This window comes from Uloborus diversus, chromosome 1 (genome assembly GCF_026930045.1).
Source record: "Uloborus diversus isolate 005 chromosome 1, Udiv.v.3.1, whole genome shotgun sequence".
NCBI classification, from domain to species: domain Eukaryota; kingdom Metazoa; phylum Arthropoda; class Arachnida; order Araneae; family Uloboridae; genus Uloborus; species Uloborus diversus.
Window position 1 is genome coordinate 25,008,785 of NC_072731.1, and position 144,179 is coordinate 25,152,963.

Below are 144,179 nucleotides of genomic sequence, written 5' to 3' on the forward strand. Positions count from 1 at the left end.
TGTAACGGATTCGGTGCGACTTCCACTTTCTTGAAATGAAGACACAGTTCTTGATAAAAACACAGGAAATTTATTTACACTATGTACAGGAAAGATCTTCAACCACTGCTAAATTATTCATCAGCAATTAAGCAATTATCACACAACACCGTAAACTCGACGTTTACACACGTATTTACTTCCAAATACGAAAACAACACAGCGAAATGCCTCGCTATAAACAGAGCAAATACACACGCTCAGTTCGAAATCCTCAATCGAAACTAACTGTTTATCCATCGCTAACGGCTTAAATACACCGAAAAGAATTTTCTCAAATATTCCACACGCTTCTCGAAATGCGTTGACCGTTATCAAATTTTTATCAATGAACAAAAAGGGAATAGGGGTCGTATATTTTAGCCATATGAAAAAGGGGTTGTATATTCATTACGGGAAACTATTTACAGGTTACGTTACTACAATAATTACTATTTACAGGATTTGTAACATTGCCCCCTTCCTAAGGACTGCACGTCCCGGGCAGTACAATCCCCAGAAAGGGTGCCAAACTTCTATCACAAGTTTACCAATATACACATTAATTAATAACTAATAGTGCAAAGGAAACACAATAATAACAAGAAATATTACTAAACATTAAAAGCAAAAATTAATTATCTACAACTTTTATGTTATCAACCATGGTTGTTTACATAATACTCATGAACTATGGCCATAGTATGGGGCTAACCGATCATAATGTACAACCCTAGGTTTTGCATTAGGTGATTTCTGGATCCTCACTACGACGTCATTTAGTCGGTTAAGGACTTTGTAGGGTCCATCCCAATGCGACTGCAATTTGGGTGACAGACCTTTCCGTCGGATGGGATTCCATAACCAAACCTTGTCGCCTTCGTTGAATTCATGTCCAGTAGACCTTGTGTCGTATCGGGTCTTCATCTTCTCCGCCGCGATGTTGATTCGCTCTCGTGCGAAGTTATGAACGTCTTCCAACCGGGCCTGGAGATCCTGGATGTACTCCTCAGGCGATGAAGGCGCATCCGGAGGACGACCGAAGACGAGATCACAAGGTAGCCGAAGCTCTCGTCCGAAGAGCATCTGAGATGGGGCAAATCCGGTAGTCTCGTGGACAGCACTGCGGTAGGCCAGCAGGAACAAAGGTAGCTTCTTGTCCCAATCCTGTTGATTTCTGGAGACCATAAGCGAGAGATTATTTAGGATTGTGCGGTTAAATCTCTCCACCATGCCGTCCGATTGTGGGTGTAGTGGTGTTGTCCTAGTTTTCTCAATTCCGAAAATTTGACATAGGCCCTTAAACACAGCAGAGATGAAATTCCTCCCTTGATCGGAATGAATCTGCAAAGGTGTTCCATATCTCGAGATCCAATGTTGGACTAGAGTCTCTGCTACGGTGGTAGCCTCTTGATCTGGAATGGGAAATGCTTCCGGCCATTTGGTGAAGTAGTCGATGGAAACAAGAATGTATTTGTTCCCATCAGCAGTTCTTGGAAGAGGACCCAGGATGTCGATCCCAATTCGTTCGAAAGGAGCTCCAACGTTGTACAGATGTAGCTTCCCTCTGCTTCTCTTCTTCGGTCCTTTACGAGCAGCACAGGCGTCACAAGAATGGCACCACTTCTCCACGTCATCCTTCGCCTTGCTCCAGAAGAAGCGCTCCCGAACTTTATTGAGGGTTTTCAAGACACCAAAATGTCCTCCAGTCGCACTACTATGTATTTCTTTCAGAACATCTGAAATCCTTGATCGGGGAAGTAGTAACTGCCACCTAGATGTTTTGCCGTCGTCAGATTCCCATTTCCGGTGTAGCACGCCGTTCCGTAAATGGAGTGAGTTCCATAAAGCCCAGTATCTTTTTGTTGCAGGACTGAAGATAGAAACGTCCTGCCAGCTAGGGCGTCGACTGTCACTTTCCATGAACTCTAAAATTGGTTTTATGTCGGGGTCTTCAAGTTGATCTTTTCGAACTTGGTCGTCACTCCATGGATCAGGTTCTGATGATATTGGAGTCACTGTTACCTGATAGGCGGTAGAGCTAGTCGTTCCATACTGTTTCTCGATTCGGGAACAATAGTGGCAGTTCTCAGGACAGGGTCTCCTTGATAAAGCGTCAGCATTACCGTGAGATAACCCTTTTCGATGCTTGATTTCCATGTCATATTCCTGGAGCCGCTGTATCCATCTGGCTATCTGGCCTTCCGGATTTTTGAAGTTCAAAAGCCAAGTTAATGAGGCATGATCTGTCCGAAGCAGAAATTTTCGGCCGTAGAGGTAATGATGGAAGTGTTCTACAGCTTTCACTATGGCCAGTAACTCCTTTCTGGTGACGCAGTAATTTCGCTCCGATTTTGATAAGCATTTGCTCCAGTAAGCGATGACATGTTCATTTCCGTCAATTTCTTGGGATAAAACAGCTCCGATGCCCTCGTTGCTCGCATCAGTGTCCAGGATGAAGGATTTTTCAGGCTGAGGATAGGCGAGGATAGGCGTTGGTGTTAAAGCCTCCTTCAGTCGTAGAAATGCATCTTCGCATTCTTTGGACCATTCAAACTTTTGCTTGCTCTCCGTCAGCTTATGCAAAGGTCGTGCAATGTTGGAAAAACCCTTTACAAACTTCCTGTAGTACGTGCAGAGCCCCAGGAAACTTCGCAGCTGATGGATGTCTTCGGGACGACTCCAACTCTTGACTGCAGATACCTTTTCTGGATCGGTTTGTACACCTTCAGAAGAGATGATGTGACCAAGGTAGTTCACTTCCCGGCGGAACAAATTACATTTGGACGGGCTTAACTTCAGATTGGCTTCCTTAAGCTTTTGCAGCACCTTCCTAAGATTTGCCAGATGTTCTTCGAAACTGCGTCCCACGATGATGATATCGTCTAAGTAGACCAGACAGGATTCGCAGGAAAGTCCTCTTAACACTGTCTCCATAAGACGCTCGAACGTAGCTGGTGCATTGCAGAGGCCGAAGGGCATCACTTTAAACTGCCATAAGCCTTGTCCAGTTGTAAACGCTGTCTTCTCTCGGTCATCAGGGTGTATCTCAACCTGCCAGTAGCCGCTCTTCAAATCCAGGGTCGAAAACCACTTGTGTCCGGAAAGAGTGTCCAAGGTGTCGTCTATCCGTGGAAGAGGGTAACTGTCTTTCTTGGTGATTTCATTCAGCCGTCGGTAATCGACACAAAATCTGGTGGAGCCATCTTTCTTTCGGACCAAGACGATGGGAGAGGCCCAAGGACTGGATGAAGGTTCGATTACATCATTCTCCTTCATCTCTTTCAGAAGGGTTTCAACCTCTTCCTTCTTAGCGAACGGTAGTCGTCTTGGATGCTGTTTAATAGGGGGGTGTTCTCCAGTGTAAATCCTATGCTGCGTTAAATTCGTACGGCCAACATCCTCCGATGTAGATGAAAACAGATGCTTGAAGTCGTCCACCAATTGTTCCGCAGCAGTTCTTTGATCCTTCGATAAGGGTGCACTCCCAATTAACTTCGATGTCAAGGACTCAGAAGACACATTCTCCGGGGAATTGATTCTTCTAATGATGCAGTTTACTGGAGTACAAGTTGCTAACACTTCACCTTTCCGGATATTCCTTGGCCTTTCGCTCACGTTGGCGACTCTCACAGGAATTACATCCTTAGAAAGGTCCACAAGCGTAGATGCTACCAGCACTCCTTTTAAGTAATTGCTTAGGTTAGGGTATTCAATGATTCCAAATCGAAAGCTATTGCTTTCTGCAAGGGAGCCAGGTATTAATGATTCTGACCTTGAGGGAATCGATATATCTGTTTGGGCTATTATTTGATGAGCGGATTTTATATCACTTTCTGCAGGGAAAACGGCTATGTCTTCTCTCATCGAGTGCAGCTCATTAGTCTTGAAGTCGAGAGTGAAGTCATATTTCTTCAAAAAGTCCAATCCGAGAATGAAGGGGTCCGTGATGTTAGCGACGAATGCCGTATGATGGTAGGTGGCATTCCCAAACACTATTTCCAAGTCCACTTTACCGTCAATCTCGATCTTGTCACCTGTCACAGTCTGGAGACTTACGCGTGGCGATGTCCACAGCAGTTTCAATCCAAATTCACGAGCCACATCTGTCCTAATGATTGTCACATTGGCTCCAGTGTCAACAATCAGTCTGCAGGGGTTCCCATTTACATGTGCGTAAATGAAAAGTCCATCACTGCCACTACTAGAAGAGGAAATCTGCAGAGCTTTAGTGGTGGTGATTTCCTTCCCTCGCGTAGCTTGGCGAGTAGGACAACTCCTTCGCAGGTGTCCTTCACTACCGCATTTCCAGCACTTCTGCTCTTGTTTCTTTTGGGCTGTTATGTTGCTCAGATGTCTTGTCAAGTCACCGAGTTGTCTCTCAAGTTCAGCGAGGTGGGACGACCTGGAATCAGACTCATCAGCTTCCTGAGTCCGGATTAGATGGCGATCCACACGGGTTGCTTCTTGGGCGGCCTCGTATCTCATTGCATACACAACAGCAGAATTCAGGTCTTTGACATCCGCCATCCGTAGAGCTTTCTGGATTTCCGGATCTCGAACCCCGTCGATGTAGTAGTTGAGTGCCAGGTTGTCTCGAACATCCGCAGGGCAGTCGTAAAAAGCAAGATGAGACAGTCTCTCGATGTCCGCCGCAAGCTCTTGCAGGGTTTCCCCAGTTTTCTGGAAACGGGACTTCAACTGGAGTCGGCTGAAATCTTTCTGGCACTTCTCACCGAAGCGAAGCTCCAACGCAGCTGTGAGGGCGGCGAAATCCAGGCGCTGGCTGTCCGGAAGGGTCTGGAGAATGTCCGCTGCGTCACCTCTCAGGGATGCTGCAAGATGACAGGCCTTGGTAGCAGAGTCCCATCCGTTCGCTTCCGCCACTATCATGAATTGAGTTTTGTAAACTTGCCACGAAGTTTTCCCATCAAATGTGGCAAGTTTAATGGACGGTCGAGCAACCGATGTGGGAGCGCCAAACTGTACAGAGCTGCTTTCCGCGGTCGCCAATCTCCTTTCCACGTCCTTAAAGATCTCTTCTTTAAATAGATGAAATCTTCTATCTTCATCTTCAAATTTATTTTCTACAGCATTGAATCGGCTTTCAACGGTATTAAATTTTTCTTCAATAGCATCAACTCGATGCTCTATGTCATTAAATTTATTTTCCATCACAGTCTTTACCGAAATAAGGTCGTTTTTAATTTCTTCTTGGTTAGACGTTAAGTCCTTTTTCAGCACCGTTAAATCGCTTTTTAACTGGTCTTGATTTGCCAACATACTTGCAGTCAGATCACTTTTTAATTGTTCTTGATTAGCCGCCATATCATTTTTTAATTGTTCTTGATTAGCCGCCATATCATTTTTTAATTGTTCTTGATTAGCCGCCATATCATTTTTTAATTGTTCTTGATTTGCAGTAAAACTTTCAGTCAAATCACTTTTTAATTGGTCTTGATTAGCCGCCAATTCATTTTTAACAGAGTTGATTGCATCAAGCAGTTGTTTTAATTGTTCATCCATTGCGCGAGTAATCACCATAAAATTAAAGTCCAAATTCAAAAAGTTTTTATGAAGAAATGTCCAAAGTCACACTTACTGCAAGAAAGTCCTGAAGTAGCCCCACGTTGGGCGCCAAATTGTAACGGATTCGGTGCGACTTCCACTTTCTTGAAATGAAGACACAGTTCTTGATAAAAACACAGGAAATTTATTTACACTATGTACAGGAAAGATCTTCAACCACTGCTAAATTATTCATCAGCAATTAAGCAATTATCACACAACACCGTAAACTCGACGTTTACACACGTATTTACTTCCAAATACGAAAACAACACAGCGAAATGCCTCGCTATAAACAGAGCAAATACACACGCTCAGTTCGAAATCCTCAATCGAAACTAACTGTTTATCCATCGCTAACGGCTTAAATACACCGAAAAGAATTTTCTCAAATATTCCACACGCTTCTCGAAATGCGTTGACCGTTATCAAATTTTTATCAATGAACAAAAAGGGAATAGGGGTCGTATATTTTAGCCATATGAAAAAGGGGTTGTATATTCATTACGGGAAACTATTTACAGGTTACGTTACTACAATAATTACTATTTACAGGATTTGTAACAATATGTTAGCTTATATAGGAAAATTACTTCTTTAGCTAAAGCTTACCGTCGTTCTCCGTCAGTTTTTTCTGTACTGAAAAGGTCAGAAAATGCTTCATGAATTCCTAAGTCATCTTTTGAGTAACGGAAAACGCTTGCTTGTGCCTGGAAATGTGTTGAGTTTCATCAAATATTTCTGAGAACGAGAGAGATTTTTTAAAAATGAACATTGATTTGCAATTTACAAAAACTGACCCATTTTTTATCATTCTGCTCCAAAAATTTGGGGGTGCGACCGCCCCCTCTTGCCCTCCCTATTTGCCGCCCCTGGTTGGAGCAAAACTAATCTAGTACCCAGTAGCACTGTAATGGTTACGCAGATCCTAATCAGAGCATTGTGATGCTGCCAGGTTAGGTTTGCCCCCAACTATAGTACTGTACTGCTATAAATGAATTTTATACAGTAAACTCCCGATTATCCACGGAATAGGGTGGCACGGTAACCGCGGATAAGCGAAAACCATGGATAATCCGAATAATAGGTAAAAAATGATACGTAATGTATACAATAGCTAAAAAGTATTAATCACTCGCACATACATTTGAAGTATAACTAAAAACATGGTGCATTGCATCTACTAACCTTGAATGTAAAAAAATATATGCAATGTCTAAAAGTGAACTATAACATAATCATAAGTTTGAAAAAAAATTGTGAAAAGATCCACGGATAATCCGAGCCACCCATAATCCAATCGCCGATATTCAGGAGTTAACTGTATTTAGTGGAAAAAGCTACATTATCTGGTGGTTTTTAAAAAATGTTACAGGTTTTTGTTTGTAGCTAGTTCAGATTGTTATTTAATAATTTTCTGTTTTGAACTCAACTACAGTGGCCGCAGCTTATATGAATCACGTTTGTCCTAAGCAGTTTTGATTCAACAAAGCAGCGAATTCAGTAAAGAGGGACTTTGTTCTGTTTTGACGATTTGATTCATTAAAACCTTTCAATTAACCACTGATTCAATTAACTGGTGATCACTGCAAAAGTATTTGTACTGTTACTTCTGTCCTTGGTCACTGGTGGATTTATGGGAAGCATTTCACCATCTGACTTAATTCTACCCAATGAGGCGAGAGAAAATGATGATCTTTAACAAAGAGTCTATTTAGCTATGAAACATGTTTATTTATCGCAAGAATAAGGTATAAACCTGTTTATAAATGCATAGAGCACAGCTACAACAAAACCAAAACAATGGCAAACTTTAACTATATTATCAAGTTCTATAGCAACCCTTTGGAAGTATTGGCACACTTGGCGAATAGAGATTCGCAAATCATGGTTCTGACGAGGCCCACTACAACATAAAGGTCGAAATTCAGCCTATTAATTTTGTATTTACAAAAGAAATTTTAGAATTAAAAAACTCATTCGAAGAACATAAACTCTTTATTTACATACAAAATTCCAAACCTTAAATATAACGTTTTACAAAAGCAATAACAAACACATTGAAACAAACTATAGTTTATATACAATATTTTTATGTACAAAAAAAAGGAATAAATCATTCATTTTTAAATAAACTCTAACAAGTCTTACTTCCCATTAAAAAAAATGAGAATTTTAAGAAAAACTACATTAAATATATTTTTATTGCACAATAGGAAATGTACAAAATTTACTTGTGTCTGTGAGAAAAAGTATGATACTGAAAACAAGAGTGCTCACAAGGAAGTGGTGTTTTCAAAGTTATTTTATGCATTTTTGGCGGCCTCCATAGAATTGGAGTGGGTATGTCATCGGTCGTAAGGGATGAGCACCCTAGTTGCAAAAAAATGAATTGCTTATAGTTCATCTTGGGCATCTTCAAAAAACATAAGTATTGTACAATTGAATGACATTAATGCCCAATGTACTTGAATTAAACCAATATACGGAATAAATTTGTAATGAATATTGCATACTTGTGTTTAACAGTCACAAGGATCCCCCTCTTCAGTGCAAATGAAAGAAGTTTAGAGAGAATTTGTTGGCAAGAAAGCTCAGCTTTTCTTTTTTTTTTTTTTCGTGTAATTGATTTTTCTCTCACTAAGAAATTCCCCTTTGTAAATCCGCACAGGTATGTGCTTTTCATTGTGCAAATTTGAGTCTTACTAACATTGGTTTTATTCAAGTACTATGAAAGCACAAATTTTCGCGAGCCTTAATTTTCGAGAAAATCAAAATATCTGTGATATTGCGAGCTGAAAATATCCTGATTTTTTAAAGAACAGAACCAAAAGTTGAAAAAAGGATATTTTGTGAGGCTTAAATTTTCTCCATTGCAATGGCTTTGCAAAAATAGTGCTTTTACAGTATACAATGTACAAAGTTACATATCTTGTCACTTTATACAAGATTATTTCTAATTTCATACCATAAAGCAAAAGCGGAATAAAACAAGAAGCATTTTATAACTTTTAAAAAAAGGGTTATAATCTTTTTAATTATCAAATAAGTTTAGAGCATGGCAAAATTACATGTAAATCTTAGGTCGAAACAAAAATAATAATGGTAATAATAATATAAGTATAGTGACAAATTAATAGCAAATAACATAAATTCACTGAAATGAAGTAAAATATATACAATAAGTATATCAAATTAAGTACTTTACCATTCAGATATTGATACACTTTTCAAAAACTGCGTCAATATATGTATCACAAAAAACTGAGCGAAAGAACTGCCAATGAAATTGATAATTTCAATTAGGAAAACCATGCACTTTATCGTACAAACTTGTTCTTAATTTCAGATAATATTCTTAATTTTAGAATGCAGTCCAACCTTTGTTAAGACTTGTTATGGCTAATATGTTACTTTAAATGAACAAAATTTATGTCAGTGACAAATATGATGGAAAAATTATATTAAATTGATTAAATATAAAACAATGTGAGGTCCTTCTCCAATCATGCAATTGGTTAACAGACATTAACCCATCAATATTTGAAGGAAAAATTTCTTCATCTGAACGTCTGTTCAAATGTAGCACTTTAATACAATGCAATATCGAAAAAGTTTTTATTAAAAAGTTGTTTGCAAATGTTTCAGACACAGCTTTAAAATGGCCATTAAATGAAAAAGATTGCTTCATAAATTTGCTTTGTTTTAGTTTTGGCTTTGATCTTTTTACATAGTTTTGAAAAAAATCAAACTTCTTCTTGCCAAAAAAAAAAAAAAACCTGATTTATGAAAGTGAAACTTTAGCACCTAATCAAATTTTTTGAATTCATTTTCTATTATATTTTTTTACTAGGTAACAAAAATAGAATTTGAGTCAGAAGAAAATTTTATATAGTAAAATTTATGTTTGTTTGAGTTTGCTGATAATTTGAATAACTTATAACTTGATTTTTGTTCTTACACCACTGGAAAAAATATTTGAATTGTGGTAAAGCTTCAATGTGTTTCACTCTGAGAAACTTCTTGAATCTTGACTAAATTGTAAAGATAAATAGAGCAAAATCTTCGGAATTTTTGATTGGAGAATATTATTTATTACAGTTTTGGAGAAAATGGAAAGAACTGAAGCACAACTGAGCAAAATTCACTATTTTCATGGCTGTGACATTTTTAATTATTTATTTTAAGCAACTTGTTTTTACAATTCCTTATTGAGTTATTTTTGCAGATGTTTTGTCGATATTTTATGTAAAATGCTAAGAAAATAATGTCCTATTTAACATTGTGTACAATGCACAAAATGACCTCATTTAATTGACTGTTTGATATACATTTCACTGACCATGTTAGTTCATTTATTTTCAAGTAAAAAAAAAGAGTTAGGTAAAAAAAACTTTAACTTTTCTATCTCTTAAATAGTTCCGTTTTCCTTGAACTAACATTGATTTATCCAAGTAGACTTGATAAATTCAGATATTGTTTCAGTGCGGTAGGGATATTACTCTCAGGGGAGGGATGTTCACTGTGTATACAGCCAAACACTGCTCCCCATAAAATGCCTATTTTAGACATTAGAAGCTTGCCGAGAAGGTGTACAAGATATATCCTGATGTATGATAGCTATGATTCTGGATACACACAGATCAGAGCAATATTAAAGCATGGGCACCAAATCTGCAGATAAGTTTTTAAAAAATAGAGTTGTTTCATACTGCACTAAAGCAAGGTGTGAATATTAAATCTAAAAAAATGTGCTTCTTAAAAATTTTAAGAGAAGGGGGCAACCAAGAAATTTTATGCCCAATGTCCTTGAAGATCACAGTACAACCCTACCCATGATTCTAGAAATCTATAAATAATAAAGTTTGAGATTTTTACATTAAATTTTTTAAATGTATTTGTTTACAAAACAACAACTGGAATATAATTTAGTGTTTAAATTTATTGCTTAATTCACAGCTGAATTTAAAATCTGTGCATTGATGAATAATTAGTTTCAACTCAGAATTTGGCTACATTTTTCCCTGATGGAGTTTTGACAAAAATCAATTGCAAATCGCTAAGCATAAAACTCTTAAAAGCTCATTTTATCTTTTCATAAAACAGCATATACGCACATGATCTGAAAACGTCCGACAAAGAGACTTCTTTAACCTCAGAATCTGAGACACAAAACCAAGTACTTTCGTTTGAGGACTTTGCTGGCCCACGCCTATATGTTATAAAATGCCCGGAGGTGGTATCACCTAGATGTACAATCACAGCTTTAAGCAGATACACGTAATTGTAGGAGGATAAACTGAAATTGCAAAAAACATAGCATGTTAAAATAATTTTTTAAGTGACATTTAAGCACAGATTACTAGAACTTATTACATGTTTTTCATATGAACATAATGAGCAATAATTTAATAAATGTTTTTCCTAAGAACTTGAAAGATACTGATAAATGGAAAGAAGAAAAAAAGTAAATAAAAGCGACTGACACACTATATCAAGATTACTAAAACTTACTTAATATTGATACTTAATATTGAAAAACCAAAGCCTCGAAAACAAATCTGAGTTGAAAAACGTCCTTGTAAGCATGAAACATGTGTATGCAGTAGTTTGCACATCTGTGCTTTAATACAGCTGATTTTATAATTCATTGCTTCAGTAGAAAGGTAAACTTAGTACTTTTGACTAAAATATGTTTTAAATTAATCATTTTATGGTCAATAAAGTCTACTAAACGAGATTTTTCATAAATTTATTTTTAGTCCTGTAAATTGTAATGACATGTTCACTGATCTTCCTTTTTGGTACTGGCCCTTTCAATCAAAAAATTATTATTTTTCATTCATATTGCAAAAATTTTGAAAATTAGCCCTTTGGCTCTTTCTCTTAAAAAAAATAAATAAATAAAAAAGAAAAAAGAAACTGGGAAAAGCTACTAAAAAACAACATTTTGTGCAAATGAAAATACTTTTTGAATAACTATTTATGGGGATTCTATTGCAATTACAACGTCCAGCACCTCCTGTTGGCAATTTTGTTACTAATTTCCAAGTTTCTGTACAAGATTTTTATAGGGTTCACAATAAACATACCGTTTATTTTATTCCAATATCAGCCTTTGTTTTCGAGACACTTAATTTTGAAATCAGGTAGTTCTTTCCTGGACACCCTGTATCTAGATTCAAAGAGCTCCCCAACAAAGAACTTTAAACGCTTCCTCCTTCCTTCAGTTATCTTTAAAATAAAGGTGTCTTAACCAGGAAATGATGAAAGAGCAACAATGGAAAAAATTCAAATAAGTAGCAATATAAAAATAATTGGCTACAAAAATTGCCCTAGCAATATCAGCAGTTTGCTGAAGAACTACTGGTATTAAGATTCACCATAGGTTTGGGTTATCAACAAACTTTGTGAAAGGATAAAATATTTTGCCTATCTAAAGTTACGTAACGTTATAATAGTGGTGAATTATTGATAACACAAAATAAAAGCACGGTTTGGAAATGATGCAATTACAATCATACATCTAGCCAACTAGAAGCCCAAATCAAGATTTCCTTACCCATAATAATGTTTCTAAGTGCTGCTTTGGCCAGTGTCTCCTTTTATATGTTCATCAGTATTAGTGTCTATAATGTCTTGTTGCATAGCATGTACATCTTAGTTTAGTTGCAATGATTTTTAATTTCGAAGAAGTTTTGAAACATTAAACTTGCAATACAGACAAAGTGAGAGGAAAATGTAAAAACAATAAAAACATTCCTATAGATAGGGTCAAAGAGGACATGACTGCCTCCCCCTCTCTTATCAAGAAAAAGCACTGACGTAGGAGCCCTCAATCAACTCCTACCCAAAAACTTCTCCCTTGGCTGTCCAACTTCAACTACATTTCAGTTATCATATTTAACTCTCTCATTGTACTTCAGCTTTTTTGTGTCTATTTCATAATTTATGTCCTACTCATCAGACACATGTTTGAGTAATATACATCAGAACTATTGATGAATTAATGATGCATAATACAAAAAGTTTAAAAATATTATTCTAACTCAATGTTACAGGCATTTTGCATTAATTCTACATGCATAAACCTCACACATGTATTGTTGTTTCAAATCGGTTTGTAGTAGTAAACACTATTTTTATGATTAAAAGCATTGAACTGACTTAGGAAATTTATTATAGGATTGTTTTCTTCCAAGTTTTACTATAATATTTATTTTCTCACAGACATAAGCAACAGATGAAAGGTGTTGCTACTTGCAGAAACTTTAATACATGTTATGGAAATTAGCTAAATATAAATGAGAAGGGAAACATGAATTGTGTCATCATGTTAGTTTATTAACATATGCTGTTGCTGTTTGTAAGTAGCTGCTACAGAAGTTTAAAAGGTACACTATTTTTTGCATAAAGTATTTTTAATAAAGATGTTCACCTTCTAAAGGTAATCAGAGCACAAGAAAGTACAATATTTGTTTTATAGATATGACACTTGAATAAATGCAGTTGCTCCCTACAAAAACAAACTGATATGACCGAAGCTAGTGGTACAGACATTTACGAGTGTGTACAAGTTTTGTTATTGAGGAGCCCCGGCTGAGAATGTGTTCAGAGGATTTGTTGTATTAAGAAGCATGAGGTTGGTGGGAATAATAATTGTATGGATGCTTATTGGGTAGAGCTAATCAGCCTGAAAAGTAGCCAGCTAACTGAGGAAATTCCTGTTTGACTAACGGTCATATTCAGCACTGTCTATAAAAATAAACAAAAGAACTTACTATTCATCTCTTTCTGAAACAATAGAAGAACTTTCATTCATGGAAGAATCAACTGCTTCAGAAAACTTAGTAATTCTGTCCCAAGTTGTGCTGTTGAAATCTATTCCATCTTGACTATAAGAACAAAAAATGTGTCATTTGAAGTTTTTTACAATAAAACATTTACGCATTTATAACACACATTAAGCTTAAACTCATAGGCGGATTTATGGGGGGGCAGAGGGGGGCAATGCCCCCCCAGTTTTGGGAGGACTTTATGTAGTTACAACACATCTTCCAAAAATTAAAAAATATATATATTATTATTATTATTTTCTTTTTTGAATAGTTCAGACGGGCATGGTGGATTTATAGGGGGGAGGGGGCATAGGGGCCAATGTCCCTCAGTTTTGGGAGGACTTTATATAGTAACAACACATCTTCCAAAATCTTAAAACAAAAAAATCATGACTTTTTCTTTTTTGAATAGTTTAATGAAAATGAAGAGAAAAGCGAATGTCCTTTTCTGGTGTGAGATAAGAAAAGGGGGGGAAAAAACGAACATTAAATACAAATAGTACAACTGTCACTGCGTGCTGAAAATGTGCCTAAATTCACTATTTTGGACTGAAAACCATTTGAGCAAGTATATGAATGAAAATATAGGCTAAATGAGCTATACATTAAGGTGCAACACTTATAATAATAGTTGTCGATTATTTTAACAAATTAGAACCTAAAGCAAAGGGGGAAAAACTCCCCCCTCCCCATTTGCGCTAACAGAACGATCTACTCGTTATGATTTGTGTCCACATTTCAAGTATATTGGTGTATAATATTTATGTTCTTAGTAGATTAATTGGTGTTTTGAGAAATTCTAAAAAACATAGTTTTTTTTCCTTCTCTCTCTCTTAAAAAGAGAGAGAGAGAAAATTAATACTACCGCAAACTGAATAAATTTCAGTTATCTGAGTGTTCTAATTAAATGAATCTTTTAGCTTAGAGGGAGAGTACAATTTTACTTACTTTATAAATACTGTTTAAAAAGTAAGGTAAGTCATAATCATCAAAATCTAAGTGAGTCAGTCCTTGTCATTATTTAAATCTAAATAATTGAGTCATCAAAAATTTGCTGAAATTTTATAAAAGTCTATAAAAACCTAACAAAGATTGGTAAAATCGTAAAAATCCTTTAACCGTAAAAACTGACGAATTTTCGTAAAAATTACAAAATATCAAGCAAAAAGTTGCAGGTAAGAGTGAATTACCTATAGGGTCGAATTTGCCTATAAAATAAACAAGCTATTGCTTAGGGCCCCTGTTTTGAAGTGGGTCCCTAACTCCCAAAAAAAATTTATGATTCGTTCCTTAAAAAATGGAAATTGCTTGAAAAAACTAATTTCATTTTTAAGTGCTTGAAAACCTTGAATATTTGGAAACGTGCGGCTACAAACCTTAAATTTTAAAATTTCTAACAAATGGTAGAGTGGGAGGAATGCCAAAATATGTCTAATTCAGCTCCTTGCCACATCCTGTATTAAAAATGAAAAAATCACGGTTCTCACGCATGTAATATATTATTTGAAATAAATTTTTGTGACTCACACATTTCATATGTTGCTATTTATTCAATCCCGAATGCAGTATTTTGGAAATTCTTTTGTATTGATTGCTTTTATCTCACTTCTTCTGCATATTGTCTATCTGTTTAGCACGGAAAAAAATGCACACCACTTCTATTTCTTTTCGTTTTCTGCCCCACTTGCAATTGAAGAAAAGTTGTTGTCGTGAGAAATCTATGGTTTCTTTTTTCTTTTAAAACTAAAATAGCTATTTCTAAGAAAGTTGGAACAGGACTGTAAAAATTTACAATCAAGTACTAAAATATCAGAGACTGGAAAGTACAAATGAAGTGCGTTAAATAATTTTATTTATTCTAGAGTAATTGAAAATAATTAGATAAGTCTTTGAAAATCCTAAGCAAAGTGGGTTCCAATTACTTCTACTGCATATTGTTAATCTGTTTAGCCAGGAAACAAAATGATACACTATCTCTATTCCTTTTCGTTTTCTAAACTACTTATAATTAAAAAAAGGTTGTTATAATGAGAAATCTATAGTTTATTTTTTCTTTCAAACTTAAAATGGCTGTTTCTTACAAAGTTTGAACAATACTGTACAACTGTATAATCTAGTTATCAATTTCTATGTCTATCCAATTAACCTTTATAAGGCTTCAAAATGCAGAATTTTATATCCATTTTACAAAATTTCCTCCGGGGGAGAAACCCTCGGTCCCCTAAAATTGCAGATATTTTATTTTCCCACTTAAAAGGTAGCCCTGCGTCACTCTCTTGATACCAACTCCCTCTCAATTCAAAAATAACAGCATGAAAACACGCATTAATGAAAACGACACACAGAAAAGTAAAGCATGGACTTATGTATCACAGGAAACAGACAAAAACATGGGAGTGGGGGGGGGGGGATAATAAAAATATTGCTAAAAAAATATAAAAAATCCTGCCCCCCCCCCCCCCCCCCAAGAACTCAGTCCTAAATCCGCCTATGCTTAAACTTAGCAGTACAATCAAAAATAATTCTTGTTTTATCTGCATAAAACAAAAATTGTCCATAAAAAAGAGATTATGTGTATAAATTTAAAATTTAGAGAGTAATCTTTTTTGTATCTGAAGATTGAAGAAAGCATAAAAAGCACTCCAACCACAATGGTGCTCGTGATAAAATTTTAAGTTAGGTCTCCCACAGTATCCTTTCAACAGACTTAAAAATCAAAAGAAAGATAAAAAAACGACCATTCTACATATTTAGCAGGAGTTTCCTGCAGCAAATTTCCAACTAAAACATTTAAAATCAATAAAAAAAAGTCATGTTATTTATTTAGTTATGTGCATTACATACAAAATCCTTGTTTAAAATCAGCAAAAAAAAAAAAAACGCCCAGATCTTTGCATGCATTTATTGAAATAAAGTTGCATTCCCACTACAGAACTACCCAAGATAAATTTTTGAACTGGCTTCCTACAGGTTTGACACTGTTTTTCGCAAACAGTTATTTGATTAAATTATGATCATTTTGCAATAAAAAGTATTTTACGGAGGCATATCATCTAAAAGAAATGGTATCAAACATCTTAAATATAGATAACATAGGAATTAGAACTAGATTAATTTAACTTAAGTAAATCCAAATTCATATTTCAGTATTTTTAAATTGCATATTATCATGAATTATTTTTCTAGGTACCCAGTAACTTTCTTAATACTCAAGCATGAGATTGCCAAAAAAAAGGGAAAAGGAGGAAATTTATACAAATTAGAAAAGAGGACATATTTAACAGAAAAAGACCAAAGACTTCAGTTTTATATCAGCTTGACTTATTTAGAGAAGACAAAATTGGCAATAGAATTCCAATTGTTTCAGAAATCATTGATTGAAGAAAATAAGTTTTCTGCTGTTTTCATTCATGGCTTTTGAAGACATATTTACTCATTTTCTTTTGCCATAGTTATTGCATTTAAGAATGAAAACTTTTTAGGGGAAAAAAAATTTCATAGTTGAAAACATCGTTTTTGGCAAAAGAACAGGATTTTTTTTTTAATTTGGTATCTTGATGAAGCAATATATGTGCATTTGTATCTTAGGCACAGGTTTTGCACTACTGAATAGCTTTTTAATCAGTTAAAACTATACAAATGCTCTAAATTTTAATAACATCATAGCCAGATCTAAATCTTAGGCTTTTTTTTTTTTTTTCCTCCACAGGGTATCTGCTACATTTCAAGTTTTGAAATCCATGACTTTCCATGACTCACAGAATGCAATTTTTTCAGAAAAAAACATTAAGTTTTTGCTAGAATATCTAAATTTGTGTTTTGTGAAAATTAAATTTCAATCATCCATCTAATGAATCTTAAGACATACCTGTATGTTTATTAAAATTTAAATTAAAGTGAAATGTAACTAGCTCAGCTATACTACTATAACTAAAAAACAAAACAATGACTAGTGATAAGCATGAAATGATTTGAGTTTCAACTTAACTGTTTTGCTACCAAGGACATACATTTATAAATCTAAAATTTCTGAAAATATTTCTTGGATTCCAATAAATCAAACAAAATTTTTATATAAGTAAGAATTTACATGAAAATAAATATATTTTCAATCACTAAAAATACTGAAAAAAAGTTTTAGTTGCAAAATATTTTTTCAAAATAAAAGAAGCTTCAAACATGCAGCAATAATGATGTAAAACTACTGGTGAACAGCGAAACATTTAGCCTGATTTTTTTTAATTATTTTATTTTATAAATATCTAATGAATCTTAAACTTATTATTTTTTTAAAGCTACTAGTTTTCTAAAAAAAATCTGTGACTAGGAATAATTTAGTAAATACTAAAATTATGTTTACAATAAATAAAATAATAATAATCAGAAAAAAATTAAATTAAAGAACTTAGTAATTAACTTACGAGGCATTACTAGGTATACTACCGCCAAAGTTTTAAGATACTAGGCAACAAATATTTAAAAAATTCCCGATTGAAAATTCCTTAATTTCTGTATTTTATCTATGTCCTAAAAGTCCTTGGTTAATTCTTTAGACCAATTTCATTTTCTAAAATGTTAATTAACATAAGACACTGCTGAAAATTAACGAAATTTTTTTATGAGTTTCTTGAATCAACTTGGATGTGAATGACTTAAAATTTTTGAGTCTAATGAGAGAGGCAAAAATAGATATATAAGGAGGCTAAAAAATGCTGAATTCAAATGGCAGAATGATATCGTAAAGAACAATGAGCGAGTATTATAGAAGTGGATGGAATCGGATTTTGAAATTTGTGAAAAATCCAGACTGACGGGTAAAAGCGTAAGAAACGGCTAAGATGATTAAATTTTGCACCTAATTTGCAGAATTCGATAAATATGCATGTTCTTGAACCCAAAAATCCATGACCAGATGTCAGTTTCCATGACTTTTGCGCATTTTTTGCTGAAAATCATGACTTTCCATGACCATTTTTGATCATAGTCAAAATGTATGACTTTCCATTTGCGCGGACACCCTGTATAGAGATATTAAAGTTACATTGCTTTCTGTTTCATAAGGAAAAATGTTTAAATACTTATTTCCCTTAAAGGACAAAAATTGTTATTTGTTTGAATGGCACGAATGAAAGACTAGAAAATTTAGAGATTTATTCATTGACATTGCAGAATGCTCCGATTTAATTTCAATTTATGTTAAAGATGCAAAAATATTGTGGATTTTAACACATAAGTGCCAAAAATAGAACAGAGACAAAAACATTCTAAAATAAAAGAAATTGATGGTCAAAAACTAGAGGAGAAAAAAAAAGCATACAAAGAAAGATTAAAAGAGACAAATATAAAAGGGATGAAGGGCAAGAATGATCAACTCTAAAGACATACCTGAGCCACATATTTTTTTTTCCTCACTCGATTTTTGTCTCAATTTATTTAGTGAAAATCCTCTTTTAATGTCAGTTTGCTATGAAACAGGATTTGTAATTTAACACAATAAATCTGCAAATTGTATGGGGAGGGGGGGGAGTGAAAAATGAAAAATAGTTTTAAAAAAAAAGAAGTAACAGTCAAAAATGTGGAAAATTGAGGATAAGAGGAAGAATCACATGAAAAAATACTTCATCAAGCTTCATAAGAAGTGTTTGAGTCTGAATACTTTGCAAGGGTCAGGTAGTATTTGATAAAGTTCACAAAAATACTGGCTTTATCAGCGACAGATTTACAGGTTTTAGAGCCTGTACAGGGTCGAATTTAGCTTCAAGCTGTCCGCCCCCCCTTCACTTAAGTGATTTATCCGAGGTCAATTTAAATACTAAAAAGCACTTATTTTTACGAGCCAGTCGTAATAGAAAAAATTTAAGACTCGCAAAATCTTTCAACATTATATATTATGATCAAATTTTGATTCTGGTAATAGTAAATTCACAAAATATTCAAAATGCAAAATCACCGATAGCTTTATTTTCATGAAAAATATATATGGGTATGTACTCCTTAGACTTATAGTCATGTAGTGCATGCACCCCATGTTTTTCCTTTTAAACATTGCAAGTATTTTGATTGCTATTAAAATTCTCAATCGCAAACTTTTCAGCTAATCTGTAGGGCATGTTGTAAATCTACATAAGGCTTAGAGAGTTTTTTAATTCTTTTTAGTTTGTTTAAAAGCGTGATGATTTCAAAAACTATTTATTACAATTATATTCTGCATTTTAGTATTTGTGTGCCTGAAATTTTCCATTCGATTTTTAACATTTTCATATGACAATGACAACGGCATTTAAATTGAGAAAAACAGACTTTAGTTCATTTTTTGGTTTGCAAAGTAACCGCACAAAATTAACCGAGCAATAAAAAACACAGTAATTTCGAAATCATTTGGTTCACTTACTTTTTTTTTTCAACATTCAAATACATATCTTAAAACTACCAAATTGTGGCGTATCAAAGCGTCATTTTTTGTAAATAAACAATACATATTAAAAATTTTAAAAATATTTTGATTCATTTTACAAATAAGTGTTTTCTACAAATAAATGGACAAAATAGTATGTAAGCTTTTCCGAAAGGAGTAGGTTTTAACTAAACTACAGAGCGGAAGTAATAATCCCAAATTACTTTCCAATTCTTAACACATTTAAGTAATGTTTCACGATGAACACTCGTAAGGGTATGTTTTACCTGTGGCTCTCTTCTTGATACGCTCCTTTGAGTTAAAGGAAAGAAATTCTTGGAAGGTATAGATCAAAGTGCATGTTTTGTGTAAAAAGATGTAATCCCTCCCTGCCGCAAGCTAAAACTGAAACTGATTACTTATTACTGGAAGTCTGACACACCACATTTTCTGCTGTTTCAACAATTACAGTCAAGTATGCTGACAAGTTAGGATCAGTTATGTCGCTGTTTTGGGGAAAATTGAAAAAGAACTAATGCTTCATTTTCAAGAATAACAATTTAAAAAATGAGATTGAAGCAAAATTTGCTGCCCCTAAAAATTTTGCCACCTTAGGCAGCTGCCTACTCTGCCTATTAGGAAATTGGGCTCTAGGCCTGTACTAGCAATACTAGCACTGATCATGCTGGAAAATAAAGGGCCTCCTACATATTGTCCTGATCAAATTTCACCTCTGAATTGAGAAGTATTGTTGGACTTACAATGTTCTTTTTACAGTACTTCCACCAGTAAGTCTCAGTCGTGTGTAATTTGCACCGAGGTGTTTGTTCTTCATCATGTGACAGTGGACGAAATGATCCATGATTAAAATTTCTGGAAAGGCCACATAATCATAACATTTCACTGAAAGACCATTTCTGAGCCATGCTGTTCTTGGAATATGAATGCATAAGCACTTAGGCAACTAAAAAGAAAATAAACATAATTAGTTAATTTTTTTAAACCATTTTTTACACCTTGAAATAAACAGTTTCACTGAAGGAAAAAACCTGGATTATATGCACGATAAAATCGTCAAAATATATTTGCAAATATGTACTGAAAATTTTATATTCACTCAAATAAAAAGTTTTTAACCATGAAAAAAAAAACCAGAAAAGGGCTTGTCTTGTCTTGCACTTTTTTGGCAATTAATTATAATTTCTGGGGATATGTGCAAAAAAATAGTATGGACAAAAAGTGAGGCAACCCGAGAAAAAAACCATAAGTTCGATTTTTTTTGCTTTATGAAGAACAAAATATTTTTTGTTCCTTTTATTAATAAAGTTTAAATGTTAACAATAGGTGCAGCAATATGTAGTTAAAATGAAAATTTGCTGGTTTTGTATATTTATTCTATTAACGTAAAAAGAAGTAAATCAATGTACTCATGTGCATTACGTCATTATTATTTTATTTTAATTAATTTTTATTATTTATCTAAAAATGCATTTGATTGAAAACATTATGGAAAAGCTAAACTAGCAACTAATTTAGTTTAAAAAATCTTTTGGTAAGACTGAAAAAAATATTCAATTCTTAATATTTTTTGCAGAAGAGAGAATGTTTTACGATATTGGTGCTTTTACTATTTTAGAGGTATTTTTGGACATTTAAGTTGAAACAAATTACATTACAATAAACAAATAAAAAAACAGGATGTTCAGAAAATATAAAAGGATTATAACAAAATTTCTATTTATTTTTGAATTAATAAATAGCTGAAGTAATCTATAAGAAAATTACTGGGCCAGGGGGGGGGGACAATCTCTTATGAAGGCTTACTACTCTAATAAGTTGCCTGGGCAGTCGACGCTCTTTAGAATGACCTGACCTCTCATTACTGCGACCCTTCCATTATAGCGTCCGGTGCGGCTAGTCCCGTTTGCAATTCCATAGATGTTAGTTTGTCTCCCATTAGAATGTCCACACTGAATCGTTTCTTCCAATATAATGTCCAAAATTAAGTATCAACTTATAACACTAACTACAATAAAAACTGGATGCTAATGCATTGCTTCACAAAAAGATGTAGAAACCCTTGCTCCTCCAGAACTTAAATTCAATCATTAATAGCATAAAACTCTATCATCTGTAAAAATACACTAAACAGGAAAGAAGTACCTCATAGAAAAGAAGTTCACAGAGGTGGAGTTCCTGTAAGCTCCTAAACAAGCTGCCTACAGTGAGCTCTTATTTGTATATGAGCTTACAGGAGCCATGCTCCTGAAAGTATCTATACAAATTAAACCCAGACTGTATGAATATATATAGTTAAGGAAAACAGACAAACTCAACAGAAATATTGACCTTCATACAATAAAGTCAAAACACAACAAAGAAATAGAAGCATTAAGTAACTTTAAGTGTAAATGAATCAATTAACCAACATTTTGAAGCACAAAAATTACAAATTATTTTTTGTGCTTCAAAACATTGATTAATTGATTCATTTAATTTTCAGCACAAAGGCATTTATTCGTTAACTGTAAGTGTATTCATTTTTCATACACAACTTCACTATGTAAACATAGGCTGAAAGAACAAAGTTACCTTCCCAAAACTTAGTTGTTTGCTAAACACAGATTTAAATTCAGATGCAGGTTCTGGTGAATTTTCATTTTGTTTGGAGCAAAAGTCACAAGCAACGTCTTGAACTAACTCACAAGAAATGAACTTAAGCAACAAATCTTGCAACGTAATTTGTCCCTGAAATAAAAAATATGATACTTTTCAGAAACAAGATATTTCCTTTTAAACATCATTTTAAAATTTGAATCAAGAAACATAAAACAAGAAGATTCACTTTTTAAAAATTTATTTCTCATCATGGCAGGTACTTAAACATGGCCTTAGCCAGGATTCATTATTGCAAAGGGCAGACGTTGGCACAACAAAATAGTAGTTTTTAGTTGTGCCCCACCCCTCCCTCTTCAGCCCTGGATTAAGAAAATGACCTGCAATTAAAGTCTCCCAAACCCCCCACCCCCTCAAAAAAAAATATATTTTTAATGATATTTAAGGTCAGTTGTAAGGAAAAATGCAGTTATACAGCGCCCCTGCTAATTTTCTTGAAATTGAAGTCCTAAAAATGTAATACGTTTTTGCAGGGAGGGGCAATTGCCCCTCTCTGGCTGCCCCCATGCACTAAATCCAACCTCTGCGTGCAAAATATTGCATGGCACTATCACTGTCAAAAACAGTCGATGATGCTAATTTTCATCACAACCTCCTATAGGAAAATAATTTCCAGAAAAATAAAAGCTCATAATGCCTATTTTTTTATATTTAAACTACATATCATACTACATTTCGAGTTTCAGCAGCTTTTAAAATTTTTGTACAGCCAACAACCAACGTCTAGCAAACCTTCATTTTGCTGAAGAGGATTTTGACTTTTTAAATACAATACATAGACAAATCTTAAATTGTAATTCATTTTACAAGCAACTTCTTTTCATAAGGTATTTTAGTGTGAAATTTTAAAGAAAATCAATTTTTTTTTGTATAGTTTAAGTTATCTCTTATTTAAAAATTGTATTATAAGTTTTTTCTTAGTTATGAATTTTGAAGAAATTCTGGATTAAAATGTTGCACCATTTATAACAACATTTCATAGCAAGTCTGAAAGGTGACATAATAATGAGGTTTCACTGTATTTCTACTACTGTACATAGGGGTCAGCAAGTAATTTTAAGTGTGGTCTGGAAACTTTTGAAAAAATTTCACTGAGGTCCAGACTAAAAAATATATGCCTTACTTTTTATTTTCGCTCCCAAATTAAAGACAATCGTCGACCCTAAACATTAAAGACAATCAATAGACCTATTTGTATTCAAAAATGAACAGGAGAAATTACATTTACGGTCTTGAGATTTAGCAAGTGAGGTTCACAATACACACGGCAGTTAAAGCAAAAAAGTCAAATGTGGTCACCGTAGATATTGAGCAACATTTGTTCTTCAATAGTATCCCAAAAGTAACTGAAACTAACCTGATAGCCAAGTAAATGGCATCAATTCTAATTTAGAAAACATGATGACCTGAAAACTAGAACTTAAAAAACTAGTTGGGGCAAACCTAAGCTGGCAGCATCGTGATTAGAATCCAGGCAGCCTTCACAGTGCTGCCAGGTTAGGTTTGCCCTAACTATGGTATATTAAAAAAAATGGCGAAGGTGATGCACAAAAGTAGTTATCAACAGAATGTTTAAAAGTAATTTATGCATCCAAAAGTATTGTTATGAACAGAAGAATATTCTAAAATAATTTATTTGCATAAATTATACTTTCAAAATACAGTCAATTCGCAATAACTCGAATCTAAAGGGACCAACGAAAAACTTTGACTTATTGGAAGTACGACTTATCACTAGTTTTGGTTATCGATATTTTAATATTAAAAACCATCGAATATTTTAATTAATATGTACACATAACAGACAAAATTACAGAACTTAAAAAATTTTAAGTATAATATGCAGAGTTTAATCAAAAATATTGAGAGAAAAAAATCTAAAGCATGATTTTGATTCTGCTGAAACCACTTGAATAGAGCTGATATTTCTTCAGGAAAGCTGCACACTTTCATTCATTTTAAATTCGGCTACATGGATTCTACCACTTTAGAAGTTTCTCTTTTTCTTTTATATCACTGACAGAGTATTTGTAAAAATCTTTAATCGTAAAGGAAACTCACTCTGTCTCTCAGGAACTTATCTTCAAATGATCAAACTAAAGAATGAAGGGGAGCGCATCTTAACTTAGGTGAGCCTTTGAATAAAGGTACACAATCAGTTAGTTGACAACTTAAAAGCAGATTCGTAGTTCAGCAACATGTCTAAATGTAAACAGTACAGTACAACAAACGAAAATACTCATTTCCGTACATGTAACTCCTTTATCGCACTGGCTCAACAGGTGCTCTTCTTGCTTTAGAGGTCTATTGTGTAGGAATTGCAAGTGAAATTGAATTAACTTTTCTCTCATAATCAATTCTCTCTTGTCGGTTTTTTTTCGTTCTTTCGAAATAAATTTCGAGTCATCTTTGAAAAAAGTTCGAGTTTAAAGGAAGTTAACTTTAAGATATTGAGAATAATTGACATGGAATTTAAGACAAAGGAGTCAGGACTTGATAAAAACTTTGAGTTATAGTAATATTCAAGTTATCAGACTTAGAGTTATCGCGAATTGACTAGTTTTTGCAGTCCACCAGTTGCCGACTGCCTACTGTACCTTTACAGATATTTTTGAAATTGGGACACAAAACTGTTTTCAAGTCAATGTATTGTCTTGCATTAAATTTAGTAATACTATCAGCAATAGAGTTATCTTTTTACTTTTATGTACATTAGTTGTGAAATAGCGCTTTATATAGAAGTTATTTTTGGAAAATACTCACATAATGAGAAGATGGGATCCCAAGAGATATACTATCAAAACTATCACATCTTGTTGGGTACTGAAAATATGAAGACAGAAATTAATATACATGTTTTTCACGATGTTTGAGAGTACATATCATACAACACTGCATATTCCCCATCATTTTTTGTCAATAAAATAGATTCATAAACAAGTGTCTGTATAAGTCATAGTTTAAGATTCACTTTTATGTTACCATATTGAACTTCCTTCAACATACCAATTTGGCATTGCTTTAATAGCCTAGTCAATGAAGGTAAAAAATAGGCTTAGCACATGAAGTATACCCTTAAAAAACACAAAGTCTCGGCCCCCACCCCTCTTGCTTTTTTCCCCACCCCCTCCAAAACATTGCACGAGTAGTACTATGATTAAACGCTTTTCGTGTCGCAACTAATTAAGAGAAAGCTGATTTTTGCAAGATGTTAGTACTTAAAATATACACTAAAGAAACACAAAATCCCGACCCCCACCCCTTTTGCTCCCCCCATCCGCCAACCCTTCCGAAAAATTGCAAGAGCAGTACTATGATTATATGCTTACAGCTCAAAAATTTTTGATGTTACTGGGGAATGCCAGTTTTTATTTCATTCCTAACAATATTTTAAACCAGTGGTGCCCAACCTACGGCACAGGGGACACATCCAGCCCATGAAGCTGATCCGTGTGGTCCGTTGTTTTGTAAAAATGTTACAACTCAAAGAGTGCAATTAAAGACAATCTTACAAATTTGGAGCCAAATATTTAGAAATAAATTTCTGAAAAACAGGCTGCATTTAACAAACAAAGCATGACAATAATTATTTATTTACAATTTTCTTTCTTTTTCTGTGTTTTCCCATTTCATTTAGAAATATTTTGAAATTTAATATGTGCTCTAGCTTGCGAGAACGATTTTAGCATGATCTGCTGCCCTCGGGAAGAAAATGTTGGGGACCACTCTTATAAACAAATTATATTACATACACTTTTTATTTAGATAGCTCAGTTTCACCATTTTAATAACTTAATCTAATACATAAAACTCACTACAAAAAGTAACTTCAACTAATTAAAGCTTTTTATCTTTACGTCTTGGGAAGAAATGTTTGGACAAAATTTATAGGTAATAATATAATGATAGTCATTTAGTTGAAATGGAGCAGCAATATAATGACATTCACTTTAAGTTTTACTACCATAATACAATATTTTGTCACAAAAGTTTATAGTTCGTTTGTGTTGCCTACAGTAGTCTACAAAATAATGTCAATGTTTGGCTAACTATTTAAGTCTTGCATTAAATAAATCAAGAATAGTATATTTCAACTGATTATCCTTACAGCAGATATTATTAATGTTTAGCATTACTTTTGGTTATTATTTTTTAGTCTTTTATAAGGGGTCATCTTCTAATATTTCGTTGGTTTGGTCTGAAAATATTGTTACAGTGCATTCCACTACACAGTGTCCACACATTGACGTGCAATCGAACTAAGATAACAATATTTTCGGACCAAACATCATTCTGTAGACTATCAGCAACATAAACGAGCTATAAACTTTTGTAACAAAATATTGCATTTTGGTTGTAAAACCTTAAAGTGAAAGTAATTACATTGTTGCTCCATTTCAACTAAATGACTACACATTTCTTCCCAATATGTAATGATAAAAAGCTATTGTTTGTTGAATTTACTTTTCGTTTTTTGTAGTGAGTTTTCTGTATGTGATTAAGTTAGTAAAACGGTGAAACTGAGTACTACATAAAAAGTGAATGTAACATTATTTGTTTATAACAGTGGTCCCCAATCTTTTTCTTCCCAAAGGCCGCAGATCGTACTAGTTCTTGCAGGCTGGAGCACATGTAAAATTTCAAAATGTTTTACTCTTTTCTAAATGACATGGGATAATACGAAATAGGAATTAAAATTGCAAACAAATTTTTGTTACCATCACTTGATGCTTCTTTTGTTAAATGCAACCTGTTTTTTATAAATCTAATTCTAAATATTTGGCTCCAAGTTTCGAACATTGTCATTAATCAGGCTCTTCGAGTAGTAACATTTCACAAAACAGCGAGCTACGTGGATCAGCTTCGCGGGCCGGATGTGTCCCGCAGGCTACAGGTTGGGCACCACTGGTTTATAATATTGTTAGGAGTGAAATAAAAAAAGCAACTCCCCATTAACATCATTAATTTATTAGCTGTAAGCGTATAATCATAGTCTGCTCTTGCAATTTTTCAGAAGGTTTGGTGGATGGGGGGGAGCAAGAGGGAAGGGGTCGGGACTTTGTGTTTCTTTAGTGTATATTTTAAGTGCTAACACCCTGCAAAAATCCGCTTTCTCTTAATATTGTTGCAACACGATAAACGTATAATCATAGTACTGCTCTTGCAATGTTTCGGAAGGGATGGGGAGAAAAGCAAGAGGAGTGGGGGTTGGGAATTTGTGTTTTTTAGTGTGTACTTTATGTGCTAACATCCTACAAAAATTTAGCTTTCCCTAAATTATTTGCGATACGAAACCTTTATTGACTGGGCTATAATGAAAATAATGACTCGTCACAGACAGTAAGAAGAGTGATTTCTGTATTTTGTGACTTACTTTTTGAGAGAGATGTTTTAAAATTTCATGTAACCACTGTCTCTTTTCCAAAATTGTATCTAGACAGATTTGATATTTCAAATTTTTCAAGGGGCAAAGTGCATATACTATTAAATGAAAATTACACAAAAAACGCACATAAACCACACTCACATGGAAAAACATAAATTTTCCAAATTTAAAATGCCTCCTCCTTCTTTAAATAATAAGTATAAAGATAAATATTGTTTACATTTGGAATTCAACAATAATGACCTTCTTTCTTAACCAATTTCATTAAACATTAGCTCTAAGAAATGTTTGTTTCATTAATCAATTTTTAATTCCTAATTAGATGAATTTTATTTTGATTATATATTTACTCAGTTTTAAAAAAGCTAAATCTGAATTAAGCCAGCTATTAACTATGTGAATGCAGGGGTGCCAACCCCCTCACTAATATTGCGAAGACCCTCCTGAAAAAGTGAAAAATACCCCTCAAAACACCCCCCTAAAATTTTAATGGTGCAATCTGCACCATGACCCCCCCCCCCCCCCCCAGGGGGCACCCCTGGTGAATGAGTTTGCTGCTATAAAATATACTAGTAAACTGTTTAATATTGATTAAAATATGCTCTTCTAAAAATATGAAAAATTTAACCTAAGTTTTACCATCCCATCTTGATAAAAATTTCTACCAGCATAACACACAGAAGTCAAAAGACTTTACAAGAATAACACAAGGAATCAAAAATCAAGATAAACACAAATTATTCATTTTATTCATATTTTGGAGCAAATAATTATGATAGTTTTTCATACACATTACAGCAAATATCAAGAATTGTTTTTTATTATTAAATCTTACTATATATGTTACTCAAGATGAATGCAGTTTCTAAAAAAACATTCTTGTAAATAGTCCAAGTAAATCTGTTTCTATTAAAGATAAACAGAAGTTTTAAAAAGTAGAATAAATACCTTTGTTTTTAAAAAGTAAAATAAGAAATAAGGTTAAATTGTACAAAATTGCAATTTATTGCATACATGTGTTTCAGGGTTACAAGGAACCCCTTTTTCAATGGAAAAAAAGTGGGTTTATGAATGATATCCAACAAAAGCCAAAATTCATTTTAGCTTTTGTATTATTTTATTTTATTTTGTATTGAAAAAGCGGTTGGTTGTTACGCCAAAACACGTGTATACAGCAATCTGCAATTTTGTGTAATTTAACGTTGTTATTTTTAATTTTACTAATTTTAGAAGTTTTATGGATTTATCACTGCAACATATGCCGTATGCATCTAAATTGGTTGCTAAGAGTATCAGTAATTCAAGCATTTTTAAGCACATTGGCACAAGTTTCAGTAATGCAAGGCTATATATGTGTAATACATAAACATAACTGCTAGCTTGCACTGCTTATGAGCATAAAAAAATCATATGAGATAGTGAGAAGCAAAGGGATGCAAGTGGCTAAATTAAAAATTTGAAATGGTAGATGAACCTTTCCTCTGTCTTGGGACAAGAGATTGTACTAGTAGCCCTGGTAGGTGCTGCTGTATAGCATGATTTAGAAAAAAATTTCAATGAAAGCCTACCTAGCATCTGATCTTTAAACACGTTTTACTCGAAACTTAAAACAGTCCACTCTCATCCCTTTGCTTCTCACTGTCTCATATGTCGATGAAGTAGAGTTAAGTCTTCTATTTATTCTCCAATAACTTATCCAAAATGGGAAGATAATAATCATACTTTTATCGGTGAGATATTTTGTCATAGATATGTTGTAAAGTAAATCCTACACTTATATAAGTTGGAGAAAGTAAAAAACAGAGAATTCAACTGGTTGCTAAAAATGAAATTTAGACATTAAACAAAACTTGACTATTTATATGTCAGAATAATTGGAAAATAAGTCTGGGATCCCACAAAATTAAATTTCCTGTTCTGCACATTTTGTCTAAACAATTTTCATTAGTAACTTTTGGTGGCACATGCATCCATTTCTTTATTTTCGGCAAATTTTTATCTCTATTGCCGTAAAGATTTATTCAACTTTGGTCAATAAGCTAATAAGACAAATTCTGTGCCATACTCAACTATAATACTCCTCAAAACAGTGATAATTGAGTAATTAATACAGGTGCTAAATAAATAAATTTCACCTTTGCTAAATTAGCTATTATTTCTTGCAAACCGAAATACCCTTCATTAAAACAGAAATAATATTAAGGAAAATTTTTAATTAAGTACAAATCAATTTCAAATAAGTCCATCTCAATTTTTTAAAATCAATCTTTATGTGCAAAAAATAAGCAACAAACACAATTTTCCAGAATATCTAACAAATTAGCATGAACAAACAAAAAACACTACTTTTCTTACTAACCTTTGAATTACAAGAATTACATTTTAATTCACTAACTAACAATCCAGCAAGAGGTGATGCTACTTTTGAAGATGAGCTTTGTTTTGACACGAATGATTTTTCAGATCTGCTACTATTTTCTTCCTTTTGGGTATTCTTGAAAGAAAGAGGAAATTGTAGTTTAATACAAATATTTTTCAAAGCAAAATAACAAGAATAATAATAAGTATTAATTTTAAAGGTTTGATTTGGCAATTTTTAGGACTAATATGGTGCAAAACAGACAAAGATTTTTTAAAGCCTTTTTGAGGTATTGACTTAGTTTTAAAATTTCACTTTTTCCCAAAAAACCTGCCAAAGGAAATCAAAATGAAAAAACTTACTATTAAAAAATTTGCAAAAACAGTCCATTGTAGGCTGATATCCTACAGGACTTTCTCCCCTATCATATATAGAGTTACCTACAGATGAGCTACTTAGCAATGATAAGTCTTGAAACTCAGTCCCCTTTGAATAATCTTTAAGTTAATCCTATGAACATGCAGTCAGTTAACCTCAAAGAAGGATTGTCACACTGACAGTCAGTAAAGAGTAAGAATATTTTATCTCTGACATATTATGGTGGCAAAGTATGTGCTTGCTTGTTATTCAACAGGACAGAATAGCAAATACTGTTGATTTATTTATTTTTCAACATTATTTTTTTACCATGTTTGTCACCAATTTCTTCATTGTTAGCCATTTTATGATCTCTTGATGAATTGTTTCAAACTACATGTCAATCAAGTGCAGAAATGTGCTTACGTGACAGGTCATAAGCAATGTACAAGAGCATATTATGCATCGTTGGAAATGGTGTAGAGTAGCTGCACTCAACTATGTTTTCCTCAGGATACATACTCTAGGGCAAAGATTCCCAAACTGTGGTCCACAGACCCCTGGAGGAATATTTATGAGGAATAAAAAAATTCTTGTTTAAATATATGCAGGACGCAGCAGCCCAACTCCCCCCTCGGAATTCAACACATTACACAGTAATTAATTTTGTGTACATGACTTAATACACTTAAACTAGGCTAACAGTGTTTTGTTCACTAACTTCAAAAGTTCATTTTTTTAGTAAATTTGTTGTAAAAAATTTGGTGGTAGCATTTTTACTCCTTATTGAATTTCAAATATAATTTTACTTCCATAACTCAAAATAATAATGAAGAAACCAGACAAGAGCTTTGAAAAATATACAGAACAATGAATAAATAAATTTACTGGGGAAAAAAGAGTAAAAATATATTAGGAAAAAAAATAGATTTAACACTGTGTCAAACCAATATTTTTTTTGAGAAATCACGATTGCTTATTGTTCTCATTTGACAGTCCTTGACGTTACGGTTCCTTTTTCAGCTTGGATCAGGGCTGCAGCACCACCGTCCACTGGTGGCGGCACGGCTGGTCCTGAGCACTGTCCACCGGAATTCACTTTTACCGGGCGGTGGCGTCCATGTCCTTCCTACACACGCATGCTCATACACACTCTCCTACGCGCGCACGCCTTTACACACATACACACGCCTACGTGCACACACGTAAGCCTGCACACACAACTATACACATGTAACCACCCAGGAGGAGGGAATTCTTGGGGGGGGGGGGCATTTCTGGAAACAATAACTCTAATCAGTAGGGTCTTGTCGCAACTCGTGATTGCGAAAAACATAATTTGAATTGAATTCGGAATTCAAATTAAGAGTTTTTTTTTTTTTGCGCACGCTGGGGGAAGGTGGGGGGGGGGGGGGGGGGGTCTGTGAAATTTGTAATTTTTCTGGAGGGGGTGGGCAGAGGTCTGAAGTTTGGGAAACCTTGCTCTATGGCTTTCCATACCTACCACTACATGTGGTTTAACCAGTTTGATGGGACCCTGAAGAGATTTCTGGTTTTTGATCTGCACCAGGAGTCAAGAAACCTGATCCAGCACCCTCGAAAGGTATTGCTTTGGAATAGGAATTTGGAGGACTTTGTGACCACGAAGAATAGCCAAATCGGCTAACACCAGACCCAAGACCCTCTAGTTACAAGTTCAATACCTTTTGTTGCATGTAAAATAAGTAAACAAATAAATTTCAAGCATATAAAAAATACCCAGAAATATACCTCTAATTTTCCAGCATCTAACAGAGACAACACAGGTTTTCGCGCCATCAATTCTTCCTCTATCGTAGTTGTTAATACATGAAAAAGCTCATGAGCATCCTGCAAAAATGTACATTTCATTTATATCATTAATAATTTTAGTATTTAAGGCAAAAATAGAGTCAATGAATAGTTATTGTTATAACAACACATCAGGAGCATAAATAAATAAGTTCTTAATTTTAAAAAAACCAAGCAATATTTCTTTTTCAGTTGAAGTAATATAACGATAGAAAGGTAATATTATTATTATTAGAGTCAACTTTCAGGGGCGATTGTGACCAGAATTCAAAAATACTGAAAATAGCCACAGTAAAATAAGACTATTACATCTATAGCTCATTTTCTTTCTCTTTCCCCTTGTATTACTAATTACTTAAAGATCAATAAAGTACCTTGCCACTTGTTTATCTACCTTTCTTCAGAAAACCATTGATAAAAAAAAGGCACAACTTCTTTACTTACTACATAAATTCCAAATCTGAACAGTGACGCAAGACTCACAAAAATTATAAAACATGATGAAACTTATGGATCATAAATCACAAAAATTCTGAAAACCTCGATTTTCTCTGGAGCACAATCAAACCTGTAATTCTAAATATTAAAAGATGTACTGGAGAAAAATGACTTCATGGCATTACTTCCTCCTGGATTTTTAGGCAAGAATATTTGGAAAGAGGTTTGATAACTCTGGGGCGTGCACAGAAATTTCGGGGCCCGTCACAAATGACTTTTCCGGGCCCCCCTCCATAGTGTTTATCCCTATATTATACCCTTAGTTTTTAAAATATTGGGCCTCCTTCAGGCTGGGGCGGGGGCCAATAGGCGTCCCTTCTCTCTCCCCCCCCCCCCCCACTGTGCACGCTCCTGTGATAACTACAGCACATGATATGACATACAGTAGATTAGAAGGTGCACAGCTGCTCAGTTTTCGCAAAGACATACAGCAAAAAGCTTTTTAAGAAAAAAAGTATGATCAAAATTTTTATGAGATTGAAAATTTAATTGTTACAACTGTGCCAATTTTTACCAATAATAAAAATTAACCAGGACAAATATTTCAAAAACTAATATTCTGCTTTTTATTTGACACATTTTTTAGCTCTACTGAGATTAAAAAAAAAAAAAACAGCATACAAAGTAAGAAAATGATGAAAACTATTGAATCAAAATTATATTAATCATAAAATTAAAACAATTAAGTAAAATCTCTAACTCAACACTGCAAGAGAAATAGAGCAGATATCAGCTTAATGGTTGACAAATTGCAGCAAGTAAAATACATTTACATAGGCTTGCCAGATTTCTGAAATGTTCAACCTGGACACCGGAATGACCCCCCCCCCCCCACACACACAGCATCACGAGTATTTAAAAGGGTACAAACTCCTGGCTAAAGAGTTTTTTAAAGGACAGTTCATTCACAATGCTTTGAGTAAATGATTACTAATTATACACCTAAAACAAGGGTAATAAGAAGTGACACAAGCAGATAAATTTAAAAATTTTACTTCTTGTATGTTAAGATTTTTAAGTTATTTTAGTGAGAAGAAACACTTTGAATGAGGAATAAAAATTGAACAATATTTATATATAATTTCCATTGGAAAGGACTTTTTTAGAAAGTCTCTTTGGTTTTAATCTTGTAAAAATTCTCACAAGCTAATCTGACATTTTTTAAGTCTATGTTGTGAATGACAATTGGATGCTTCACTTGCCAAATCGATTAACTCCATAAAACAAAAAGTCTAGAAAAGTGATGAAGGCGACAGTGTTATCCATAGGAGTGAATGGGCCCTCATGTTACATTTTTTGCCATCGCAGGATCAGAAATGTACTGAACCAAAAGTTTAATATAAATTCACATTCCAAGCATCGATTACCGTATATACTCGCGTATAGGTCGATCTCACGTATAAGTCGACCCCCCCTTTTTCAGAGAAAAAATCCAGAAAAAATCTAAAACCCGCGTATAAGTCGACCCCCATACTTTCCAAAAACATCGCGAATTATTTTCAAAGAAATTTCAAAATAATGAACACATTTATTTACAAATAAAATAGGAATTAAATAGGAAAACATTTCTAAAAGCCTTCAAACTCGGATTCCGAGTCGGACGCAAAAAAAAAGTTCATTAAAGTCCGCTTCCGTCATCACCGCGTCATCGTATACATCGGCGGCTGCAGAATCGTCAATGATATCAGAGGTTGCGTTCGACGAATCTCACCGGTAAACCGGTAAGTAATCAGTTACTAACCGCGGCGTTCTATGATCAACCGGTTACCGCAGCGGTTACCATTCTAAGCAGTTGAGTGGTTGATTTGAGCATGTGATCATTAGCTGTCACATGATTCACTAACCGGTCGCTCCCGGTCGTGCTCGTGGAACGCACTCCCAGTCTGAATGGCGTGACTGTTGACGATAAATATTTTCATATGTTTCACGATATTTGTTAATTGCTGATTTGATCCTTAATAAAGAAGAATAAAATTATCTTTATTTATGTGTATTATTTAGGTTTTTTAAGTTATTATTTTTGAATAAGTTTACTTTTTCACACGATCAACTTATCAGCAACTACCTGTAACCGCACATCGGCATTTCTCGTAGCTTCCCAGCTCTCGTTGATCGGAAAAAAAATTTCGGAAAATTTGACCCGCGTATAAGTCGACCCCCCTTCCTTTGATCTCATTTTTTGGACAAAATTTCTCGACTTATACGCGAGTATATACGGTAAGCACCATGAAAGCAGAAATAAAGATTTTTTTTTTTTAAAGTGGAGTGAATCGATTTGGCAACTGGAGCATCTATCCTAGATAATCCTCCCCAGTTAATTATTTTTAGACTTTTTTGGTCATGCGTGATAAAATTTATTCTTTCCGGGACATGAAGTAAACAGGCCAGGACACTGGGGTTTTGTCTGAAAAACGGGACGTCTGGCACCGCCTACATTTACAGTACATACCATTTTTAGAATACTGTTTCTATGTTATTTTACATTCCTTGTCAAGACAAACTTGTTATCACCCTTTTTTTAAGTTTTCTTTCATTTTTACTTTTGAGTTTTTATTTGAAGAGAAAAGTAAGGAGTTTTTTGCATACTTGGCAATAGATGAAGATAAAAATTTAAAGCAAACAGTGCTTCATTATTTGTTCATGTTGCCTTTTCCTAAGAAACTTTTGAAAAGTACAACCCACAACAGCATGCTCAGCACATATTGTGCATGCCATCTTCACTTAAACCCATGACAGTTCTGAAACTGTCTGCAAGGACTAACAAAATTTAAAAGTCTTGAGAATAAAAGCTAATTTATTTCACCATGTTTTTGAGAGGAATATGAAATGTCCAAAATGTTTACATGAATTGAATTTCTTTTTAAAAAATCTGTATCAACAAATAATATGTACCAATTAAAAAATTTTTTTTGCACATTTCCGGAATTAGAATCTTTCAGTTAAAATTGGTTTGAAGCAGAACCACCTATTCATATGGAATTCGAATTTTCTCATAGGTTCTAATGTTAGCATTTTTTAAGCTATTCAAATTTGAAAGACACGTTGTTAAATTTAAAAAACGAGACATGAAAATAATAAATCCTGGCACAAAGGTTAGGTTTAAATTAGACTGTTTCCTCAAACGTTATGAGGCATAGGGGGTAACCTAAACTTCAAATTCCCAGTTTTAAATGGCTATTGAAATAATCAAATTATTATTAACTTATATTATCCAAGCGATTATTTTTGATATACTGTATTTTAATTTATGCTTTTTAATAACTTTCACAAAAAGTAAATATATTATTGTTTAACTAAAGTTTGAAGGAAAGAAAAAAGCTTCCCATTCTTGAGAGGAGCAACTACTTCTATTCTGCCGTGCTAAGCACAAAAGTCGTATCTGCAGCTGAGTTCAAATGAGAAATTGCCATTTAAAGTTGAGAGACTCCATGATTCAGATGGAATTTTTTAAGTCTTTTTTTTTTAATTTCCTATTGGCCATATGGCCATAAAACATTGTATTTGGGAGAAATATTTGACTAAGAACCACCTGGTGACCTTAACTCAATTTTGATAAGAAGTGCAGACACAACTTTTGAGCTTAGTATTACTCTCCCCTTAAAATTGCCATTGATAATGACCATACTAAAAACAGCTTTTTGGGTTGACATTCTCTTCTCCATTCATCCATGTCTCGAATAAATGCGTTAATTAGGAACCAATAAAGAAAAAATGAAAGAAATAAATAGCAAATGTTCAGAACATTTTTTAAGGATAAATTTTATGTATATTTTATATGTCATAGATAGATTTCAGGAGACAAGTGTCGAGTTATCAAGCTTTTTACCAATATAACTGGCTGTGTACTAAGCATGGGGAAAATATGCATTAGAGATAATTGAGTTTTCCAGTTATGTTAAGTTTTAAGGTTTTCCAGAATTAATTTATTGTACTAACAAAAAAAAAAAAATTAAGTGATCTAATACCTGCTCTTCATTTGTGATAATCCATCGATGGCTGCGTAATGCTTCAATGACTTGTGCAGCATTACAAATCTCTTCACTGTTATTCAATCCTGAAAGCAAATTGTAGAACTGTAACATATCACAAGGATATAAGTTTATTTAACTTTTTTAATATGGTATGGTTCAGTTCTTCCTTTAAAATTGAAATCTATATGCAAAATTATGAAATGCAAATACAAGAGGTTGATATCAATAGTGTAAGCATGCCCATCATTTAAAGGGGTGAATCCCCCCCCCCCCAGGTTTGAAAAATTAATGTTTTATACATAAGTGGGAGTGAATTTAAAATTATTTTCTGATAAATTTGTATTGAGCGTACATCCTTTGCCCCCCCCCCCTGGAAAAATTAAAAATAATGGTTCTAGGTGAAGAATGAATAACTTTTTCCTGATCAACAATTCTAACATGTTAAAATCTCAACAAGCTAAGTCTTCACTTTATTAATTTCTGAAAAAAAAATGATGCACAATTTTAAACTTAAATCTCCTCAATAAGGTTAATTAAATCCAAATAAACAAAACCTTCTTAAAAGATTTACAAAACAGTAGTTTTTTTTATTGCTAAAAGTATTTTCTACACTTAAATAACACTCTAAGGTTCATATGAGGTATTTTTCACCAGATTTAAGCTCAAACGTTGCGTACTGAATGGAAAATTTACAGAGAACACATTGAATATGATACTATAAAGGCAATTTGTGATAAACCATAACAATTATTCACAAATCTGCAGCTTTTATTCTAAAAATGTTAATAATTTTGGGAATAATCTATATTTGTTCTTTTTGTTTTAAATTAGTTATCTGGTGAAGGGTTTATTTTGGGTTCCAAAATTTGTCCTAAACAAACTCGAATTTTTGCATCACAATAAATAACAAAGCAACATAGATCATTATTTTTTTTAAATCTTATGAAGATTATGATCAATAAATATCCAACTCACTGTTAAGAATAGATGCAAGCGATTTTATCAAAAGTAAATTCTCAGCCATTGTTTCAGATGCAGATGAAAGAATTTCCTCAAGCCACACAATGCAAGGAGTACAGGAAGCTAATGCTTGAAGAACAGCATTAAGAAAGCACGAGTTGCCTAAATTGATCATGCCTGGAATGTAACCTAGATAACAAAAACATACATATTTTTTATGAATGTTGTACTGAAAATAAATAGTTTAATAAGCTAAAAACATATTTTATGATTTGAGCAATAGAAGAAAAATAATAAATAAATTTCAAGTAGTATATTATCTATTGTATTTTCAGATTACATTTGACTAATGTTGCCATCCTAAACATGTGAAAAATAATTTAAAAAAATTATATTTATGTCTTTAGATTGCGCATTGGAAGCAAAGTTTGAAAAAATAGTAAAAAAATGGTCAATTTTCAAATATTAAAAAAAAAAATCCAAATGTACAAAATTTTTGTCCAAATCCTGTTTAAATGCTTTCTTTTAATAGTCTGTTACTATATAGCTTTGAAAATATTTATTCCTTTACAGTTTTTAGTTCACACATAAGCCGCAAAGTTATGTGAAATCAACCAAAAATCGATGTTTTTAGCTTATTTTGTATATTGCAGAATTTCTTCTTTTAGATACCAGTTATATATATTTTGAACAGTAAATATGTACGATACAACTCTTTGATGGAACTGCAATTATATTATGTTGCATTAACGACCCAGAACCCACCCCAAGTTGGTGGTTGCACTTTGTGTTCCACCCTGCAGATTTTGAGGAGAATGGTTATTGACAGGACTCATACATTTGTAAAGTAACCTACAATCATAATAACCATTTGGTTTTAAAGAAGTTTCTACGTTTTGATCAAGGTTTGAAGTTGGACTTGTGACTCAATTTTGCATTGAGAATCCTGAGCATAAAGGTTTTCACATCAATCCATATCTTGTCTCATCCCAAAACACCCTAACTACCGACTCACTAAACAGTTTAATAACCCATTCCACAGTCGAAGTGTAAAAGAGGTACATTTACTGATGTATGGGTAAATCATCAACTGTTTTTGTAAAATTAAATATTATCAACTTAGAAAGAACTGGAAGTTTCGGAAACTGACTTAAAAAACAAGCAAAAGTATTTGATGGATATTGTTAATGTAATACAGAAAGGAAAATGTGACTCTGATTTCGCTCCCACCAAAACTAAGACGTTTTAGTCATTAGCTTTTGTTAATGTGTTCTAATGGATCCTTAGATCATTGATCTAAGAACGGAGTGCTGGGCAGGCTCCGCAGACAGTTTTCGAAAAAAACTAGTAGGAAAAATAGGAGCAAAAATTTCATAAATAGGAAAAAATAGGAAAATAATGCTTTAAAAAATAAGAAAAAACAGGAAAATAATATTCTAAAAAAGGAAGAAAAATGCAACTAAAATATCATGATTACAAATGTTTCTATGAAAAAAGAGATACAAAGCTGTTCCATGTTTATTAAACATATTACAATTAATGAAAACAATTAGAAATTTTATTCAAGATAAAAATAACGGGAAATTGTTTTGCTTAAGAGAATGTGTTACGAATATATTTCAACTATTTATTAGCAAAAGGCTTCAGTGGCGGATTTACTAGGGGGCGACGGGGGGCATACACCCCCACTGTGACCGTCATTCCGTCCGAGACTGTCATATTCTGAAACCAATAATAAGGAATTAAAGAAATTACTTGCAATTGTTACTATTTTAATCAAGTAAATTCCATAAATTTTGATTTAAATTAGTTTTAGACAGGAGTGTAGTCGAGGATAGACTATGTTACCTGCTTTTTAAGTTTTACACAAGCATGCCCTTTCCCCCTTTTTGTAAACTATAATAATTTTTATATTTGTACATGTAAGAGGTTTTTTTTAATTTTTCTTCGGTATGATAAGACGATGGTATTATTTAGATTGTAATGTGGGAATTCCGGATTAAAACTAGTACATCCAAATTTGTCCAATCCAAAAGTTGAAGCAAATTAATTAAGAAGGACAAAGGAAATTTCAGTCTATATTTGGACTCTTTTGGGGGGGCTTCAGAGGGATTTAGTTTTTGATATCATTCCAGCGCTCTAAACAGTTAAATAACTCCAGTCACAACGTAATTGGTTTCCGAGCTCACTTAAATCATTTTAGGATGAGCCTTCCAACATTTCTATATCTAGTGGCGTAGCTAGGGTGGGGCGGAGGGGCGGCGATTCAGCACCTTTGATGTGAAAAAATTTAAATAAGGGAATCATACCTTAAATCTATTACTGAAGGCAAAGAAAAAAACCCGCTTCGAACTGTAAGGTTTTGGTATGACTATACAAGAGCGCTTTTTGTGTTCAAAGTTTAAATATTTCCGTAGTGAGCCCCTAAACCTTCTTAACGGTCTCTAAGACAAACTTAAATTGTACTTTCAAAACGAAATTTCAGAATATATATTTAAGAAAAGTCCTTGATTTCCTAAAGTCACCAAAGGCTAAAACTAACTTCAGTTTTGATGAAGATTCGGGAGAGAACAAAATCCCCCAACCCCCCGACAACGTTACTTTTAACTGCAATTTTGGACGCAAATTTAGAATATTTCCCCGAGATTGGCACCTGACACCCCCCCTCACCCCCACCTTTTTTCTTGTATGAAGAATACGGATGAAATTAGTTCCCCTTTCCTTCCTTTAATGAAGTTTACAATTTTAAGTTCAATAATTTTTGACAGTTTAATGCATTAGATATGACTCAATGTAAGAGAAGCAAATAGGGAATCGCCCGGCAGACAGAAACTGTTGCAACGTAACTGTCTATATCATTGTGCTTGTGAGGCATTTTATCCTATTTTGAAAAAGTCCGTGGACTTCAATGCAATCATTGATTTTAGAATGCAAATTACACCCCCCCCCCCCAAAAAAAAGCGATGTAGCACCTCTTAAGCATTACAGAGTGCCCTTCCAGAATAAAAGCAGTCAAAAAAAAACCTTCCAAAAAAATTCCTTAAAAGTTCCAATGGCGCAAACTGTGCCATGTAACTCCCCCCCCCCCCCATACACAAGGGCACCCCAAATAATTAGCATTTTTGTTTATTAAAGTTTTCTATTTTACTATTATAGAAAGTGGTTTCTGAGATTTGTGAGTAATTTTTTTTAAGTAATAGAATTTTAAAAAGAGAGGATTTTTTGTTCTGCCGCCCAACTTTCCCTCCAAACCCGAGCACAAAATGGGGGGACTTTTTACCCCTTCTTGTTAGAAGTGAAAGAAGTTATTTGCAGTATATTCAAACTATTTTGGGGGGATGTTTGGGTTTTGCGTTTTTTCGCTTAATTCTACTGTGCTATTGGGAAGATGGGGGGGGGGGGGGGGGGGGGGGCAAACAGAGACAGCTTTTTTTAATCTGTAAGGTTGTTTGATTTTCATAGCTGCAATCAATAGAGTAAAAAAAAATCTGTGTAAAAAAAACAACCTTACAGGCATAGGAGCAGTCTTTTTTTTTTACTTCCTTTTACAAAAAAAGAAGTATCGTATTCGCAAAAAAAAATTTCACTCAAAAATCGGCCTTTATTTCCATTTTGCTCACCCCCGAATGAATGTTGAGTTTTTTTTCGACCCGACTACACGTCTAGGAACGTACAGACACCCGAAATATCCATTTTGCTGATCCCCGAGTTAATTGCAACAAGTTTTCTCGTGACGTCTGTATGTATGTGCGTATGTATCTCGCATAACTCAAAAACGGTTTGTCCAAGAAAATTGAAATTTGGTACGTAGACTCCTATTGGGGTCTAGTTGTGCATCTTTTCTTTTGGTTGCATTCAGATGTTTCCAAGGGGGTATTTTACACCTTTTTTGGGGGGAAATCATTGTTAATTTCAATGCTAACTCAAGTGGTGTTATAATGTGTCAAACACTTGGCGATATATGGCCAAGCTTTTGGCCGCCAACTTGGCAAAAAATTTAACGTTTTTTTTTTTTTAATTTTTTAATCTAGTTTTAATTTGGCCAATGTTGGTGATATTTAAAGAGTTAACCATTGAATCACATTAAAATTGTCAATAATGGGGAAATAAATCTGTGTAAAACGTTTTTTGTCTTCGATTAGCAAGAAACTAGGGGTGAAAATGTTTATTTTTTCCTTGCTTACTCCAAGGCGCTATTATCATTAAATTGGCGTAAAAGGAAGTCATGCGATGCACACATCAGCTCGTTTACTGTAAATTGAGGTTCGATAGTTTTAACTTTGAGAGAAAAAAAGCACAGATAATCAGTGCATCGTTAATTTTGTACTTTCATAGCAGATAACCTGTGGAAAGGGTGCACGAAAATACAGTAATTTGGATTAAAAGGTGGGAGGAAGATTATTCATTGAAAAAAATAGAAATAAATAGGAAAAAAACAGGAATTTTTTCAAAATTTTTTAAAAAGAAGGAAAAAAGGAAAAAATAGGAGGTCTACGGACCCTGGTGCTGGGGCTGTATAATATTTAAACTAATTTACTAGTGGAATGAAAGCACTCGTACATAATATCTTTAAAAATTATGCTTCCATGGTTTGATATAATTAAAATTAAAAAAAAAACTTTCGTGAAACATGGACCTGTACACTTATTTAAAGTTACAAAATCTACAAGTCAGACGTGTGATAATCTTCCAAACATCATGAATCTAGTGATTCAAAGAAATGCTTACTTTATTATTTTTGAGAAATTGTTATTGGTGATGGCAATGCATGGTGAGTGAATATAAAGTAGTAGAATTATAGTAGGGTATCTATACAACGCAAAAGACTACTAATCAAGAAATTCTTCTATAGCAATAAGGTTATTTCTTCCATTAGATTTGAAGCTTCAAACTACAGCAGTTTGTTGACAGGTAAACGTGTTTACTTCCTCTGCTTCAGTGAAGTTGTGAAAAACAAGAATATTTTATCAATTCTAGAAACTATACATTTGCTTAAGTATGTATTCTTAAAATTCCCGTATCACACACAGGCAGTGGAATGGATAGTGGAGCTGTTCAGTGAATCTGCAGAAATTCATTTGAGGTATTAGATGGAAGAGATGGATTTATATGAAAACCTTTATATTTCTCAAACATCAGTGCCAAAACTGAGTCGTAAGTCCAACTTCACACCTTGATTGAAACGTAGAAACTTGTTTAAAACCATGTAGTTATTATGAAAGTTACTTTAGAATTGTATAAGCCTTGTCAATAAGTCCAGTCCTCTTGGGAATTGCAGGGTGGAGTACAAAGTGCAACCACCTACTTGGGGTGAGTTCTGGGTTGTTAATGCAACACAATATAATTGCAGTTCCAGCAAAGCGATGTATAGCACATTTGCTGTAAAAAATACACAACTGGGATCTTAAAAGAAGAAATACTTCAATATACAAAATAAGCTAAAAACGTCAATTTTTGATTGATTTCACGTAACTTTGAGGCTTATGTGCAAACTAAAAACTGTAAAGGAATGTACATATTTTCAAAGACATATTAAAAGACTATTAAAAGGAAGCATTTAAACGGGATTGGAACAAAAATTCTGAAATTTGGAATTTTTTAAAAATATTTGAAAATTGACCATTTTTTACCTTTTTTTTTCAAACTTTGCTGATAATGCGCGATCTGAAGACATAAATATTAATTTTTTTAATTATTTTTCCTATGCTTAGGATGGCAATAAACAACTTTTCTCTGCTATTAGAAGTTGCTTCTCGAAAATATCCTTTTTTCGGCCCACCCTAGCGGACACTCTCAAATATTTTTAGATATATTATGTATATGATGCATACACATATTGTGTATAATGGATTACTGGGAGCATACCCTGAGAAAAATTGATGGAAAAAAAAACGTGTTTAATAATGCTACAAGAAATTCAAACAGAAAATTTTGTTATTTTTTATTCAAAACACATATTGAACACATTTCTGATCATTTTGAAGCACAAGTTCCTTATATTTTATTTTCCTTCTTTTCAATATAGTTTACTTTCCGTAAAATGTCTTTAAAAAATAACAAAATAAAAATAAAAATCGCATGCGCCGCACCTGTTGTATCCGCCTCATCGGCAATTTATAAACTTTTTTCTTGTAAGTGATGCGGCGCTTACACCCGAAAATACGGTATAGTTTTGGAATCCTTGTGTTCACTGAGCTATTAAGGGTCCCAAGGGAGTTGGAAGACTCTCCTTGCGTAATCTCTACTCTTCATAAATAACACTTTTGCTGCTAGAATTATTGCACTTGTTTTTGTCCCCTCCCTCAACAGAGTATTTCCAAGAAGCAGCGAGAATTGCTAGTTTTCCTTTCATTCTCAGAAATTTGGGTATCCTATGGATTTCTTGACTTTGGCAGCTTAAGAAGAGAAAGGTCCCATTGGTATGATCTGCAGTGAAGACATAATTTCCAAAAACATGAGAGTTTATGAATGCAAAGATATATATACCAAAAGAAACTTAGTTTTAAAATTTTGCTTAGGTCTTTGCATCTATAGGCTCACATAATTGGTATGAAAATTTGTTCCTTGTAACCTCAAAACATACCCCTGAAATTATTTGCAATATTGTGCTTTATAACGTTGCTTTAGCCAATCTAACTTTTACATAATGTATTTATTTCTTATGATTAAAAATGGTTTTTTTTTTTTTTTTTTTTGGAATCCCTCCCTCCCGTTTTTTTACGTCATAGACAATTATTAGCTCGAAGATAATTACTTTATATTTTTATCTGAGTTCAGGCCCATGATTGTGAATTTTTCTGGGGGGGGGGAGGGAGCAAAGAGTGTATGCTCAAAGCAAATTTTATTGGAAAACAACGAAAACCACGCCCACTTATAAGTGAAAACATTAATTTTCACAGCCACAGGGCCCCCCCCCCCCCCACCTTCTAAAGCAGTTACAGCATCCTGGAGCAGTTACTTAAAAAGTTTTAGTAAAAATTGCAATAGAGTCGAAAATTCGCATTATTTGCTGTACCCAGAGGTGCCCACCTAGGGAGGTCATGGCACAGACTGCACCAATGAAATTTTTAGGGGGGTTGTTTTGAGGGGTTTTTTCATTTGGGGGGGCTCTTGCTATTGGGGGGCGATCTTTGCAATATTTAGGGATGCACAAATGCTGTTGGGCGAGGAGCACCCCTGCTGTAACCGTTGATCTCTTAATTCATTCTGAATTTTTTTTTGGATGCATTCATGAAACTAATATTTTTTCCCAAATTTCCAAAGAACACTCCTTAAAAAGTTTGAATTTTTAAAATTAAAAAATGATGTCAAAAACTATTTAAGTGACGTATTAAATTAAAAAGCACGCATTTCGTTTTTTTTTTAAATGAGCTATTACGTAACTGCTCCCTTAAAACTTGAGTTATGATGTTTTTTATTAAAAATTTCAAAAAATTTCTCAATGTATTAGCCGTAACAGCTGACCCATTGACGGTCCCAATACCCACTCTGAAAATTTTTGGATGTTTTGTTAAAATCCGCTTAAAGTCTTTTTTTCCTTCGATAAGATATCAGAAAATTTTATGAAAATTTGACAAGGTCAGGTTGAGTGCCGAGTTGATTTGACATGGATGGAATCTCCCTTAAGGAAGTGAATATTCAACAGTAGTGCTTTTGAATTCACAACACATGAAAATAGCGTACAGAGCGATAAATAAAAATAATTAGAGGATTGCGTATTCGCAACTCCAACGAACTATAGGGGGCACTGAAGTCACTGTCTAATGGCGGAATTGAAAACTAAAACAAACGCACATGGTAACGAAGAAAATGCTAAAAGTGTTGTGATTTTTGTTCGTACGTATGATTTTTTCGCTTTATTCTTTTTAAATTAATTTTCAAAGTCTTGTTGATATTCTGACCCACGTAGAAAGAAATGAGAATTCAAGAAGCATTACTAAACATCAAACATTAATGCAAAGTACGTAGTTCATAGTTCTAAGCAGCCATTTTCACGATGTTGAATTCGATATTTATCAATTCTTGATAAAACTAAATAATAATTGTGGCCTGACAAGAATAACAATTAATGCTAGGAAATTCAATATGACATTACAAATTATTACCAAAAGAAGATGATACTTCTTTGCTTTGCTTTGGCTAGCACTTGTTTTCCATTTGTAGCTGAGTTATTTCTCTTGAATTCCCGAATCGGTTAATTTAAAAAATTTCTGTTTCGATCTTTCTAATTTCTGAGTTACGATTTAATTGTGTCATGTTATGCAAATCATCAACAAAATTCTCACGGATATATGGTGGTAGTTTTCTTTTCAGTTGATTGACAATTATTTCTTTTTACTTATCGAATTCTGTAATCTTACTACCATTTTATTCCACTCATGATAAAAATTGAAAATGGTTTAACTAAAAACGCGAAATCTCGCCAAGGCTACTTTGCTCGCACAATACCAAAACTATAACCCTAAACAAATTTGGCGATATCTTTCAGCTGAGAATAAAAGGAATAAAGTAAATTCTTTCTCGGTTAAACATTTTTCATTTTATTCTACGATAATAAATCCAAGAAAATATTTTGCATACTGTCCATTCCAACTAAATGCTGCTGTAAAATATGATTAGTTAAATTAATTTAAGATTAAAAAAAACTCATATTCTTACAAATTCATACAAAACAATAAAAAATTTTACCTGGTATAACGTTATCCAATTTTGTTAATCCAGAGTTTTCTTGTTTACGCGTCCACCATTTAATACTTTTTTGAAAGAAATAAGGAAAACTAACATTATTTTGAGAAGCTCGAGAATACTCTTAGGGGACGAATTAATTTCTGTAGCTGAAAGCAAACTAAGACACATCGATTGCGTTAATAAATACTCAGAACAAACTGCCTGTGTTTACGTCAACAGACACACGTGGAACGCTTCATTTGCAGTTTTGTAAATCACCGCAAGGTAGCGTATTCGAGCGCTGGAGTTCCGAATTGACATCAATCTTTAGCAGCATATAAGGGCAGCTCGGGCATTTCCTTTTTACTCCATAATCGTGTGCAGAATAAATCTGGCAACACCCATGTTAGCAAATTCAATACACGGAAATGGCAACTTCATAAATGTAAACAACTAAGGAGTAGGAATTGGTATTGGGCATTATTATTGAAAAATGTCATTTGAATAAAATATTGTTAACAAAATTAAGAAAACAATCAAAACTAATAATAACAATACTAGTGAAATGACTGCGAAAAACCCCACGAATAAAGGCGTAGCATGGCTCTACAATGAAGTTTGCGCACTCCTAGATATCTGGGCTGATCAAGAAGTACAGCAACAATTAGCGGGTAGATTACACAACATGTGTATTTACGATAAAATATCTAGAAAACTTCTAGATCTTGGAATTGACAGGACTGGCGAACAGTGTCGCGAGAAAATCAAAAAATTGCGGCGAGATTATAAAACGGTAATTGACAATAATTACTCGCCAGCTTTCGCGCGAAAACTCTTAGGGTGCTACGATAAAGTTCACGAAACTTTTGGAAAATGCTCCGTACTAAAACCAACATCAGTTATCGAAAGTATTGTTTACAATGAAGAATCTGAAGAGGAAGGAAATGCAATTAAAAAACTTAAACCAGATACGTCAAAACATGAAGAAAATACATCGGTGGAACAAAATGAAAAACATGAATCTGCAGTCAGTAACACAGAAAAAACTGATGAATATTCTAAAAATATAAAATTGGATATTAAAGCGTCACATTCAACAACTAATACAAACAAAATTTTAAATAACTACATCAGAAAACTTAACTTAAAACAAGAAAAAATGCAAAAAAGGGGAAATTATCTTCAAAAGAAATTTTCTTCCCTTGAGCAAAATCGCTGCAATGTGGAGCTTAAAACAGTGAAACAAAGGCTAATAACGATGGAAAATCAAAGACAGTCAGAAAAGCAAAATGAAATGAAGTTGTTTAAAACATTGCTTCGTTCTTTAGCTGAAAAACAAGGCTTCACATTTGACAGTTCTGAATTTTTTTAATACAGGACTGATTTTAAAAGAACATTCAAGGATAATTTAACATGTTTCTGTAATTTAAATCAAATATTAAATAAACATCAAAATACTTTAACTTTGGTAGAAAAACAACAAAATATCCTTACAAGGGGACGTATATGAACTTGTTTTTCCTAAAAATTTGAATCATAGTTCTTAAAAATACAGTCCAGGGTTTCTGCTACGGTCGCATTTTTCGCAAAATGCGAAAATACTATCCAAATGACAAAAGTGGAACAAGTCATTTTCGCTTTTTTGCTCCAATATAATAAGAAAAAGAAGAGGAAAAGAGATGCAATATTTTGAGTGAATTCGATATTGAACTTTATCGTATTTATAAGTCTTAGCTAACATGTGTGAATTGCTATTAAGTTCAGCAATATTTTGTCTTAATGGGCATTATGTACCCCCAATTCTTAGGGATTGTTTAAAAAAAATTTTGCTTCTTCAATACTAAGAACGATTCTGAGTTTTCCATTTCAAATTTTTAAAAAATGTTACCTATTGTGCATTTATTTCTTCAAAAACGTCAAGGTTGAATTTTAGCATTTTGCTAAAGACTTTTCCCTGATTTTAGCTCTTTTGCTAAAGAATTTTTAAACTCAGCTTAAACCCTGATACAGTCGGATCCTAACTTACACAAGGGATGCGTTCCAAGACTCCTTGCATAAGTCGAAAATTTGCGTTGGAAAAAGATATGCTTTTTTTTTACCAATTATTTTAGACAGTTTGAATACCTTTCAAATTGTTTCAGACCATTTTTTATCTATATACACTGCTCAATATGGAAAATACAACACCAAGAAGGAGGGTTCAGAAATTTATGCAAATTTTAGAGTAGACTTACATTATTGAGTTATGTAAATGATGTGAAATGCGCAACTCTCCAACGAACGTGAAGTAAGATATAAGGGAAGGAACTTGCAGAATGGGCAATATTTGTGTCGTTATTTCTGACAGGAGAATTATCAAAGAAATTTTGTTTTTGCCTTGGAGGATACGTGTAACACGAGAGAATGCCAGGTCGACGTCAACGAAGGCACTTCCAGCGGATAGACGATTTTACGAGGGGTATAATGATCGGACAGAGAAGGGGAGGTTGGTCTGTACGTCAAATCGCAGCTGATACCCACATGGATGCGAGCACAGTGCATTGGCTGTGCCGAAGATAGATGGAACAATGAAATGTGGCAAGATTGAGGTGTGCAGGGGCAGCCAGAGTGATGTCAGATCGCGTGGGTCGATGCAACCACTGACAAGCTGTATAGCAGACCCACAAGTCACTTGTTCCTCGATTACGCAGCAGGTGCAAGATACTCTGAATGGGGCAGTTCTCAAAAGGTTATAAACTCAGTTACGAACTTGCTTATTTCAACTACGAAAACAAAAAGTAGTGGTTTAATTAACTCGTGCGTAATATTTATTGCTGATAAACATGGCAAGAAAATTCCAGTTAGATGTACTTTAGATTCAGCTTCTGAAAACTCAATTATATCTAAAAAGATTGCCGACGGTCTAGGATTAGTCAAGAAAAAAATAAATATTCAAATTACTGGTATTAATAACTCATTTTCTAAAGTTTCACAATTCGTTACTGCTCAAGTCTCTAACCTCTTAGGCAGTTTCAAACAAAATGTTGATTTTTTAATTGCTTCAGAAATTATTAAATGTCATCCTTCGAAAAGAATTGACATTCGTTATTTAAATATTCCTTCTAATATTACACTTGCTGATCCTAACTGGTGTAATTGCTCGAAAATTGATTGCTATAGGTTGTGAATTTTTCTTTGATATTGTAATGCCTGATAAAGTTAAAATTCAGGGAAGTAATCTACTTTTGCAAGAAACAGTTTTTGGTCACATTGTTAGTGGTTCCATTCCAAATTCAAATGAAAACCCCAATCAAGACAATCACTGTTTTCTAACTAAAAGTATGGTCTCTTTAGATAACACTTTAAAATCATTTTGGAATACAGAACATGTTCCAGATAGTGAAAAACCTATAAGTGATGAGCTTAAGTATTGTGAAGATTACTTCACGAAAACTCATTACAGAAAACCCGATGGTCGTTATGTGGTTTCGCTACCCTTCAAATCGGATATAAACACAATAAATTTAGGCAACTCAAGGCAAATTGCTTCCAAGAGACTCGATAAATTATGGCGAACTCTCGAATGCGATCCTAAATTAAAAGCCATGTATACTGAATTTCTAGACGAATATCAAACTTTGGGTCACATGGAAAAAATTGTTGATTCTCAGGACATCTACGATTCTGAATATTTTCTTACTCATCATGGGGTACTGCGTCCTGAAAGTGTTTCAACCAAACTTCGCGTAGTCTTCAATGCAAGTCAGAAAAGCAATTCAAATATCTCTTTGAACGATGTTCTTTATAAAGGAGGTGTTATTCAAGATGATCTCTTAGCTATAATGCTACGCTTTCGAAAGCACCGGTTTGCATTTACCGCTGACATTAGCAAAATGTTTCGTCAAATTGAAATCAACCCTGATCAAACTCACTTTCAAAAAATACTCTGGAAGCAAGATATTAGTGAACCTGTATCAGTTTTTAGTTTAAAAACTGTTACGTATGGAACTGCTCCTGCAAGCTTCTTAGCAACACGAGTGCTAAAGCAATTAGCATTAGACGAGCAAAAGGAATTTCCTCGTGCGTCTGACGTCCTTTTGCACGACTTTTACATGGACGGATGCTTGTCTGGCACTTCCAACGAACAAGAGCTTAGGACACTTCAAAATGATTTAGTTGAGCTACTTCAACGGGGAGGCATGACGCTTCATAAGTGGTGCAGCTCCAACGTACCTTATGGCTTGGAAGTTTTCTCATTTGACAAGGAGTCTGAAGCCACAGTGAAAACTCTAGGAGTGTTATGGAACAATTCTAGTGATGCCTTTTGTTTCAAGGTTGCTATAGCAACAAATACAAAGCCTACAAAGCGTGATGTTCTTTCAAAAATAGCTCGTCTTTTCGACCCACTTGGATTATTGGGACCCCTCATCAGCAAAGCCAAGTTTTTTATGCAAAAACTTTGGCTCCTTCAGCTAGACTGGCAGGATCCTTTGCCAACTCCTGCTCTGCAAGAATGGCTCTCATTTATTGAACAGCTCCCTACTATTGAATTTTTGAAAATACCAAGATTCGTACTAACTTTAAATTATAAAATAATTGTCCTCAATGGTTTTTGTGACGCATCTGAAAAAGGATTTGGTGCAGTGATATACACACAAGTTTACTCAGAAACCGGTGAAAGTTCCAGCCGACTTCTTTGTAGCAAATCGAGAGTTGCTCCTATCAAAACTCTAACCATTCCTAGGTTAGAATTATCCGCCTGTCTGCTCTTAGTGAAACTTATGCGCAAAGTAATCCAGTCTCTCAAGATCCAAATAGCTGAAATAAATCTCTGGTCGGATTCAACGATCGCTCTAAACTGGATAAAGACATCACCGCACTTGCTCAAAACTTTTGTTGCAAATAGAGTAAGTAAAATTCAAGAGCTATCTGCAAACTGCAAGTGGAAATTCATTCGATCTGAACTTAATCCCGCTGATGTTTTGTCACGTGGTTTAGACGCTTCATCTTTACTTGACTGTCAACTGTGGTTTAATGGTCCTGATGTTTCATCAATGCTCAAAAATGATGACATCAGTTTCGATGAAAATTTCGAAAAACCATTCAAACAGGAGTTTAAGGTTAACAATTCTCCTAGTTTAATTTCAAGTAATGAATGTGATTTCTTTGATTATATTGTAAATTTGTCCAATAATTTTGTAAGAATAATTCGTATTGTAGCATTTATTTTTAGGTTTGTAAATAATTGTAGAAAGGTAAGTAAGTTAAGTGGAGCTCTGTCTACTGAAGAATTTAAATATGCTAAATATGCTTTAATCAAACATTTTCAAGGTAAGAATTTTCCTGCAGAAATTAAAGCTTTAAAGAAATCACTTCCAGTACAGCCAAATTGTCCGTTAAGGTTTCTTAACCCTTTTCTAGACCAAAATGGTTTATTGAGAGTTGGAGGACGATTGTCCAATTCTGATCTTGCCTATGATCAGAAACACCCTCTCATTTTGCCTAAAAATGAAAATTTTACTAAGATCATATTTTTGCACTTTCATTTATGTAATTTACATGTTGGTCCGCAGGGTCTACTAAATGCCGTTAGAAAACATTATTGGCCATTAAATGGACGCAACACTGCGCGAAAAATTGTACATGAATGTGTAAGATGTTTTAAAGTAAAACCCTCTAGTGTAAGTCAAATCATGGGAGATCTTCCAGGTGAAAAAATAAAGCCTAGTCCCCCATTTACGAATGTGGGTCTTGATTTTTGTGGCCTTTTTCAAATAAAGTTTAAAGGGCAAAGAAAGGGAACTTATCAAAAAATCTATGTTGCAATATTCATTTGTTTGGTAACTAAAGCAGTTCACTTTGAAATTGTAACCGACTTGACAGCTGATGCTCTTATGGCTACTTTGAAGCGATTTTTTGCTCGCCGTGAAAAAAGCTCAGTCATTTTCAGTGACAATGCCACAAATTTCAAGGGTACATCTTCGGAAATTAAACATTTAATTAAACTTGCAAAAAATAATCAATGCTTTACTAATTTTGTGACAAGTGAAGAAATTAGATGGGAATTCATTCCTCCACGTTCCCCCTCATTTGGAGGATTGTGGGAAAGAGGAGTTCAGAGTTTTAAGTACCACTTGAAACGAACCATAGGTACATCTAGATTAACCTTTGAAGAATTTTTAACCGTTACTATACAAATTGAAGCCATCTTAAATTCTCGCCCCCTATCACCTCTTTCTTCCGATCCTGAAAATTTTGAAATATTAACACCAGCCCATTTTTTAATCGGTAGGCCATTGACTGCCCTTCCTGAACCACAGCTTACTGATGTGAATGAAAATTTACTTAAAAAATGGGAAAAATTACAAAAAATGACGCAAAGTATCTGGAAAAATTGGTCAAATAATTTTCTAAGCCATATGCAACAACGATCTAAATGGTTATTCAATAAAAACAACATAACTGTCGGAATGATGGTACTTTTGAAAGATCCTGATTTGCCTCCATTGAAATGGTTTACAGGCCGGGTGACTGAAGCTATACCTGGGAAAGATGGTAAGGTAAGAGTGGTCATAGTGCGTACATGCAATGGTTTATTTAAAAGATCAATTTCCAATATTTGTATACTTCCAATTCAAGATAATGCTCAAATAACTCCTTCAAATTAAAATTTATAGCTTTTGAAATTGAATATTTCAAGGCTGCCCGGGATGTTGATTACCTAAAAGAATTGTCCAACTTTCCTCCCGATATTTGTGCAAAGCCTTTGCATTTATTTATTGTTTTTCTTATTACCGATTGGCAACGAACTGTAAGACCTTTTTCAGCATTGCAAGCCATGTGTTTTGTCATTCAACCCTTATGTTATGTGAAATGCAACTGTGTCTACTGTCTTCATGTTAACAGAGCTAATAGTTTTCTGCTTTAAGATAAAATAAAATAGTTATTTAAAATTATACAGTCCACGCTTATTCTTTTGCGAGCCATCGAATTTACACTGGTTATTTTTGATTTTAAAGGCTTAGCTCTAGATTTGCAATTTTAATTATTTGATGGATCATTTTTCATTTTAGCGGAATTTAAAGTATCGTTTAAAGCCCCATTTTGGTTAGAAGTTTAATTGTTAATTTAAAACATCAACAACTTTGTTTTGGCAACGTTTGACGAGCCCTTTTGTTTTGATTTATTTGGCGAAATATTTTGCAATCATGCGCTAAAGTGATTACGCCGTGATGCTCATAAAAAATAGCGTAATTGTTTGCTATTTTAATGTAGTTTTTTTGACTTTTCAGATTTTTCCCTTTACATATGCATGAAAATCTATCTTTATGCCAAATTTCAAGTATGTGAGACACTTGGAAGTTCGTAAACATTTTGATGAGTGAGTGAGTCAGTGTTAAAAATGACACTTTTCAGAACTTAATAATTCCATAACTATAAGAGGTACATTCATGAAATTCAGGATTATAGGTCTACTATGCAGCTCTATTAGACATACAAAATTTCAAGCACGTAGATTTAATAGTTTTTGAGAAATGAGGGGGTCAAAAGTAGCTTGAAATGGTTCGTGTAAGATACACACTGGCAGATGTGTCGCCTGATTTCCGAACTTGGCTGACACACTGCCGTGTGTCTAAAACACTAAGAACTACTGGTGTAACTACATACAATACAGCAGACAGCCCGGTGATCACATCCAGAGCCTGCAGTTTTGTCCTTGTTATGAGCTCATCAGTCTGGAATAGTGAATAACCGAGCAGGAGGCAGACATCATTTCATTGAAGCAGATAATGGCAACAAACTGGAAGATAAAGTTAATTTATCTCACCAGCGAGTGTCCGCAGCACTGTGCAGTACAACTCGCAAATTGAAGACAAAGCTTGAAAATGAAGGTTTCCTCGGTTATTCACTATTCCAGACTGATGTGTTCTAACGAGAAGAACTGCAGTCTTTGGATGTGATAACCAGGCTGTTTGTTATATTGCATGCTGTTCTGCGTTAGACCTGCTTTAGGGTGGTAATTTACTGCTAAACTGATGTGACTATTCATTATAATACTTTAAATTTCCCTTGCTGCATTTAAACTTTTTTTTTCTATTTAAAACATTCTTCTTCTGCCTCTACGAAACTGTCATGATTTTTATCTATTCACTTTTTATAGTATTCAGCTGAAGCTTGTCATGGGTTTTTACTATGTACTGAATACTTTTTTGGTTAAAAAAATGTTCGAAATATACATTTCAACGGCCTTCAGTCAGGTAAATTACAACAAAGAATCGTAGATATTCCTAACTAAAATTCAAAGGTTTAATTGCTTAATATTCAAGCGTCGTATTTTCTTCTAAAATAAAAAATACTTTTTGTCACTGGAACTCCAAGAGTTACGTTAAATACTTCAATATTTTACTACCGAGAACGTTTTGTTTCTTTTTTTTTGTTTATCACTAAATTAAAATTGGCAGCCTCGGTTCGGCAGTGTCCACAGGCGACGACTCTACCTTGACGTATTAAATGTTCAGAGTGAAGATGGGTTCATTTTCCCCTACGAAAGAAAGTCAGTTGTTAGGGCCTTGGAAGGTCCTGGACAGTTACGCAACAAAACTATCTTATGGACCGAAGAATTTACCGACATACAGAAAAATATTTTATTACTCATACAATATGAGTCAGTAGAGTTTTTTTTTTTTTCATCTTGTAGCCATTACTTTTTTTGCAGCGATTTTCCTGCGAGTCAATGAGAGATGTACCGGAATATTATATTGCCAAAGAAAAAATTCAAATATTTTCTTTTAAAGGGAAGAAAGAAGAAAATAGGGAAGAAGGTTTTTTTTTTTTTTTTTGCAATTCAATTGTAAAATTCAATACGGCCCAAACAGAGGCGGCCCACCGGGCAAATGCCCGACTGCCCGCCGGCCCCATCCGCCCCTGTATGTAATGCTGTTTCTCTGTCTTGTGATGTTATATTTTTCTATGCTTCGATTTATAAATCATTTCATTAAAAAAATATTAAATACATTTTAAAATATTTTTTAGAACCTCTATATTTTAACGTATAGTGTATTTGAGTAATGCTGCATATGAAATGGAACACTAAAATATTGTGTTTTATTTCTAGAATTTTTTGTAGGAAACTAACTTTAAATAAAAATTATTTCTGTATATATACCCATAGTTTAAACTTATACAATAAACTTCGATTATCCGCAGAATTGGGTGGCACAAGTGCCGCGGATAATAAAAATCGCGGATAACCGCAAAAAGACTAAAATGGGGGACAAATCAGGTAAAAATTGTCCTCAAATTCTTAACTGTATTGATGCATAACACTTTCTGCAAACAGTGAAAATATATATAGAGTACAGTACAAATGTTTTGTATTTTTGCACAACCGAACTTAACATCAATAACAAACAAGTGTATGTACGATGAAGAATGCACAAAAAATAATAATAATAATAATAATATTAATAATAAAATTAAATCAAATCAATCAATCAAGCAAAAACAACTGAGTGTAAATTTACAATTTTGATTCGCGGATAAACCGCTCGCGGATAATCGGGAGTCTACTGTAAATCATTGTTAGCTTTCATTTTGTAGCTTTTCTGTTTTGGTGGTCATTTAAATAAGATTTTATGTGTGCAATACTTAAGCCAATTGTAAGGGGGTCAGGGGGTACTCCCTCTGGGAAAACTTTCGGAACTATAGTTTAAAAAACGCAATTTTGATGATTACTGGCCAGAGTTGGGCAAATTTTAATTGCATGAACAATTAAATATTAACAATTGATTAATTAGTAAACATAACCACAACAACTAACAATTGATCAATTGTAATTGTGGAAAATTACAATTAATGATTAATTGTTAATTGTAGTTTACTACAGTTAACAATTAATTATTAATTGTAGTTTGATACAATTAACTATTGTCAATGTTTTGTGAATTTTAATTAAAACTAACTCTAAAAGAAATTACTGGTTTTGTATAATATACTATACAGACAACAGGTCTACCTGGGACGTGGATGCTGGACGGGTACCATATTAGTATCTATTTAAATACACATGTTAGCAATTAATAAAAGATCAATGCTAACCAGTAACTTTATTACGAGCAATAAATTATTTACTGCTGCATATGACTTTTCTTAAAAAAACCTATGACTCCAGTGAAATTTCCCTAAAAAAAGTATATTTCAGTTAAAAATTCAAAAAAAAAAAAATTTTCCCCTATTTTTTTTTAGTAATAAAAGTCTAAATAACATCTGAGAGAAATTTCAGAAATGTATCTTAATTATGTACATGATATAAAAAAAAAAAAGAGCGGTCTCTGAGGCCTCATATCCTTTCTTATGTCCTTCTTTCTTATCTACCCCACTATAGGTTAAACTAAAACAAATTTAAAACACTTAATTGAAACACAAAGATTTACGTTTGTAAAAAATCTGGACGAGACTAGTTCACACGCAGAGCAAGCAGTCAGCACTGAACGCAAATACGAAATTGAATAATACTTTTGACTCTTTACCCTGCTCTGTACCTGTTGATACATAAAGTTAACTGTTAGTTTTAATTGTTTCATAAAACAATTTAAAAAATTAATTGCAATTATTTTAATTGTGAGAAACAATTAATGTACATTTATCCAATTGAATTAATTGCAAAGTGCAATTAATAGTTTAATTGCAATTAATTTAATTGCAATTATTTTTTAATCAATTAACAAGGCAATTGAAAAAATAATTGATTAATGCCCAACACTTACTGGCTATGTCAGAGGAAGAAGTGTTTCGATCGGAAGAAAATTTTCGAAACTTAAGTCTTCAAAAATGTAAGCCATCTTTGATTACATTACAGGAAGAAATTGGTAGGAGCTGCCTAGGAAATTTAAAAATTGTAGCTTTAAAACGCACTTTGAGACCATCTTTGATGATGTTAAGAACAAAAGAGGTTCGGGGACCCTACAGAGAATTTTTTTCAAAATTGAAACCTTATGGAATAACTCATAGAATTTTTTTTAAATTGTAGATTAAAAAGCGCTCTAATCTTTCTTCAGTGATATTAGGAACAAAAGATTCATGGACAGAAAGTTTTTCAAAATTGAAATTGTTGTATTTTATGAATGTTTATTAAAAGCACAACATAAACAGTTACAAGCCTGAGCAAGAGTTCTCAGTTAAACCATAAGAGATACTATTTATAGATTACACACAAGCATTAAGTTGCAGTTAAACCTGATATGCAAATCATATAAAACACCTTCCTTTTTCAGAAGTTAAACATTAAAACTATATACACAAACCAACTCAAGTATTTACACTTCAAACTATTTTACCTGTGCAACATACCTATCTGGTGGTCTAACAGTTCTTCCATATCTTGTAACATAATATATTGAGTTCATTCTAGAGCAATTATTGTTTGAATTTTCAACACTCGAATCGATATTTGAATCACTTGTTACATTTTCAGCTTTTATAGAACCATCCATATCACAATCAAATCTAAAACTGGGCTCATTATAGGAAGATCTTAAATGGCACCTATTTCACCTTACTACACAATTATTTTCTTGTTTCACCCAGTAACTACGAGGTTCTTTATCTGTTCTAACTATTTTACCTCTTTCCCATTCATTACCATTACAAATTAACACGTTTTGACCAGTGGCGGCTTGTGGCTTAATTTGGCGGGTAGGCCCACTGTCATCTGGGGCGCCCTGATGGAGGTCATTGTGGCCTCCCAAAAGTTTCTTTATTTGGCAAATTTAGAGTCCATATAGGGGCATTCCAAGTTATTTTTAAAATTATGTTGAGTCCGTAACGTGACCTTTTTTTGCCATTACTTTTTAATTTACCGTTTGATTTGTGAATTATTTTAATTTGAGCTGGTGTGTTGGTAGGAAAAGATCAAAATAAAATAATATGCTAATCAAACAGTAAACTAAAATGTTATGGCAAAAAAGGTCACGTTACGGACTCTACATAAATGTCAAAAATACCTTGGAATGCCCCTATAGCTTTTCAGGCCTAATGTATCTTCTAATTATGTTTTAGTATGTGTGTATGCTTTATTTATATCATTCGGTAAAGTTCGGAGTGTCATATGGTGAATTGAGAACTCAACCACTCTCCTGCCAAAAGGTCGGGTTGTCTCTGACGATTGTATAAAGTTTTCACAAGAAAAAGGAAAACAGATAAAATGAAGAGAACTAAGGTGGGCGTGCCAAATAATAAGGCAATGAAGACCAATAAGACCCCCCCTCCCCCTCCTTTTTCCCATACAGAATAGCAAAAATTAGATTGTGACTGGGATCATGCAGCAGCATTAATTTTCACTTTAACATGCTTCGTTATTATATGAGGTAGTGAGATGCAAAAGGATGTAAGTGGACATTTTCAAGTTTTGAGTGAAATGCGTTTAAAGGTAACTTCCTAGGTAGGCTTTCATAGATTTTTTTTTCTAAATCATGCTGTAGAGCAGCACCTGCCAGAGCTACTAGAGTGCTATCTCTTGCCCTAAGACAGAGGAGAGGTTCACCTACCACTGGTTATATCCAAATTTTTAATTTTGCCACTTACATGGCAATTTTTAATTTTGCCACTGTTAATATACATTACAGTCGGAGTATGGTCACAGTTATGTATATTTTCATGGAGACACCCAAGGGTGGCTCCTTCCGTTCAGTGTACAATAATGACACAGTTTTAAGTGTGAAATATGCACCGTTATTGTGCAGATTTATTAATAAAATTCAGCATTTTTAAGAGTACAACCGAAAGAACTTTCAATTGTTAACATAAAATTCAGTACCTAAAGGAGGCACGTTAATAGAATGTCTAAATAATTCGTGGCATCGATAAGAATTAACTTTTAGAACAAAATAACCGTACTATTTCTGTAAAATTAATTTACATACAGTAAAAATAAAGTTAAAAATTACAAGAACCCCTCAAGGATTTGTAAAAACAAAGAATTTTGGAAGTGAGAGGTTTTTTTTGAATTCTAAAACAAAGAACTTACCTTTTTATATGGTATAAATATTCACACTCAGTCTAAAACAATAGATCATATGACAATGGCACGTTACAGATACACACCACGTTGGAGTTAACTTTTAATTAACCTTCAAGTTTGAAGAAACTGGCATTTTCTAATGTTTTTACTTCAAAACACAACTACTGAATTTAAACTAACACAAAATAAGCATTCCTGAAAGGTATATTGCACGAAACAACACCACGTATCTCTCCTGCGTGAAACCCAAACAACCCAAGTAAACAAGTTTGAACAGATCTGTAAGACTGCCTTCGGGTTGCTAAACACAGGTTAGTTTGGCCAGGGATGCCATGCATAAAAAATTATCGCCTCATTGGCGAGAAAAATATTTTAATTTTGTGCAAAAAAATCGAATGTCGCCAAATGGGGGGGTATATCACATCTGTGCCTTTTGTTCTTTAATTCAATGCTATTAATATTATGTCTTTTAACAAAGCTAAATACCTCACAGCCGGACAACCCAAGTATCGTTCCAGAACTTCGTTCACAATTCACAATAACGAACTCTAAACATTTAACGATATTTCCTACTTTACATTCTAAATTAACAATGCCTATTGGCTTAATTTGACTTCCACCAAATGAGTCCAACATTAAATTAGTAGGTCTAACATAATTAGTACAATTCAAGGTATTAAAAACATTATTTTGGATGACGTTTACACTAGAATCTGTATCTAACTTACAAATCAAAATTTTATTTCCTACCTCGATTTTATGCATCCAACATGAATTACGAGTATCATCATTAAAAACTGCATCAACAATGAAATTCTCTTGAATCGAATTCGCAACTTTTGACTTATTTTTACAGCATATAGCGAAATGACTTAGTCCCATAAATTGCAGTTTCCTGTACGCAAAGCACTGTCCTATTGAATGTTGCCTGCCACATTTCTTGCACAAGTAACTAGAGTCACTCTTTTTATGAAACAAGTCAGATTTTGTTGATTCGTTTATTTTGCAACGCACTGAGGATTGAAATTTCGTATTTCATCCTTTTTTTCCTATAGTCTTTTCTCTTTAGGAGATTAATTTCTTCTTTCTGTTGTATAATATCAGACTGCTGCTTGCTCAGTTCTGCAGCTCTGCATGTCTTTATGGCTTTTTGCAGGGATAAATCAGTTTCTTGCATCCGTCTTTCCTGAATGCTTCTATCAGCTATTCCCAAAACAATACGGTCACGTAATATACTGTCCGCTAAAATTCCATATTCACAATGCTTGATTAATTTTTGTAAATCTGTTATAAATTCATCACATTTCTCATCACGTTCTTGTTTACGACAATTGAAAATGTATCTTTCCACTACAATGTTCCGTCTGGGGTTTGCATAATTCTCGAAGGCAGCTAAAACATCTTCATATTTACTTTGTTGGACGTCAGTAAGCTGAAATGTACTGAACAATTCCACTGCTTCCTCACCAACGCAATTCAGCAATATCGCGACTTTAACATCGTAACTTTTTTCTCAGTATAGCCTGCGGCTTTCAGAAAAATTTCAAAGTTCTAACGAAACCTGCGCCACTCTTCGGCCAAATTTCCACTTAAGTTCAAGCTTCTTGGTGGTTTTATGGACGATTCCATTGCTTCAATTTAAACAAATTAATTTGTTCTATGCTCGTAAGTTCGAGTACGACTGCTCCATGTTGTATTTTATGAATGTTTATTAAAAGCACAACATAAACAGTTACAAGCCTGAGCAAGAGTCCTCCGTTAAACCATAAGAGATACTATTTATAGATTACACACAAGCATCAAGTTGCAGTTAAGCCTGATATGCAAATCACATAAAACAGAAACCATAAAAATGCGAATGTAAACCACCATTTAACTCTGCCATTGCCGGTCCCAAGCCTGGATGAGAAAAGTGGAGGGTGTCAAAAGCTCCGTGGCATAAATGATGCTGGTCAGTGGAGCCGAAAGGTTCTCGACCAACCAGGAAAGGCAACCCAAATCCAAGCTATGGAATTATGCTGATGAGAATATGGCTAACAATATGACAACCGGGATTAAAGGTTGTCGCGAACGGTCCCTCGTGGCCTGGCAAACCACGTTCAATGTTGCCTTCCGCCTGTAGAGAGGGTCAATTCGGGCGGTGACCTACCCTCTGTTTCCCTAAGCATGGGCAAACATAAAATTAAACAAAAACCTGGTGGTGAAAACCGCCTAAAACAAAAGGTTAACTCATTCCGGGATATCCGGATGCAGACAACTCTCACTGAATCTGTCTCTGCTCCTGTAAAGGAGTCAGCAGACAACACTAACAAAACTGTTTTTCGGGAACCTCCTGCAACAACTATGAAGCCTGAAGTATCTGGCCCATCCGGTACCTCCAAGAAGGTGACCAGCCGGCAACATAGGAATCGTCAACGTGCTATCAAGTTCCAACAGAGCCAGGAACAGGGCCAGCAGGTCACCCTGCAGGATACTGTTTATCCCCAAATTTTTAATTTTGCCACTTACATCCCTTTGCTTCTCACTTCCTCATATGTATGGTGATCATACAAGGAAAAAAAATTGCTGTTTACAAAATTTTTCAAATGAAATATAAATTAAAATAAAGCGAGTAAACGTTTTACACTTGTTCAACAACATGTCCAGACCGACAGTTTTAGATACATTCCTTTCAGTCAGTATCGATTCAAATCAATAATCAGAAGAAACTAAAAATGTGAGTGACAAAAAAATAAATGATATAAGTACTAATCGGTTATTAAAAATTCCCATGAAATGTTAATTACATATTTTGCAACCAAAATAGATTTTTTTTTTAATTTACATGTTTTTCAACATGCAAATTAAATTGAATAAATTTGAAATTTCAGTGATATTTTGATCTCTTCTGGAACAGTACCGCCTTAAAATGGAAGTTTCGTTAACCATTTTTTTCCTGTAAATACTGCTGAATTTAATTAAAAGTTTCAAGGAACCATTATTATTAATTTTTATTGCACTTACTATTAAGTAAGTCAACATGCCTGAAACTCGCTTCAAGCAGGCAATTTTCAATTTTTTTTTACAATTTGTTCCCATGTTCCTTGGTTCGATGAAACACATTTTTGGTCCCAATAAGCGAATAATATTAGGCTTGTGTAATGGGATTTGTTTTGGTTCTTTAGGATTTCTTTCGAATAAGCGGCTGGTCTGATTAACCAATGGTTCAATTAAGCAGATTCCACTGTAATAACTAGCATGATCGTTAATGAAGTCTGTTTAATTAGCAATTTAATAAAAAGTAGTTAATGTCATAGTCTGTTTGAGGTAAGAACCTCTCTGAAACAGAATCCTGGCTACGCCACCGCAAACTGGTGACGAAAAACCAGGGGTTCCACGAAAACAGTGAGCATTAAAAAGGGTTCCACTAAGAAAAGAAATTAAGAAAGGCTGGTGTAGAGGATGCCATATGGCTGATGAGAACTCAATTCATGTGCTATGTGAATGTGACTTCTACTCTGAGCAGAGATTTGAGCACTTGGGATACCACTATGTGGATCCCTGGGATCTGACTTAAATATCGGTTAAGCAACTACTGAAATTTATTTTGATTATTGAGCTCCATTAGTAGTCAAAGTGGAGACAGTGCAATAGACCTGTGGTCTCAGTGCTCACTCTCATTTCGAGCACCCCCCCCCCCCCCTTTTCCCTTCATACTTCACATTTCATCAAACCACCATTTTCGTAATGGAAGGAAAGAAGTGAAGTTCAAAAAGCATTCCCGCTATTTTTCAAAATTTCAATTTTAAAAATACAATTTCAGACGTTCCTAGGGGGGGGGGGGGGTTCGTAATTTTTTTACATAAATAAAATTAAAAACAAGTCGTTTTGCCGTCCCAAAGCAGCATGGGCGGGTTTATGAGGGGCATAGGGGACAATGTCTCCCCCAGTTTTGGGAGGACTTATAGATAGTAACAAACCACCTTCGAAAGTCTTAAAACAAAAGACCATGATTATTTCCTTTTAGTACAGTAAAAATAGGGGTTGGACCCAAACATCAAAAAAAAAAAAAGTTTAAACCAGTTGCAAATTGTTAATTACCCTTCCAATAAGAACAGGTAAAAAGTGATACCCTATCGTTCGTCGGATTTCAGAATAAGGGTCATCTAAAAATTGCTATTTCGGATATTTTTTTCAAAATTTTTAGAGTGCATTTCAAGTGGGAATATTATGTCATGCTAAATTTAAAAGCATTAAAATCAATGTTTTTACGACCCAAAAGGGATGACACAACCCAGTAATGCTACATAGCTCCCTCTCTCCATAAAACCAAACATTACCCTCGAACCCCCCTTCATACATTTCAAGTGGAAATATTTTTTCATGCAAATTTTAAGTTAGAAATCAAGTGTGTGCATCCTCCAAGAGTGATGGCACACCTCCATACAAAGCTACAGCACCTCCCCCCCCCCCCACCCTCCATTTCAAGTAGAAGTATTATTTCATGCAAATTTAAAATGCATTAAATCAGGACTGTCCACCCCCCAAGAACAATGGCTCACCTCCCAAAATGAAGTAATATACTTAAAGATTATCCTTGACAGCTTAAAAGCAGATTTCTAGTCCAGCAACATGTCTAAGTGTAAACAGTACAGCACAACAAAAGAAAACAAGCTATACTCCTTTCCGCGTGTGGCCTTTTCCTTCACCGCAACTTCTTTATCGCACATTGGCTAGACAGGTGTTCTCCTTGCTTTAGAGGTCTATTGTGCAGAAATTGCAAGTGAAGGTTAAAGAATTTTTCTCTCATAATCACTTGAACTATGGATTTTTTTTTTTCCATTCTTTCAAAATAAATTTCCTTTCAGAAAACTTCGAGATAAAGGAAGTTAACTTCGAGATATTGAGCATAATTAGCATGGAATTAAAGACAAAGGGACGGGGACTTGATACAAACTTCGAATAGTAATATTCGAGTTATCGCAAATTGACTGTATTTCTTTATTTCAACTTTAAATTAACTCCCAGCAGATCACGACACTAAGATAAAATTTTAAACTGTCTGCAAACTCAAATTATTTTTTTTATATTTTCTGCAAAAAACCTTAAGAGTCTTATTTTGTTATTGTATATAACACATCTTTGTTTGGCCGTTTTTGTGAAAAGTAACTAACCAAAGCATTATTTAAGCAAGTAAGGGACATTCAAAACAAATTTGTCCCTAAAACAGTAAAGTATACTAAAAGTTTTAATTAAATAGAAATCAATATTTTTCGCCCAATTGTTTCATCAAAAAACATTTTGCAAAAAAAAAAAGTTTAATGTTTCAGTTTAAATTAAATTAAGTTCAATTGAATGCATTTAAAAAAATTTTTGTCCTTCAATAATTCAGTTAATTATTGAAGGACAAAAATTTTTTTAAATGCATTCAATTTTCAGTATGTATTTAAAGAAGTGATGCATGAAGCAATCTTTACATTGTTCCTTTTGACATATTAAGTATTTCATGAAAACTCATTGCAGTTTTCAATTTTAAATCAACTAAATAATTTTTTACACGTAAAAATGTCTATTTTACAAATTCAAAATGCACTTTTGTAAAAATTTTAGTGTATAAATTGCATCAAGCAAACATGAATAGAAGAGGCCATGCACCTGCACGACCTTTTGTGTGCTGTTTTGCATTGGCAGTTCTCCTGGGTTAAGAAGTAAGCCTTCCAAGCCCTGGGGGAATCGACACAAAACCTAGACACTTAAAGGAACCCCTCACCAATTTTTGATGCACCCCATGGTGCTGCAGCACCCAGTGTGAGAACTCCTGCAAAAAAGGGTAAAATCATTATTGGGTTCATCCTACCCAGTTAAGTACCCTTTTTGGTTTTATACCAGGTATATGCTCTTGATCACTAAAAATAAATATCAGGGTACTTAAATCACTTTATGCGAGTAATACAATTACTGATAAAGATATCCAACATTGATTGTTATTCATAATATTGAAAATAATAATAAATAATTTCATAAAACTTGAATATGATGGCGGCAAGACAGCTTTAAAAGTTAAGAATACGGGCAAAACATTCTTTTCATCTTGAAACTCTCGACACAAAATAGCATCCTCATTTTACTTGTTGAAGAAAAAAAGTCGTCAAAATAGTGATCGGAGAGAAGACTCTCACATGCATCTCTAGAAAAAAACAATATTTTCCGACAAAAAATTATAACAATATTTGCGTGAATGATATGGAAATTAACATTGACGCAATCACAAGTCTGACCTTTTTTCCTCCTCTTTGGTCGATTGGAAGGTCCCCAGAATATATATGTTCCAGCTAAAACTAAAGCAGCAGCTCCAGCACAAAACCAGAAGTTCAAACTGCTCATCATATCACAAAACGCTTTCCTTAAATTCTATGCATTAAATTTTAAATGGAAATGTTAATGCGACCTACAATGTTTACTACACTCGTAACGTGCAGCTGTAAATAATAGTTACGGTTACAGATGAAAGAAATGTTGCACGCAAGCGATGTCTTTTCCTCCATCTGACAAATTCAAATTCTCCGTATCTTCACCTCAATCAGGGACAATGTTGATCAAAGAGTTATAACAAAGTGGAAAGTCAAATGATCATCTATAACACTATAATTGAAAAAAATCCCAAATGAATGGAAGTTATAGTATCCTGTTGAGCCACGAGCCACCTCTAGAATGAATGTACGTGGCAATGTCTAGTGTCACAATACAAGCAAGCATTGAGGCATAAAAGTCTCGTACGATGTCCTACATCATATCGTACCATAGTTGCTATAAACGCACCACAAATTCCTTCAAACTCGTTGACGGTACAACTTAACGCCCAAAATAATTGCATAGATGCTCCATCTGCGGCAAATCAGAGTTCGAGCAGGTGTAGGTGATAATATATGGAAGAGGAAGTCCTCTGACATCCTTACTGTGTGTGACCGAGCATTGTCCTGTTTAAAGAAGGCTCCTGGGAGCATCACCATGAGGGGCAACACCTGTGACTGAAGCATGTTACAAAATAATCGTTTGCGGCTGTCATGGTGTTGTGAATAGGGTGGCCTTGCCGGGTGGGGGGGAGGGTCAACCCTTCCGCCAGCAGACCCGTCATTTGGGCAATCAGGGAGATCCTCTGCCTCCCTGAATTTTAGAAACACAATGAAATTAGTCATTTTCATGTGCATTTTGGTGTTTTTTGTTTTTTCCCTATAAAATGTATTGAACAGACCCCTTTCTTCCCACCTCCCGCTGGAAAATTTTAAAATAATGGACCCGACCCAAGCCCGACATTTTTGCTCTAAAAAGATTGTAAATGATGAGAAAATTGCTACACTTTTTCCCCTAGAAAGAAAAAAATATAAAATTTTCCTATAAAAACTTATATGTTCAAAAATTCCTTTCGCACCCCCCCCCCCCCCTCTTCCCTCCACTACCTACCCACAGTACCATTAAATATCGTCTAAAATGTTGTTTAAGGAAATGAATGTCAAAAAAAATGTGTTTGTCGTCTCATAGAGCTAGTTTCAGAATAATCCCAGAGAAGAACCTGGAATCACATCTATTTTTTAGAAAATCAAGATTTAAGCTCTGCAACTATAACCCATTACATGTTGACAATAGAATTACAAAGTACGAGCTTTTGGATAGTTCTGTTCAGAATATATGATTCTGAAATTCAGAGAAAAATATTTTCTACTCTATTTCGTCAAGACTTTGCATGCGTGCTGCATAAAAGTTCATGAACAACAAACTCAAAAAAGTACTAGAACATATTGAAAACCAAAAGTACTTTAAGCTCCTAAAATTTCAGGCTTCCAGTGTGATAAAATGTTCAGCAACCTTAGCTTCAACATGACAATCCGTTATGACAAACATAATTTCAAGCTAATTTTTCATCCTTATCTGAAAGAACACCATTGAAAAAAGTTTTTTTTTTTTTGGAAAAAGTCAATTTTTTCTAATGGTTTTAACACAAAGAAGATGCAATAGCCATTTTGGATGGCGATATCTTTTAGAAAATAGATATTTAAGTTATGCAACTGTAACCTATTGAAAGACAAAAAAAAGATATTGACAAGAATAGAATCACTAAGTACAAGCCTTTGAGCAATTTTTGTTTAGGTGTTATGATAACCTAAAACCCAGGAGAAAATTTCCCCTGTCACTTTTACGAGTTAACATGCGAGCTACACAAAAACTCACAAATAGGAACAGATAAACATAGTTAAAGCTCCCAAAATTTCAGGTTTCCAGTGTGATAAAATGTTTTGCACATGTCTTAGTTTAAACATGGCAATTGTTGCAATTTGTCACAAAAGCTGATCTGCCACTTAGGAGCACTTTTTTGGGAGACTCTGTATCCTTAGAATTTATTATTACTGCATTTTATTCATCATCCTCACATAAATAATAGCCGATGATAGAGTAACACGTGTGTTTCAACAATGAAACTCGCGCCACTGCATGATAATTTGATAATAAGTTTTGGTCAAGTTTAACATACAGGGAAAGGCTTTATCGTGAGAAGGTTGAGCTTGATCCTGTAATTTAACTGTTTTACTGGTAAGATAGTGTCATTTCAGGGGTAGGAAGAAACTAAAAAATGGTCAACAATGACCACTACCTACTAGAGAGTAGTAAGGCTCCTATATATATGAGCCGACGCATCAGCTTGTGGTTGTCTTTCTGGTGAGTTATCGCGTTTGGCGATTGTTCACTGTGAGCAATTATTAGCGGCATGTGAATTTTTTATTAGATAAAATATTAATTTTGGCAAATTTGGCGAAGTTCAAAACTTTGCTGTAGTAACCCTATCAGTGCAACAATGAAAAATCCCATTCAAAATGGCTAAACTTAAGCTGATGCGTCGGCCTATCTACGAGGGGGGACCCAAAAATAACCGGATTTTTGTTCTAAAACACTTATGTATTGGTTTACTCACAAAATTTCTTTAGTCTCGTTCAAAGTGTTCACCCTTAGATGCAATACACTTGTTAATTCTTTTTTTCCACTGTTAGAAGCTCCCCTGGAACTCTGTAACTTTGACCATGTCCAGTGCTCTTTGCGAAGTAGTTTTTACAGCCTCTACATCATCAAAATGCTTCACTTTGAGATTTTTTTTCATCCTCGGGAACAGAAAAAGATCACAGGGGGCTAGGTCTGGCGAATACGGGGGTCAAGGAACGACTACCCACTCCTAAGAAGACAAGTAACGGTTAATAGTGACGGCTGTGTGTACGGGGGCTTCATCATGGTGAAGGAACCATTCTTCCGATCACCCGCACGAGCTCAAACTCACTCTTGTTTCTTCTAAAGTTTCATCAATCGTAAAACGACGACTTTCGTTGATTTTTCGGAGGATTTTTTCAACGTTTTCATCATTTCGAGACGTTGAAGCTCGCTCAGAACGAGCATGATCTTCAACATTTATGCTACCACGTTTGCAGCACCAAAAACACTCGAAAACTTGTGCACGGATCATAGCATCGTTCTTGAAAGCTTGTTGAAGCATTTGGTCAGCTATTCTATTGCCGATTTTTCAAGCAGGAAGCAAAATTTCAATTTTACAGTTCGTTCTTTTTAAATCTGCCATAATGAGTTCGCAGGCGGAAAGCAACAACACCTGAGAAAAACCAACACTACGATCAGACGTTATCAACTAAACCGACACCACTTGCACTGCTGGTTTGTGAAGGTCTCTACTTCAGCCATCTAGCTGGAGAACACTCTACTACATCTAGAATTGACATCGCACCATTAGTCCGGTTTCTTTTGGGTCCCCCCTCGTATATAGCAACTCTCTAGAGTGTAGGGTTCATCCACTGGAGTTAGGGTTACAATTTCAACAATCAAAGTATCACTAAACAGGCAATGGCTATTAAAGTCAGAACAAACAACGTAAGTAGAAGCACAAATTTGTAAATTACAGCAGACACGTGTTTCGGCGTTACAGGGAACGCCTTTTTCAATGCAAAAAATAATGAGCTTATGGATGAAAAGACATCCGACAAAAGCCAAGAGCAGATAAGCATGCAGCTTAAAAGATAAAAACAGCGGATTAGCCAAACACCAATGACAAAGTTATAAACCGATCAGGAACCAATAGGAATGCAAGTAAAGGCCAGGAGCTTTCTCTTAGGTACGAACCCAGAAAGAAAGAATTCAATTGGACAAGGATTAAGCCGAAGCTCAAACAAAAAGAAAAGAAATTGTCAGTAACCGTGAACCGCAAGAAAGGAAAAGCAGAATGGAAAACCATGAAATAAAATAAACAAAAACAAAAAATATTCGAAAAAAGGAAAAAAAAAATAGAAGAAAATTGGGGGGGGGGGGGTCAATCAAGACAAAAAGGTAAAAATAAACAAAGGAAGATAGATAAAAATGAGTGGGAAAAAAGGGGAGTATTAAAGATATGGGAGCCAAATGTTAGAAAAGTATGGAACTGAACTAAGATCGTTAACTAAGTTAGAACTGTTCCTCAAAATATGAAAGGATTCCTAAAAGTCAAGATCTGATGAATTGGGGCATTTTTGGATAATCTGATAAGAGTTAAAATCAAAAGAGTGATTCGAATCCCAACAATGTTGAGCAATACTAGACTTATTTAATTGTTGTTTTTTCACATAATTTTGATGCTCTTTCAAGCGAATTTTTAAAGCACGCCGAGTCTGTCCAATATAGGCAAGTTTACAACTACAATTAATTCTATAAATTCCACAACAATTAAGAGGGTGAATAGGATCTTTAAGAGAAGAGAATGAAAGTTTATTAACAGGAGAGAACACCACCTGGAATTGGAAACGTTTTAGAATCTTAGCAACCTGATAGCTTACAGATGGAAAGAATGGCAAAACAACCAAATTCTTTCTGATGAAGGTTCGGTTAAGAACATTAGTTTGGGATTTATTTGAAAGTTTTTTATAAATGGAATCAATCAAAGTTGGCGGATAGTCTCTATCAATTGCCACAGCTTTAAGATAATTAAGTTCCACTTTAAGAAGTTCCGACGAAGAACAAATATTAATTGCGCGATAAACAAAAGAATTGAAAGCAGAATATTTTTGATTTGGAGGATGAGACGATAGTCTATGAGGAGGTAAAGAGACAGCAAAAGGTTTGCGATAAACAGTAGTTTCAAAACCAATTTCAGTACGAGAAACAAGTACATCAAGAAATGAAATGCAATTATTCCGTTCTTTCTCACAAGAAAACTGAATATGAGGATCAATGGAGTTTAAAATAGATAAAACCTCATCACTCTCAAACTGGTTCTGGTTCATTAGAACAAAACAATCATCAACATACCGAACATAAAATTGGAACTGCAGTTTTTGGAACAGCTTAACCTCAAAATAATGCATGTAAATATCACTAAGAATGGGGCTAAGTGGGTTACCCATAGCCAGACCATCTAACATAATATAAAAATTCCCATTAAAAACAAAAGAACATTGCTTAAGACAAGTACGGGTAAGGAAAATTAAATCCTCAATTTCCGTATTGGTGAAATGAAATTCAGAAAGTCTTCTACGAAGGCATAACAATGAACCCTCGACGGGAACGTTCGTAAATAAAGAGTTAACATCAAAAGAAGCCATAAAAGAATTATTTGGAACGAAACTATGAATTTTTTTAACAAACTCAACAGAATTTTTAATAGTAAATAAATTGTGACTCCTAAGGGGAGAAAACACAGAGACTAAATATTTTGCAAGTTTGTACGAAGCCGTACCAATATTGGAAACAATCGGCCTGAAAGGAATACCAGCTTTATGCACCTTAGGTAAAGCATAAAATCTAGCACAATTAGCAATAGATGGAACAACAGAGCGTTTAACATTTGAAGGAATAGACTTAACAGACTTGACAGCAGATGCAATAGTTTTTAACTCTTTATCACTAGGATCTTTAGAAATTTCAGCATATGGCCCAGAAGAAATCAAATCATTAGTTTTATCAACATAAGATGATTTGTCAAGAACAACAATTTGGCCACCCTTAAAAAGATTCGATTCGGCATCTTATAGCTTCTAATATTGACTTTAACTCGAAAATTTCTAAACCTGTATTTGCTAATACTGTTAGCCGTTCTGTTAAAGACTTAGTTTCGAATTCTGATCTGGTTGTTACCAAAGCTGACAAGGGTGGCCAAATTGTTGTTCTTGACAAATCTTAGTTCAGTTCCATACTTTTCTAACATTTGGCTCCCATATCTTTAATACTCCCCTTTTTTCCCACTCATTTTTATCTATCTTCCTTTGTTTATTTTTACCTTTTTGTCTTGATTGACACCCCTCCCCCCCCAATTTTCTTCTATTTTTTTTTCCTTTTTTCGAATATTTTTTGTTTTTGTTTATTTTATTTCATGGTTTTCCATTCTGCTTTTCCTTTCTTGTGGTTCACGGTTACTGACAATTTCTTTTCTTTTTGTTTAAGCTTCGGCTTAATCCTTGTCCAATTGAATTCTTTCTTTCTGGGTTCGTACCTAAGAGAAAGCTCCTGGCCTTTGCTTGCATTCCTATTGGTTCCTGATCGGTTTATAACTTTGTCATTGGTGTTTGGCTAATCCGCTGTTTTTATCTTTTAAGCTGCATGCTTATCTGCTCTTGGCTTTTGTCGGATGTCTTTTCATCCATAAGCTCATTATTTTTTGCATTGAAAAAGGCGTTCCCTGTAACGCCGAAACACGTGTCTGCTGTAATTTACAAATTTGTGCTTCTACTTACGTTGTTTGTTCTGACTTTACTATTCAGCACAAAGGTATTTATTTATCTTATTAGGCAATGGCTATGTTCAAATGTCGAAGAGAAGAAGTAATTTTCACCCATCATACCTTGACGGGCGACTTTCTAGTAAGTTATAAAAAGCAAGATCACATGACTCACACAAAGCAAATAAAAAAAGCAAACGCAAGCAGTGATAAAGTGAAATCTATGAGCAATCTTTTGATTGTTTGAGAAGGGGGGAAAACCTTTATATTTAAGGAAACTTAAGAAAATTCATATTTAATTCTGTTCTGTGTGTTTTACAAAAGCACCAGCTACTAGAGAGTTACATACGTTGTAGCTGAAAAAAAAAATATTCCCTGCATAAGGAAAAAGTGATTAGGCAACAGATTCAAACTCTTCATCCGGGATACCGAAGTTTCATGAAACCGCTTTGATATGTAATAAGAAATAAGTAAATAATGAGATTGATAGATACGTCTGTGTAAAAGATTGAATCGGAAATAAGTCAGTCTTCAAAAACTATTTAAGATTTGAAATATATAAAGCTTTATTTGTTCATGAAAGTGCAGTTTTACGAGACAGCAAGCACTATTTTACATGTCTTACACAAAAATTGGGAATATTTACAAATGGTTCTTTCTACGAGTAAGTAGGTTCAGTTCCAACACTAACAATAAACCACAATTCCAAAAGTGCCAAATTGGAACAAGAATATACAGCATTAAATAATCATTTAAAATATTAACATACAAAACAGTTTTGTCAGAGGACATGGTGGGATCTGTACAGTTTTCATTTTTTTTTTTTTTGGATCCGTAATAAATAAGTACAGCTGGAAGTATGCTCAGCATTCTTATGGACAATTTCTATAGATAAAGCATTTAACACTTAGATCTGAGATATGTACAATTTTGAATATATATCTATAAAGAATAAACAGTCTAATGCATTATATTTGGCAAACATTACCATTTAAACAGTTCATTTTTCACACCGGAATAGAGTACTCGTTTAGACATTTTTGCATATTTAAACGTTTAGTAAAATTTTGGTAACAGTTCATTTTTACCAAGAATACAGATTTTTTATGGAAATACTAGCAGTGAATTATGAAGAATTGTTTTAGGAAGTAAGATTTTTATTTTGAGCATTAAAGAAGTTCGCATTATACAAATATTGCATAACTCTTTATGGAATGGTCATGAATTTAAAGATAAAGGATTAAAAGTTCTAAAGATTTAAGTAAAATTGTTTTCAATAGCAATTGTTCAAAAATTAAAAACACACACAAATTATTTTAGATTTTAAAAATATGCATTCATCTACCTATCATATTTTAAATAAATACTTAGTATCCGGGATCAGAAACAGAGGGACACTGTGATGAATGTTGCAGCTTCTTAAGAAAGTCTGCAGACTATTTTTTTAGTTGAAGCAGAAACAAAAATGAATAAATAAACTGTGAAAGACAAAAAATCTTAAATTTCAGCAAATAAAGGTTTGTTCCGGATTTTCTGGGACATAATTTTCAGGTAGCATGTACTTCCCAGTTTATAAGTTTGGCATCTCATTTTTAAGCATTTCAACTTTTATTTCACATGTATTAACATTTATAATTTTTTGGAGGGGGGGGGCATAAACAGGAAACTGCTGCCCTTCCCATCCCCCTTCAAGTTTTTATATTGAGTTTCAATAAAAGAAAAATTAGGTGAATATGCTGCTTGAGGAGAGGGCTCTGACATGCTCCTCCTAGATTCGGCACTGTTATTTTGCACATTATTTCTAGATTTACTCTGCGTCTAAGACCACTGAAAAATTTCTGCTGCTGGGCGAAATATTTTTGAAAGTTACATTTAAGAAAAGGATAAGCCATGAAAAATGTTTGAAAAAAATAGTTACATTACTACTGACCAAATGTATGCGTCTCAAATAAAAACTTTGAATAAATTTTTTGAAAGACATTTTTAAAGCTTTTCCATAATCAACTATATGAGGGAAAAAAAATCTTTCCCTTTTTCAATGAATATTTTATCTAAATGTGGGAAACTGTTTCAAGTGAAGCAATCTGAATACAAGTAGTGCAAGTCAAAAAAAAAAAAAAATTGCCATCTTAACCGATTATGAAGTTTTTTAGAAAATTCGTGAAATAACTGCACAGTTTAATTTTAAGGTGAGAAATGTCAATACTTTACTAGACTTTTTTTTACAACAACTGCTTATCTTTTAATGTGAATAAAGATTACCATATAGTATGGGAGAAGTGCTAGGTACTACTTCCCATGAATTAAGCCAGAGAGTAAGTCGGGACATCTAGTACTGGAAAGACAGGACCTAATTGCTTGACCACATAGGCCTACTAGACTTTACCTTGGTTACAGAAAATATTGTTCTTTAGAATATAAATGGAGTTATTTTCACTGTATATAAATTTTACTTCAACATTCCTAATTTTTTTGAAATACAGTCAATTTGCTATAACTCAAATCTAATCGTACCGACGAAAATGTTTGACTTATTGAAAGGTTCGACATACCGCTAGTTTCGGTTTTTGACATTTTAATACTGAAAACATCAAATATTTTAATTAAAATGTACATATAACAGACAAAATTACAGAACTTAAACTTTTTTTGCATAATAAGTAGTTTCTCCTTGCTTTAGAGTTCTAATGTTAAGGAATTGCAAGTGAAGGTGAATGAATTTTTCTTTCTTATAGTCAAGCATGGAAGTAAAGACAAAGGGATCGGGACTTGATAAAAACTTCGAGTTATAGTAATATTCAAGTTATCGGACTGAGTTATCACAAATTAACTGTATATGTTATTTCACAAGTGAAGTTGTTCTGTTTTTTTCAAAAAAGAATTTATATTATTTAAGTTGATCTATACGTACCCTTATCCAATAATTAAATCAGTCTTTCGTATTGCAAAACTATTTTACTCAATTAATAAGCCATGTACTGTTTTTCAATTTGCATATTAATATTACATTAAGCCTAAACATCTCAATAAGTTTTTGTTGACAAGCACCACTCGCATTCTGGAGAGTCATGTTCATGATCTACAGAATTGGCTATAAATCACCAGAGTATTCTGATAGTTTAAATTGGAATTAAATTTTGTATTTCCCAAAAACAATTTGTAACATTTTATGCAATATCAATACTAGTCAGCTAATTCTAGCGATCCTGTATGCTATTTCATTAAACATAATGGTTTTCCCAACTAACAAAGTTGATGCATAAACAAATATCTTGCTGCAAGCTTTCTTTTTGAAGCCTTTACATTATTATATCTTTAAAAAAGTAGACACAATGAAATTGTTTTTTATTACGCAGTTCAAAGAGAGGTAACAATGAATTCTTAATCAAAATGTAATTTACAGTTCCAGCATCTGAAAGCAAAATGCTTGTGACATAAATGCTGTAATATTGCTTGCTCAGGTTAATCGGTACATAGAGACATCCTTGTAAAAATGCCTCTATGTCTATGCACTTGTGTGTTTTGAGATTATAAAATACTGTTTACGATTCCTTAAGAATATGCTCTCACAGAATTCACACTAATTGGTTCGGGAAACTTGGCAAAAATATTCTGTATAAAAACTTTACTAAATACAAGAAGGATATATTTTGCTAATGAAGTTATTATGACTAAATGAGAAAAGCAAAAACATTTTCAATAAATATATACATGACAGTGATAAATTATTACATTACATACTGTTCTAACCAGAGAAACATCACAATAGTTTAAAGACATAACATGCTAATGACAAGTTAAAAAAAAAAAAAAAATCACAATCACCAACATGATAACCCACACAAACAAAGCTTACAATCAAATTCAATCAGTTCGCAAGTATCACAGGAAAATCTTTTTCTTTTTTTTTTGAATTTAGTAACAAAGTAAAGAGTGTAACATTCACACACATTTAGTAACTTGCTTTTACTAAATTGATGACGGTTCACAACACCTTATTGCCCAAGAGATTAAATGTGCAAGAAATATTCATATAAAAAATGTATGTTTTGATAGACCATTTTTAAAATGCTTAAATTTCTTTACATAACACATTTTTTCAAAGTGATACAACAAAACATTTTCTAAACTTAAAAGCACCTAAAATACAGAATTCCCAACAAGGTTGATTGAGAGAACATGCACTGCATTGGCTACACCATAAGCCTCAATATGGATATTCTTCCCCCACTTAAAATGTAATACTTGACTTGGAATTAAACTACAAACTCTCATTACTAGGGGGGACATTGAACAAACAAATGAATTCAGAATTTAATGATATAGAAGAGTCAGAATATCAAAATAATAACTATTAGCATTAGACATTGATCTATGTAACATCTTAGTTGTCAATTATTTATTAATGATTCTACATTTAAGAAGTTTAAGATTTTTTCTTGAAGGTAATTTTTTGCATCAAATTTTTCCATTAGATATCAAAACATCATGTTCCTAATTCCACCAAATTGTGTTGCATTTCATCTAATGCAGGGATGGCTAATCAACGGCACATGTGCCACGGCAAAGTATAAAGAGTGCCAAGCAAAAACTTGTAAAATATGAAAAATTCAGAAAATAATATTGGTTTCAAGAACTTTGTCAAAATCTAAAAACCTTACTAATTAACTTTATTCAATTATATATATAATGATAAATGCAAAACATACATCAAAATATGGTCAATAGAATAGCTTTAACTAGAATTGTAGTCATATGTAAGCATGATGACATAAGGATGTTGGAACACAAATTGCCTGAACTTACTATATTGCAAGTACTTAGAATTAGATTAGAACGAAATTACACAAAATGCAGATTTAAGCATATTTGTGTGTTACACGAATGATAATTTCAATATTGTTGGAGAATTTAATTTGAGTTGAACCAGCAAATTTTAACTACACAACAGGAGATTTTCAAAGAACTTAGAAATGTAAGTTAATTTAAGACAGCAGAGGGGCCGAAGTTAGATATTGTTTGCACAGATGGAGTGTCTTGCACAGTTGGAAGCATAAAAGGTCTTGCTACATTGCGTGAAAATAATTTCGGAAGAAAAGTTTTAAGCAAAATATTGTATTCGGCAAGATGGTTTTTGGGCTAAGGGCGAAAGTTTGTCATCTATTGCTGACAGTGTTGCAGGATGTCTTACCACAATACAAGCTCTAGCTTGTTTTTTGTTACAGTTCTAAATCAAAGAGCTTTTTCCATACCCAACTTCTCTGTTGAACTTATAGAAAAAATGCTATTTGAGCAAAAATGGCATAATCAGCTTTCTTTTTTTTCAATTTTTGCATTTTTTAGTATGCTGAAAAAAAGTGGCATGGATGACTTTTTTTTCTTCAGAAAGTGGAACTCTTTCTAAAAAGGTTGGATATCCCTGATCTAACAAAATAAATTACAAGTTCAAGGGCACAGAGTATTTCTCATTACTAAATGGCCACAAAAGATACAATAAATATTAAAGAGATAGAGGCAGGAGAAATAAATTCCCAGTTTCTTGTATTGTTGCTTATCTATGATATCATTTAGAAATTTAACAACACCTAGCACTTGAATTACATTTTTCATTAAAAAAAAAAGGCTGTTATGAAGCAGCTTTTTTAATCAATTTCAAAAATTGCGAAAAGGCTTGGTGTAAAACAAATTCATCGCAAACTAAAAATAAAGTTGTTACAGTTAAAGGTTAACGAAAAAAGTACTATTGTAAAGTAAAATTCATGAAAATCTAATCTATTTCAACTATTATAAAAGCATGTGAATTTTGACACTCTTTAAGAGAAAAAACAAAATCTTTTTCCCCTTTACAGCTATACAGTATTACGAAGATCAGATAGCAAAACCAAACGTAAACATATGCACAAAATGGAATGACAAGAAGCATTTTCATATTATCATTGCTTACTAAAATTACATCTTTTATCACTCAAAGAACAGTAAAATAAAATCAAGATTTTTCTAATTAAAATTTTACAAAAATAAAATAACAAAACCTAAAGCATTAGATTGAACAAGCTGTGTAACTTAAGAAATGAAAATTTTTAATCAACAAATTTAAATTAACTCTCGTTCTGGACGGATATGAATCACCATTTTTGTTTTCATGCTTAATGGTGTTCCAGCCCATTTTTATTATTAATCAACTCCCTTTTTACTTAATTTTTGTATTTATGTTTTAAAAGCAGTAAAAAAACCAATCAAACAAAATTTGAGACATTTAAGTAATAAATAGATTTTTTTTTTCTTTTTTTTTGCACTCAGTTTCAAGAAATAATCTGCAATCAATACATAAAATTGTTAATTTGTAGTTTGCAGTAGCTTAAGCATGAGCACGCAAGAAAAAAAATGTAAATGATAATTTATTGAAAAACATTGATTTTTCAAGGAAGTTGTGCAGGGACTCTGCTGAAACTTTGAAATACTTGTTACTTTCAGTGTAGTTTTTAGCTGAATGTAATAACTTGTAATGGGCAGTTCTCAAAAGGTGAGAGCAAACACAGATCTCAACTTTGAAGCTTTAACACCAACTTCCATTTTAATTAACTCAAAAATTTTTGAGTTAAATTATAATACTGTATAGAGACAAGAATTGACATAAATTATGGAAAAAACGCTCTTTAAATACCCTTAAAAAAATATTTTCTCTACTAAAAGGCACATTTTTGTACATTCAAAACGTTAACTGAGCAAATGAACTATCGAAAAAAAATTTTAAATTATTTCTACACTTTAACAAAAAATTAAGGGTATGAATCTCAAACTGAATAATTTATTGATAATATTTTCCACAAATCACAAAAGTTAAGACAAATTATTTATTTCGTAAATGATTTTAGAAAAAAAGGAAGTAGGAAGTTTGATAAATGTCCAAAAGTTACGATCTGGATAATGCTATTATTTGAGAACTAAATATACGAGTTATATGTTTTAAAGGTATTTTTTGATCCTCAAAATCAATTTTTATTCATTTGAAAGTGTTTTCATATGTTTTCATGCAGTATCTTTGAAGCAAAATCATTTTTCTTAAACATATATGTGAGATGTCCAAATTGCGTGACGATCTAGACGCCGATAATTCTGTCCATTTATTCAATAACATAAATGGTCTTCTGTCTTGTAACCTTAATAAAAAAGGCTATTATAATGTTAATTTCTTTTAATCCATTGGTATTTTGCACAATTAATACGTTATGCATTGAACATTACATAAATAACAGTAGAAACACAAGTCTTGATCGTAAGAAACAGTGAACAAAACGGTTGCAAAAATCGCCAAGCAAACCCTGATTGGTGACAACTCACAGCGTATGATAAGCAAAGGGTTACCAGCCAGGAATTCTGGTTTTCGCCAACAGCGTTGGTTTTGGCGACTTTATCACCTGCGGTGGCAAAATGGATGAGGGTTTTTTTTCGGATTCTACGAAACCATAACAAAATTTTATTATTTAAAGACCAATAGATAAAGTCATTCATGTGCTTCATAAATCCTCTATTTTTCATTGCAGAATTTAAAAATAGATAAAATTTTCATTGGAAAAGTTCAAAAACTGAAACTTTCATTATGATGAAGTCCAAAATCTTACCTACTGGACAACAGTATGTCAAAAATCTGTTACCTACAGACCAATCATTAAATTTGCTATTTATTATTTTTTATAAATACCTGCTGTCTTTTTATGTTTGTGTATGATGTTCTAGGTGTACATACTATGCAATAAAAGCAAAATTGATGTCAAATTTCAAAATTTTAAAAATGGCTCAGAAGTAACTTTTTTGTTCCCACTTTTTGAGAACTACCCTAATAGGGCATTCCTATTGTAATCAGCAGAGTATTTCTGCATAAATCCACATCATTCTGCATTTTTACCATGTACTAATACAAATGAAAATACTTTTAAAATTTAAATAATTATCTTGAACTCTATTAGATAGAAGAAACTCATTTTAGGCTATAAAAGTAATTATTCAGCAGATAAATCAAACATACAGAGCAACAAATTTATCTTAAAAATAAAATTATCAACAGTAAATAAATAAATAAAAACAACAAGAAGTTATTCATGTTTACTTTACATGTGTTGAATTTTTGAAAGACCTCAAATAATGCAATACTTCCACTAAAGTTGAACATAAATCAAACCCATAGTTTACAATAAAACACTTTCATTTTCTTTAAAAAAATCAATAGTTTGGCTCATTAAAAAATTAATGAGCCAAAGTTTTTGATCGACCCGATTTTAATTTTAATCAAACAATCTAAGTTAGTGCATAACTTGATGCATCACAAAGCTTTTATTAGCTGGTTTTATTAGAGTGCCCCCCCCCCCCCCAAAAAAAGGACGAAAATGAATTTTTCAAGTTGAACACCCTTTTATATTTTTCCTTTTAGGTCAAAATAATTGCAAAAAAGTTTCATATAACTTGAACAGCGGCAAATCGTGCCGACTTGGGCCTGAAAGTGTAAACCAGCATTGTGCACTAGTCGAAATGCGGAAAAATATTTTTTGGAAGTTTGAAATTTCATGTTGATAAAACGTTGCCATGTGCCACAAAAATGTTTATCCACATTAAAAAACATAGGTGTCTAGCAGAAGGTCTAAAATTTGTAATTTTCTTCAAAAAACCGATTTATTAATATATTTTTATTATATATATTTTTTTTAATGTAAGGTAAATTTTTAGCAGTAATGAAGCTGAAAAATATAATTTTTGCTCTATTACAGTATGTTAAATTTCTTACATAGTACTTAAAATATTGATTTTTTAAATTTTAAGTTAAATGTATTATTTTTTCAATTATTATTTTGCAAATGTTGATTTGAAAATGTGTTAGCTAATAATTTTTGAACTTGATGTTTTATTTAAATGTATATGTAATTTTTTAAAAGATAAATCCAAAAATCAATTTTTTAAAGAAAATTACAAATTTTAGGCCTTCTGCTGGACACCTAAATATTTTTTGATTTGAATAAATATTTTTGTGGTGGATGTGGGGCTATAAGGGCAACGTTTTATCAGCATGAAATTTCAAACTTCCAAAAAAATTCGGCCAAATACACAGGGCTGGTTTACACTTTCAGGCTCAAGTCGGCATGGGTTGCTTTGGGGTAAAACTTTTTTTACTATTGTTTTGACTAAAAGGAAAAATATAAGAGGGTGTATAACTTGCAAAATCTAAATTTCATTTTTTATGAGACACTCTAATATATATATATATATATATATATATATATATATATATATATATATATATATATGTGTGTGTGTGTGTGTGTGTGTGTGAGTGTATCATTTAGATGGTCTAGATGCAGAGATATAAGCAAAACCAGGCCTCAGATTTCTCTGTGACAATCAGGCCTAGTATAATAAAAGTCCAAAAAATAATTGAATCCTGAGTTAAGATCCCATACTTTGCATTTTCCATATAACAACACATTAGACCTCTCATTATTTTAAAAGTTTGTTTTTTCTTTTTAATGGATTTGCAAGAGTTGCCTCAGATAAAAGCATGACTAATGTTAATATTTTTTTTTTTTTTTTAAACTTACTTACTAAAAGTATGAGGACCATTAAACTAAATGTAGTAAAATCAAGATTAAATTTCTCTTTCAATGGAAATACTATTTTTTTAAGATTAGTCAAGGTATGCCCAGCAAGATTGAAATCCTTTCTTTATTGGAAAAGAACTGAAAATCTGATTTTGTTTCAAAGCACTAGTGCAAATAAACTTTGCAACATTTGGTAGAAGTGGAACAAAAAAGTTCCAATTTCAAATGGCAAAGACATTTTTATATTTCTATGTTACAAAGAGGGGAATAACAACCTTGCTAACCATAAATCAGTTATTATCTGCTCATTACGAATTTTATAACATTTTTTCCTTTGGTTAAACTTAATTTACATTTTCCATCACAAAAAATACCATGATTTTATCCAATGTAAATCTTGTTCAAGATCAACCAAAAGGTCAGAATGTATTATTTTTGTAAAAGAACAATTATAACATGCTACTATAGGAATATTGACTTATGTAAAAATTAAGTTCATGCAAATTATTGCCAAAATGATCAATTTGAACTCAAAAGAAAATCTAGGCCTGTAGCAACAAGCAAATTTTTTTTCTCCCCCTTTCTCCTCCCCCTGCCCATTATCAGCTTTTAAAAGATCTACACTTAAAAATGGTCTAGAAATGGAGATTTCATAATGATAGCATTTCCTTACTAACAAGCATTTTATTTTAAATTTTTTGAATGTGCACATTTAAAATTCACACTGCTCAATAATTAACACTCATGCATGTTTCAAGTGTGGAAAGTAGAATTTTTTACACTATCAATTTTAGGAAAAAACTCTACATAAGACAGTTACAGTGATAAAAGATACTATGTGCTACAATTAAAAAACTATCCTTCTTTAGGATCCTGATTAACAAAATGACTAAAATCAGAAAAATTATAAAATGTATGTTTCTAGTGGCTTTTGAGCCGGTCCTAAAATTATGTGGATGAATTCCATCTCCTCACAAATGGAAACAGTAAAATGAAATTATTTTAAAACAACCTAAAGCTACAAACTTTTTAACGGAAGAGACAACAACTGCGTATTTTGTACACGTGCACAGCAGATGCTGCAACATCAATAAAATTAATTTTATTGAATAGATGCATTAAACCTTGTTTAAACAATAAGAATCATATCAAAATCATAAGGTTGATTTTCTAACAACTGATGCTTATAAGTGCTTTTCATTTAACTTCCTGTAATGTCTTATGGTGTTAGCAAATTCACATTATGATTTTTGTTTTGTTAATGACTTACTTTTAAAATCTTAAAATTATCAAACAATATCCTTTTTTTCTGGAATTATCTGGGGGAGACAAAAAGTAAGCTAACACCCAAAAAATATTTCCTTTTATTATGGTGATTAAAGTCCAGCACAGCAAATAATTTGTAACTTGATCCGTTTTTGAAATTCAAAACAGAATTGTGAATTGTGGGTGAAGAATCAAGTCTCTATGCCCACCAGCCCCCCCCCCCCAATCATCTTTGTTATTCTCAATGAATCCCATGTTTAACAAGTAATATAAGTGCACTCAACACCTGCTGAAATCATGGTAGCTTTAACAAATGCTCAGGTTAAAAACAAGTATTATTTTTAAATGACCAATGAATGATGAAAAATAAAAATTCTGAATTGGCAGCTTGTACTATATCGCATCTTTAGTCATTTGTGTAATAAAAATGAAAAAGATATTTGTCATCGTTTTTAAAAGAATGCAATTTTAATTATTTTACAAAATGAAAATAGGAAACATGACATGATTAAAAAAAAATAAGGTTCCTTACAAAAAAAAAAGATTAATATATTAAAGTTGAAAGTGCTGCTTGTATACAGAAATTATAAACGAGCTTTGAGCAATTATAAATTGTTACTTGCAGAAGATAAACAAAATGAAATTAATTTTGTCTTCAAAAGATATTGCAATCAAATGGTTACTGACACTAAATCATAATGAACTTATCTTTGGGACATTTAAATTTTTCTGGCAATAACTGATTAGTAATATTTAGTGCGGCAGTAAATTACTTGCAAAAATTATGCAAATATGCTATATAAATCTGGGCTAATTGAACTTGTTCAACAGACATAGATTTTTAATAAATAGTTCCATGCACACCTGACAGAAACTTATGAATAACCAAAGCTAAACACATCTATGGAATACCAACAAACTGTAAAAATGCTTTTTCAGTTCACTTTTGTGAGCTTACACTACGAACAGCAGCAGAGTGGTCATTCATGGAAACGAGTGACGTAGCCGTGAGGGGGGACAAGTTACCTGTGGGCACCATGTTGGCCATGCTCACCACGACGACCGGCTTTACGATTGACTGGTTAGAAGAACCCACCGAAACCTGCTGCAGAAACTGCTGCTGCAAGATAGGAATTGGGTTGATCTGGTTGACCGACTTCAAGACAGGAGAAGCCAGCACCTTGCCGATGGATGGCTGATGAACCGCTCCCGTGTGAGACACAACAGAAACCGAGCCCACGAGAGGGGTCACATGATTCCCCGGAGCAACCAGCTGGCCGACAGGAGTGGACATGGGAGACTGGGAAACTACATGTGCAACATGAGCAACTCCAGAGAGTTGTGGCATGGATCTCACAGCATTCACAGAAGTGGATTTTAGAGATGAAGTTATATTATGATGAGTCCCATTGTTTACTTGAGATCCTAGAGAGAAGTAAATGCGTTAGAGAAAATTTTACCTAAAGCATCATTCATTAGTTTGAGAACTAAACAATAACAGGGAAATTCTCTTGCTGTTCAGTGTAAAGATAGTACACAACAAAAAATAAGGGTGGCGGGATGTACATTAAATGTTTTAAACATGTAACGAAACAGAAAGACCATCTACCCTCAAAGCTTCTGCATATACAATTTGCACCCTCTTAAAACTTCTACTAAGTGCTCGGCCTAAGCATTTGCCGCAAAGTCAAATACGATAAAATCGTAAATTTTGTGCAAAATTAACTCTGCTGTGGGAAAAGCATTGGAAAATGGAAAGTTTCAAGAAATTTTTAAAGGGAAAAAAAGTTCTCAGTTTTCCAAACTATTAGAAATTTTGCAAGAAAAAATATAAGGCCGAATGGGGAACTCAAAGTGTTATGCATTGTTATTAAATTTTTATTTAATTTAAGTTTATGTGTAGCACATTTAAAATATAAGCACTTTATATATATATATATATACATTCAATGCAGTTAAATCCGGACCAGTGAAACACATTATTAAATTGAGGAAACCGTTAAATTGGGTATCGTTTAGTTGAAGTTGTACTGTACTTAGTTTTCTGATAAATTTGAATTTTCCTAAAAAAAAAAAAAAAATCATAATCATAAAAATTCATAAAATGTATTAGGTCTTTGGCTAGGACTTTTGGAATTTTACTAAGACATTTAAAAATTGGTAAACTTATTAGCTAGTAGTCTGAAACAGCTAGAGTAGGAATCCTGCAATTTTTAAGCATGTTAAATTCACAGGCTTGCCAACTTTTCAAAACTGTCATCAGTAAAACTTTTTGCGAAGCATTTAATAAAACCAAGAAAAATTAATTCATGTAATTTAAAACTTTAGATTATGCATACGTGATAATACTATATGAATATGATGCATGATAAAATATATTATGTAATTGCAATATCAAAATAAAGCTAATTACTGCAATTTAAACGTTAAATTCAATTTTAGTTTACTGAAAATATACAAAATCAATAAATATGAATATTCATGTAATTTCACCAATAGCAATCTTTTAGAAGTATATAATAATAATTTAAACAGTTTTGCTTTCTTGAAAGATATTTGCTTTTTCAACCTCTCAAAAGTCAAAGTTGGGAGTAAAAATTTGTTACAAGCTCAAGTCCAATCAATAATGCAGCAAGTATTAAAACCACACATCAATTTACTGATGGTACAAACTTTTATAACACAAATGCTAATGTTAGATAACACTTCAAATTAAAAAAAAACTATTTACAAGGTATATTACCATTTACATTTTACAAGACAAAACAGCAAGTTAATTAAAAAATCTTTTAAAAATCGGCAACTTCAGCATGTGAAAAAAATGCAGCTGAATTTAATGAAAGCAGCAGAGTTTTTTTTTTTTTTTTTTGGCTTCATTAAAAACCTCTCTTCTTGGTCTCTTCTACCCCCCCCCCCCCCCCCCCCCCCCCCGTCACATTGCAATCTACTTCATTTCGACGGCCACGAGAATTCAAAGTTCATCACACAAATCTCACAATTTACATGTTCTTCTTTCTTCATGTTCTCTTTTTTTATTCGGCTTTTTATACATGGAAATTGAGCAGTATATGGCTCCTTGTCCATCTAAAAATAATATTTCTTCGCTTTTTCCGAATCCATTTGAGGCAGTGAGAAGCAAAGGGATGCAAGTGCAAAATTAAAAATTTGGAGATAACCAGTACACATGGTAGGTGAACCTCTTCTCTGTCTTGGGGCAAGAGATGGTACTAGTAGCCCTGGTAGTTGCTGATATACAGCATGATTTAGAAAAAAAAATTTAATGAAAGCTTACCTAGGAGCTAATCTTTAAACGCGTTTTACTCAAAACTTGAAAATGTCCACTTGTATCCCTTTGCTTCTCACTGCCTCATTTGTACAATGCAAAGTTCAAAACAAACACACGTTGTGTTTCAGAACTTACGCAGCGCCTCGTTCTTGTTGGACTTAATCTGATAGCTCTATTAAAAACCCAAAGTACAAAGAACTAAAAGCAGGTTTTAAGCAAACAAGCCTAACTGAAAAATTTGTGGAATGATCTGCTCGGGAAGAAAGGATTTACAGACACATATTTAACAATTAAAAAAACATTTTATTGAATAATAAGTATATCAAAACATGGAAATATGAACAAGTGTAAATAAAAATTCACATTCCTCAACAAATGACTTAAAAATCCCCCCAAAAATATCAGTAGGAAACATTTCTTAAAACAGTATTGTTAAAGTTCCAGTAAAATTCACATGACTAGTTTAATACAAGTACAACCTTGAATCCTATGCCAAAAACAGAATAGTTCAGATGAACAACGTAAAAGTTCCTAGCGTACAAGCTATTCCTTTCTTAAAAGCTGGCACAAAATGTGAAGGTGCAATTCACCAACTTGGATCCCATATCAAAATCGTCCACAGTCATTCCACTCGTGGACAGCCACCACGCTGAATCATTCAAAACAACCTGTCCTCCAGGACAACAGGAACCATCCATCCGACGAAAATCTAACAAACATTCAATCCAGCTCTCCAAGCGTGTATCTTCAATGGCCCTGCTTTCTAGGCCTTTTACCAGCAAAAACGACTTGATTTTAAACTTTCATCTTATAGAAAGGAAATTCTTCACTTAAAAGACATCTCAAGGCAATCACTGGAACATGCCCGCATTTCTAGCTGGTTTAAACTAATACTTCCTACATCTTTCAAAAAGAATCCACTATACAACGTGGAACGTTCAATCTGGAGCACTCGGGTCCCAGGCGCAATCTCAGCACCTTAGCAAAACATTGAACTGCAGTTACAATGACATAAAGAATAAGAGATTGATTGAGAGCTCACACCTAAATATCATTCCAATCTCCCTACGTGATGGCGTGACGCATATCTAAAAGCATGCATAAATTATATTGATGAAACAACTCAACACATTTTACAATTTAAAACTCAAATCATTAAAATTGTTTCCCACATGCACACAGCAAAAAGTTACTCAACATCCTTATACATCATCGAGTTGGGTCAACAAATGCATGCTACGCATATAGGGAATATTGGCTCTAGGGAACGTTTTGTGCACCAGTAAAATAACAGGATGACATTCTAAGTTAGAAAAAAAAAAAAAAAAGGAATTCAATTCTAGAAACTTTTATAAACCCTCTAAAACTTTAGGAATTGTCTTCAAGAAACAAAAATAATGGCTTTAGGCCAACAAGTTCCCCTTTCTTGGAGACAATTCATAAAGATACACTTAAAAACATTTTGAACACAATTTTATAAACATCTTGCAAAATACTTTAGTTTTTAAACAAATATTTATATTCTTATATTTTCATTTAGATTCTCATCTAACTCTTATCTCCTCATGTCAAGTTTTTAGATAGAATTGAAAATTTCATTTTTATACTTTGGCATTCCTCCCATCTTATATTCATTAAAAACTCTCTTATATTTTCTAAAATGAATTTCATTTTTAATTTTTATAAAAATTCAGTTTCTAAGTTCAATTCAGTAAGTAAAATTCTTCTAAGTCAAGAAACCATTTCAAATTTCAGAAAGAATTTTAGTTTCAAATTCCTAGAAACAATTTAGTTTCAAACGTTTCAATTCAAACTCCAGAAATAATTTCAGTTTCCTAATTCTTAGAAAAGATTTCATAAAACACTTTTAGTTTCATATCTCAGAAACACACTTTAGTTTCAAACAATTCAATTATAGAAACCAATTTCAGTTTTTTCATTCTTATATTTGCAGAAACAATTTTAGTTTCAACTTTATGCAGAAACTTTTTTAGTTTTAAAACAATTTTCATAATTCACTGGAGCACCAATTCCTTAACAAGAATTCCAGCAGCTCTTTTAGTCTCAAATTTTTAGAAACAATTTTAATTTCAAAAGTTTTATATTTTCAGAACTGAATTTTAGTTTCAAATTCATTAGATTTCAAAAAAAAAAGAAAAAATCAATGCAATTCACGAAGACCTAAAGATGCAAGACAGCCAAAAAAAACTTATATTCTCAAACTAAAGCCCACCAGGAACTTAATCCAAAGTCATCCCCCCCCCACCCCCATCTCTAAAACATTCCCCTATGAGTGCTTTTCATATCTTGAGAGACAAATTCTTATATTTACACCAAAATAGCCAAAACAATTATGCTATTACAATACATGGCAAAAATCTAGTTAAAAATTCTTATATTAATAACCACAGCAGAAAATAGCCAACTTATATGCTATTAAAACTACGGCATAAATTTAAAGCCCAAAAAATAGCCAAGACTAATATGCTATTATAAATACACAGCCCAAATCCAATCGATAAAACACTCCTGTATTTATTTTTACAGCCGATAAATAGCCAAACATTATATGCTATTATAAACTGACAGCTAAACATCAATTGGAAAAAATTCTTGATTAAATTTGTCATCTTATATTGTTAATGGAAAAAAACATTTACACAGAACAGCTAAACTGGTCATAAATTACAGGGGGTCAGCATATGTTTTAAATTTGCTCCATGTTTCACATTGAGAGCCTATATTTTATCAAGGGTAACATTTCAAAATCCTTTCCCTTAAAAAAGATTTGAATATCATATGACCAGTAGCACAACTTCCAATGACCTTCAATCTCATTCACTCAAGCAGATCAAACCACGCTCTGCTACCACATGTTGGTCTATCCGTAAGTCGGTAAAGTGACATCCGTAAATTTTACGGATGATCCGTAAAAGTTGGCAAGTATAAATTCATGTATTGAACCCACAAGTATAAAGCTGTTATGCACAGATAAGATTTAAAATATCCTTTCAAAATATTTAAAAAAGTAAATAAATTAAATCAAATTTGGGGACATAATATGATTTCTAGAACACAATTGGATGGAATATAAATTTTCATAATAACAACATGATTTGAAGTCTATGTAGTATTGAACTCACCTCCTTGTGTGATGATACTGGATGCCAAATTTGGCTGAATCACTTGAGAGTGGGGCTTACTCACATGGAGTGTAGCAATCATGTTAGAATGGGATGTACAAGACGCCACCACACTACTGTTACTCTTCACAGCTATGGCCACATTCCCTGAGAGGACAGAACCTCCCTTTTGTGAAAGGTTCAGAGAGCCTGCCGACGGGCCACTCGCTGCTTCAATCGACTTTCCTTGAGGTATCCCAACCATCGCTTGGGGTGACACGAGAGCCAGGGGAGACATTAGGTGGGGCTTGGGGACATTCTTGGAGGTTACTTGTACCAGGGAATCGGCAGAGAAGGGCTTGGAGGTTGCTGTGGAGGTGGCATAGGGGGCATTGGAGGTAGGTGCTAGGACATGGATCTGTCCATGTGTCTGGTGGTGGTTAACAGAGATGTGCTGAACGGAAGAGTTGGGAGTCATGATGGAATTGGGGGCCGTGATAACTTTTATGCCAGACGGTTGAGTGATAACTTGCATAGTATGAGGAGCAGCAAATATTCCAGCCATGGCATGGAGGTTGCCAGTTGAAAAAACCTGAAGACAAAAGAATGAAATATAAGCAAACATTATAAATCTAACTACCAAACGGCACGACTTTGAGGGTCACGGATCTGAACGAAACTCTGGATTTAGGTGAATTCCCACTAGATATGAGCCCAGGTAAAAGGGTTTGACTACATTGATCCTAGTTCGGCCGAAATAGGGGTCCAAAGTTTCTAGTTTAGCTCCAGAATGCGATGGTTTTTCCTTTGAAAATAACCCTTTTTTATTCTTTTCTTAATACTGCATGGCAGTATCACCCAACTGAATGCATTCACTATAGGGGCATTCCAAGGTATTTTGGACATTATGTAGAGTCCGTAACGTGACCTTTTTTTGCCATAACTTTTTAATTTACCGTTTGATTTGCAAATTATTTTAATTTGAGCTAGTGTGTTGGTAGGAAAAGATCAAAATAAAATAACATGCTAATCAAACAGTAAATTAAAAAGTTATGGCGAAAAAGGTCACGTTACGGACTCTACATAAATGTCAAAAATACCTTGGAATGCCCCTATATAGAATTAATTCCACCGCCCCTACGTTTCACTAACAAGAGACGCGACAGATGTTAGGAAAGCAAATATTGTGCCAAAATTTCGAATTCCAAAGAAAACGCTATTGCAGTTCCGGGGCCAAACCAGCAAAGTTAGACCTCCTTGCAGCCGAACTAAAGTCTACGTACTCAAACTATTTTACCTGGGCTCATATCTAGTACGAATTGACCTACATCCAGAAGTTTATTCAAATTCATAACTCTCAAGTTTTTACCATTTGAACTACTGATTTGCAGGACTATATAGCGTCTACAATAGCGTCTTTATTGGTATTTGAAACTTTAGGACGTCTCTTGTCAGTACAACGAGGGGGGGAGGAGGATATTGTGAATGCATTTAATTGACACATAAGGCCAGTGGTTGGAAAAACTACATTTTTTTGTAGCGAACTACAACTACAACTACTTTGTTACAAATGTAGTTAACTACAGCTACAACTACTTTTTTCAAAATGTAGTAACTACAAACTACTTTTGAAATGTAGTCGCTACTTCGCTACTTTCCGAAAAATAAGCAAATAAAAAGCATACACAATAGGTTGTCCCTCAAAAAATGAAAGTCAATTTTTCAAGTCGCATACACTCTTGTATTTTTCCTCTTGTGTCAAAACAATCGTGAAAACAAGTTTCATATAATTTGCACAAGGACAACCCGTGCCGACTTGCACCTGAAAGTGTAAAACAGTACTTGTATGCTAGGCCAAATCGCAAAAAAAAAAAAAAAGTTTTTTAGAAACTCGAAATTCCTGTTGGGAAACGTTGCCCCTGTACCCAACACCCCACATGTACCACAAGAACATTTATTCAGATTAAAAAACATTTATATATGCCATATGTGACCTAAAATTTATAATTTTATTTAAAAAAATGATTTTTTTTCAGTAATCTTTTAAAAGATTACACATAAATTTAAATAGAATATCAAGTTCAAAACTGAATAACGAACACATTTACAGATCAACAATTACAAATGAATAATAAAAAAATAATATATTTTAAATGAAAAATTTAACTCAACCTGGAAAAAAACCAGATCTTTGAGTACTACGTGGGAGACTTAAAAATTGCAGGAAAACAAACATTTCTATTTAACGCTAATTACCTACTTTTCTACTTTACTGTTTATATTTTTCAGCTTGATAATTTCGTAAAATCTTACATTTCAGAAAATATGTATCAAAAACTTAATTTTTTGAAGAAAATTATAAATGTTAGGCACGTGTGGGATATCTAAATGGTTTTTAATTCGAATAAATGTTTTTGTGGTGCATATGTGGGTATAGGAGCAACGTTTTATCAACGGAAATTTTGAGTTTCTAAAAAAAACATTTTATTCCAATTTGGCCTAGCATTACACAAGTGCTGATTCACTTTCAGACATAATCGGCACTTGCTGCCGTTGTTAAAATTAAATGATTTTTTTCTGGATGTAAAAGGATAAAATATAAGGGAGTGTGCGAATTGAAAATCAATGTTTTTTTCCTGACTTTCGATTTTTTTTTTGGGGGGGGGGGATTCTGATACACACTCACACACCGTAACAGAATTGAACAAAAAAGATTGATAAATTAGCTCATCAGAATACATTAAGAAAAATGTCCGTTATCATACTCTCACACACTGTAATGCTCGTATTTATTGTAAGTTCTGCAGAACAGTTCAATTTCATCCTTTTCTATAACATTTTAAGTAGCTTCTTTTTATTTGGTGAATACTGTCAAAAATTTAAGCCTCGCTAAAATATTTTTGTCTCTTAATCTTCGGTCAGTTCATATAAAATTCACCAAATTTTCAACTCGCGAAATCACCAATATCTTTATTTTCGCGAAAATAAGTGCTTTTTACAATATGAATATTGGTGAAATATGAAAATTACAACGGCAAAAAAACTAATGGCGTCAAACAGATAGAACGTATGGTGTAAAAATGAAATGCCTGAGGTCAGCTCGTATTTTTATGAGTCATTTCTCATTGCATCCGCTGATGTACTTGCGTAAAATTTGAACCTTTTTTTTTTTTTTCAATTTATTTAAAAGTAGTTTCCAGAAATCGCTACAAACTACTATTTTTTTGTAGTTAACTACTCACTACACTACTTTTTTAAAAAAGTAGTGCGCTACACTACAAACTACTCAAAAATGTAGCTACTACAGTAGCGTCGTTTCTTGTAGCACGCTACTTCCAACCACTGCATAAGGCAATACAAATCAAGAAAAAGGTAAAGAAAGTTTAATTTCATAGGAAAAAGCATTGTTTTTCTGGACTCAAACAGCAAATTTGGACCCCCGTTGCAGTCGAACTAGGGCCTATGCAGTCAAACCGCTTTACCTGGGTTCATATCTAGTGCGAAATGACCTAAATCCAGAATTTCATCCGGATCTGTGACTCTCAAGGTCGTGCTGTTTGGTAGTAAGTTTAAATTAGCAAGTAGCTTTCTTTGTTCAAAACACAAAAAATTATCCAAATGAATCAAATCAAAATTCAACATTGTGAATAAAATGCGATTTTTAACAATAGTTCAAACATTTATTTTTTGACAGATTTGTTTTTTTTTTTTTGTAAATTGAGAGATTTTAACAGAAAGTTGCCTTTTTTTCCGCATTTTGGAGTCACATGCATTTATATATATCTGTGTTCACTTACTTTACACATGCTCATTAAATGAAATATATTGAAATTTTCACTAAAACATTTTCACTAATTAATAATATTTATAGTCCTGTGTTTAAATAACAATTTTAGTCAGAACAGCAGCAAATAATACTTGTGTACGGGGAATTTAAATAATCTTATAACTTGCTTTTTCAAATTTAGTGCTCATGTGGGATACTGAACATAAAAAACGTTTTAAGCAAGAAAACAAGTGATATGCAAATATTGTAAATTTTTAAATACAATTATTTTGTGCCAAAATTATTAAAATTTTTTATTTTCCTCAAGTGGAAACTGACCAACCACTCTAGAAAGAAACTGGGGAAAAAAAACCTGTTGTTTTTGCAAAAATTTCTGTGTTTTTTTCCTGACTATTCCCATTGATGAGGAAAAACAACATTTGCAGCAAGCAAAACTGGATGCGGTCGGAAAAATCAGAATGGTAGGCATAAAGAAAGGTTTTTTGGCTTCTGTCAAATATTTCTTCATTCATAAGCTCACATTTCTGTGTTGAAAAAGGGGTTTCCTTGCAACTGCGAAATGTGTACAAGATTTTTTGCAGTTTTTGTGCTTCATTAATGTTGTTCTGTTCATTTGTAATTAGGTACTTGAACAGAGCTAGCAATTAATCAACTTCGAAAAAAAAAAAAAGAAAATACATGGCACACTTTTCAAAGCCATGCATTACATGGCTTTGAAAAGTGTACTTTCGTCCAATTTACCATTTTAAAAGTAAAATACTTATCCCTATTCTTCAATGAGTTCTAATGTAAACAATTTTTGAACCAATTTATAACCAGGCATGAAATTGACAGTTTGAAAAAAAAAAGCTCCAGGAGTTTAAGAATTGCTAAAAACAAGAAGCTAAGAGTTACATATATTAAAGCAAGTTGCTATGAAATAGCATTAAAAATTCTTTAAAATGAACAATAAAATGAATTAATGAGACAGACTTAAAACTACCAATTATTTAATAACACAAATTGACGGGGGAAAATAAATAAATTACAAAAATAAATACGAAATTACGAAGATTGAAGGTAGCATTTGCTAAACATGGCAAGCTTTATTCCGCAATGCACTTGTTTGATGTTGCCATGTTGCAAGAAAAAAAAAATGTTTTTCACTTATACGTGTTTATATAATGCAATTTCATTTTAACTACTACAACCAATTTTTTAAAGCTATCTTCATCAAAATTTTAGGGCATGATTTCTCAACAAATTAACTTTGATCTCAAAAACAGCCAAAAAATCTTTCATGCCTGTTTAATAGTTGCTGAAATAAGCATTATTAGTAATTTTAAACATTCTAAGGCCATTGTGGGTACAAAATTTCTGTCATCTGGTCAAAATAGAATTAGTGATTGTTTTAATTATTATTATTATTATTTTTTTTTTTTTTTTTTGTCATTAAAAAAAGTGACATCACCCATTAAATTCTCTTTTTTTTTCAACGGAAATTATTTTCAAAAAACAGTTAATTCCCCCCCCCCCCTTTTTTGTGACTGATGATTTATTTATTCTGATTGCATAATTTCTTTTGAAATATTCTTTCAAATATTTGTTCACATTCTGTGAGCCAATTTCCTTATTATTGTAAATAAAATAAAATTTTATTAACTGCACATAAAATTTCAAATATTTAGTCAGTAGTCTGTGGTCTTATTATAAATAGTCGACAAAGTTGCTAAAACCGATTACTGCCAATTAATAATAATAAGTCCATCCCTAATAGGAGCTAAATTTCATTTACTGAAACTTAATTCTGTTGTTTCTCATTGCTTTCATTTTCAAATGTCCTTAAATCTTAATTTATAGCAGATTTTTTGCAGTGAAAATTTCAAAGCTCCTAAGTTTTTATGCAAAAGTTTCATCTCTAATGATGGTGGTCACCAAATCTTTTTCCAGCTAATCTTTATGATTCAATCTAAAGTTGTAACCGACATCCAAAGCCCAACTCCAATGATGATCCTTACTAACTAGTATTCCATTTTTTTAATACTAATTAGTTGAAAATTCATTTGTTACAAAGATTACTACTACTTCATCGGCTGGTAGGTTCGGTTGAGAGATCAGTTAACTAGCATATATATTTGGTGAACTAATCAATAAGATATATAATTACTGGATTAAATTATCTCAGCTAGTGTGGAGTTAAACCAAACAATGAAAACTTGAATACTCACTCTGGCAGGTTGAGCAGTGCAGCCTTCTGTATTACTGATCGAGTGAGCAGTCGGTCCAGAAGACATGGAAGAAACCAGCGGAGTTCGATTTGAAACCGATATTGCAGATTCGTGTATAAAACTGTTGGGTGGTGATGTGGCAGGCTCTTTGCTACAAACAGGCAGCAACTGACCCGAGGTAATTTGTTTTGAATGAGCTGCAGAAAAAAAAAAATTAAATTACATATTGGTACAAATTTAAAAATGATTGTGAAAACCTACACCAGCTTCTAAATGCAAACAGTTGAATTGGATAAGCAATTTTTCAGCAAATAATTATTTTTTCAATAATTTGCTATTTTTATACACATGAAAAAGAAAGGATTTCAAGTTAAAATCAAAATATTATACTTTAAAATGTCTAATTTTTAAAGTGCTTTTGTCTGATTAGTTGATATAGACTACAGTGTAAATAATAAGGATAACACTGTTAGAGAATTTAAAATACAATGCCTAAACTTTAAACAAAAAAAAAACTTTTGTCTGGCTCCCAGATTTTCAGAGAATTTGTCATTTTTTGATGCAATACCAAAGAACTCTAATGTATAAAAATATATATGTGTTCATCTATGTGGAAGCATACATACATAGATTGATAGAGAGTAAAATACAGACAGATAAAAACATGATTTTCTTGTTTATACACATTATAACAGAAATATTTATTAGTGTTGTTTGTCTTACACTTCTTAATAGCAGGAATCTAAGTCTCAAATAAAATTCCATGAAGGTGGTTTTCTCTCATGTTCACAAATAAATTTCCATTTATTTTAAGAATCTTAAATACTCATAAGTCTTTCTCCTAACTGATCACATGCATCAGAACCAGGGTAGATTAAGATTCCAGCAAATTTGAAAATAAAGAAAACCAATCAATCACTCTCCTGCAGTGAGTAGTCAAATTTTTTAAATCTTCAAGATTGTCCGCTGTCATTTTGAGCAATCCTGTAGAAACAGATTAATAATGGATTATGCACTTCAGGAAAAGAAAAAACAAAATGAAGAAACCTAGGTGGTCCAGTTAATTTTAACAGATTTTTTTCAGAAGAAATGAAACAGTCTTTAAATTTAGACCAAGAGATAAAAAATTTTATTTTTGAACTACAGTATAACTTTGATTTAACGATATCCGAATTCAGGTGGGTATTTTTTGACTAATCTTGTGCTAAATCCATTGTATTAGACTAGCTACTACAGTAGGCGTCTCTTAATGTGATCACTTTGGGACAAATACAATTTGATAACAATTAACCGATTGATAACAATAGCCGAAAAGAATCCAGGGAACAACATGAGGATTTTTTTTCAATTAAGAAGCATTATTTTCACAACTGCAAATTAAAATGTCAATGACTCAATTAAATGCAGTTTTAAATTATAAATTACAAAATCAGCAGCTTATTTTCCATCAATTAAACCATCCGTACGATGCCAAAAAGTCTTTTTTACCATTTTTAAAGCAAGATCCTCTGCTTTTCGCTGCATTAACGAACCATTTACTCGCTTATCCTTTTCCCTGATATTTGTAAAACACAGTTTCAAAGCAGATTCAACTTCACCACCTTTTCTACCACGGTTCTGCTTGTTGTTTAAAATTTATTTAGCTTTGCTTTGTTTTCAATCTCGTTAAGATTTTTTAGTAATTTTCAAAATAATGGCTGAGAAATTTTTAGTTGTGCTGCAGCATTTCTTTGATTCATCATGGTTAAACAGTCAAAGTGCTTTAAAATGTCATTCTTTCCCTTGACAGTTAAATCACTGCATTTTTTCTCCATTGCTAACTTTTTTGGCCTTTTAAAGTGTAATTTTTAGGGTAACTGGACTGGAAGAGAAATTTTTATGGTTTACTGAACTTGAGATAGTAGTAAACTATAAGAAAATGAAGAAGAAAACTTGATTCAATGGAACCTACACTAATTCTTTCTTAGTGGGAGGAGCTCACGACCACCAGCAATGTGTTCAATGACTGAATTTTTGCGTGTGCTAATAAAAGACATCTTAGGGGGAGTCTGTGGGGACTGAGAACAAAATTCATGTTGTTACTTTTCTAGAAAAAGATTGCATTGCTATTTAAAGCCACAAAATGCCATAGATAGTCTTGTCTGGGTTTGCCATTGTATTTCTGTGGAATGAGGAACAAAAAAGGAGAAAAAAATTGAAAGTTTATGAAAAAGTGATAACAATAAACGAAGACTGATTACAATATTCGACCTTTTTAACGCAAGTTAATATATATAAGTGCTCGGGGACTTTGCGATTCTGATAACATTAAGCGAATGATATGACGTTTATTGTATACAGTAAACTACCAATTATCCACGAGTGGATTAACCATGGGGTGCAGATTATCCGAGAGTCAATCAACAATCAGGAACTTTTATTTCTGCAGCAAAAACCAAATACCAATGGCTTTTTTTTTCTTTTTGTCAGAAATTTTAAATGTAAGCTTTTTATTACTTATTGATTTATCTTTTGCCTATTTTATTATTTATTGTGTTTTCTTCCATCATACAAACACTTGTTCATTATTGATATTAAGTTCTGTCATGCAAATATGCAAAACATTTTTATTGTTTTGAGTATATTTTGAGTGTTTGTAGAACAAAATATGCGGAATTTCTTTTATCCGCAGCACTTCTGCCATCCAATTAGATAGATAATTATGAGTTTGCTGTATTTATTTCCTTATGTCAAATTGAATGCAGTTTGCAGTATCAATATTTTGAACTTTTAGCAAACCTCCAACCTAAGTGAATTATGCTTTTCCACCTAATGTATGATTAATAAAGGTGGGAACAGTAAAAAAAACCAGGAAATTTTGGGAAGCGAACCACTCTACCCCCCCCCCCCCCCACACACACACAAAGAGTAAAATTTCCACTCAAGGGAAAAACTGAAAAGATTGAAACTTTTAGTACAAAATTATGAATTCAGAAATTTATAATTTTTGCATCCCAATCATTTTTTCCTATAACAGCCCCCCCCCAAAAAAAACATTAGCTTTAATAATGAAAGCTGTAAAATAATTTAATTTTCCTGTACACCTGAGATTTACTACTGCTTTTCCCCATTAGTGTGCAAATGTATATCAGGAACAGAATTAGTATACCAATAACATCAATTAGTGGAAAAGTTTAAGGAAAAATTTAAATATTTTCAGTTAATGTGCGCATATATATGTACACACCAGGGGTGATTTGATGCTCGAACGCACCGGAATGCTGTTCCGGGACTGCTTTTCTTGAAAAATACTTTCACATTCAATTGGTCATGACTTTGGATTCAAAGGAGCAATGCTGGCTCGTGGAAGGGGGGCCAGTGGGGACCCAGGCCCCCCCTCACTTTTTTTAGACTTTTTATTTATTTGTCTGGGTTTTTTTTTCTTCTTTTTTTTTTGTGCGTACGTGTTTGAAATTAAAAAAAAAAAAGGGTTATATATTTTTCTGCGTATAATTCGCGGATTATCTGTTCAAAAAGTGTCTCATTAATGAGATGCAGATTATACGCAGCTGCAAATTAAATTATCTGTGTTTTTTTAATTTCATTTTTTTTCCCTCAACACCAACGCATTGAACCTCAATATTTACAGCAGCATTCTCCGAAACCGTTACTCTGCCTGTATATTATTTATTTTACACAGCTTGAATGTCTTCTTATACGATTCAAGCAGGGGCGGCATTTCAGCATTTCATTTGGGGGGTCGAGTTTCTTAAATATGTATTGCAACAGTGCGATCCCAAACACACATTAGCTAATAGGAAGTGGTCATAAAATAGGTTTAATATGAATAAAAACTAGTGTTTAGAAACAAATAAAATTTTGATTCACTTTTTAATAAGTTATCATACAAAACATCTCGAAAGTTTTTATACCTTTTGGAAAAATTTTATTGTATGATTTTTGGAATTCAGAAGAGCAGCTGTCGTGCTGTTTTGCCAGTACAACTAAATAGAAAAGTTTTTTTTTTTTTTTTGCCCATCTGTACTTCAGAAATAATTCTCTAACCTACTGAGACAAAAAAAAAAAAAAAAAAAATAAAAATAAAAAAAAAATAAAAAAACTTTCTCTACTAGCTAAACTGATTAGAATAGTTACAAAATAATTGAAGTAATAAAGTTATGCAGGAAAATACTTTTTATATCTTGCTCTTCAAAATCACTCAGGCAACTTCAAAAATTGTGAGGGGCTAAATTTTTCATCATTGAATAATCTAGTCTCGTCGACGCTCTCAGCTTCAATGAGATGTCATCTGCCTCCAGCTCTGTTATTCACGATTCCAGACTGACTGAGTCCACAACAAAGACGACACTGCAGTCTGGATTTGATAACCGGTCTGTCAGTTGATTGTTTGTCATTTTTCTTGCCTCATGCTAAAAATTTCTCATAATTGAAATATTTTATTTTTGTTTTCAAAATCCAATCCAGATAATATAGAGTCAACCATACAGAAGAATAATTTTCAGTAAATCTTGCGCTAATTTCATTCGAAACTGAATTTATTACTTCCTACAAGTATTAAAAAAAATGTTTGAATTCTCATCATCATGCACTGTAAAAAAAATCCGAGACGTTACTGAGTGTTTCCGTGTTACGTTTCGGGATTTCAATGGTTTTTATTCACTTCCTGGAAATGTCAAGTATCATTGTCTAAAAGTTTCCTGAATTGCGACAAGTTGCAGGAATGCAGACTTTTCCCTGCTGGAAAAAATATTTATAGCTCCCCGTTTAAAGATTAACTAAGAGTATTTATAAGGTGCATCGACTTGAATTTCATTACGGCTCGTCCTGACTGATTATGCTTCCAAAGGGAGCGATAAGTCCTTGGACTACGTAGCTTTGCAAGAACTGCAATCAAGTAAGATGCTTGACACTTACGGGCAATTCTGGTTTAGCTTTGGCCGTGATTGTAATACTGTTTATGGAGCTGTTATATTATCCTTGCCTAAGAATACTCTGAAATTCTAGAGACACGACTGTCTCTAAACGGGAAGATTTCTGTATTTTTCAGTATAATTTCAGGAAGGTTACTGAATTTTAGCGGAAAACATTCTTGGTTTTTGCGAGATATATTACTGGCTGAAATTGGGCACATCAGCTGCCTCTTCTTTTCCAGGAACGTTTCTGAATTGTTTCTACAGTGTGTGGATTTTTGTCACTTTTTTTTTTAAATTGAACTGTGGCTTGAATAGTCAGAAAATTAAGGGTAGCGGATTGAAGATGTTTTGATAAGGTGAACTTTTTTAAAAACTTTCCTCAATACAAACAAATTGAACAAAAATTCAAACGAAGTCATACATGCTAAAGGGCATGAGCTTTTCCACCATTGAAAGAATCGTTTTGCAATAATTATTAAAGTCGTCAAATCACTGCTTTGAAGTTACGGAGATATGTTTCATGGTTTTAACTCTTAAAGACCATCTTGTGTCACTCCAAGATTGCATAATTATAGAGCCTCATAAAAGATATTTCTTGATAAGTTTTTTTTTTAAATTCAATAACCACATGCATTTTTAAGAAGTTTCTATGAAAGCATGTGATGCATGAGCAGCTGATACGTGTTTCTAGCAGAAGAAAGCAATGAACATTCATTAAATAAATATACAAAACTTAAAAAATGAGCGTAAAAGTGAAGGTAAAATATCAAGGAATTTTCTTGTGAAAACCATGCAGCCACAATCACTTTGCACGGGCCTCTCATATTGGACATACCATCGATACACTGGGCACACAAGTATGAAATATTTAGCCCATATGAGGAAATGTCTCTTTTAGTTAAAACTAACCGTGGTTCTTTAACAGTTTTCTATGTTCTAAAAAGGCCGGAAAATATTTCATGAATTTCTAGGCCATCATCAAAACTAGTATGTTGTGGCCATCACGAAACTTTCTTCTATATTTTTCTTTCCTTTTTTTTCTGATCGCTCCCCATGCTTGACGAGGAAGCAATATTCCTGACAAAAACAAAATTACACATGCAAAAACTTGACAACCATCCCAATGTCTGAATTATTGCAAAAGCAAAGCAAAGAGCGAAAATTGAAAGTTATTTTAAAAGCCTTGATGGAATTAATTACAAATATTTTATTTGTTAACAAACATAAGATGGCAACAGTTAAAAATTTTAAATCATTGAGATAATATTTCCGATCATTTCTATACAATTAAAATCACGAGAAATACGCAGACGACAATCTACTACGATTTATCTTTCTTATTGTTGCATTAATAAAGCTATTTTTATTCGCAAAAAAAAAAAAAAATCAACACCTCTTGGAGCGACTGGTGTCAAAATTGAACCAAAGCCTGTTTACATATGGATTCACATATATTCCAAATTTCAACCAGAACGTAGCATTACTTCTTGAGATAGGGCACTCACAATGGAAAAAAATAACGGGCGATTGCACTACCCCCTGTTTAGCTGTAGATACCAAAATAAAATCAGCTCTTATACCCACTAAGGGCTACTTGCCGATAAATTTTTCTTTCATTCCGTTCATTATTTCTTGAGATACAGCAGTCACAATTGACAACAAAAAACGTTCTATAGCTCAACCCCCGTTTGAGTTATTGACACCAAAATTAAATCAGCACCTGTTCCTGTTAATGACAACATATGGACCAAATTTTGTTTGATTCCGCCAGTTACTTCCTGAGGAATAGCAAGCACGCGTAACTCAAAAATCGTCCCATTGCTAAACCCCCTTGAAGGAATTCGGGCCAAAAACCAATGGGCACAAGTTCACGTTGGGGCACATATGTGTACCAAATTTCGTTCGATTTCATGCGGTAGTTTTTGCTGTAGAGCGGCCACAAAAAACTGGTCACACACAGACGTGACACACGGACACAGATGGACACACACACACACATACACACACACAGACAGACATTTTCCAAAAATAGTCGAAATGGACTCAGCATACCTCAAAACGTTCGAAACCGTCAAAATTCGAAATTCGAAAATTTGCACGAATCCAATACTTTTTTCTATATATTAGATATAGAAGAAAGTAATAACGAAAAACACTTCTTCTAGTGTGGGAATGTGTCGAGTTTTATCAAATAGTTACTGAGAACCAGTGCGTTTTTTAATGAACATTGATTACCGACTGACCTATATTGAATTCACCCATTTTCTATCATTCTGCTCAAAAAATTTGGGGGTGCGACCGCCCCTCTTGACCCCCCTATTTGCCGCCCCTGGATTCAAGCTATGCAAAATAAACAATATACAGTGAAGGAAGAAGCCTTCATATGCACAATATTAGACCATTTGCTCCTTTCTTCAAGTAATTAGCGTACTATAATGACAATTAACAGAGGAAATTATTATTTTTAAAATCATTTTTTATATGAGTTTTGAATATATCTTAAAAATTATTTCTTCTTCGGGTTTTTGATTTAGTTGTTAAAATTGTATGTTAAATCAAAACTTCATTTTTTTTGCATCAATTATACGCGGATCGGATATTATTATTTATGAAAAATTTTAGTGTCAGTCTCTGAACCCCTCTTCAGAATATGGTATTGTATTGTGTTTAAGTTTTTAGGACTTAAATCCAGAACCCCTTACCGTAAAAATCTTCTAAGTTTGTCTATAATTGCATTTTTGGAGCAGCAATTTCAAAAAATTGGAGGGGGGGGGAGATGAATTGATTTCTTTTTATTTTTCAAAAGAAAAAAAAATGGTCGAGGAGAGTCACGGAGCTTTATCCATTATCCTAACGTCAATAAATATGATCTGTAACCGCGTTTTAAGGCTTCAATTTCTACAAATTTCCGCGGAGCCCCCTGTACCGTTCTTTCCCATGACACCACCAAAACCTGTCTAAAATTGCATTTTTAAGACAAGTTTCAAAATTGAGAGAATTGATGAGCAAATCAAATCAATCAAATGGATGAGAATTTTTCCTATTATGCCCCCCCCCCCCCATTTAAAAATTATTTTCTAGTTGTGCCACTGTTGTGTGCTGTGTTGTATGTATGTGTGTGCATATATCGTTAGAAGATTATTTTTTTCTATTCAAAAAATGTCTTCCCGTTGTTACACAGAAATTGTTACTTGTTTTAAATTACTTAGTTATGTAGTTTTAAAGAAAATGTGACACATTATCAAAAGTTTGAAGAAAATAAAAAGAGTTCGATATTTTTTTTTCTTTGTCTGCATAAAAATTCTGAATCTGGCCCATGGGTGCCGGCAGATTCATTTGCAAAAGGGTACACCCGCGCGTAAATCGCTAAGATGTTTTTTCAACTAGTTTTTTATTTTATTTATTTTTTAGTTTTTTAAAAATTTTGTTTATCTTTCACTAAGATGTATTTTAAGAAACTTTAAATATTAAAAAAATACTTTTTTAAAGTTTCTCTTAAAAAAAATAATAAAAACTGGGGAAGGGGAGGGGTGTGAGTTCACCCATGAAATGAAATGAATAAAAGGGGGGCTCAACCGAACCAAGCACTGCGACTAGAGGTCTATAGTTCCAGTCCCCAAACAGAAGTCTTAAAACAGACCAGTAGCTGAAGCAGAATTCAGCAAACACTTATTAGGAATATCATGAATCTTGCCTAGTTTAAGTAAATGATGACCATGGTGTTCAAAAATATAGGTTGAACCCATAATCTGATCCCTTTACTTTTTCAAGGCACGAGTCGCCACTGCAAAGGAGCATCGCTAAGTAGTGAGGTGATGTGGAGAAAAGGTACTGAAAATTTTAAGAATTCACCTTTGGTACACACATATGTAAATGCATATAGCAATAGAAAAACTTTGTTTAAAATCTCAGTTTGCACAAATACTAAAAATATTAATTTACAGAAATCACACCTTACTCATAATAAATAGTTAATTAATGATCTGACTATTGTAGATAATCTTTCATGTTCTGAACAAAAAAAGTTACTGTCTAACTTTCTAATAATAAAAATTTAATCTGTATTTCTGTTAAAAAGAAGAAATAACATGTATTGCAAATAACCATTAAATGTTGAACATTTTTATATTTTCTAAGAAGATTAAGTCATTAAATGTATTTTAATTTGTAAAAAATGAATGTCTCTATAAATTCCGGGAGAAAAAAAAACTTTTTTCCCTCCTCTGCCTCAAAATTTCAGAAATTTTACATCTCTACGAACAATCTTTAAAAACAAACCAGATTTTATAGATTATATTGCATACAAAATAAATGTTACCATTTCAAACAAATCAAGTGATGATACAAAGGTAAAATTTTGAGTTTTATTAGTTTGAAGAGTAGATTTTTGTTTTGAGAATTTTTAACACAAACAATGTAGGTTTAAACTATTGACTTCAGAGAACAAAATAATTTCAGCACAGGTGTTGTGCCCTCTATGACCCAGCCAAAATGAATATGCCGAAATCCCTATAATGCCCAATATATATTTGAAGATTAATAATGTAATTGTAATGGTAACTGCTTTGTTTTGCCAAATAGTATTGACAAAAAAAAAATTCATAAAATCTTGCGCAAGCAAAAAGGGAGGTCTATCATATGCTTATTTTTTCTTACAAGACGAGTGGAGAGGTACAAAAAATCAAAAAATATGCTTACACAATAATTGAGCAGCCTCTTTTAGATTTGCAAGGATATATCACTCTTCTTAATATTTTTTGACTTGAATTAAATCTGAACACTCAAATAAAGCTATAATTTTAGCTTTGGATAATTTTGATGCTACAGATACTTACTCATTGATGAAGCAGATGATGCAGTTGTAGGTACTGGTCCCACAAGAACACTACTGGCTGTGGATGATGAAGATGAACTGGTGAAGTCAGGTGTCACTGCACAGTTGGCGTTGGATGACTCCTGTGGCAAACTGTCATCAAAGTCACTCAGCGCCCCACATTCTAAAAATCAAAACATTTAGAAAAGAAAAAAAACTACAAAACATATTTGAAACTTGGCAATTTATAAATTAATTTGAATGTTAATCTTTGTTTTATACACTAGACAATTGTTGAAGTTACTATGGTTCATTAAAAGAAATAAATATTAAAACTGCAGCTGAATTCAATTTAAAAAAAAATAAATAATGCATGAACCGGTGGTCACCAAGTCTAAGGCAGTGAATTGAGTTTTTTTCTTCTTACATAACTCTCCTGATAATAATGTGCAGAGGCAAGTGAATATAAATATCCTTGTACAAATAACTCATTATAAACAACTTAACAAGTCAATATGAAATTTTGACAAAAAAATGTATAGATAATTTGCTATTACTATAAACACAACTAAAAATTTAAAAAAAAAAATAGTTCAATACATTAATAGGGCAACTCAATTTCTTAAGAAGTTTACCATTTGTAAATTTTAGAGTTTTATAATTGTTTTACAGCAGCTAGAGGTCAAAATAGGATCATGTAATGAGTCAAAACTTCCTTATTGGACAGAAACTAAGTTTTTAAGCAAAATTTTTTATCACTCCCAAATTTCTTCTAGGTTTCTGAAATAATGATATTACAATATAATAGCATTGAGGATTTCCTTGCCAAACATTTCTTATTGCACTCTGAAATGGAAATATTGGCATAACAAAAGCCAGGATAAGAGTTCACTATGATCTAAATTATAAACTAGTAATAATTATAACCCACATAAGAGTTAGCAGGGGTCTGTCCAGGATTTTTCACAGGGTCCGTTTTTTGTGAAAAATAAAATAATTTTGTGAAAAATCAATTATTTTTGTGAAAAATCAAATAATTTAAAAAAAAAAAATTTTCTTGTAAAAACGAAAGTTTAGACTCAGATGGTGGAGACTGCATCATTGACACTTAAAGTTGAGTGTTTTTTCTCTTTTCTGTTGAGAATATCATTCTTGAGTGTTTTTCTAGTATTTGGGGAAAGGGGGGGGGGAGGCATCGCTCCCTGGGAGATGGGCACCCCTCAAGTATCAATATTTATCTACCATTCTACATCATGTTAAATTATACTAGAAATGTTTTTTGTATAGTATTTAAAATAACTGTAAGAAAAAAAAATTAGGCAGGGGTTCAGCATTTAACTTTTTAACCCAAGACACTGTTTAAGAGCACAAAGTTTCGTTCAAACCTTATAAACTCAGTGATTTTCACAAAAATAAAAAAATATTTTATTTGTTTACCTCTTAACTAAGCGTACTAAACATCGAAAATTCGAAAAATCAGATTTCCACAGCGGATGCAAAGAGATTGCAATCCTCAAATTGAATGAATCAAAAGTATAAAAACGGCTTGTAAAATAAATATTTTTGATAAAATTACTTTTGAATTGCATTTTAGAGTCCTATGATAAACATAGCATTAATATCTGGGCACAGTTGAAGCAAAAATAAATAAATAAATATATAAAATAAAAAATAAACCATCGATTCAGCATTTTAATTATTGACTTATAAAAAAAAATGGAATTCCCCTTTAAAAACTTGAAATAAGCTTTGTTACAAAAATAAAGAGACTTTTCATTTATTTGCATCCTAATAAAGCGAAGTTAGCTTGAAAAAAAGAATAAAATATGATTCTCATAGGGTCATTCCATGTCAAATCAACGAGCCTCACAACTTGACCATCACGGATTCCAACAAATTTCAGGGGATTGATTATATATATAAAATGATACAGAAAAATATTTTTTTCAGATTTTTAAGTTGCCCGGTTTTTTGTGTAGGGCTATGTAAAAAAGGGGAAAAAATGCAAAAAACGAGGTTTTAGTTATTACAAAAAGTTTATTTTCTCAGCTTCTATTGGAGCTAAAGAGTTCATTTTGGTTTTATTTTAAAGCTTTTGAAATGGACTTTTATAGGCTATGTCACATTATAAGGTTTGAGATCATTAATATTTCAAGGTCACGAAAAATATAATTTGACCTTGAATATTTCAAAAAGTGTATCTTTTAAAAATATGAAAAAAAAAAATTATTTTTTACCCACTAATGCACTGTATGTGTGGAAAAAATTTCATAATGGGATTGCAATGGGATCATGGTAAAATAAAATAGTGAACATGTATCTACTTACTACTTAAATGCAATTTTTAGCGTTTCCGAAAATATTTACAGAAGGACACAAGTTATTTTTACAACTTTTGGTTAGCATTATCCATTTCTTCCTTCGACAAGTTATAAACTCTTCCTGTAGGATTTATCCTGGGATCCTTTTGATATTACATCATCTACAGGTACATTCAGAATATCCTCTACATCTGGATAGTAAAAAGAATATGAAGGTCCATGTGGATGCAAGAATTTTAAGTGTTTGATTTTCTTCATCAGAGTCTAAAACACAACCTAACCACCAATGTCCATCATACCTGCATATTAAAAACCCGACCATTTCTGCGAATTCAATATAATCCCGAGCAGCTCTTACATATTCTATTCTTGAATTTTTTGAAGATGAAAATATTTTGACTTCCATGTGATTCATGTTCAGTGGAATAAAAGAATGGAGTTTCTGAGTACCTGGTATTCTTCTTGCGGTCATTAACCTGTTTTTCAAAGTCTCCTCTTCTTGTTTATGTTCTTCAGTTGTACTATATTGAAAATGTATTGTCTTAATGTGATCTTTTGCCCATTCATACAGCTGTCAAGGACTCATAATTTGGTCATTATGTATCATTTGAAGACTAGCTCTCGCTGCTAGTCTTTTCACAGTGCCTCCTACACCATCGCATGCACTTTTGCCGTGTGATGTTGCAAAAAAATGCCATTGTGCTTTGATACCAAAGTCTGACTCATGGTAGCAGAGATTCAGAAAATTAAACCTATTTTTGTACTGAGAAGCAGCACCATCACTATAGTAATAAATTAAATTTGGTTTTGTGTTATAATGAGATTGCATGAAAGAAATTTGATGTTTTTGAAAAAGATGGACTGCTGTTGTGTCATGTACAAGGCAATCAGAAATTACTACTAGAGATGTATTCATTACTGCTTTTGTGGAAGCGTCCTGAAAATAAATGATGAAGGGGTGAATTGTAGCTAGCTTGAGCATTGTTCCAATGGAAACCTTGGGCAGCATCCTGGAGGATAAAAGAATAATTCTCTGCAAAGTCGCAGATTACAAGGTATTCACCTTCTTTTAACGATTGTTTTAGATGGGTGAGATAGCTCGATTGTTGACTTGCAAGAAATGAGTGAAGAAGAAGTTTTGGGAGATTTTCAATAAATATATTGATGAATTCTTCAGTAGTTTTCACTAATGTCTCGAGAGATGTTATTTTTTCAACTTGTATCCACAGTTTATATGTGATGTTTTCAACGCAGTTGAATTCAAAAGCTTCTTCAATTCTTTCTTTGACTCTTTCAAACCCAGGACAATTAATACAGTTTCCAAAGTAACAAGCTTCAGTAGGATTTTCGCAAACTGCATATTTCATAACATCTTTGTAAGAGTTAATTGGTTTATCACCTTCCATCAGTTCTTTCATTCTGCATTGATAAATAATCAATTTTGCATTTTGGTGTGTTGAACACACACACGCTGTGAGTTCCACTTGCACCTGCAAGAACACAGTATTTCAGCCTGAGTTCACAAAACTTTGAAAATCCTATTTTCAGCAGAGGGTATTTTTGTTTAAATAATGCAAAAGCTTCACGCAAGTTACACAAAATTAATTTTTTTTGAATATGCTCTTGTTTTCCATTTACCTTAAGAGAGATGAAATCTTTCTTTTCCCGGCATCATTCAACTTATTTCCTCACTCTCATACAGATCGGTTACTTTTTTTGCTGTTTCAGAATCTAAAGTTTTACCAGGTTTAGGATCAGGGCATGACATAACACCTTTTTCTTTAACCAGATTTTTAGCCTTTCTTGCAGTGTAATCTGTTACATCAAATTCATCTTGGTAATCTTTCAAAGTCCAACTTTTAGGCATTGTTGTTAATATTTGCATTCTGATTCTCTTATCATCTGTATTTTTATATTTTTCCTTCAACTGGTTAATAGTTTCACGGTCAGGGGACATAGGAATATCATCTTGTTCAGGATCTGGGTGTATATTTAATACTTTGCTTTTGAATGCTGTTGCTGCTTTTTTAAACTTTTCATGGGGATATTTCTTCTCACCTAACCGTTTTTTCTGAAGATTCATTTAAAGCTATCAAACTTTTGTTCAAAACATTAAAAGCTTCGTCTTTTTCTGGGGTACATAAAGGATCTATTTGTTCAGATGTCATCAGAACTAGATTCCAACTCCCTCTTTTTAGGCCTCCTTAGCAGATAGTTGAATTTCCTTGCGGCAAGAATCACAAATTTTGTAGCCTTCTTTGAGAAAAGTAAATGTTTGCACCAAGTTTTTGCTTATAGTTCTCAAGCTTTTCTTGTAACAGTTATGGCCTAATTTTTCAAATGGGTTGCAACAATATGTTTTACTTGAAGCTGTAGAAGTTGAGGGTTCCATCTCTAAATTCTGACTGAAAACTGTGATAGATTGCAAAAGTTTAAAATTTTTAAGTCGAAAAAAGTAAAGAAAATTAAATCCTGTTGAGCAGTGGATCACTGAAACTTCTGCTTCAACAGCTGACCATAGACTGAATTCTCTTCTCTCTGTTTACAAGTCAATTCCTTAAGGGGAGGGACTCATGTCAGATTTATTGACTTCTTAGAAGAAACCTACCACATGGCTGAGTGAACTACATGGCCCTGTAGGGCCATGTGGTTGACTGGGAAACTCTAGTATACTTCAAAAACCAACAACATATTTATTTGATCACAGTGCTGTTCTTGTTTAGTGCATGATTTTAAAAAGAGCAAAGGAATTTTTAAAATGAAAAGGAACTGGAGGTGAAAAATTTAGAATGAAAAAGTCATGTAATTTATTTTATTTTTAGTAGATATACATATTATGATACTAAAAAATATATTTCATTTTTAAAAAAAATGTTATGCCATTTCAAAAATAAATATGCCAGCAAAAAATTTTTTTCTTTAAAATTCATCCTAAAACGAATTTTTTTAATATTGATATTAATTTTAATTTATGTTCAGAACATATGTATAGTATATAATACCTCTTAATAATGTGGTAATTTTAATATATTATTAAATAAATATTTGCTGCAGTATGGTTGATTTTTTTAAAAAAAATATGTATATAAAATAAAACTTAAATGCCGATTTTGTACTGAAATGGCAAGTTACATTTTATTTTATAACTTAGCATCCCATGGCAATCTCATGTTTATATGCTTGTATATTGTAAAAAATAGATCTAGGAATAACATTTTTTTAAAAAAGAAAAAAAGAAAATACACTTTCTGAAATATCAAAGGTCAAAGTGTTTGACCTTGAAATTAAAAAAAAATCAATAAATATAAGCACGTCACATATCAAATAAAAGGTCCATTCAAGCACTTTCTAAAAACACCAAAAGTAATGTTCTGCAACAATATGGGAACAAATAATGACTCATTATATGATTAGCAAAATGCAAAATTTTACATTTTTTGCTTATCTTTGGATCGAATTATCTCAGAATCTATAATAGATAGAGACTTATTATTGTGTATTTATTCCTTTTTATGTAAACCTAACAATTGAGCCAAATATCAAAAAAATTTGAGAAGGTCAGGTTGAAAATGCCACTTTTTTTTTGCTGATTTGACGTGGAACGACCCCATATCGGATGTAAAAAGATTTCAAAATGTAGGCATCTATGGAAAAAAATAACGGTAAATAAAAGATTATTTAAAGTTAATTATCCTTATTAGTATTGAAAAACCAAACCCATATAACTTTCTCCCAAAATAAGTTTAACATTGCACCACCAGACACTAAGTGGCGATAAGTTTGAATTTTGTAACCCTATCTGAAGCGATCACATCTGCCCCACCCATACTATCCTTTGCAGCTCTAAATTTATTTCGCTGTATATTATTGATGATTAAATCATGAGTGGGGAGAAAAGTGCTTACTACACCTATTCAGAGAATGTTGACGCTTTTCTAAAGAAGTTTACAACAACACCGCTGCATAAAACAAACAAGCAAAATTATAAACCAAACTGACTTTCAGCTGTTAATTTCTTTCAAAGAAACCAACAACAGGCATTATATTTATTTGGTAGTAGTAATTATTTATGGCTTGCAGGAGCATCACAAGAGTGCCGGTTTTTTTTTTTTTTTGCAAAATTAGCTGATTTTGTATAAGTTGATTCCTCTAATTTAACTTAAAATATGCTGTATTATTTTAATTTGAGATTTGCTCTTTCAATAAACAATTTGTGAAAGATCCGTTTTTGTTTACCAGAATTTTGTGAAGGGTCCATTTTGGTTAATCAGATTTTTGTGAAAGGTCCGTTTTGGTTGATCGGATTTTTGTGAAGGGTCCGTTAACGGACCCAAATTTGCTCTGGCCAGACCCCTGGTTAGAGATTACAAGTTGCAAGCTTTTAAAATAGATTAGTTGTAGATCTATACAATTAAAAGATCTGCAAATTTTAAATGTTTACAGATATAATGGTAACAAGAAGTTCCGTCTAGAACTATAAGAGCCTACTTTCCCGTATACCCATACTAGTAATACCCTTTCTAGTACCTTATGAATATTCTCAAAAATGGCTAAAATCACAAATTGTTTAAAACATATTTTTTTAATATTTTAAGCTAATTTCTAGGAATACAATATTATCAAAATATAAAAAAAATAAATAAATAAACGAACAAATAAAATAGCAGCACCTTTTAAACAAAGCAGCTAATACACTTTTTCCAACTAAAAAAAATCTTTAACAGCTTTCAAAACGAAACAATGATAATTAAAATTAATAAGCTCATTCAAATAAATACATCATATCAAAAAAAAATAGTTTTTTTTTTCCCCTGCAGCCAAAAATAATTTTTAAATGAATTAATGCACTTACCCAAATAAATAAAAACAATAAAATGTCAACTTAAAAAAATACTTTTCACTATCAAAAAAAAAAAAAAATCGTCTGCACATATCTGTATGTAGAAACATAAATGACTTCGAGTTTATTCACCGAAAACTGAATACCTAAATTAAAACTTTAACATGAGAATAAAAACAAGTCATATCAACAATAATTATTTCACAGTTAAAACCATAGCTGAGGAGTCGGAGCCAATCTCATTTTGGGATTAAGGAGTCAGAGATGAATATCCAAGAATCGGAGTGAGTCATTTGTCCTCCGTGTATAAATTTTTGCCAAAGCTAAGAAGTCCGAGTCGAAGTCGGGGAGTCCGATTAGTTATCGGGCACAAAAGTTGGATTCGGAGTCAGGTGCCTCTAAATTCTCGGAGTCGGAGTCTGGCGTCAAGAGCTATTTCCAACAAAATTTGTTTGAAAAAAATCCGCCTACAAGTAAGGGATCTACATTGACTTTCAGTTTCCCCCGTAGGTGCTAATGTTAAGGGATTTGAACTGTTCAAAATTGAAAGGAAAATTGTTCAAATCAAAAAAAATATTTTACATACAAGTTTTTCATCCAAAGCTTTTCCTACAAAGTTTGTTTGAAGCAAATTCGCCTCACAGTTCGAAATTGCCTTGTATTTCCCCATAGGCGCTAATGTTAAGTTTTTTGAACTGTTCAAAATTAAACAAAAATATTTCAAATCAAAAAGTGAAATATGGGAATGAGGTGTCCTCGCCGAGATCTTTCTAACAAAAAAAAGTTTGTTCGAATCGGACTATTCATTCAAAAGTTATTAGGGGGGACAGACAGGCCGATCGACAGACATTTTTTCCCATCTCAATACCCTACTTTCCAATTTTTAATTTTTTGATATTTAATTATTTTATTTATTTTTGACTTTTTTTGGTTTTTCGCGATATTTTAAAGATGCATTAAGCCTTCTTTCATGCTTTTTTCTTCTTTTTCTGACTTTTATTGGGAAAGTAGGCTAATAAAAGCATATAAGCATGTCACAAGTTTGCTACTTTTATGCAAACTAATTTTTCTACAGTCAATTTTTCAATAAAAAAAATAATAAATAAAATAAAAAATAAATAAAAAAAATCTGTTTCTACACTTTCATATCTTTTCAATTTTCAAGAAACAGAAAAAAATAAAATAAAATAAAAAGGAGATAATCTGTTCATCCACACAAAAAATTTCATTTCTTCACCTAACCAATTCCTCAATTAAGCTATATCCATTAAAAAATTTTATAATGTCAATTTTAAACTGCAGGACCATGTATTGTTTACCTGAAGCAGTTGTAGTAGTTTCATTATCCTCTTCTGGAATGATGAAATTATTGATGTCTATATGATCCATTTGAGTGGACAAATCCTTCTTCAAGATCGAAAGCCGCTGTTGGAATGCTATTTTTTCACGGGCAAGGCGCTCCATGTCATGTTCATACTCACGTTCTTTCCTTTTCAGCACCTGTGGCAGTTTAGTATGCGTGAATATTCAATTATTGTGAATACAGTAGATTATTGCAGCCAAAGTGAAGAAATAGATTACAGTGAAACATTTTAAAACAGAGGCAGTTTTTCCAAAAACGTCTGAGAACAACTTTTCAATTAGCTGTTCAAAGAACTTTGAAAACGATACATAAAACAATAACAATACAGACATAAGTTTTCTTTTCTTTTGTTGAAAAGATGCATTTTTAAGTCACAGCTAAAAAACGGATGCAAAGACCATTCAAAGTCGCCCAAAAGCGTTTAACTTTATATACACTATACATCCCTTCAATGGTATACATAAATTATCTCAATAAATCTTAAGTAATTAAGCAAATTTTGGAGTAAATGAAGTTATGGTTGAAATATGCTCTTTGGACTATTTTGAAATGCAAAACAATGAAAACTAATGATAATTGAATAAATTAATAAAAGAGCTACTTGGATTCTTTCTCCATTTAATTTTAGAAAAACTTAGTTGGTCTGCCTTGCATATTTATGTACCTAATAGAAAAGTTGCATTGATTTAAAAAAAAAAATATTAAAAAAAAAGAAAAGAAAAACTATTTAGCAAACTCACATTACCTTAAAAAATAAATGTTTCAAAATTTATTTAATCTGTAACTCATCTATAAAGCTTTGCTAATTACTTTGCATCAGTTAGATTTTATTCTTTACAATAATAAGTACAATTTATGAAAATGTTTGGGAGAAAATGATGAAGTTTTTCAAAAAAAAACCATTTTTGAAAAAAATCCCCCTTTTTTTTAACCACTTGGTTTAAACGAAACAACTCTGTTAAGAAGGATATGTTCTACAAGACAACTTATTACAAAATATTTCAAACAGTAAAATTATTCAATTAAAATTGTACATTTAGTATTTTGCATACTGTATGGCACAGAGCAGTGAATAGACAGTGTAATATTGGTATGTTTTCAAAAGTTTTGGTCAAACAAATTAAAATCTGTAAAATGTCAGTTAAAGAGCTAAATATGTTAAAAATGCTTACGTAAATTTTTCTAATTTTTAAAATGAATCAAAATTTTGCAGTTCTGACACGATTGAGCAACAGTTAACAGTTAACATTTTCAAGACATTTTTGTCACTTTCACAAACAATTTCAATATTGTTACTAGGGCTGGGCGATACACCATCATATATCAATATACATCTACTACCGAGATATAACAATATTTAGACTTCTATTCGTCCGATTTTTTGTTTGAAGAATATACGGGACTTAATTATGGAGAGATTAAAATACTGACTTAAAAATACATAATCTTTCATAGCTCTGTGTGATGGGTCAGTGTTTGAAATTTTAAGATATTTTCTGCATTCCTCAAACAATTAGTTAATTTTGAATTAAAGGGAAAAATTCACAAGGCCGCCGAAGGTAAATGTGGGCCCCTTTGTCAGTTTGATCTCCGGATTCCCTCCCCTAATTTCTGACAAAGCTGATATAGCCACTCGAGGGCTCTGAAAAATGAATATGTGTTGGTTAAGAAAGCATCTTAATGCAACAATTAAAAATTAACCAATTGAGGTATCAACAAGATTCATAGTTCAAATTAAACATAAAACATTGATATTGCGCTGAATAAAATGTTTTAGAAAAATATTGAACAGAATTATTTTTATTTTAAAAAAAATGAAAAACGAAAAAATCCTAATAAGAATACTTATGTCGCACATTTATCTCACTAGAGGGAGCACAACTCATCTTTTTCAGTCATATAGCTTTAATTATGAAATTAAGAGGAAAAATATTAACTCCCTTCACAACACACGGCACTATTGAAACGATCTGACGAAATCTCGCTTCGCTGGCAACCCCGAATAGAACGAAACTGAAACTTTCTAATTTCGCCAGACAAGCGGCACATACAGAGTTGAAGGAACTTCTGGGATGCATGCGTGAAAATAGAGTTTTTATGTAAGTTCTACGCATTAAAGGATTTGAAGCCATAATTATTATAGCAAAGTGAATCCGAGCATACTTACGGTTTTACGTTACTTCGGTAACTCATTACAGCTCTTTTGTTTGGTACTTTTTGACTTCAGTTTAAGAGTCGTCATCAAACACCGGAATTGAAAAAGTGAAGAAATTTTCGTACATTTGTTTTCCGGTTAAATTGCTTGCGAAATAATGACATTGATGAGATAATTGATTTACATAATAATATGGATTTTGGAATGGATCTGCTGAAGAAAAATTAATTGCATTTTTAAAATAAATATTAAAATATGTTTGTATTGTTAAAAAACAATAGTTTTAAATGTATTACATATTTTAATTAACCAAATACCAATTTTATTAATGCAAATTCACAGTTTACCTGAGATTTTTGCCAAATATGGCAGAGAGGTACTTTGATGCTCAAGATTTCGCATCGGGCAGTTTTCGTTCCGAAATCGGAACCCCCCTCTCCCACCCACCAGGGTTTTCCTTTTATGAATCCAGTTTTCATTGGATCTTTGCCAAATTTGGACCAGCAATTCTTTGATGCTTAGGAATTTTCATAGGGAGTTTTTCGCCTACCAAAGAGGGAGGGGGGGGGTGAAAACATCCCACAAAGGTTTTCTTTTTGCAAATCCAGTTTACGTCAGATTTTTGCAAAAATTTTGCAGACAGGTCCTCTGATGCTCAAGAATTCACTCAGGGTAGTTTTCGTTTGCAATGGGGGCCACCCTCCCTCCCACAGTGGATTTCTTTATACAAATCCAGTTTTCGTCGGATCTTTGCCAAATTTGGCACAGCGGTTCCCTGATGGTCAGGAATTGTTGTAGGGGTTTTTGCCTACCTATGAGGAAAGGAGGGAGGGTGCGAATACACCCCACAAGGGGTTTTCCTTATGCAAATCTAGTTTTTGTCAGATTTTTTGACAACATAGCGCAGTGGTCCTTTGATGCTCAGGAATTCACATAAGTTTTTTTTCATCAAAATGGGGACCACCTTGGGAGGGTTTCGCCAGAAAATTCAGAATGATTATGAAAAAATTTAAATTTTGAGTCATAAAATTGTGTTTTCTACACATGGATGGGAAATGTTTATGCTATTTTTTCCCTTCTTTTTAAAATCTGATTGTTAAACATGTGTCACGAGACGAAACTTTTATTTTCGAGGTAGACCGTGCAACGTCGGGTAATGCAGCTAGTGACATATTAATTAAAAAGTATATTTTATAGTTCTGTGTGCTTAATGTGTGTATGGTGTGATCAAGGCCTGATTAACATACGGTCCAGCAGGTCCATGGACCTGGGCACCACAATTTTAGAGGCACCAAAGTACGGTAAATTTCTTTATTTCTTCCCTTTTTTGAAAACTTCCACATAAAAAATGTGCAGACTTTCTTGTGAGAAGGGCACCAAATTTAGCCAGGAACTGGGCATCACTTTGGCTTGATCGGGCCCTGGGTGTGATAGTTTCCAATATTTATAGCTGCATTCTTTAAAGATTTATACCTGGACGACCGAGCCTCGCTCGGCTTTAAAAGAATTATTTTTTGTCAACTCCTTTTTTCTATGGTTCCATACTTTTTCAAATATACTTGAAAAGCATCACCTTAACAAAATATTAAGGTTCTCGACAGTCGTTGGATATGCTTCCGAGATATGATATATGGCAACCCTAAGCAAGTTTAAAATTTTAAAGCGAGAAGAGACAAATTTTCATTGTTATGGCTCAAAGTACATTTAAATTATTGAGACAGCTTAAATTGAAAGATTTAAACAAAATAATGAATTGAATATTTAAAACTTTTTCGTTGCGAAGCACTTTTGTCATGCATTGAGCTATACCATTTGCACGCCCCCTCCACCCTCCAGGAACATTTCGAATTAGAGAAATAATTGCAGTTATTATATTTGAAAATGTTTTTTGTTGTTTTTTGATATAATATGCTCTGAACTATAACCTTTGTACCCCCCTGCCCCCTAAGAATATATCGATATATATCGAAAAATACCGATATTTGGAGAGAGAGAGATATATCACGATATTAAAATTTTGATATCGCCCAGTTCTAATTGTTACTGCTCATAAATGTTTAAACTGCAATTCATTCTTAAAAAAAAAAAGTCATTCATTAAAATCTAAAATTATTTTAAGCAACATTGTTCAAGAAAAATGATAAAAAGCATTTCAAAACGAAAAAAAAATCTTTACCTGAATAAACCTTATAGCTCCTCTTAATATGCTTAGATTGGAGGTTTTTCGGTCATCCATGTTCGGCAACTGCTTTTTCAAAGCTTCAAAGCATTCTTTCAAGTGAGCCCTCCTAAAGAACACAATACCATTCAATCATCACAAAGTTATACATGTGTATGCATGTAAAAATACAAGTTCTAATATGAAATGATTAGTTCTAACACAAAAGAATTTATTCCTTATTTCAGAAGCAAACACAGAAATTAAACTTTTCATCAATGTTAACAGCTGTCATTATTCAGTTTCACACACTGATTTTAATTGGAGTGTTTATTTCAAATTTATCTAGGGTCTTTACTGAAATAAATTCCTACACACCACTATTACATAAATAATAATCTAATTGATAGTAACTTAGCTATAAAATTAAAATACTTATTTCATACACATATACCCAAAACCTGCCTTAATAGTTATAAGGCCTTGTGTAAATTCTCACAACTATACTTATTGTACATCTATATTGTAGATATACATAGATAGATGTACTTATTGTATATCTATCCTTCTATACTTATTATATATCTATAACCTATCACCTTTCTAAACTTGAGCTCCTCCCCAGTGGCGTAGCTAGACCCGACTTTCGGGGGGGGGTTACTTCTTTTATATATATATATATATATATATTTTATATATATATATATATATATATATATATATATTTTATATATATATATATATTTTTTATATATATATATATATATATATATATATATATATATATATATATATAATCACTTGGAATTTTTTCCTTTTCTTCTTTTTTTTTTCTTTCTCTTCTCTCTTCTTTTTCTCTTTTTTTTTGAGACTAACTTTTCGGGGGGGTTTTGTCCCCAAACCCCCCCCCCTTAGCTACGCCCCTGCTCCTCCCCCTGAAATGGTTTTATAGCACAAATTCCAAAATATCCTACAAATTCAACATTTTTTTTTTTTGTGAATTTGACTACTTATTACAGTAAAAAAGAAATAATCAAGACTAGGGAAGAAGCTAGCAGAAATTTATTTAAAATTGATGCTAATTTTCTGCATCAATTTACTATCCCAAAAATTTAAAAATTCCTTCTTACATTTTGCAGTGCCCTAAGAATCTTAAGGATCTTGTCCCACTTAAAAGAAAGATCCAGCGTGATAGTACTAATCTCATATACAGTGGACTCTGTATTCTGAACACTTATGGGACCGAATAAAAAAGTGTTCAGATTATGGGAGTGTTCATTATATAGGAAGACTGGAAATGCAAGCACATGTATTTTATTGCGGAATGTTCAGTACTTTGCCAAATGAGCTATACCAGTTTTTGGATTGGCAGCAAGTGCAATGTCCAATTAAAACTCAGTAGGACCTTGCTCAGTATTCTCTTGCATTTCTTTCTTTCTTTCTGTTTTAATTTTATAAGTTTTACTTAACACTAAACTATAAAATATTACAATAAAGTAATCAGTACAATACTGTAAATAAAGAGTTATTATAATTTGCTTTTGCATTGTGTATTCTAGTGCAAGGTACATGTTATCATCCAATTGTTTAAGTGAAACGGTTTTCAGATGATTTTCGGCTGCATATTGTTTGTAGGTAATTGTACTTCAAAAGTTTTGAATACTACTTATACAATGGTTGGATTCTTGAAATATGCAGCTCAGTGGCAGAAACTTCAGGCTCATATTGCACAGCTGAATGATTTTATGTAATGCAGCATTATCCAAAAAATATTTTTTCTTCTTTTCATCTTCTTAATGCTCTTCAATCATTGTGATAAAATTGAAGGTTTTTCAGGTTTTCCAATTTGGTTCATAGGAATTCTAAAGTACTAATTGTGAACATGTTCAGTATATGGAGAGGTAATCATTGAAGGGGGTTAAAAATAACGTTCATAATACTGGGGTTTCAGATTACAGAGAGGTTAGCCTATGTTAAGTCTATGGAATTTCACAAAGGACCAACAAAATGTATTCAGAATATTGGGGTATTTACACTAGGAAGTGCTCAGATAGAGAGAGTCCACTGCACTTAAGTCAGCCTTAAATAGCTTTATATAGAATATAAAGCTATTTAAGGCGAATATAAAGACATACATACCATATTCTCTTTAACAGAGAAAAATAATGTGATGAAACAAATTAAAACTTAAAAATTAAAACATTTGAACTTTCAATATTATTATGTCTTATTTACCTATTTTTTTCCAGTTTATTGTGAACTTCACGAGTAGCAGTCCTGAAAATAAATAAATAAATAAATAAACAACAGATTACATAGCTGTAACAAAATACTAAATTTACACATTTTTTGTGACAAGATACGGATATTATATAAGCAAGGGCATAAGAACAAAATGAAGTTGTTTCGATAAAAAACAATTTAATATTCTGTAAGTATTCAGAAACTTAAGAATATTTTGTTGCAATAATTCTACCACATGAGTTGAGTTTCAATTAAACATGTTTTTAAAGAACTTTAAAATTTTTTGTTTGAGTGGAAAAGATAAAAGTTCATTTTTAAATAAACGTACAGTGAAATCAATGTGTCATTTTCACAATATTGGAATGTAACCTCTGTCTGTGAAAACAAACCATATACTTGGCATTGCTGAAGACTTGTCACTACAAAATTCTCTAGAGGGCTAAAGGCCTTTATACATATTTAACATTAAAAAAAACATACAAATATACAGGGTGTAACAGTACAGAGCTTACAGACTTTCAGGGCAGATAGAGTACATCTAGACGATGGGAAATCACATAGCAATGTATGGACCGAAACGCCTTCCTGACGCGATAGTGACGGCACAAAGTACAAGAAAGACAGGACACAAATAAGAGGAAAAGATATGTCTGTTATTTCTAATCCTGCAAAAATGCTGGCGAGTTTTTGTCTGGTGTACACGATAGACGTCGTTACATAAACCAAAGCGTCAGATGACGGTGCACGCGCACATGCAGTTTTTGTTGCCGCACTCGCTTTTACGTTGAATCTTCAATGCTTCGGAGATGTGAGGCATGCATAATTTCTAACACCTACTGATTGTTGGCTCCTTCACGTTCTTTTTTCTTAGTTTTTTTGCTGTGCTAAGGAGAATAAACATGCTTTCTTCTCTTGTTCATGTCTTGTCTTCTTGGTGATTTTTGTCGTCACTATCATGCCAAGAAAGCGCTTCAGACCATGCATTGCTATGTGATTTCCCATCTTTTAGGTGTACTCTATCTGCCCTGAAAGTCTGTAAACGCTGTACTGTTGCACCCTTTAGAATGCTTTTAAAGCCCAGAAGAGAAATTGTCCTTTCCTCACGTCCCTGAAATGACTGGTTTACCAGATCAAACTAGACTGGTTTGGACCAGATCAAACCTTCTGGGCTTCTGATACTAGAAAGTCTATGAGCAGAGATGGGAATGACAATTTAGAGAAGAAATCATTATCTTTTATATTAGTTTTGAATTTACCTAAAAAGATTTTACTTCTTCATGTTTTTAATTTAGTTGCTAAAATTGTATGTTAAATCAATACTTCATTTTTTATATCGTATTGGAATATACGCCGCCGCAAATTATACAAAGATTTTTTTTCTTCAAGTAAATTTTAGGACTTGAATTTTAAAAAAAAAAAATCCAGGGGAAAGCTCCAGAACCCCTTCTGGTAAAAATGTTCAAAGTTTGTCCACAATTGCGTTTTTTTGTAAACTTCAATTTCGAAAAATTGGAGGGGGGAAGAGGAATTGATTTCGATTTATTTTTCAAAACAAGGAAAGAAAACTATCAGGGAAAATCCCGAAGCTCTATTCCTTACCTTAATGTCAAAAAATATAGGCCATAACCGCGTTTTAAGGCTTCAATTTCTACAATTTCTGTAGAGTCCCTTTACCGTTCTTTCCCCTAACATCACCAATGATTGTCTAGTTGCAATTTTAAAACTTCAAGTTTCAAAATTTGATTGATTTGATGATCAAATCAATGAAATTGATGAGATTTTTTTCCTATTATACCCCCCCCCCCAAAAAAAAAAAATTATTTTCTAGTTGCTCCACTGTTGTGAGTCGTGCTGTATTGTACGTGTGTGAATATATCGTTTTTTTTTTTAATTCAAAAAATGTCATTGTTACACAGAAATTATTACTTATTTTAAATAACTGCTCATGTGATTTCAAAGAAAATGTGATAAGTTATCAAAATAATTTGAAAAAAATATAAAGAATTCGATATTTTTTTTCTTGTCTGCATTAAAGTTCTGAATCTGGTCCATGGGCCCCGGCAAATTCATATGCAGAAGGGTACTCCCGCATGTAAATCGTGAAGAATTTTTTAACTAGTTGTAATTAATTTTCAGTTTTTTAAAATTTAGTTTATAATTTTTTTTAATTTTTATTTTAAAGCGAATACTGAGATGTATTTTAATTTTTTTTAAAGCTAGTTAATTTATTATTTTTACATATTTCTCGGACCACAATTTTTTTGGACTTTTGTAATTTGGCCCTGCTTAAAATAAAATTGATTTTACTCATTTAAAATAATTAGTTATTGAAAGATTAAAAATAAAATTACTACTAAAAATATTAGAATAATATTGCTTTTTAAATTTTACTAATTTATTTTTAAAAGCTGGGGGGTGAAAGTGCCTCCTTTGCAGTCCCTTACCGGTGCTGCAAGGGAGGCGTACTGGATATAAACATGAGATTAATCATTTTAGTGATGTATTTTGTAGCTTTTCCCTATCTGATTAATTAAATATTATTTTTAAAAGTCAAGGGATGAAAGTGCATCACCCTGCCAGCAATCATGGACATTAACATGATAGTAATATCTTTCATGATTTACTCAGTAGTTTAAGTATTTTTTGCTGGTCCTGTGTTTAAAATTAATTTAATTTTATTCATTTAACACAAATACTTATTTTAAGAAAGTTTAAATACTTAATTTTTTTTCTTTTCAAAAACTAGGGCAGGGGGGGAGTGCACCTATGATCTGGCCCCCTCAGTTTTCCAAGGCACGAGCCACTACTGATGACATTGACAATACAGGAAGATATTAGAATTTCAATTTCTCTATGCACCAAGAATTAAATGCCACTTTTTTTCACAAAAACTAAATTTAAAATACAAGACATAATTATATCAATAACATCAATTAGTGGAAATGTTTAAATTTAATGATGTTCATTTAATGTGTCTTTTTTTACATACATACAGACATAAAAATAAAAACACAAAAGTGACGACCAGCAACAGGCTCTGGGACCAGCTAGACTGGTCCTAGTCAATTTACAATCCCCAGTGAAGATCAATGGCCCTCTTAAAACTATCTACTCTCTTGCTCACTACCACCTCTTCCGGTAAGCTGTTCCAAGGTTCCACTACCCTGCTATAATAATTTTTCCTAATATCCATGTTAGCCTGAGATTTAAATAGCTTAAAACAATGACCCCTTGTCCTGTTTTCAGTGCTAAACTTCAGCCCCGTAACATCTTTCATTTTAATAAATTTTAGCAACTGAATCATGTCCCCTCGGTCTCTTCTTTGCTCAAGACTGTACATTTTTAGCCTTCTAAGCCTGGAATCATAGTCTAAATGAGAAAGTTCATTTATTAGTAGGGATGCACCGGATATTCGGTAACTATCCGGTATCCGGCCTATCTGGCTGATTTTTTAACTATCCGGAACTATGAGGTATCCGATCCGACAAGCCACTCCGGATCCGGAGATCCGACAGTTTTTTGCAGGATATCCGGGCAGTTATCCGGTAAAAATGCGAGAGATATCCGGGGCTGATGTGGGGTTATCCCGGTACGAAATGAGGGTTTAATTTTGAATTTACTTTTGCAAAAATTCCAGTTAACGCTTTCAATATTTCATAAACTTTTCGATGATGCTTTCTCTTTTAATTGCTGCTTCAAAAACGACCATTCGTCTTCAAACCTAGCTTCTGGCATTCCCCCGCGTCCCCCACCCCTCCTTCGCGAATCTGCTGACGGTATGTTGCCACTCTCTCTGCTTTAACACGCTGAAGTGAAAAGTCGACCTTGAAATGGTTCATATCAAAGCGCTTGAAGTTGGAGGAGCGGCCGTGTTGAAAATTAAAATACAGTCAAGTTCCGACTTTCGGAGGAATGCATTCCACTACGCCTCTCGCGTAAGTTGAAATTTAGCGTAACTGTTACAGTGAATTTGTAGAAAAACCAAAAGTTAGGTTGCAAGAAGACAGAGATTTAGAAGACGAATCTGTTAAAAACGCTGAAAGCGTAGTTGGACGGCAGGAACTACTAAAATATTTCAATCTCCCTCCTATTAAAAGAAATGCAAATCCCATTACATGGTGGAAACATCATGCAGAAGAGTTTCCCCGGCTAAAACCTCTTGTTTTAAAGTACTTAAATGCTCCGCCAAGTTCGGTAAACTCAGAACGTTTATTTAGTGGAGCTAAAAGAATTTATACAGAAAACAGAAACCACCTATCACCGAATAATGCAGAAAAACTTCTGTTTGTAATGAAAAATCTAAAATATTCCCCTGCATTGATAAATAAAGGTTCTTAAGTGCATATTGCATGAAATGAAGCATAGTTCTAACTGTCATATTCAACGCCGATCTTAACTTGAGTCCATTGGAAATTTTAGAATGTTGAATAAAGTAATAATTGCTTTTCCCAGAATAATTATTTTAACTAAGACTTTCAACTGATATTTAGCATTTAAAATAGACGGTGAATATAGCAGTGAGAAATAACAGCTATAAGTTATTGCTTCATTTTCTCCTTTCTAATTTTTCAATCGTATAGTATAATTTTTAATAATATATTTAAGAATTTAATTTGTATTTTTTAAGAATGTGTATTTTTATTTTTTCTAGAATTAAAGTAAAATGTAAGTTTATTGTTCAAATGTAAATTTATAAATTCATTTAAGAAAGATTGAACATGTTTAGCATATTTTTTAATATTATATATAAGATGTTAATTTGCATCATTAAGAATGTGTAACTTTATTTTTTGGAATTTAGTAAAATTTCAAGTTGATTGTTTAAGAATTGGTTTATTAATTTATTCTTAAAAGCGTGAACATGTTTAACACGACTCTTAATAGTTTGTTTAAAATATTAATTTGCATCTTTAGAGAGAGTGAATTTTTGTTTTCTGGAATTAAAGTAAAATTTTCAGTTTAATTTTTTAGCATAAGTTTATTAATTTGTTAACTGGGTTGCCCACCTAGGGAGGGGGGGTAGGGATATTTTCTCTTTTTTGGGGGCTTTCTATTTGGGGGGTATTAATGGTTTTTAGTGGGTGGGCCCTTGCTCTTAGGGGGGGGGGCACCCCTGTATTTAAGATGCTAATTTGCATCTTTAGAGAAAATGTACCTTTATTTCTGGAATTAAAGTAAAATTTTAAGTTGATTATTTAAGTTTATTTATTTATTTTTTGAGTCAAACTGGCCTTGTTTTAATATTTTCTTTTTTAACTTGTATGTTAGAAAAATTTTACACGTGTATTATCTGTAATAAAAATGATTTCAAAGCAAAGTTTTATTTTTTGTTATTTCTCTAAATTGGAAACAAGAAAATGTATTACTTTATGATGAAGTTTAAAAAAATTTCTACACGTCATGCAAATCTAATAACAAATACGACTCATTATAAGACTTTTAAGATTTCAACTATGAATAATTAAAAGTTTAAACCATGTGTACATTACATACAGAATTAATTTCGAAAAAATCTGTCGAAATAAAACAATATTTTAATGTTTCCTTTTATAAATAGCACAATTCCTAAATTAAAATATAGAGGCTTATAAAAAGTACATTTGAATGTACTTAACATGTTTTTAAAGAAATGATATGTGGAACAAGTTTGATTTATTGTTTTGAAACGGCGTTGTTGAAAAATATGCGAACATGCAATGCAATCGAAATGCCGGATATCCGAATCCGGCAGGTAAGGGGGCATCGGATATCCGGTATCCGGCAAAATCACTATCCGGTGCATCCCTATTTATTAGACTTGTAGCCCGCCTTTGAACCCTTTCTAATGCATTAATATCTTTCTCAAGGTAAGGAAACCAAAACTGAACAGCATACTCCAAATGAGGTCTTACCAAACTTCTACATCAGGGCAGAAGAACTTCTTTAGATTTGTTTGAAATAGATCTATTGATAAATCCAAGCATCTTACTGGCTTTGTTACTAGCTACGCTGCATAGTTGGCTGAACTTTAAATCCTGACTTATTAAGACGCCCAGATCAGTAACTTTTTCTGCCTGACTAATAACTGAACCTTACAAATAATAACTAGTACACTTATTTCCATGCCTTAAATTTAGTACTTGACATTTCCCAACATTAACAGCCATACCCCATTTATCAGCCCACTCTGTAATATGATCTAGATCCTCTTGCAGCTGATTTGCTTGTTCTTCATTTTATACACTCCCCATAACTTTGACATCATCAGCAAAACAATTCATGTTCCAAGAAATATTTTTATAAATATCGTTCATAAAAACAATGAACAAAGCAGGCCCTAACACTGATCCTTGAGGAACCCCGCTTGAAACCTCACTCCAATTAGAATAATTTCCCCTTACAACTACCCTTTGTTTAGTTCCGGTCAGCAGTTTTTTAATCAAATGAAAGTTTTCCCTCCTATTCCTATATCAGCTAATTTGCTAAGTAGAGCAACATGCGGCATCTTGTCGAAAGCTGTTTGAAAATCTACATGCTTCTTATTATCCAAAGCCATGGTAACTTTGTCATAGAAATGTAATAAATTAGCTGCACAAGATTTACCTTTCCTGAAACCATACTGAAAACTAGTCAATAGATTATTTGTCTCTAAAAAATTTACTATCTTAATTTTTATCAATGTTTCAAAAATATTGCAAACCACCAAAGTTAGACTCACAGGTCTATAATTTCCCACAATCCCTTTAGACACTTTCTTGAAGAGCGGTGTAATGTTAGCCAGCTTCCAGTAATGCATTCAACTTTTTTTTTTTTTTAAGGGAAAAAACTTTGTTTAAAACTTTTAATTTATTAAAAAAATTGATGATTAATAATTTACAAAGCTAATTGGATAATTTTTAATCTTTTGAATGAGGGAAACTACTGGCAGTGAGTAGTAAAACAGAGAAGCTATTTCTTTTAATAGAAAAATGTTTTATGTATATCTCTTTTAAGAAGGAAAATAAATATGGATTACACACTAAAAACTACTAAAAAATTGATTTTTTCATTCCCCCCCCCCCAAAGAAAAACTCCTCCCCCCTCCCATAGCCTCAAAATTTCTTGAAATTTTACATCTCTGTCTACCAGTAAAACTATGTATCTCATTGCCTAAAAAGTGGTAGTAGTCTTAGTTCTGAACATAGTTCCTCCCCCAGTGCTGTAGTTGGAAAAAAAGATATTTGTGTGAACTCACTTTGGCATTTGGAGGGACACCCTAAAGGAAATGATGTCTTAATACCAATTTACATTACATTTGCATTATATTAACAAATACATTTTTTTCACTGCCCTCAGAGGGGCGGCACACCTCCTGGAAAAGCTTTAAATAAGCTCTGTGAACGAGACCCTTAAAAGACTAAAACGCTATAAAACCCTTTAAAAATTTCAATAGTGAAGTTTATGCTCCATGATCCCTCAACCTCCCTCTTCTTGTAGGCTGATTGCATGAATGCTGTTAAAACTTTTTTTTTACCATATGAAAAAAAATAAAAAAATTTTGAAAAAAAAAAAATAGACCCGACTTTAAAATTGCTCTACAAAGTGAAAAATAATTTTATTCTTTAAACACCATCGATAATATTTTTAAACATAATTTTTGAAGTTGGCGCAAAAACAAAAAGTAAAATCCATTGTAACCATGCTTTGTTCATATTTTTATCAAAAAAGCATCCAAAGTTAGGAACGAAACATTTATATCGTTACTCAAATATGCAGTCATCAATGCATAATGCATGTGGTAGTGAAGAAATTGAACCTGATTAAATTTATAGTTGTAGTTGAGTTATGGTTGTGAATGATTTTATTGATCGTTTTTGCGCCAACTTCAAAAATTATGTTTAAAAATATTATTGATGGTGTTTAAAGAATAAAATTATTTTTCACTTTTTAGAGCAATATTAAAGTTGGTTCTAATTTTTTTTTTTTTCAAAATTTTTTTATTTTATTCTTTTTAGTGTAAATATATTTCAGAAATATTAAGAAGTTACCGTAATGAAACTTTACCTTATTTTTTTTCATAAAAATGCTCCATACTAAAAAACTAAAAATATGCCTTAAACTTTAAGGGATTGACACTAAAAATTTATCGTTGTTCCTCCATGGGTGTGTTAATTTAATTATAACCATTTAAATATTATGTTTTCCCTAATTAATTTACATTTCACAGCATAGTTGCTTTTTATGCAATCCTGTATCTCTTTACTTAGCCCAGATCATCTGTTATTGGCATACATGTTAATGATAAAAATATTACGATAGTTGAAGCAAACCTAACCTAGTAGCATTGTGAAGGTTAAGCAGATCCTAATCACTGTATAAACCTCGCTTCCACGTTAGGCTTACCCCCACTATAGGGCAATGACACTGAAGAAACTAGATGCTTGCTTCAGAGAAGCCTTCATTCAAAATTATCACCATAATTACTATTAATGTTACTGTTTTATGGCACCAAATTGTTGAAACAATGGGTTTTATGTTTAATCATTTAATAGGGAAATTGCATGAAATTTACTGTTTTTTGACCATAACTTTTTTTCTAACGAACAAATATGGTCAAACAAAGTAATGGGACCTAAGTTGAACCCTATCCATTAAAAGAAGAATCATCAAAATTGGTCCACTAGGTGAGATGCTGTGAGTGGACAAACAAAAAAAAAAAAAAAAAAAACATACATACGGTATGAACTGATAACCGCCTCCTTTTTGAAGTCTATTAAAAAACTTTCAGTAGGGAACTGGAACTACAACCTTCCATCATGAAGTCCCCCCCCCCAACCTCACACACATGCAAATTTAAAAAAAATAAGAGGTTTCCTGCAACTAATTTCAAGATTTTTCTGTTGATTTGCAACTCACCCAGAATGCTCATGAGTCAAGGAGGAGTCTCGAGTCACGGGGGTAAGCGATCGCCTCTTTTCTCTAATTTCTTCAGCAGAATGTGAAGAATTAGAAAATGACTGTTGCCTCTTGGAAGGTAAGGGCTCCACATGAGAATAGAGGCCATCTTTACTTGCAGAACCGAGTTTAAAATAAGTATGATAATCGTGAGGTTCTTCGCCTGTAAAAGAAAAAAAATCATTAATGCTGAAAATTCATGAAACTGAAATCAAACAGCACACTACCTCTTTTAAATGATTTATATAGGACTGTAGCAGCACCAGGGGCGTATTTGGAAGTGTGGAGGCACTGGGGCAATGAAGGAGTGGAGGCCCCTAATCAGGGTTTGAAAAGATCATATTTTCGAAAATATCCGATACTTTGATATATATCCGAATATTTTGATACATATGTATATATCCAATATTTTCGATCAGCTCAGCACTTCAATTAAATATATCCTGAAGTTACTGCTATTTATTTTTTTTAAATATTATTATTGTAATTTATAGGGGAGAAAAAACGTAAAATTTGCTGATCCGTGAGAGTTAGGATATTTTGTAAAAATTTTATTGTGGGGGCCTCTTTGTTGTGGAGGCCCCCGGGGCAGTAGCCCCACCTGCCCTTCCCTAAATCCGGCCCTGAGCAGCAGGCAGGCAAAGTTGCTTGGAAAAAAAGGTATTTTCCAAACAACAGAATACATTTTAGAACTTACATTTGTAATTTACAAATATAATTTACATAAAAGGTTATTTGAATTCTGTAATTAAAGACTGTATATTTGAAAGATGTTACACTGAGCTCTCATTTAGGCTTCTGCTCACGGAAGATCAAAGAAACAAGATGGGCACATAAATGATAAAACTCCAAAATGAGAGTTGAATAACAAAACATGAGTGCTGCTGACCTGAGTTATACTATAGATAAATATAGAATAAGATAAACATAGATGAGATGAATGCGAAAATATCGACTTACTTCCATATTTTTGTAACAACATTAAAGAATAAATGATTAGGTTCCATATTTTATTTCATTTTCTCTCAATTAACATCAGTAGGATCTGGTGGGGAAAAGTGGTCATACATCAGATAAAAAGCTATATCTTTAAATGGAGGAGTGAGTAAAGTTTGTATATTAAATTTTAACAATTGGGAATTAGGTTTTGAATTCAAAATTTCAATACTGGCAATATCGTTTTTAGTGAAAATGATTCCTTTGTTTGTTTAAGGAACATTTTAAAATCTGAACACCTCTTTTAACTTATAGGTGAAATTTGGTTCATTAAATTTTAAATGACCAGATTGTGCAGAATGCTTCCCACATGTCTCAAGAACACTGCCTGCTGAATAATAAAGCTGTATTTATTTTACAGTAAAACCCCTCCAATGCGGACACTAACGGGACAAATTTTTTTGTCCGCAATTGAGGGGGTGTCCACAGGACAGGGATTTAATAGTGGTATATGCCTTGGAATCAGTGAACTAAAAATTGTCCGCATAAGAAGGGTGTCCACATTTGAGGGGTGTCCGTCAAGAGGGGTTTTACTAGATACAGATCAACTTAAGTAAGATCGAAGTAAGATGGTGATAGCTTAGTATACATTTTTTATCAATAGATCTATTTCAAACAAATCTAAGAAAGTTCTGCCTTTATATAGGAGTTTAGTAAGACCTCATTTGGAGTATGCTGTTCAGTTTTGGTCGCCTTATCTGAAGAAAGATATTTTTGTATTGGAAAGGGTTCAAAGAAGGGTAACTAAATTAGTAAGGGGACTCTCAGATTTAGATTATGATACCAGACTTAATAGGCTTAACATGTATAGCCTGGAGCAAAGGAGAGTCAGAGGGGACATGATTCAGTTATTTAAATTTATCAAAATGAAAGATGTAAATGGATTAAATTTTTGCGGGGAAAGCAGGACAAGGGGTCATTGTTTTAAGCTATTTAAATCTCAGGCTAACTTGGAAATCGGGAAAAACTACTACTTTAGCAGGGTCGTGGGCACTTGGAATAGCTTACCGGAAGTGGCGGTAATGAGCAAGGGAGTAGATAGCTTTAAGAAGGCCATTGATCTTTATTGGGGACTAATTAATTGACTAGGACCAGCCTAGCTGGGTCCAGAGCCTGTTGCTTGTCGTCACATTTGTATTTGTATTTTTTGAAATTACTTCCTTTTAACTTATGAGGTAGATATTAGTTAAATATTAATTTTACTAAACATTTATTGTTTTTGAGGTAAATGGAATCAAATACAAGAGGGTTTAACTGCAATATTTAAATTGCATTTGGCAATTAATGCTAGATTGTATTCCTATGCACAGTGCCAACACCAAAGGAGGGGGGTGGCCCCGCATCTCTCTTCCCTTTAATATCACCATAAATCGTCTAAAACTGCATTTTTTAAACTACTATTTTCAAATTTTGCCCGGGGGGGGGGGACCCCTCTTTACCTGTCACAATCAGAAGTAATTCAAAATAGCGTGCTTGGAGTTTGAAATTTGAAAAATAATCGGAGATGACCCCGAGTCTCTTCCTCCCTTAACATCACCATAGATCATCTAAAACAGTTTTTTTTTTTTTTCAAATAACAATCTTGAAAAATTACGGGGGGGGGAGAGCCCCCCGACCTCCTTTCTTGAACATAATCAACTATAATGTACGATTGTGTTTTGGAAACCTAAATTTGGGGTAAAATTATTGGGAGAGGCTCTCCTGGACCTCCTCTCCCTTTCCTCCCCAAGTTAAAATACAGTAGAACCTCTCAATAAGGGACACTAATGGGACCAAATATTTTGTCCCTTAAATAGAGGTGTCCCTTCTTCAGAGGTATTTTAGTTTATGCATGCAATGTTAATTTTTATTGCTCAATATAACCTTTTTTACAAACTTAGACTATAAATAGTTAAGATTAAATACTGTACATTTTTCATCATAACTAAACACAATTCACACTTAATAAATTTTTAAGTTTTTATTATTTTATTAATTATAATTAAGTCAAAAATTTGGTAAGTCCAAACTTTTGCAGCATAAAGCAATTATTTTGAAGTAATTCATTGCATGAATTTGCTTCATGTAACGTAATTTACAATGCAAGACATTGTGAATTACAATTAGTGTTCACATTTTAATTTTTATATAAAAAGCTAGTCGGTTTCTGTGCACTCTCCGACTCTGAGCCTACTTGAATAAACATCTGGGAGGGCAAATCATGCATTTAGTTTCCAAAAGACTTTTACAATATATACTTGTTTCTTTATGTTAATGTTAAACTCTCCTCAATTAATTTTTTGTGGAAAAGTGAAACTTGAACTCCAGTAAATTCACTCTTTCTTATGCACTTCTACATAATTTTTTTCTCTGTGACTGTCCCTTAAATAGAATGTTCCTTAATTAAAGGCAAAAACATGGAGGTCCCTATTCAAAAAGACTGGGACCAGAAAAAATGTCCCTTAAATAGAGATGTCCCTCAAGGGAGGTTCTACTGTACTGTTTAAAACCGTGTTTTTATATCTTCAATTTCAAAAAAATGCAAGGAAGTAGCCCTCCGACACCCCTATTTCTGACTGAATATTATCTTTACAGATAAATTTATATTGCTAGTTCTAAGGTCTAGTAATATGAATATCCCTGCTAAACCAGAAGCTAAATCTCTCTCCACATATTAGAACATAAGTTTGAAACAATTAAGGGGCCGCCAAATGCATACAGTACCCCCCCCCCCCCTCCCAGTTTTTTGACCTAGCGACGGCCCTGCCAATGCAAGATAAATTTTTAGCACTTTTCTGCATTCTGGTGGAATACTTTTTATCCCCCAAAGATTCCTGTTAAATATTAACAAAAATTAGAAGCATAGATCTAGAATTATGTAGCATACAGTAAAGAACTTGATAAAGCATTTCTTCAGAACTGTATAAATAAATTATACTTTGGAAAAATATATATAATTTTGATGTTGTGCAGATCCCATCTAAAATATATTCATGGAAATTATTTGCAAAACTATAATTCCATAATCTTTGGAAATTATCACACCTTCCCAGAAGATTTGTGAAATTGAGGAGTCAAATATAATTAGAATTCTTGGTGAGCCAAATGTCCATCCCAATTTTAATGTATATAAATAAAGGCGAAGAATTTGTCTTTTGAAGAATTGTGTGTTGAGCATTAAAAAAAAAAAAGTTTTTTTTCTGACGGCTAGATATGCATTTTTACAACTATGACCACTTTACACCATCCTAGGGCATAAAATATGAAAAAATGTTAAAAGACTAAATAATTTTTTTCTGCTTGAAACTCAATGCAACTTGGTTCTTTATTAATACAACATAAAATTCAAAAAAAAAATAATAAATAAATAAATAAAATAAAAAAACTTGAAGCTTTCAAACTAATTCTTACATTTACTACATCCATTTCAGTTCATTAGCCTGGATTTTGTGAAAACTTTACCACACCAGACTTTAAATAGGATTTTTTTATTTCTAACAACAGAAATAAAAATAAATTTATCTTCAAGTTAAATACTCAAAAGAAGTTACAAAAATAATTATAATGTAATAAATAGTAAGGTTTTAATTAGATACTTACATATTTTATTAATTAAAAAATCACTTTAAAGCAATAGTTTTACTAGTTTGCCTAGTGATGAAATAAACATTTGAACTTGAAAGTTTGATTTCGGTCATTAAAATTTTATTTTCCACACATATTCTTCAGATGCATATTACCAAACTTACTAAAATCATAGCCAGAGGGTTATATATTTAGGTAATACATTAGGTTATAACTTGTCACCAAATTCTCAAAACCTAATGAATTATTTAAATTGGAAATTGTAATTATTCTGTATACAAATAAACTAACTAGTAAAATATGTGCAGTTGCTTGCAAGAAATATGATTGTAATGCAAAAGATTAATGTAATTTTAATTTTCAGAACAATAGATCCTTCATATGCATAATGAGTAAAAAACCATCTTAATTACATTATTTTTTTTAATAATAAACGACAAATAATATTTATACGCTTTTTTTTAATTGAAAATAAATTCGTGCAAAGAACTATACAATCATCGTGCCCATACAATCTCAGTAGAGAATTTGAAAATTTATTTGATCTCTTTATTATCATCAGTAAATCAACACAATAAAATACATACAAAAAATCAAATTTTCACACAATTCTGTATCACTGTGATACTTGTTTTCTACATAGCGAACCACATAGCTAATCGCGTTCCAAATTAAGCAGAAGCTGATACAAAAGCCATGTGTACACCTCGCTTGAATGGCCATACACAAATACTAACCTGTATTTGTAAACACGTCATTTAAAGTGTGGAATCTTGATAAGACGATAGCAGGCGTAACACAAAGGTCAAATAGAGAAGGATTTCTTTAAACAACAATGCTTTTATACATTTCAAAATCATCAGAAATTTCTAATAATTAGCTGGGGAACGTAGAACATTTAAGAACTTTATTTATCGACCCTCCTTCTGACAGATAAAAGAACTGCGTTCTGTCTTGTGCGACTTATTCCGGGATACATGGCCTTTAAACTCGGCATACATACGTATTTAACGAGTTTTTTCTTTAACGAAATGCTCTTCTGGAATAAGATAAAGATGTCTTTGATTAGAGGAACGATTGGATCAAAATTGTACCCCATTAGAAAGTGCACTGATGACGCTTCAGCTTTCTAAAAAATTTTTATTGTTTTATATGCTAAAGAATGACCTCAAATAACAATCAGAAATATAGATGACGTTCGAAATCGAACTTTAGTACGGTAAATAAAGGTGTTATGACATAAATAAATAATTAATTGCTTACCACGTGCTTTTGCTTCAGATCGATATTCTACATATTTTGCGGCTTGCAGTAAAGTTTCGAGGCTCATCGCTTCCCCACGCGGCCCATGCACATTTAAATCTGTTCTTGGCCCCTACAACTCATCGATGATTTCGTGAAAACACGACAGTTTCTTGCACATTGCCAAGCTTTGGCTCTCAAGATGGCGGGATGACATCAAAACATATAGAGGAGAAGCAGCGTACAAGCACCACGTGGTAACTGTGATTGACGTAAGTTTTCTTGAACGCAGCACTTGGTCGATCGAATGCTGTTTACTAACAATTCCGTTGCTGCTGAGATTGAAAACCCGAGGTACGAAAATAAATCCAGCACGAAGCCGAATTTCGAGGCAAACGCGGCACAAATACAATTCTTCCGAATACACAAAAGGTATGTGCAGCGTGACGAAAATTGTTGTTTACCGCAAATACCTGGATCAATGATTCTGCTGTATAAACGCTGATCGGAAACACTAATAATTCCTCTCGTTAGAACACTGGTGTGTTTTTGATTATGTTATTGATTTCAGGATTAAAAATGTAATTAAAATGTTACTTCGGTCCAGAAATGACTCGTGACCTGTCGAAAGAGAAAAACCCACGTTATTATGTTTGCACGAGCTAAAAGCTGGTAACCAATGAGCGGCACGCAAACGATGCAGGAGGCGGAGTTAGCGTCACATGGAGCATATGCTGCTGTTCTGGCTGTTGGTTTCACTCCCTCTCAGAGTAAATAAGAAAAACAAGCATCTCTTTTTAGAAGTGCAAAATCGCGTTTAATGCGATAAAATTAATTCTTCGGTTACAAATATGAAATTGACAAACTCTTAAATTCATTATCATCATTCAACGTGGTCTATGTTCCGAATTTGGAGATCTCATGCACATTATTAAAGTGTCATGAAATTCGCAGCAGCAATAGTGCTGCCATCTATTATTGACAGATTTAGTTTTCAACATCCCCGCCTTTAATTTCAATTGAATGCCCTTTAAATGCTTCACACTTCACAATAAACCTTCACATTTCAAACTGAAAACTTGCGTTTTTGGGGAAATTCTTCGAGATATTTTTCAAAAACTGTACTTTAAAGACCTTTATTAGAATAAGGATTAAACTGCAATTAATAATTTAGTTTAAAAGTAAGCAATTAATATACAATTGTTGCTAACGTTATTACATATGTGATAGGCGGCTGCTGCTGTACCAAAAAAGTGAGTTAAGGGTGCTCTTCACTGAGAGTCTGAAAGATTCGGATCTAATGTTAACCTACGGGGGGAAAGTTGGAGCTTGTTTTACAAATTCCTGTAAAGTTTTCGGATCCGTTTTTTTTTCTGAGTATTTTTCAAGACCATGTCTGTTTCTTTTAGTTTTTACTTTTTTGATGTGTCCATTCTCCGATTTTTTAAAATTCGAGAAAAAATGAATTTCTTCGAAAACGAGGTACTGTTGGACATTTCGCTCTGTAAAACATCTGCAACTCGTGCTAGCGAAATTTTAAGAACGCCCTGACACGCAAAATATTTCCAGCTGTCTTTTGAGATCTTGTTTGAAATAATGCGACCATTTTTTAAACAAATATCATGTTCTAACTATTGAAAAAAATTTCAAAATACGTTCACTTTTTGCATTTGCCCCGCCCTAGAATAGTTACCTCCCCTTTTTGAGGGGTAAAAGCTAATGGGGTGTAAGATTTATTACCCTCTCATTAGTTCCCCTCAATGACCTCCGCTGGACGTCCTTTCTTCTTTCCTCTTTTCCTAAGGCTTTCGTGAAGAATCAAGTGCTTTTGAAAGTGAATCCATGTAGATGCGTGCTATTAGCTGTTAAATTCGCAACATCTGCTTTTTTTCAAATTTGTGGTTTGAAAAGAAATAGATTTGAAAGGAATATTTCTGAGTCAAATTGTTTATTTACAATATAATGAACATTGTTACAATGCTGTCGAATGCGAAAAGTTGACATTTTTCCCTTCCAGTGGAAAAATATTTTTATATATAGATTAAATCGTATTCCAGATACTGGGTATTTTGCATCGTTTTACATGTGTTTTATGTTACTACAAATGGTACACACATAAAGTGCTTTCCACAGCTCAACAAACATTTTTGAAAATTATTTGTGTCTTTAAGAGCCAGACTCGTCAAATTTCTTTAGAAGGTTTGGGAGGTGGAAAATTCAATAGCGGAAAACATTCCGTACACCAACATACTCATTAAATACATAGAAAATCATGAAAAATATATTAGCAATTTAATATGATTCAGTTAATGTAAAAAACACACCGTGGTAGAATTACTAAGCATTGTATGTATTAATTTTAATGACGTTTTCAGCCTTATGTTGCCGACAAAGCTAACTAAAATGTGAACAATATAGAATGGGGGTTACAAGTTTTCACTGTTTTCTATTTTCATTCTCAGAAGCTAGATCAACATTTTAATACAATGTAGAAAAAATTAATTACAGGCATAAAGGTTTTCAGGTAACATAAGCACGCCCCCCCCCCTTAAAAAACATCATTAAAGATCGTCTTAAATTTCGTTTTTATGGCTTTAATTTCAAAAAATTTCGGGAAGGGAGTTTGTGAAAAGTCCTTCTTTGACCATAAAAAAAAAAAAAAAAAGTCGTCTAAAATTGCATTTTTGGATTTCAAAAACCTGCATGTCCCCAACGTTAATAAAGATGGCCTACAATCATGTTTATAACACTTTAAAAATTTTGCCTCCCCCCCCAACATCACACTAAGACTGCGTTTTTAGACTATTTCGAAAAATTTCGGGGAAAGCTTCCGAACTCCCCGTTTCCTAACAGAATTGAAGAACCTGAAATTGTGTTTTTGGCGTTTCAAGTTCAAAAATTTGCTGGTGGAAGATCACAGGACCTCTTACTTACTTCCAAATACTACCAGAGATCGTCTAAAAGTGCATTTTGAAAATTTTTATTTTCGAGAAAATTAAAAGGCATAGCCCCCAAACAGAGTGCTTGGGAAAATAGGGAGTATTTCTGAGTAAATAGTATGCTTACGATAAAGATCATGTTAATTAAATATAGAAATGGTTCCCTCTCCTAAACAAGAAGCTAAATCCTTTCTCTCGCTGTATAATAGAATAGAAAATGTGGGATCTCAAAAAAGATTTTTGTTCTATACGAATGAAAATTACTTGATAATCATTGGATTAGAACATTCATTTTATTCTGTGACTGAAGACAGGATACGATAATTTTTCGGCACAGAAGTGCGTAACACAGAACTTAAAAGAAAAAGTTTGTCTTGTTTTTTTTTTTTTTTTAATTGTGAACCCTTACTTGTACCTATAATTGCTTTCCTAAATGTAAGCTGTTCATTTTCATTTTTGTTTCAACTTTATGTATTTCCTGCAAATCTGTTTCTTGCCTTTTTTTTTATTTTTTATTATTGATTCATTAAATGCAAAATGCATGAAAACGAGGCAGAGCAATAAAAACTTTAAAATCTGGCAGAGCGAGGCGTTGAGATTTTTTTCATCTAAGTATTTCGAGATTTTTTTTTTTTTTTTTTTTTCAGGCAGATATACATGTAGGTAATATTTTCGTGCCTTCTGAGAAAAAGGACAACCATTAATATTTATTATGACAACTAACGAGGATCAGACACCAACAAGACTCATTAGAAAATTTTAATAAAAACTCAATGTGTTGAAGTAGAAGCACTATATACACTATATGACCAAAAGCATTGGGACACTTTCAAAAATTCACATGTTTAGGGATTTCTCGAGAAATAATAGACCAATTGCTCTATAATTTGTTTCGCATAAAATGTATACTCTAGTTGTCATTTTCCAATAAAAATTAAGTCTGCTATTCATTTAGGGGATCGACAACAAATTGAGTAAAAAAGTTTTTTGATAATTTTTCATTGCAAATTGCTGGGAATAAGCTATAATTTTCAGAAATGAGTTAAAAATCTATCAAAAACTTATTTTTATATTTTTGTGAAAGTATCTCTTATACCCATGGAAATATAAGCATTTCTTTCAAAAATGCAAAATTTTTTTGAAGGTTTTCGCCTTATATTACGCAGAGTATTTCGTCAAACGTTACTAAACTTTTAAAATATTTGACAGCATTTTAGAGAAACATAATAATAAAATTTGAAGTTAAAATATTGAAAATTTGTTGAAATATGAACAGTTAAAGCTATTAATTTTTCACTGCGCAGACACGAAAGATAGCAATTTATAACGTTCATAATTCAAAGCTCAGATACATCCTACAATCCATGAAAAAAATTCCACCGCAATTTCTTTAAATTTTAAAAAGTTATCAGCAATCTAATGAGCCGAATTTCTATAATTCTAGGATAGGCGACGAATGGTAAGGAATTGTTAGCAAACTGGCAACACTTTCCTGCCATCGTTATAGAGTGATTCATGATAAGAACAGATTATTTGTTGCTGGTCCCCTAAATGAATATCACACTTAATTGTTATTGGATTTGACGTCTGGAGTATACTTTTCATGAGAAAAAAATTACAGAGCAGAGAGCAATTGGTCTTTTATTTTTTGAGAAATCCGTAAAATTGTGAATTTTTGAAAGTGTCCCAATACTTTTGGTCATATAATGCATGTAATACCTCATGTATTTTGCCGAATTTAGTAACTGGGAATCTGAGACTCTAAAAGTGCTAGGTTTAGTTTTATTGCAAAATTTCAACGCAAGATAGTTTACAAACATTGAGAGTGGGGGAAGGAGTGATTTTTGCCTTTGAGCTTGGAGCAGGGTGAGCACCCTTGTATACAAAGATCAGAGAAAAATCTTTAATTTTTCAAATTCAGGAAATCCTTATCCGTAGCCGTCCGCGACTTTGCCGTTGTTATGCTCAATTTGAAAGAACTTTCACCATAACAACCCCTTGAGAAATGCTATCGTAGCCTTCTCATCTGCATATAGTACTTAGATAAATAAATAAATATTTTTTCAAAAAGAAAAGGATTCAAAGATAAAGATTAGGGGAATTTTCTGGTCACCAGTGGTGAGAAAAGGCATTTATAGTAGCCACATTTTTTTCTAGTCGCCACTACATTTGTAAAACAGGTAACTAACCGACAAAGTAGTATTTAATTTAGCACTAAAATATAAATATTATCAGTTCAAATAAAGGTTAATGTAAGTAATTAGTGGCATTAATGTTTATTGTACAATCAAGTATTAACTATGCAAAGAGGATCTAGTTTCATTTTTAAGAATGTTTTCTGCTAACTCGGATGGGGTTGGGGAGAGTGGCAAACAGGCAGAGGAAGTGAAAGAATTTCGCCAACCGATAACTAGTTAGTCCCCACTTTTATTCGGCACTCGATTTTTCAGATTTATTAAGTAGGATCATCCATTTTTAAAGAATATTTTTTTGTTAGAATTTGGAGTTCATTTCGTTAAAATTCAGTGTGGTCATGTAGGCTATCTTTTTTTTTTTCCTTCCTTTTTTGATATTAGCAATTTTCAATAACGAACATTTTTCTAAAAATAAAACGAATTTATAAATTTATTTATTGCAAATATTCATTCATTCGTTAATTTTTCCTAGATGAGATCAGGAACCGTATTAATGGGGAAAAAAATCTTCGTTTCAAAAATTAATTTTAGTGCGAATGCAAATAAATTAATATCACAAGCGGGATTGCAAAATGCCGCGCCTTTTACACTGAGTAATTTTTCTTTTACCTATGTAGTCAAGACTCAAGAGGGAAAGAACTAGAATTTCCTTGGAAGGGTCTGTAAAAAGCTGCGGTTTCATTTCGCCGTCAGCTATTACCTCCTTCGACTACTCTGCACAGCAGGGGAGCGTCCGGTCTGTCCCCCTGCAAAATGTGACAGGTCACATGATCCACACTTTCATCGGCCACCGCTCGTTCTATTGGTTGTTGAAGTGTCAATCACTTCACTGATGAACATTGCTTTCGTTTAAAGAAAAAGCCCATTTTCAAGCGAGATCGTTTTTCTTCCCCACTGAAGAGCAGCCTTAATGGAGATGGGAGATGAACGGGGGGAGGGGGGGGTATAGGATATTAGGTGGACTGTGCCCTTAAAGCGGACTTTTTTTTTTTTTTCAAGAAATTTGGGATTTATTATTGGATTTTAATGTTAATATTGTTTAAATGAACGTCCTCAAAGATTGGAGAATATGACCACCGTAGACTCCTTTCTTTCCAATTCAAAACTCTATTTCAATTTTTATGAAATAAAAACGTGAGGGAAATATAAAAGCCAGTTCATCCTTTAAACGCGTAAATCGATCAGCCCAATAATTTTTTGATCGATCATTAATTTCGAACCAAAAAAATTGAAGGAGCAAGGCCCATTTACTTTTAAAAGTGAGGGTGCAATTGCCTCCCCCCCCCCTCCCTGCACGAGTCGCTTATGCTTTATAGTTCACCTTCGAAAATATTGCATTATCTAAAAACGTTTTCGAACTCTCATTCGTTTCTTTTTTAATGCGTTGTGTTTAAAATAAACAAATATTTCATCAAAAATCCAAATTTATCCTTTCAAACATAAAAGTCGACAAATCAGGAATGAAAGAAAACATTGCCTTCGTTCCAGAATTTCTAGCACCAAGGCCCAACCGCAAGGCCGTATCCAGAAAAAAAAATTTCGGGAGGGGCCCGGATTCGCACAGTGGCGGCTCGTGGGAGAGGCTAATGGGGGCCCGGGTCCCCTCACTTTTTTGAGAAAATAATTTATGACTTTTTATTTATTTTCCTTTTTTTTTTTTTTTTTTTTGTGTGTGTGTGTGTGTGTGTGTGTGTGTGTGTGTACCTGCTTCCTGCTTGAAATTTAAAAATAAAAAATGGATTGTGCCATAATGTCCTGCGTATAATCTGCGGATTATCTGCTAAAAAAGTTTTTAAAAAAATAATGAGGTGCGGATTATCAGTGGTTTTTCCCTTATCAACACCAACGCATTGAACCTCAATATTTGAATTAGACCGTTGATCTAAGACAGCGTTTCTTCATTTCTTTGATCAGCGGAACCGTTTAAATGCTCTCTGTTTTCGTGGAACATTTAGTTTTTTGTCAATAGTTTGCAGTGGCGCAGCCAAGGTTCTCATCTCAAAGAGACTATCACATCAACTATTTGTCGTTAAGTTGAAAATTAAATAGATTTCATTATATACCATGGTAACTATTGCTAACTGCTAATTATTATTTTTTATTATAAAACACCAAAACATTTCTATTTGAATAGGCGGCTGGTGCCCCAAAAAAGTGGGGAGTCAAAAAAGGTACGAAGGGGACAGGCAGGTTTAGTGGGCAAGACTTTAGTGGGGGGGGGGGGGACTCTTAAAGCTAAATTTTTTCTTCAAATATTGGGCAATTGAATTTTTACGTCATTATTGATGAATTGACCTTCTTCCAAAAATTCGAGATACGGACTCAAAAAGCGGAATTACATGGTCACAGAAAAGATTCCCTCCTGCAAAATCAAAGTTCCATTTTAAATTTTACGAAACATAAAACAAGCACTTATTAAGTCAGTTCTTTTTTTAAACACGTGAATAGATCGTCACTTATCATTTTTCATTCGACCCTTAGTTTTGAACTTAAAAAAGTAGAGTGGGAAAGTCCCTTTATACTGTTGAAAGTAAGAGAGGGCAATTGCCCCCTTCCCCCTCGAACGAGCCGCCTATGTCTATTTGAGATTCTGAGTATTTTTAAAAGGGATTAATAACCTCAGAATTTATGCATGAGTTACATGAAAAATATTTTCTTCGTTGGGAAAAGAAATACTGATATGTTTTACCTACAATAGTGGTAATAATTCACTAAAATTTACAAAGAAAATGTTTTTTAAACTTAAAAACTAAAATGTCTCTTATTTTACAGCAAATTTTTAAAGTTATTTATAAATCAGAGACTTTAATGTCACTGCATGTTATGCTGACTTAAATTGGTTGTCACTCGTTAAATGTCAAAATTGTGCTTTCAACTGTTGCCGTATGTACTGGGAGATTGGATAGTATTAATAGTAGAATATTTGATATTTAAGTCAAAAATCGTAATTTTAGGCAATATTTGGTAATGATGCAGGAAAGGAAATTCAAGTTTTTCAACATTGAAGTCCTTTAGCATTGATAATATTAGGGCGCCAGTAGCTTCTTCCGGAATTTTTTCGAAATTGATGTGTTTAAAAGTGAAAAAGATGTGCTTTATGACTGATCTTGAAAAATTTCGAAATTGAATCTTAAAGGCAATTTCAGGCAACAAATAAAATTATTCCTTTAGTGGCTAACCCTGATGGGTTTAAAATAAACAAATAAAGCTCAGATTAGTAGACAAAAGTAAATTTTTCATTTTGGGAAAGCGTTTTTATCGATTTTTACTTTCTTCTATGTCTAATATATAGAAGAAAGTATTGGATTCGTGAAAATTTTCGAATTTCGAATTTTGACGGATTCAAACGTTTTGAGGTGTGCTGAGTCCATTTCGACTATTTTTGGAAAATGTCTGTCTGTCTGTGTGTATGTGTGTGTGTCACGTCTGTGTGTGACCAGTTTTTTGTGGCCGCTCTACAGCAAAAACTACCGCATGAAATCGAACGAAATTTGGTAAACATATGTGCCCCTATGTGAACTTGTGCCCATTGGTTTTTGGCGCGAATTCCTCTAAGGGGAGTGGAGCAATGGGACGTTTTTTGAGTTACGCGTGCTTGCTATTCCTCAGGAAGTAAGAGGGAACCAAACAAAATTTGGTCCATATGTTGTCATTAACAGGAACAGGCGCTGATTCAGTTTTGGTGTCAATAACTCAAACGGGTTTTGAGCTATAGAACGTTTTTTTGTCGTCAATTGTGACTGCTGTATCTCAAGAAATAATGAACGGAATGAAAGAAAAATTTATCGGCAAGTAGCCCTTAGTGGGTATAAGAGCTGATTTTGTTTTGGTGTCAGCAGCTAAAAAGGGGGTAGCACAATCGCCCGTTCTTTTTTTCCATTGTGAGTGACCTATCTCAAGAAGTAATGCTACATTCTGGTTGAAATTTGGAATATATGTGAATCCATATGTAAACAGGCTTTGTGTAATTTTGTTTTTGTTGGGAATATTGCTTCCTCGTCAAACATGGGGAGGGATCAGAAAAAATAAAAGGAAGA

General features: G+C 33.1%; 2 protein-coding genes across 2 annotated transcripts; both read right to left on the bottom strand.

Moving 5' to 3' along the window:
- Positions 1–8,185: 8,185 nt before the first annotated feature.
- On the bottom strand, positions 8,186–65,981 carry LOC129234491 (ubiquitin carboxyl-terminal hydrolase 30-like). The gene is made up of 10 exons (XM_054868488.1): positions 65,777–65,981; positions 37,871–38,044; positions 36,890–36,978; positions 32,367–32,465; positions 30,240–30,374; positions 25,258–25,317; positions 22,411–22,566; positions 20,580–20,782; positions 13,368–13,481; positions 8,186–10,885 (listed from the first exon to the last, which is right to left on the bottom strand). The coding sequence occupies exons 1-10, from the start codon at positions 65,883–65,885 to the stop codon at positions 10,669–10,671; spliced, it is 1,356 nt and encodes a 451-aa protein (XP_054724463.1). The 5' UTR covers positions 65,886–65,981; the 3' UTR covers positions 8,186–10,668.
- Positions 65,982–83,341: 17,360 nt separating this feature from the next.
- Positions 83,342–135,512, bottom strand: LOC129234323 (max-binding protein MNT-like). Its single transcript, XM_054868315.1, has 10 exons — positions 135,030–135,512; positions 129,168–129,369; positions 120,285–120,326; positions 118,068–118,179; positions 113,693–113,873; positions 105,235–105,396; positions 95,487–95,683; positions 89,514–90,084; positions 84,111–84,509; positions 83,342–83,388 (listed from the first exon to the last, which is right to left on the bottom strand). The coding sequence occupies exons 1-10, from the start codon at positions 135,094–135,096 to the stop codon at positions 83,342–83,344; spliced, it is 1,980 nt and encodes a 659-aa protein (XP_054724290.1). The 5' UTR covers positions 135,097–135,512.
- Positions 135,513–144,179: the final 8,667 nt, after the last annotated feature.

Bases quoted from the DNA above. Each gene is read 5' to 3' on its own strand.
- LOC129234491 (XM_054868488.1), bottom strand. From the start codon at position 65,885: ATGATGAGCAGTTTGAACTTCTGGTTTTGTGCTGGAGCTGCTGCTTTA. The intron at 32,466-36,889 runs GTATTAGATCAC...ACATTTTTGCAG, and splicing joins TTATCACAAATGAAGAGCAG to GATGCTCATGAGCTTTTTCA. The intron at 22,567-25,257 runs GTGAGTATTTTC...TTTTTATTTCAG, and splicing joins GGATCCCATCTTCTCATTAT to GGACAAATTACGTTGCAAGA.
- LOC129234323 (XM_054868315.1), bottom strand. From the start codon at position 135,096: ATGAGCCTCGAAACTTTACTGCAAGCCGCAAAATATGTAGAATATCGA. The intron at 120,327-129,167 runs GTGAGTTGCAAA...ATTTATTTTCAG, and splicing joins TTGACTCATGAGCATTCTGG to GACTGCTACTCGTGAAGTTC. The intron at 113,874-118,067 runs GTAAAGATTTTT...AAACTGCCACAG, and splicing joins GAGCTATAAGGTTTATTCAG to GTGCTGAAAAGGAAAGAACG.